The sequence below is a fragment of the Oryza glaberrima genome, chromosome 8 (assembly GCF_000147395.1).
Source record: "Oryza glaberrima chromosome 8, OglaRS2, whole genome shotgun sequence".
Taxonomy (NCBI): Eukaryota; Viridiplantae; Streptophyta; class Magnoliopsida; order Poales; family Poaceae; genus Oryza; species Oryza glaberrima.
Window position 1 is genome coordinate 11,993,755 of NC_068333.1, and position 142,173 is coordinate 12,135,927.

Below are 142,173 nucleotides of genomic sequence, written 5' to 3' on the forward strand. Positions count from 1 at the left end.
TTCCTCCAATTTCACAACCAACAAAAGCTGAAGGAAAACAAAATCCTTCACACCGTTTTTTTCTAATATACTTAATTAATCATGTTTCAAAATTTGTATGTTTTCAATTCCATAGTCATTTATTTTGTGCTCTCGTATTTTTTTTCTGTTTATGTATTTTTAGTCCTTTGTTCCAAATAATGAGACTATGGAATTTTGAAACAATTTGGAAGGCAGATTCTGAGAAAACGAACCAACAAGAGAGAGACGTGTCGCAGACGCTCCATATCTCAACCGCTTCCATCCTGGGTCCCACCTGTCAGCTAGCCACACCCTTGATAAATACCCGTGAAACCCAGGATCCCGTGGGTAACTCCCCACCTTAAACCCCAGACACCCTCAAAAACCCTAATCCCCTCCCTCCCGCCGCCGCCGCCGCCGCCGCCGCCATGGGCTCCGCCTCCGCCTCCTCGCTCCCGGCCTCCGCCGGCGCCGGCGAGAACCTGGTCCTCATCCTCGACTTCGGCTCGCAGTACACCCACCTCATCACCCGCCGCGTCCGCCAGCTGGGGGTCCTCTCCCTCTGCGTCTCCGGCACGGCGCCGCTCGCCTCGCTCGCGGGCCTCCGCCCCCGCGCCGTCGTCCTCTCCGGGGGGCCCCACTCCGTACACGCCTCGGGGGCGCCCACGTTCCCCGAGGGGTTCCTCGAGTTCGCCGCCGGCGCGGGCGCCCACGTCCTCGGCGTCTGCTACGGGATGCAGCTCCTCGTGCAGTCCCTCGGCGGCGCCGTCGAGGCCGGCGAGAAGCAGGAGTACGGGAAGATGGAGGTGGAGGTAACCGCCCGCTCCTCGGCGCTGTACGGGGAGGGGGAGGTCGGGAAGCGCCAGACGGTGTGGATGAGCCACGGGGATGAGGTGGTGAGGCTGCCGGAGGGGTTCGAGGTGGTGGCGCGCAGCGTGCAGGGTGCCGTCGCTGCCGTCGAGAACCGTGAGAAGCGCTTCTATGGGCTTCAGTATCACCCTGAGGTAGCGACCGTTACGATTCTTACACACATTTTCAATTGGTGTTATCTAAATCAATCAACAAATTCAATTGCATTTATTAGTCGTTCTTGGAATATCATCTCTTTGTTGAAATGTGCATTTTGTATTTGGATTGATGTTATCTAAATTAACCAGCAAATTCAATTGCATTTATCACTCGTTCTCGGAAAATTATCTTTGTTGAAATGTGCATTTTGTATTTCGGTCGATGTTGTCTAGATTAACCAACAAATTCAATTGCAATTATTAGTTCTCTTTGTTGAAATGTGCATTTTGTGGAGCATATAAGATGTAAATTTTGTGGGAAACTGATTGGTTATTGACGATTGATTATTATTTAGTTTTGAAGGTCAATTTTTGTTTTGACCTTTTGGATAGTGGGTCTTCTTTTCCTGAAATAGCTGGGTATCCTTTGGGGAAGGAAAGTAGTCAGTTATATCTAAACTTCCACAATATGAAAAGGTGAAACAGCTGGGTATCTTTTGGGGCCATAATATGAAAAAGTGAAATAGCTGGGTATCCTTGGTGTAAGGAAGGTTGTTAGTTCCACAATATGAAAAACTGCAACTTTAGAACGACTGTGATTGCGCTACAACTTTAAATTTTGCTTTGTTTCGTATTTCCTGAATTAACCTGGATGCTTTCTGCTTATCTAGATCTTGTGCTAAGTTTTATAATGCAACTGCTGTATATGGTGCTGATGTTTTCTGCACAGAGTAAAATAAATTTGTGTTTGGGGCTTAGCATACTGTTGATTGTGTGTTCACTTGATTGGGATTTATTATTATGCACTCAATTTGGTTCTTTTGTAGTTGGCATGCATGCATGGCAAACATGTTGTTAAACTGTTTACACCAAAGCATGGTTATGACGAACTATTAATTTAAACTGTTTACACCGAAGCATGGTTATGGCGAACTATTCATTCTTTTCATTATACAAGGTGACACATTCACCCCAAGGAATGGAAACACTGCGGCGCTTCCTTTTTGATGTTTGTGGGATAAAAGCTGATTGGAAGATGCAAGATGTGCTGGATGAAGAAATTAGGACAATCCAAAGCATGGTTCGGCCTGATGAACATGTGATTTGTGCTTTATCTGGTGGAGTTGATTCAACTGTTGCTGCCACTCTGGTTCACAAGGCAATAGGGGATAGACTTCACTGTGTTTTTGTTGACAATGGCCTATTAAGGTAGTCCTTGTTTCATTATGTTATTTAGTGATAACATTTTCAGAATCAGTATGCAATGGAACTGACATAAGACCCCTTGTACAGATACAATGAGAGGGAACGGGTAATGTTAACCTTTGAAAGTGACTTGCACCTTCCTGTCACATGTGTTGATGCATCTGAGCAATTTCTTAGCAAGCTAAAGGGTGTCAAAGATCCAGAAATGAAGAGAAAGATAATTGGAAGGGAATTCATAGCAGTTTTTGATGATTTTGCTCACAAATTAGAACAGAAGATAGGAAAAAGACCTGGATATTTAGTTCAAGGGACACTGTACCCTGATGTGATTGAATCATGCCCACCTCCTGGAAGCGGAAGGACACATTCTCATACCATCAAAAGCCATCACAATGTTGGTGGTCTTCCAAAAGATATGAAGTTAAAGCTAATTGAACCACTCAAGCTCTTATTTAAGGATGAGGTCTCATTGAAATTTATTTACATAATATCTCTCCATTTTTATCCTTTGCATGATCTTGTGCAATAAAATTTACATAAATTACATTTTGATGGAAAGATTCTGATAAGTAAATTTCAAACATATTTTTCTATTCCAAAAGGTACGGAAGTTGGGGAGTATTTTAAATGTCCCAGAGTCATTCTTGAAGCGACACCCATTTCCTGGGCCTGGTCTTGCTGTACGTGTCCTAGGTGATGTTACAGAAGGCAATGCTTTGGAGGTTCTTCGTCAGGTTTGAAGCCTTTCAAACTGTTGAAAAATCACTACATCAGCTTTGGTATATGATGTTAATTCGCATTGTCATTTATTTGTCAGGTTGATGAAATATTTGTTCAAGCCATTAAAGATGCAGGTCTCTATGATATAATTTGGCAAGCATTTGCTGTGTTTTTGCCTGTACAAACAGTGGGAGTTCAGGGTGACCAGAGAACTCACTCCAATGCAGTTGCTTTGAGGGCAATTACTAGTGAGGATGGCATGACTGCAGATTGGTATGTAACACTGACGTTCTGGCTCTTACACCCACTTGCAATTTGTTGATTGTCGCAGCCTTCGTTGTGCCATTTTGCAGCAGTTTCTTGTGGTTCGACAGATATGTTATATACATTGCACAGTTCACAATAGGATACTTGTGAATTGAATCATGCCCACCTTCCAGTAGTTTGAATGATGAGATGATAGTTCAGCATTCACCTTTATACCCTTGCCTATTGCCTTCTTGATCATTTATGTTAATAATTTGCTGCTTCATTTTTCATCGGTTTATCAGCCGTAGAGCAAACAACGAGAGTCTTGGTTTATCAGCCGTATAGCAAACAACAAGTCTTGGTTATCTTTGAAATATTTTTAAATTATTTGAGAAATACAAATTTAGGGTGTTCATTAATTTTATATTTGTCTCTGGTGCTTCTCCTGTATGCCTATTTCTTGGTGTGCAATTATTGCTTAGGTCTGCTGATAGTTCGAACCTACAGAAATACATTTGTTTTGTGTTGTGTGTGTGAATCTTTTGAAATCTTGCATGTTTTCTTATGTGATAACTTTGCCCTGTGAACTCTTTTCTCAGGTATTATTTTGAGCGTGAGTTCCTGGTAGATGTGGTCAACAAGATCTGCAACAATGTGCGAGGTGTTAACCGTGTTGTCCAGGACATCACGCAAAAGCCACCTGCGACAGTGGAATGGGAATAGGAACTTCGTGCTCTGAATTCTGATGCCGTGGAGTGGCCTACTTTTATGCTGCAATGGAGTGGGAATATCAACATATTCCCATATTATACATATAGCTGTTTATTACTAGATTGTTTGTTTACATCCTTTGACAAATCCCTATTTGTCAACCTGTGATAGATTTTGAACTGAGAAAAGCTTTGAACTGCACTTATTAACTGTGCTTTCTATTCTTGAATAGATATCTTCACCTTTGAAGACCTTTTATCTTTTGGAGTAAATCTTTGTTGCTACAAAATTTTCATTATCCCTTGTGCCCCCCATCTTTTAGACAAAGAGATGTGCCATCTACAGGATTTGGATTTTTTTTTTCAATTGTTCTTTTAGGACAGAATCTTTTAGACAAAAGGGTTGTGCCATCTATGGATATGGATTTTTTTTTTCATATTGATTCTTTAGGATAGATTATTGGCGTTGAAAACTGACGTTGGAGTCATTGGGCCTTCTGGTTTTAGCGGACGTTGACTAATTGACTGCTCGATTATGGCATTGCATTCTGAAGATTGAGCATCTTTTTCCTTTTTATGGCCCCATCGTGAAACGATATATTTACAAATAAAAAGTAATTTGTGAATAAAATATTTATATAGGTCTTCTTAGTGATCTAAAAGCAAAAGCTGTAAAAGCAAAAGCTGAAAAATAAACTTTGATGAAAAAAACTGTAAAATCAGCTTCAGATTTAAGGTTGAAAATTTAAATTTTGGATGATAAGTATGAGCATAAGGAAAAAACAAAGCTCTTAATTGCAAAGCGTCGAAATATATTAACACTAACTGGCAACCTTTACTGCTGCGGTGCAGGATGTGTCTGATCCATTGTTAGGTTTTTTGTTTTAGATAATGGATAAAATCCAGCCTCTATATCTAAAGTGGATATACACAGTCAAAGGTTGTTTATACAAGTGCATACACTCTAAAACCCATGATTGAGAAACATGAAAAAGAACAACCGAAAAGAAAACACTAGAAGACTAGCTCTAATCTTTTCTTCCCTGCTTCAAACTTAAGTAGATGCGGAGCTAGCCCGCCCTTCCACACCCCCCTGCTGTCACTGCAATCACCACAAAAGCTTCTTCATTCCACCAAAGATCAAACAAAGGCGACGAAACTAGTCTAATCACCTTGTAGTTGCCAAGCAAGGGTCTCATGCTGCCTGGACAACCTACTCATGCTAACGACTATCGCTACCATGCCGTCGTCGCTGTAGAGAACCATCTCCGTCGAGCTGCCATAGTGCCATAGCTTATCTCGCCAAAAGTCGTCGTTGCTACACTGGCACCACATCACACGACAACCAACACCCCAAAATGCAAACGACACCCTGTTGCCCCATCGCCCACCTCCGCCGAGCGGCCAAAGCTTATCTCATCGGAGGACCTCCGCTGCCAAGTTTTCGTCATTACAGATCAAAACTTTCGCCAAGCCGTTGTAGCTTATCTCACCGAAGAGTTGTCGCTGCAACACCGATATCGCCGCAAAACAATGATTCATCTTGTTAGGTTTACTACTGATTCTTCTTGTTTACAATTTTTCTTGAACAGTGACCTCTCTAATTATTTTAATTCTCTCTATTTTTTCTTATTTTATCATTATTTTGAATGGAGTTCAATGGTTAAAACGGATCTTAAAAATATATGTTTGAAATATATAAGCCATCAAAAAAATTTAAATAGACAGTATACATGTATTACTCACATTGTCGGAGGCTACTGTATGCGTCTCGCCGTAAGATTAATTCGTGCGTGCGCGCCGGTTAGATTTTATCAATTTGGACATATATCCAATGTTGTTTTCACTTGCCTTAACTAGTAATTAATAAATATTGTTAGACAAAAGTGATAGGAAAAAAGTCAACATGTTATTTATTTATATTAAAAAAACAGAGGAAGTAAAAAAAATGTGAAAAACCAACAGGAAAAAAAATCGAGGAAAGTACTCTGCCCGGCCAGATGCTCAGCCGGGCCCGGTGTTGAAGCGTTCCTCCGGTGATCTGGACTATTTTTCGCGGTCAAGGTTAGCCAAATTTAGGACTTGAGAAACCGTCCCTGCAAGCAAAACGAAACGAACAAAAAAAAAAAATCCTGGATCACCAAGCTTATTTATACCACTCACTCACACTCACTGGAGATCGATCAAGACGACGACGAGTGATCATCCTCATCATCCATGGCGAGCAGTAGGCTGTTCCTCGCCGCCGCCCTCCTGTGCCTCGCCTCCTCCGCCCAAGCATTCAAGAAGGCAAGCACAAAACCACACAGAATTCATTCATCTACTCTATAATTTCTGATGAATTTCTTGTGTCATTTCGATTCAGTGAAACAAACTGGGTGTGATCCTTTCTGATGCTTTTTTTTTTTTTTTTTTGTGTTGTTGTTGTTGTTGTTATGGCCACAATGTTTGGGCGCAGCCCTACATCGTGTATCTGGGATCACACCCGTACGGCCCAGATGCGTCGGCGGAGGAGCACGCCCGTGCGACGCAGTCTCACCACGACCTTCTAGGATCAGTTCTTGGCAGGTAATAAACTCACTCACCTAGATTGGTGATAATCGCTATTACAGACTGTGTTTCTATGATTCTTCTTTCTGTTCTTGATTGATGGAAACAAAAATAAAATGTTGGACTAATGCACGGACGCACGCAGTAAGCAATTGGCCAAGGACGCGATACTCTACTCCTACACCAAGAACATCAACGGCTTCGCGGCGCATCTGGAGGAGGAGGTAGCAACCCAGATCGCGAGTAAGAAGAGAACATCTAAATTGATCAAGAACCGATGGGTAGAATACATAGGACAAATTCGATGGCACATCAACGAAAATGTTTGGAGTTGCAGGGCACCCTGACGTGGTGACGGTGATGGCGAGCACGATGCTGAAGCTGCACACGACGAGGTCATGGGACTTCATGGACATGGAGAGGGACGGTCAGATCCTCCCGGACTCCATCTGGAAGCACGGCAGGTTCGGCCAGGACGTCATCATCGCCAACCTCGACAGCGGTACGCATCGCTATCTTTATTTATTTATTTTTTAAATAATAGAATAAAACTTTTGACCTTTGCTTCAAATAAGCTACAGTCACCTATTACAAAATTCTGTCAAAGAGAGCAAATACACAGGCTTATTGCCATCTTAATTTTGATGCGTTTTTGGGTTCCTCGAGCTCCCATGGTTGATTACTAATTAATCTCTGCCGTTAATGGTGATCGAATCAAGGTGTGTGGCCGGAGTCCAACAGCTTCACCGACGAGGAAGTGGTCGGCGAGGTGCCCAAGCGCTGGAAGGGCTCCTGCTCTGACACCGCCAAGTACGGTGTCTCCTGCAACAAGTGAGTGGCTCCATTTCTCGGCCGTCTTTGAATTGCAGAATTTTTTTTTCTTTACCCACCTCATTAATAGTTTATCATATACAATAAAGACAGATTTGGAGTTTCAAATCTTACAGAATTTTCAACCAATAAATACAACCTGTTTAAAATGAAAATAAAAAAGAGAGAGAGAGGAAGAAGCATGTCAAAATATCTTAAATCTAGGGGAAAAACAGTTGTAAAATCTTTTTCTTTTGCATTGTAACCGAGTATTATTGTTCTATAATCAAGTGTAGGTGCTCTATAAGTGTAACTACAAGTTTAGTCTACAGGAACCCGAATCTTGATCAAAGATTCTATGGATGAAAAATCGAGCTAAAAAATGTCTCGTAAGTGAAATATTAAAACCCGATAGATTATATTAAAGAGAGCATTTTTGACTATAAGCAGTTAGTCATACCGATCAGGGGATAGTGTTTTTACAATAAACACTTGTCGAATTTAAATTTATCATGACACTATAAAATTCCTGCATCCGCCGGTGGATTCGTTCATGTGAGATTTTGCAGGAAGCTGATCGGCGCCAGGTACTTCAACAAGGACATGCTGTTGAGCAACCCGGGCGCGGTGGACGGCAACTGGTCGCGCGACACGGAGGGGCACGGCACGCACACGCTGTCCACCGCCGGCGGCCGCTTCGTGCCCAGGGCCAGCCTCTTCGGCTACGCCAACGGCACGGCCAAGGGCGGCGCGCCGCGGGCGCGCGTCGCGGCCTACAAGGTGTGCTGGTCCGGCGAGTGCGCCGCCGCCGATGTGCTGGCGGGGTTCGAGGCCGCCATCCACGACGGCGCCGACGTCATCTCCGTCTCCTTCGGCCAGGACGCGCCGGTCGCCACCGTCGCTTCCTTCCTCCAGGAGCCCGTCACGCTCGGCTCCCTCCACGCCGCCATGAATGGCGTCTCCGTCGTCTGCTCCGCCGGCAACTCCGGGCCCCTCGAGGACACCGTCGTCAACGCCGCGCCGTGGGTCACCACCGTCGCCGCCAGCACCGTCGACCGGGACTTCCCCAACGTCGTCACGCTCGGCAACAACGCGCACATGACGGTAATGATCACCTCGTCCCACGCCATTGTTAACTATAGCTGCATCCATGGACGAACACTTGGGACGACATGGCTCACGGTGCAAGCTTGTCTCTCCCAATGCTGCGTGCGTCGCAGGGGATGAGCTTGGAGACGACGACCTTGCACTCTACCCAGCTCTACTCGATGATCAAAGCCAGCGACGCCGCGCTCGCGAGCTCTGACCCCGCCGTCGCGTACGTACCATCCTTTGAACACGTGAAATTTTCTTTCTAATTTGTGTGAGATGATATGAGATCGAATTGAACTGATTCGTGTCAAAATCATGGCAAAAAAAATCTGTATGGTTTTTCAGGTCGACTTGCCCACCAGGCACGCTTGACCCGGAGAAGGTGAAGAACAAGATCGTGGTGTGCGTGCGTGGCGGCGACATCCCAAGGGTGACGAAGGGCATGACCGTCCTCAACGCCGGCGGCACCGGGATGATCCTCGCGAACGGCGAGATGGACGGCGACGACATCGTCGCCGACCCGCACGTGCTCCCAGCCACCATGATCACCTACAGCGAGGCCATGTCGCTGTACAAGTACATGGACTCCTCCAAGAACCCCGTGGCGAACATCTCGCCGTCCAAGACGGAGGTCGGCGTGAAGAACTCGCCGTCGGTGGCGGCCTTCTCGTCGCGGGGGCCAAGCGGGACGCTGCCGTGCGTGCTGAAGCCGGACATCGCGGCGCCGGGCGTGGACATCCTGGCGGCGTTCACCGAGTACGTCAGCCCGACGGAGGTCCCCAACGACGAGCGGCGGTCGGAGTACGCCATCCTGTCCGGCACGTCCATGGCGTGCCCGCACATCTCCGGCGTGATCGGGCTCCTCAAGGCGGCGCGCCCGGAGTGGAGCCCCGCCGCGATGCGCTCCGCGATCATGACCACGGCGCGCACCCAGGACAACACCGGCGCGCCGATGCGCGACCACGACGGGAGGGAGGCGACGGCGTTCGCGTTCGGCGCCGGCAACATCCACCCGAACCGCGCCGTCGACCCGGGCCTCGTCTACGACCTCTCCAAGGAGGACTACTTCGTCTTCCTCTGCTCCATGGGGTTCAACTCCAGCGACCTCGCCAAGCTGAGCGCCGGCAACTTCACCTGCCCGGAGAAGGTCCCGCCGATGGAGGACCTCAACTACCCGTCCATCGTGGTGCCGGCGCTGCGGCACACGTCGACGGTGGCGCGGCGGCTCAAGTGCGTCGGCCGGCCGGCGACGTACCGCGCGACGTGGCGCGCCCCGTACGGGGTCAACATGACGGTGGAGCCGGCGGCGCTGGAGTTCGGAAAGGACGGCGAGGTGAAGGAGTTCAAGGTGACGTTCAAGTCGGAGAAGGACAAGCTCGGCAAGGGCTACGTCTTCGGGAGGCTCGTCTGGTCGGATGGGACCCACCATGTCAGGAGCCCCGTCGTGGTCAACGCCTTGGTCTGAGGCGCCGAGATTCGTGCGCGCGCTATCGATCCAAGACGGGCGCAGATCAGGGTTTAGGTGTTCTTTTATTATTTATTTTTTGATTGAGAGGGATAATATTATAGTCCATTATAGAGTGAGAGGCTAGATCTCTTGGTTGTTAATAAGGTTGGATATTTTTTCGGAATTGCTGTAAAGTTGTCGACGGTTTTTTCTCCAAAAGATTTTCACTTTGTGGACCTTTAGATTATTGTTGAGATTTGTGATACTTGGCGTTCAATATATAGTTATGTGATAAATCTTTATCTTTACTACTTAAAAATTCTGTAGTGGTGGTGGTGACTCCAACCCTGACAGACACGCAAACATGAGCCGTCAGATCGCCAAATCCAACTGCTAAGATCGATCCCCAGTCCCACACCACGATCGCGCTTCTCCCCCTCGATCCGCCCGTGACCCCACCCACAAACAGCGCATCGCACTCCCCACTATTCGTGCACCTACCTCCGTCGCCCGCTCTTCCGCTCCCCTCACCGCCTTCGTCCAACCGCCGCTGCCGCACAGAGGAGTCCTCGGTGAGACCAAGTGCTGCCAGCGCCCGTCGCACCTGCCGCCAGGTAATCGTCGTGTCATTGCCGCATACCGCCCCTCCGGCGACATCGCATCCCCCTTCAATTTGCTGTCGCCATCACCGTCGATTCCTCCAGATCGGGCGTCGTCCATCTTGCCTCCCGTTGCCCTTGCCCGTTACCGCTGCGGTCCCCTTGCTCTCGCCGCCGCATCGCTCCCCTCCGCTGTCATCGCAGTCCGTGCCTCGTCGCTGCGCCCCTTGAATCGCCGTTGCTGTCCATCGTTCCTCCTTGCGCCCACGCCAACGGCCGCCCCCGACGACATCCTCGCAGCCCCCTCCGCCCACCCCAATCGCCACCAATGCCGCCGACGCATCACGCCCGCCCCCCATGTTGCCAACGCATCGCGCCGCCGTCCTTCTACCCCAACCCCCAACTGCAATCTCCTCGGCCTTGCCACGATTGCGATTCCTTGCCTCTCCCATTCCACTACTGCCACCAACGCGGCCCTTCTGCCTCGCCAAATCCTCACCTGAATTTGACGTGCCCTTCTGATCATGTGCCTATCAGTCCACCGGCCACGGGAGTCATCTGGTCCTAATGCCATCAGCCTACCCACATCATCAACGCCATATATATCCATCTCGCCGTGTACCTCGCCATCGTCGCAAGCCTATTCGCCCACGGGGGCCTTGGATCCTGCCACGTGCGGAACTCTGCCGATGAAGCCAAGCGCAAGCGGGCTCTCCCTTCCACAATGTGCACTCGCAGGTAGAGCTTGATTCGGAGTGCACCGCAGCCAGAGTGTTGACCGGTCATTAGCGTCGGGCGTCCCAATTCACCGATGGCCTAGGTCATCCACTAGACAATGGAGCTCAAGGATCTATCTGATAGATCCATTAGAGCAGGTACAATAGCGGGCTATTAGCCAGCTATACACGTATTTTAATGAAATAAAAGATGAGAGAGAAGAGCAGCGGGCTACAGATTTGTAGCCAGCTGCAGCACGGACTCTAAGACGCGATATGTGTATTACATGTGAGACCATATATTAATAGTATAGTAAGCAACTATTATATGAATTGGCTATTAGATTGGCTATAGGTAAATTAAAGCCAGTAGTGGACTATACTATTGAACTTGCTCTTATAGCCATCGTGCTGCTGCTGAGGCGTGTGATAACAGGAGAGGAGTCCCGAGATTCTCAGTAGCTGGCGACGGCATGCAGTGGCGCCTGTGCATGCTAGAAGGAGGATTCTTTGTACAGGTGAGAGCAATATTAAGGGCCCAATATGTGTTCAAAATAGATTGAGATAGAAAATTTGCTCTGCAAAATATATGAATTTGTGTACCATACTACCATCTGCAGTGTAGATGGAAGTTCTAAAAAAAAAAAAATCAGTTGCAGGGGATGTCCAATTTGCACTTTGTACCGTTTGCAGGGGACCTTCACCCTTCTACTTATACTAAGGTAAACCTTCCGAGCATGGTTTTTCAGTTTTGTCCGCCAGAAAGATTTCTTTGCTAACGCTGATCTGATCCGTCCAGCCAAGACAGATGCACATGCTGCGCTGGGTGGTTGTAGGCACCATCCGTTGCTGGATTTTCTAAGGTATTGTTTAGTAGTACTGCCTTCAGCATTGCGTCCTAATCTGTTAGGATTCAAAGTTCGCTCTTTTCTGCTATTGTTGGGTTTTGGTCTTGTAATATTGTTTGTGATCTTTTCTGCTGTTTACTTGTGAATCCGGAGATTGCTTAGTGCATAAACCGAGATCATACATCATGGAATTTCTGTTCTTCCATACATCACGAAATTTTCATTTACTATGATTCCTCAACTATTAATTATTCTTTTGCACCCTATGTTTGCCCTTATTGTCTCAAAATTTGGACAGTGGTTAGTGTTTAGTGAACAACATGTAATTTGATGATTCTATGTACTCCTTCTGTTTCAGGTTATAAGATGTTTTGACTTTGGTCAAAGTCAAACTGTTTTAAGTTTAACCAAGTTTATAGAAAAAAATAGTAATATTTTTAACCCAAGATAAATTTATTATAAAAATATATTTAATTATTAATTTAATAAAACTAATTTAATAATGTAAATATTACTATATTTGTCTATAAACTTAGTTAAATTTGAAGCAGTTGAACTTTAACCAAAGTCAAAACATCTTATAACCCTAAAATGGAGGGAATACTAAGGTGTTGTCATGACATTATATATCATCTATTGCTCAATATAGCAGAATTCCTTAGATTCCACTGTTGCTTTTGTTTAGATTTGCAATAGCTGAATCATGCATTTGTTGTGCCTTTTGCTTTTCTGTTGTGCAAAAATGTAAGCCTTTTATTCTGGCAAGCTAAGGTCAGGAAAAAGCTGGAAAATACCATATGCAACTAGCTGATTTGTGTCTTGTGGGGCGAGTTGCAGTACGGTTGGTTGTGTCAGAAGATTCACAGGGCCAGACTCAACAACGATCGTCGAGAAATAGGATTGTTATGTTACTTTAGAGAAGTCTTGTTAGTGGTACTTTAGATATAAGTCTTGTTAAATCAGGTTAAGTTCAGATATATATTGAGTTAAATCAAGATTAAGTTAACTTGAGTTTGTTGAGGGGTCAAGTCTATATAGGAGATGTAATCGTACTGTTATGGCAACTAATAAACTAATCAATCTCCAAGCTCATATAATTATCGTTCCCCTTTTCTCTTCTTCCTCCTACGTTCCCTCTTCCCTATGCATATTCTTTCTTTCTTGTATACAGAACCATCACCACCGTTGTATATTTCTTTACTTGGTCTCAGAATGCACTGAACGTTTCTACTTTTTATGTTTACTAAAATAGAAAGCACAAATTGTTTATTTGACAATGGTATTAGTTGTATGGAGTATTGTGTTTTTAAATTTGAAGAAATGAGGAGGTTAACGGTTTAAGATGCTTTGCATGAACATTACTTTGACATTTAGACCTTGAGCTCAAAGTTGTCTTATTGTCCAGGGACTCAACTTTTGGGATGTGTTTATTGGCATGGAGAAAAAAAAATACAAATATATGAAGCCTCTGACTTATTAAGTCGTATGTGTTAGTTGATGGCAATGCAGAGCTGGCACTATAAGGAAATGAGGGTGTTGAAGCAAGTGTAGAGCACCAAACTTCTTCTGCAACAACCCTATCTTCCATGGGAACCATTGTGTTATTTGTTTTGCTATAGAATGAGAACCATTGTGTAGAATTTCGCAAAGAACTTTAACCATTGTGTAGAATTTTGTAAAGGAATATGTTTCATTTGATGCATTAGGAATGAGAAGCAGATGAAACTATAGACAATCTTTCCAAAGTATTGCGTGAAAATATGAAGTGTATCAATATGTAGGTTCTTAATGTGCCGTTCCATTAATCAATTTTGTTATATGGGGTACTAAAATGTGAATACTATAAACATGTGAAAATTATAAATATGTGACATAATTATTATTAGTTCTATATTAAATATTTTGTTACAGTTGATTTACACTTGATTTTTCCCCGTTGCAACGCACGGGCACGCTCCTAGTTTATGGTTAAATTTGTAGGTTTAATTGACTGTTTTTTCTACTCCCTCCATTTAAAAACAAATTCTGATTACGAATATAGAAATAATATTGAAACTGAGAAATTGTTTATATTTTTATGGAAGGTGTAGGTCGGAAAGTTTAGGGTTAAATATTGTCTAGTTTCAAAGTTTATCATCGTTTTATAGTTTTGCAAATATTTTGGTATGTAAAATGATTTTTTTAAAAAAATACTCCCTCCGTTTCTTAATAGATGACGCCGTTGATTTTTTCTCACATATTTGACCATTCGTCTTATTCAAAAATTTTATGCAAATGTATAAGATATAAATCACACTTAAAGTATTATAAGTGATAAAACAACTCATAACAAAATAAATTATAATTACATAAAATTTTTGAATAAGACGAATGGTCAAACATGTGAGAAAAAGTCAACGGCGTCATATATTAAAAAACGGAGGTAGTAACAATTATATCGTTTAACATCATAATTTGTAGGTTTTGTTGATAACAACAAAAAATTAGACACAACAATAAATCAAGTGCTGTTTTATTACGTTTAGGAAAATGTTTCGTTACTAGCTCAGAAATGTTTCAAACATGTATGCAATACCGTCTAACCCTAGCCAAAACATTTTCTCTATCGCGTGTGAAATATCGAAATACATTAGACGGAGACATTGAAAAATCACAAAATGTACATCATTACCAGTAACACGATTAGCCCCGAGTGCCAAAATTTTTCTGACGTGTATCTATTAGCTTGTCAAGAGCAAACAAATTTTTCTGAAGTGTGTGTAAAACTGTCAGAAAAAAATTATTTTCCTAACGTGCTTTTAACACCGTCACGATATCACAAATTTCTCTGAAGATGAGAATGTGTATTTAGTATATGAATTTTGTACGTACCAGAAAAATTGGTGGCCTAGTGGGTATCATTTATTGAGTGGCAACTCAAATTTTAACACTAACGATATAAATAGTGAAATATAGTTTAATTTTTATGACGTGACTTTATTGTTAGTGAGATTCTAATAAACCTAACGGCGTTGACAACGTCGGAAAAATTCATTGTGACGATCAAACCTGTGAGGATTAATATTCGTCCTCATGAAGACTAGTCATGCAAACTAAAATTTTCCTGACAAGCAAGTTGTAACGAAATTTTCCAGATGGTTTCTGGCTGTCAGGGCTAGTTGAGTTTGTGGTAGTGCATGTTTAGATCTTGCTTCTTTCTTCTCTCCCGTCGTTGGATCTCCAGCCTCTTCTTCATGGGCAACCATCCGATGAAGACAGCGAAACTAGTCGGCCTCCTCCCTCCTCCGCCGAAGCATAGTGGCACGCTGGTGCAGGAGCTCCAGCGAGGAGGGCTCCTCCCGACGCACGCGTATACCGTCGATGGGTATGTCGCTGTGCTCGTGTTGTTCGCACAATGCCAGCATTCAGGCACCCTTCACCATAAACCAAAATTCCTCGAAAATTAAACCTTTTTGTCACAAAAGAAATAGCCGATAATGATAATTAGTGCCTATATTAGTTATAGGCTATAGTTGTTAAGAAAGATGAAAGATACGCCAATGGGAGGTGCACTAGATCTAACGTAATCAGCTAGTAGAAGTTAGTAAAATTCTTAACCTTAGTTCTTTTTTTTTTTGTTGTTTGTCATGGCGAGGGTCTTAAAAATTGCTAGAGGTTTAAAATTTACCCATTCGACATATATCCAAGATTGAACATAAGCTGTCGAAAGGGCAAATTTCAAACCTTGAGTAATTTTTAAGACACCACGGTATTATCATGTATCATTTAATTTTTGCTGTTAATTCTTTCATTATTTAGAATATATACGTACAATCATGTACACCACTATGCATATGCACACTCATATAACAGTGAGAGCTAGTGCACCCTCTTTTTTTAACACACGATAAAGAGGCCGATTCCAATAACAAATCCATAAATATAGCTAAACTCTCATTAAAAAGAGCATCCATGTGTATACTTGTGAACATCATTTATTGTATCTCCAGGTGTTATACTAAAGTAATACTGGGCCTGTTCGGCTGCACTACAGGGGGCTACTATGCTGCAGCCTCGCACAGTATTTTATGTAGCGCACACTACTAGAAAAATAGTTTTTATAGGCAGTCAAAAACAGTTTTCGCAGGAAGGCGGGGGAGACAACCGCCGCTATCCTATTGCCTGTGAAAATAGGTGATTTTTGCAGGCGGGTCCGCGGCCCACCTGCGAAAATAATTTCAGGGAACAAAAAAAATCCGGCGCTACCCGCAGGCGACACCGCCGGCGCCAGCATCCCCCTCTGGCCGACGGCTCTCCACCTCTGTCCGGCGCCGCTGCCCGAGGGCGAGGGGAGCGCCGCCTTTGCCGCCACTGCCGGCTGGCTCCCTTCTTCTGTCCAGATCTAGGAGGGGAGCGGCTGGTGCTGTCTGTGCCGCCGCGGCCGTCGGCTCCTCTTCCGCCGCCGGCGTCTAGGGGGAACGAAAGGAGAGGATTAGTGCCCAGAGCCGCCGCCTCCTCCTCCTTGCGTGCGCCGAGACACCGACGGCTGCCGGTTGCTCCTCTCCTTGCGCGCGCCGACCAGGCCATCGGTTCCTCCTCCTCTGACGTCGCCGCGGTGTCACGCCCTGAAGTTCCCCCTCCCTTGCTTTAAATTCATAAAATAAATCGCCTAAAGAAGTTGCTTCAAATTAACCTAGAGTTGAATCCTTAATTAATAAATGCATTTAATAATCGAATTCGGCGTGGTGGAATTTTTTTTGAGTTCCCCATGCTCAAATATATTAACAGAATTTTTAGTGGAATTTTCAGAGCCTTGGAAATAATTTTAACCAATTAAAAATGAGCATGTGCAATATTTAATCCTAGGAAATCCTTTTTCTTTTTCTCCTTTTCTTTTCCTCCTTTTTCCCTCTTCTTGGGCTGTTGGCCCATCCTTTCTCCCGCACCTCTCCCTCCTTGCTGGGCCGGCCCAACTCCCCTCCCCTCTCTCTAGGGTGCCGACAGGTGGGGCCCACCTGTCGGTCATCCCCTACCTCCAGCCGCCCGCACCCAAGCTGGCAACCGCCGCCCACGCCGCCGCTTTCCCTGCTTCCCGTGCCCCACTCCGCCCATGCTCCGCGCCCACGTCGCCGCCCACCTTCCCCACGCCTTACCGCCTACGCGCGCGCGCCCGAGAGGGCGGGATTCGATTTTGAATCCGCCCCTCTCTCTCTCTCTCCACCCCACGTCGCCGGCGCCACTCCTCCTCCAAATCCGACCACCTCCCGGCCTCGCCCACTTCTCACTCGGCTATAAAACGCCTTCCCCGAGCTCCCTCTCTCGTTTCCCCTACTCGCCGCCTTCTCCCGTGCTCTCCACCGCGCCCGCGCCGCTCGCCCCTTGCGCCGCCGCCTGCCACTGCACTCCGGCCGCGCGCCGCCGCCGCTAGCGCTGTCGCCACGCCACCTGCCGCCGCCTCTAGCTCCGCCGACACAAGGGTTACCTCAGCCGCCACTCAGTTGCCGCCTACTGCCGCCTCCAACCGCCACTAGCCGTCGCTAGTGCCGTTGCCGCGCCGCTCCGTTGCCGCCGTTGGCCTCGCGGGTCCGAGGGCTGCCTCGTCCATCCCACGCACCCCGCCGTTCGCCGCTTGCCGCCGGTGTTCGCCGTAGTCTTCCCCCACTCCGGCCAACTCATGGTGAGGCGCTCCCTCCTGCTCGTTTCTCCTCCCTCTCCCCCCTAGCGCCGGGCCGCGCCGCTGCTTCGCCCGTGTGCCGTCGCCTTCGGCCGACGCCGCTGCCACCCGCGCCGCCGGTTGCCATCGCCGGCGACCGCTCGCTGCCGCCGCCCTCGCCATAACCGGCCAGTCGGCCTTGAGGCCGAGCCGAGCCCGGCCGGCACCTCCCTCCCCTCCCCTTTGAGCCACCGCCTGGTGGGACCCACCCGCCAGGCGCCTCCTCCCCTCTTTTGGAGCCGCTGCCAGTGGGACCCACCAGCCACCCCCCCCCCCCGCTGACGTCAGCCCTGGGCAATATTGCACAATAAATAATTAATGACTTTTTTCTTTTATAGTAAAAACACAAATAATCTTCTTAAATTCATAACTAACTAGCCACATGGTTGCGCTTTGCGCAACTCTAAATACATGTTTAAGAACCTGTGTCAATGGCATCCACCCATACACAAACACAATCATCTACGTGGCCAAGACCCCTGAGCAACAACTTGATCCTAAGCATTTATATTGTGATGCGTAGTAGTACATTATAATGTACATGCCCACAAAAAATTTGATCCCAAATCTAATAAAATAACAAAAACAAATGTAGTAGCTTTGTGTTCTTCCACCAAATGCATGGTGGTACCGTGGTATTCACCTGGAAACATAAAAAATATAATCCTTTTAAGAGCAAATCATAGATTAGCAGGACCAGTTGATTTCTGTTCTTCCACCAAATGCACGTTGGTATTCACCCACAAAAACAAAAAGTATGAAATTCTTATGAGCTAATCTCATATGAGAAGGACCAGTAAGGACATAGTCTCATGTAAAAATGATAGAAAGATATGCTCCTCAATTTGTACAATGATTAATGAGTATGGAGTACTACAGTATTACAGATATAGATAGGTGTCATATGATAATCCAATATCTAAAGCTCTGCCAAATATTCCAATAGCAGTATGCATGGTATTGCCTTTGGATTGATAAGAAATGCACCTAGGCCTATTAGGACAGTAAAGAATCTACGGGTTCGTGGAAATTACCATAATACCGTTAATTAAACTTCTAAGCAAGATTTATGGGTGGTGCATAATCACAAAGCTGGCAATTAACGTATTATAATTCTTTCTTGTAAATATGCCTTGTTTAATTTTAAACGAGAACCCATTCTTCCTGTCGACACATCATTCACAATTCTACACACACACAAAATATCATTGAAACCCATTGCTCTTATAGCTCAATTCTATGCTTGATCAAGTAGTCTAAGACATTTTACTGGCACTTGGAAAAATAAGGATAGGTGTAAATATTACTTACCGATGGTCTGTACAGATAATTTATTTCTCCCTCCTCCGCTGCGTACCCAAGCATAAGGCCCCACCACTGATGTCGATGATTTAATTACAATGCTGCAGCCGTGCAGTGCCTGCTGATGCAAAATAAAATAGGATCAGAATGAAGCATCCTAATACGGGCCGATGTTGGCCAAAACTACATCTTGTGTGAGTTAACCTTTTTTTTTAAACAGTTAGGGTTATCCCTAAATCAACATGTGCTACTGAACTTTCTACTGTTGCAGGCGCAGGGAAAAATAATGTCAGTCGAGATGTCTTCAGTAGCAGCGATATAAATAACTTCTAGAAAAAAAATTAAATAATAGGAATCAGGAAGGCTATACCAACTAAAGCTGGTACCCGAATAATTATCCTTTTTAATAGTAGTGCACACAATTTAGCAAGATAGAAGTGTATACATTATTGCAGCCCTTATGTAAACTGCTGAAATCCTTTCCATGAGCAAATATTTTTCTAAGTCAGTCATAAATGAAGATAGTAATCCACTCTCCATGAATAGATTATTAGTGTAATTAAGCATTGGTGACTTGAGCTGTACAGTATATGCATCTGAGACAGATTGGTCCTAGGACCATTCCTGTAAATTAATACTAACTATAATCGATTTACATGAGTCTCTAATTTGTCTGGTCCCTCTGAAGCTAAAGCTGGGATTTTTCTTTTGGTGTATTTGTTTGTGATTCATGAAACATTTAGATACACTTCATCATCTGTTGTGCGATACCTTAGAGAATCATTTACTTTGAGTATAAGTAAACAGATCTACATTCTACAAAATATTTTTATTTGCTGATACTTGCAGTTCTACTCAGTTGTCCCAAACTTGATTTTCTCAATTGTAATTATAGCCAATCATGGAGCCTAAATTGATACGATTTTTGGGCTTATGAAATAAAGCCTAATAAAGATAATTAATATTGGAATTCATAAGGTGCATACATATAATACAAATCAATATAGTAGTATTTGAAAGGCTAACATCCAATCAACAGTCAAGAAAGGAAGATAGAGAAGGAAACAGAGAATGAGGAATAGATAAGAGAGTGACCTTGGTTGTTCTGCCCTGGATATCGATTTGGTGAATAGGTGTGGACGCAGCTCCTGCGGATACCCTCCTCCTCGCCATCGCTATTCATCTGTCATCCCTTTCCCCCCTTCTTCAGGGTAGCGGGAGATTAGAGGTGGATGTGATGCGCCGGTGCCGGTGGGGTATACGGCGGCGGCAGGGGTGGGATGGAGCCGCGGTGATGAGGGGATGAGTAACGCCGGCAATGGAGACGGAGAGGACTAGAGGGGGAGGTAGCGGTGGCTTGGGAGAAGAGGCAGCGCGCGGCGGCTGGGCCTCAGGAGCGGAGGCGGCGTGAAGACGAGAAGAGTCGCGTTCTTTCTTCTTCTTTTTTTACCGCAGGGACGTGGAAGGACCTCGTTGTGAAAGAAATTTCTAGAAGGACTAAGAAGATATTTCGCCGATCTAGGATCTAACGGCCTGAAACTTTCTGAATAGGAATCGGACGGTCCATATTTTGTTGATGACGTGGCTCAATGTTGTTTTGAGAAACTTTAATAATTTCACTACTTTTGATTCATCTGAGCTCCGTTTAAGTCCATTCAAGTCTCAGTAAATTCATAAAAATGCATAGAATCCATTAAAAATGGTTTTGTTTCCTGTTTCAGTAGTCTTATAGCATGTTTTGCTTGTGTGCTTTGTTTGTTGTGTAGATTTCGGTTGTTTTGTCGATCCGCGGTTTCTCGAAGACGTTGCTGAGACCTCATCAGTGCAAGAGCAAGGCAAGTCATGCATTACAATTGATCATATTGTACCCACCTTACAAATGTCCCGCATTTCTATTAAATGTTGCATTGTTTTACAATATCATGTGGGATGGGTCCTACTACTCAGCCATATATTGTTTACCTGATGCCATTGATAACTTGGGTATTAAAATGATTAGATGTTGGTTTAGGGAATGCTTAGCCATGCTTAGTTCAACTAGTACACAAAGGGGGAATCACATTAATGCATAGACTTTGATTATTGGTATAGCTTTGGAATAGTACCACCGCAATGGTGTTAGCTAATTAAAATACACTACATGGTGGGCTGTGGGTGCATGGTTTTGCTAATCGTGCCCATGACGATTAAGGACCGGTTCGCGAGATGCCCCGGAAGAACTTATCGTACTTACCATAAGCCAGCGTGGGCAACGGCTGGGCTTGTAGTGTAGCTTTCCTCTAGCCGACGTACCCAGGTTAGGGTGGGCGTGATGGAGTTGGGTCGGCCGGGGTGTTCGGTTGATCGGCTTCCGGATTCACTGTGGCACGAGAGGGGGGCTGTCCGTTGCCTGCTGGGGACGGGGGCGAACCTTGAGGTGTGGTGCGATCGGTTAGAGGGGGTTATACGAAGGGTCCTATCACGACCTCTTTCCGGTATGTCGTGGTGGCATGTCGGCGCACAGATACATGTCGTGGGGCTGTGTCTTGTGGGTATAGTTGTATACCTCTGATCAGAGTAAAACTATTCGAATAGCTGTGCCCGCAGTTATAGGCGGTCGACCAGATTCACCGTGATTAGTCTCACCCCTAGTTAGCTATTGAACTGGTGTAGTTCAGGTGGTTGGTTGGGCCTGTTGCAACGTGGTGTAGCGTTAGACAATGATTGGTTAATATTGATTAATTACTACAACTGTTTTACTGCTTTCAACTACTGCTTTTAAATGCTAGCTTTATGCAAAAGGACCTTTAGCCTCCCTTGGATATATCCTGCATCATACCTCCTCTTCCGGTATGACTTGCTGAGTATAGTGGGTAGTACTCAGTCTTGCTCTCTTTTCCCCCATAACAGAGCTGAAGATCTTCCTAGTTGGAGCTGTCTCGTTGAGGTTGGTTTCGTCGCTGCCGTCAAGGATTGCTTGTGGAATGGAGTCGCCTGCTGTAGGAGTCAAGTCTTCAAGCTTAGCTCGCTTTTATCTTTTCCGCTGCATCTGTAATCTTTTATATTTTTGTAAGACGTGGAGCTGTATGTCAACAATTGTCGTTTGTGTACCCTGGCTGGTCCTGGACAGGGGTTTAATGCACATTCAGCTTAGAAATTCTGGTTCATGAATTTCTGGCGTGACACGCGGCTCCCTTCCTCCCGCTGCCGCCAACCTCCCGCCGCCGCCACCGCCGCACGAGTGGTCACCGCCCTCCCCCCGCCCCCTCAGGCCAGATCTGGGAGGGAGCGAGGGAGGGGAGCGCCACGGGCCACCGCCCCCCTCGGGCCAGATCTGGAAGTTAGGGAGGGGCCAGGAGCCGCCACCGCCTCCACCGGTAGCCACTGCCCTCCGCCGCCAACCTCCCGCCGCTGCCGCCGCACGCGTGGCCACCACCCTCCCCCCGCCCACCTCAGGCCAGATCTGGGAGGGAGCAAGGGAGGGGAGTGCCGCCGGCCCCCGCCCTCCGCCGCCGCCTCCACCGGTAGCTGCCGCCCTCCGCCGCCGTCAGCGCCGGGGAGAGGAGGAGAGGTGAGGGGAGAGGAAAGAGCTGAGAGCTGAGGAGGAGAGGTGAGGTGAGGTGCGGGAGAGAGCTGAGAGGTGAGGGAAAGAGGACTTAGAAAAAATCTAGCGTATGTAGCCTCTATTTATATTCCCTATGTATTTTCGCAGGCGGGCCATAAGAGGTCCGCCTGGTATTTTTGCAGCCGACCGTTTAAGTGGTCCGCCTGCAAAAATAGATTTTCACAGGTGGGCAGCGGGTTTCACCCTAATTTACATTTTTGTAGGCGGCTATTTGGCTCCGAAGATCATGTCCGCCTACGAAAATAAATACCCAACGTCGGCAAAAATGTTTTTCTAGTAGTGGCAGCTGCCTAACTGGTTGTGTTACAGCCGCTGTAAGATGCTGCCGAACATAGCCACGGGTACCTAGGTGGATTTAAATAAATGTTTTTTAAGAAAAAAATTGCAGATGTTTATTCATGCCGTTTGTTGTTTACAACATTTTCAATATGATTGAGTCATGTTCGCAGTTCTACCCCTCCAGGGTAAAATTGTTAGGAAACGATAGGCGAACAAACGATAAAAAACAATAGATCAATTACAAAAGACACGAGATTTAACGTGGAAAACCCTCTCAAAATAGGAGAGAAAAAACCACGGGCGCCAGCCAGCAAAATATCTTCACTATATCTGAGGTGAGGTTACATCACCGCACGGCGGCTTACAAGAGGTATATATATATAGTGGAACCCTAAAAGGGATGATGATTCGTACCGCGGGGGCTCCGCCCCCGCACCCCCGGGCGTCCCCAGGCGCACAGCCCAATGGGCCATCTTCAGCCTTCGCTCCGCTACGGCAGAAACTGGCCTTTATTAAGTGCAAATGAATTTGGATCACAACTCAACAAAAAATAACAAAAAGAAAATCTGACAGCGCTCGGCTTCAGTTTTCCATTACAAAATCGCATCTAATTTACGATGGTAGGAGCTTTTCAGGTTAATTGCAATTGTATAATATTATTGTAGAACACAAATTGTATACGTAAAGTTGAGAACGATCAATCACTCATATTGTCATCTTAGAAAAGGAAGAATCCTACTTACCCCATACCAAGTGTCATTATTAAACGTCTAATCCAATTCAGATCTGCAACATTCCACAAGATTTTCCCATAAAGCTATGCCATCAGATACTACCTGCCCCTGTACTTTCGGCAATACGTTTACCTTATCCACTGGGCATGCCGACGCCATTAGTGTCACTGTCATGCCAGCCTCACACTCATTCCAGCTCAAGCTAAGCAAAGCTAAACAACACATTCTTTCTAGCATTATCCAAATCCGGCACTGCGAGCACTTGCCACCTCTGATCACATCAAGAGATTAAAGCTAATCCCAACTCAGATGTGATGCATCAAATTTTATATTTTTGGGTCACACTCGAACACACTACTCCCAAACACTTGAAACCGACATAATATTGGGTGGTGACAAGAGATTGCTACAGGCCCAGCCATTCATTGTCCTTGCTGTCTGGTCTCCCACTGCTGAAGTTAGCTGGCTGTTTCATGGATAAGATTGGGGGGAAAGGAACATAGCCAAAAAAGGGAACTGGAAAGGGAGAAAATTGCATTTTGTGTGTACTATGTGAGATGCTGTGATCTGTGGTTGTCCAAATATTTGTTTGGCTTATCCTTTGTAACGGTTTTTGTGGGTATGATGAACTTGAGGCATGAAAGGGCGATATCTAGAGGTTGTTTGATTCTTTGTAATTGTTTGTGTCGCCAATTTGGGAATGGTAAATATTTGCCCATTGCCAAAAAAAAAAAGCAAATGTGCTTGTTTGGATTGCTTTATAAGTATTTCATACCAAATAATTTGTCAATGACAAAAGTTTGGTTACAAATTAAATGAGTGACAACTTTGCCATGTTTCCCTAATTTTTACTTCCCCTTTCTCGTTGAATCGTCTGATATATTATAGGTCGTTTGACTTTTTTTTCTTAGTCAAAGTTCTTTAGGTTTGACCAAGTTTATTGAAAAAATTAGCAACATCTACAACACCAAATTAGTTTCATTAAATTTAATATATAATATATTGTGATAATATATTTATTTTTCATGTTCTTGTACTAGATCGCACCTATCTACGATGTTTCTATAATGTAGACACAATTTACTCTTTTTACTTCTTTGATTACAACAAATGAAAGAATTACTGATATGTAGGGTTGAAAGTGATTCGGATAGTTTCCGTCTGACCGGAACTTTTTTTCGGATTCGGATAGTTTCTATTGGATATATCTGGAAATTTTCAAATTCGGAAATGAAAACGAATATGATATAGGTGATATCCCTCGGAATCATATAATGGTCAAATACTATCCGATATTTCCATCGGATTCTTATGCAAAAACATGTTTTTCTTTTCTTTACTTAGGTGGAACAAAACAAACCATATGAAAAAGAACCAAGGAATAACAATCAACATACAAACAAATGGAAAAATTCAATTCTGAAAAATAACCACTCGAATTTTCAAAAACTTTAAATTCAATTCTGAAAATTTTAAAAAGAGTAAATTGCACCGACTGTACAACAACTTGACAGGTGGGTGTGATACAATGCAAGAACTTGAGAATTGAACGTCTGAGTGCAACAACTTGTACTAGAACGCACCCACTTGTCAAGTTGTTGCACTCAGACATTCAATTCTCAAGTTCTTGCATTATATCGCACAAACCTATCAAGTTGTTGTACAGTCGGTGCAATTGAATTTTGGTATATCAACTTGGCTAAGCATATGGTAGGCGAGTTTTTTTTTCACGATGTTAATATGCCATTACATAGTAATCATACGGATATTACCTTATAATATTGAATTTAATCTTTAAGAATTATATTGCATATTGTAGTACAATTTACATCCAATTACCTTATCAAATATCAACCAAAATATAATAATTTCTACATCCAGTTTAATTGACTTTTTGTTATTAGTTATTAGGATAAAAATATAAATATACTTATATAAAAACTTCATAAGTGATCGTATAAATTCAAAATAAATATTTAAAAATTGAATTTATAAAAAAAGTACTCCAAATAATTAAGTTGTCGCATAACTTTTTAATTTATTGTATCAAAATCGTAGCAACCTTGCAAATTGTTGCATTTATACGATCACTTATGAAGTTTTTATACTAAATTGTACATACCTGCCAAGTTGTTGCACTAGAACGCTCATTTCTCAAATTATTGTACCAATTTGCACCCACCTGCCAAGTTGATAAACCGTAGATACAATTTACTCTTTAAAAAACTTTTAATTCAAAAATTGAAAAGTTTTAGTTTGAATTCAAAACTCTCAACCCATCTTTAAAAAATTCAACTCAAATTCTAGAATGTTTAATTCAATTTCGAAATTCTCAACTCCAATTGAAATGTTCAACCCAAAATTTAAAATATTCAACCAATTTTCAAAAATTTCAATGTGCCTGCGAAAATTTCAGTGATACAATTAATTTATTTGTTTCAGGATAACATAAATTTGTATAGAAAATAAACACAACATTTTCTATCTCCCCCTTACCCTTGCAAATAGAGATAAAATTTGAAAATGTTGATGTTTTGTTTTTTAAAACTAATGGCTACATCTCTTCCTCGATTTAAGAAGCTTACTTTGAGGGGTCTTGATATTTCGATAATTATTCGTCACCGTATTCGTTTCGATTCGTATTCGCTCCATATCTGTATTCGACAATATTTGATTCCGTTTTCGTATCCGGGTTTCTGATTCCGATTTCGATTCCGAGAAAAAAATATGAAAACAAATATGATAGAGCTAGTTTCCGACCGTATTCGATCCGTTTTCATTCCTACTGTTATGTTTGTTTAAAATATACTTCAACAATATTAAATAAATAATTTTAGCTTCTGCAAAATTACTAAATAAAAAGTACTCCCTCCATCATGTACTCATTTTTGGCTCATTCCATTTGTCCCAAAATAAGGTTATTTTTAGAGTAATCATTGTATTAGAATTTGTGAAAAATAGATAACTCTTATATTGGGAGTCGATAAATTGAAAAATAATTGTATTGAGATTTGATAAAGTAATGGTATTATAGTGTTTTGGTTTTGTATTGGTATGTATTGGATGGATGAAAAAAATAAACTTAGGGCCTGTTCAGGTTTCTGCCAAAATAAACCTTTCTAAAATTTGGCAATGTCAAAATTTTAATAAGTTGATAACATTGCCAAATTTTGGTAGAATCGGTTAACTATGTTATTGCTAAAATTCTTTAGACATTACCAATGTTTGGTAACGAACTAAATACATCTACATGTTTATTAATTTTTTTAAAAGTAATATGGTTCGAAATGGTATTAATCTGAACAAGCTTTTAATTTGGGAGGGAGGATGAGGGAGTAGTCAAAATGTAAACAGCAAGTCAGCAACAGCGAACAATCTTATCTATCGTGAAACAGAGGTGTACCAGCACATGCATCATCCACCCAGACCCAGAGTGTCCCAGTTAACTTTAGAAACCAGAATTAATTACGCCAGCTAATTCGTGGCTCAACAGCAAATAAATGACCAATTAGTCTGGAAGGGTAGCAAGTGGCAACGGTGGCGAGGTTTAGAAAAGACTGAAAATGCACGTACGTACGCCAGTATTACATGATCTGCAACTGCCACTTAAACTACGAATTTGTACCATGCCAGATTTACTGACAGCCAATCACTTTTTTTTTCTCTATGGAGTAGTGCTAATATAATTAACGTTAATTAATGTTGGGTGGAGAGTAATTAAGCATGTCTGCTTTTGTGTACTGTACTAGCTGATTCCAGAGCATTGGCGTCCCTTTTTCCGTCACAGGGCATTGGCGGCACATGTGGTTTAGGTAACCTCACACCGCCACACGTACTAATGACATGGTCCTAGCACATGGTAGAATGATAGGCTAGTCTACTGGTCATTCCAAAACTACACTTTTTGGCTTTGTTTAGAAAAACAAAATATTTTCTCTGACCAAATATATGTGACAAGAGCATTAAAAAATTAAATTTAAACTCGTGTCATATCCAAATAAAATTTAAGAATATTTTTTCACGATTTTGCATTTACATACGAAGGGCATCATCTTTTCGCTTATGTTTATCCGTATCAGCCAAAATTTAAATTTCAACATTAAATTTGGAACTGATTTTGTGGTTTTTTCATCGAAGTTTATTTTTCAGCCTTTACTTTTAGTTAGCTAAGACACATATATAAAATTTTTATTTACTTTTCATTTGCAAATATGTTGTGCTAGAATTTTGAAAAAACTAGCGGAAATATCTGCGGGTTGGGATCGCGCCACCCAACATATGACCAAAACTTCTTGTTTTTTTTTTTTTACTCACAATACCATGCGACCAAAACACCATATTAACACCGAATAAAAAAACACCATATTAACACGAGAAGGTTAGTTTAGGCAATGTGAACGATGCAGTCACGCAGATAAGCTATTTGTGGTAAGCATTCACTGCTGGTTGGTGAACTATGTTAAATACTCAATCTATTTCAGGTTATAAGATGTTTAAACTTTGATCAAATCAAACTGTTTTAAGTTTGGCCAAGTTTATATATATATAAAATATTTTCAACCTAAGCTAAATTTATTATAAAAATATATTTAATTATTAATTTAATAAAACTAATTTGGTATTGTAAATATTACTATATTTGACTATACACTTAGTCTACATGTTATAACTTGAAACGGAGGGAGTAGTTCATTTGACGAGTTAATAAATTCATTTTTATCCAACATATATTAAATCAAAAGAGAAATACGAGAACTAATAGTGTGTAACAAATGATAAACACCATGTGTTACATTTTGTTTTGTCCCTTTTCACACAAAACAGCACAGAATTGTCCTAGGTACATATAGCTGTATAGGGCGTGCTGTACCTAAAATTGTAAATTGGCAACTGGCACGTTTAATTTTTTTTTTGAACTTTGGCATGTTTAATTTTAGTACAACACGTCCAGTAGGATTCTCACGTGATGTACACTCCATGAGGAATAAAAAAGGTGAAAGGTCAATTATACCAATCAAATTTAAAAAAATATGAAACCAAATAAAAAAAGAAATGGATAACCTCCAGCACAGATATTCTCATCTCACCGACCAAATTCCCCAAACCCCAAATCAAATACAAACCGAAACCTCTTTCCTAATTAAACGAAAAACACAGGGACCAAACTGTAAATGCCCACCACTCCCTCCCCTAAACTTCAGCCATGACATGAGTGCTCCTCGCATTTTCATCAGTGGAGAGGAAGGAAGAGAGGAAACCCCATTGAGGAGGAGGAGATGGTGAGGCGGCGGCGGCGGTCCGTGCTGCTGCTCCTCCTCGCCCTCACGGTGCTCTCGCCGCTCGTGCTCTACACGCGCCGTCTCTCGGCGGCGCTTAACCCCAACCGTGAGCGCATCTTCTTTTTCTCTTGTTCCTTTTCTTTTCTTTCTTTTTCGGTGTAATTTTGGTGTAGAGATTGCCTTCTGTCGGGCGGTTTCTTGGGCATTGGGGTTTATGGTGTTACCGTGTGATTTCTTGCAGAGAGGAGGGATTTGCCTGGCGAAATCGTGAATCAGGTGCGTGTTTCTCGGGGTTCTTGCGAGGGATTCGGGAGATTTGTTTGGATTTTGATGAGAACATTTTTTTATGGATTTTTTTTTTGTTTTGCTAGGGCCGTGGTGTTAAGGCTAGCAAGCTAAATGCACTTCCTCTGGTAAATTTTGTTATTGCTCTTCGTTTCTTCATTTTTTGTTTATTTTTTCTTGGCGAGGGCGACGAATAAAACTGGAGGTTTTTTTCTTTTGGGGTTCAGGAAACTGTGGGTTCTTTGAAAGAACCCGTTGGCATCGTCTTCTCGGAGGAGTCACGCGAATCTGCAAGCAAATCGACCGAACCCGATAGCCAAGGTCTGGGATTTTATTTTCTTGGTCCTGTTTGCATCTTGTGTTCCTAGGTCCATGGTATCGCTCTGTGAAATTAAACTATGATATTTTGAGTTTGTGCTCTGAGTTCGTTTGCACGCCAATTGTTCCTAGAATTTCTATTGAGGAAGGCAGGGAAGCACAAGAACCGGGTGCTCTCTGAGGCCACGGCTGCTGATAGTGCCAGATCGGAAGACGATGACTTGATCGAGCAAGTGACAAGCAAGGAGGGAGAAGATGATGGCTTGGCGACGGTGTCAGTTGATCAGCAGCAGATAACCACGGCATCCCAACAGCGATCTGCTTCTGAGGTTGATAGTTTATTATTGTCAAGTTTTTATGTGCATCTTACCAAATTTAGTTATGTTGTCACCTGTGGATTAGTCATTTGGACCTTTGGGACCTCCGCATGTGCTTTAGCTTCTATTTGGGATTGCATTATTAGTGTTGGGGCCAAACTCTGAATTTGTGGTAGGTAGGGAAAGTCTTTTTTGTGCCTATTATACCTAACTTATCAATATCTGGTAATGTTCCTTTCTTGTGAAAAGACAGTGGCTACTCATATCTTGACGTATCTTTCTTTTCTTGTCGTAGTAGGTCAAAGTACCTAAGATGCAATGATGCATTATTTTCAACATTAAAGAATGTGTTGGTAAACTGTTCTGCTCATGTCGTTAGAGGAAACCATATTTTTTAGTTGAACATGAATTAATTTATGCAATGTAGCTCCGTACAAAGTAACTCAGTTGTTTTGTTTTCAAATGTGTGGGTAAAATGCTGTAAGGGTGTCCTTCAGAAAAGATGATGATCATAGTTTATCTGACAATGTTAATGCACAGTTTACTGTAACAAGATTTATGCTGTTAAACAACTAGACTAATGATTAATCATGGAGTATGTCAAGATTCAAAGCATTTATGTTTATCAATTTTGAGAATGTGTGTATTTGGTTCAGTTACGGTCTTCTGCTTCAGGCTAAAGTTAAGTTTCTTTGTTATGGAATGTTCTTTGTGCACGCTTTTGTTAATATGCTTGCCTCTTTCAGCCATTCCTTAACTTTCCTGTAAGTTAACTTGACTCCCAATATTCTTGCCTTTCATGTTTGTCCACCCAAACCGTTTCTTAAGTTGAGATTCTTGTACCAACTTTGCAAGGCATCCCTAAAGTGTAGAATCTTGGCACCTGATGTGAAGTCCATTTCACATTATATTCCCTCAACTTTTACAAATACAAGGCACATAGCAACCTAGACAAAGTTTCGTTTTGGGAAATGAAACTACCAGACATTTAAAAGGCTACTCACATGAGCACATGCACACACATTTTCATAATTCCTTTTGTTGAGTTGACTAGAAATTTCTAGATTTGGTAGATCTGTTCACATGTTTGTGCATCCATATGCTGGGGTCACCTAAACTGTAGCACTCATGCAGAATTTGTGCCATTTTATTATCAAGTAATGGTATCATAATTCTGTTCTTGAATTTCCTTTTTAACAAAATTCATTTGCCATATGTTGAGATAATGATTTCTTGCTAAATGGTTTCTTTTTTATTGCATGGTCTTCTATTTACAGGCAAGTTCATTGGAGAATGTGCCTGAACAGACATCCATGGAAAACTCTCTGGAAGGAAACAAAGATGGTGCTTTGCTTGATACTAGAATCCGCAATATCAGGGATCTGTTAATCAAGGCAAAGGTCTACCTTGGTCTTGGAGCCATTCGAGCAAATCCCCAGTACCTCAAAGACTTGAGGCAGCGGATTCGGGAAGTTCAAAAGGTTCTTGGTGATGCATCCAAGGACTCCGATCTACCCAAGAAGTAAGGGTTTCCTATCCTGTCCGATTGATGTATTTAACATTGTAGCTAGTTATTATGTTCAGGATAGCAGCCTCATCAATTGTTCTGTAACCTTTTCATCTGTCTTGATTTGATCAGTGCCAATGAGAAGGTGAAAACACTTGAGCAGACACTGATCAAGGGAAAACTGATGCAGGATGATTGTTCTGTTGTTGTCAAAAAGCTTCGAGCTATGCTTCACTCAGCTGAGGAGCAACTGCATGCACACAAGAAGCAAACTGTTTTCCTAACACAACTTGCAGCCAAAACCCTTCCCAAGGGTCTTCACTGCCTCCCCTTGAGGCTAGCTAATGAATATTTTTTATTGGATCCTAGCCATCAGCAATTCCCAAACAAGGAAAAACTTGATGACCCCAAACTATATCACTATGCATTGTTCTCTGACAATATATTGGCAGCAGCTGTAGTTGTTAATTCAACAGTGTTAAATGCCAAGGTATGTAATATTCTGTCCTAGTTTGAATTACGCTGGAAGATGATAGCAAGCATCATACTGAGTAGATTTTATTTTATTTGCAGCATCCTTCTCATCATGTCTTCCACATAGTAACTGACAGACTAAACTATGCTGCAATGAGAATGTGGTTCCTCTCTAACCCTCCTGGGAAAGCAACGATTGAAGTACGGAATATTGAAGAGTTCACATGGCTAAATGCCAGCTACAGCCCAGTGCTGAAACAGCTCGAATCACAATCAATGATAGATTACTACTTCAGGACACATCGTGCAAACTCAGATTCAAACTTGAAGTACAGAAACCCAAAATATCTTTCTATTCTCAATCATTTGCGATTTTATCTACCTGAGATTTACCCAAATCTCCACAAGATTGTCTTTCTTGATGATGATGTAGTGATAAAGAAGGACCTAACCAGCCTCTGGTCAATTGATATGAAGGGGAAAGTAATTGGTGTTGTAGAGACTTGTGGAGAGAGCTTCCATCGTTTTGATCGTTACCTTAATTTCTCAAATCTTGTCATTGTGAAGAATTTTGACCCCCATGCATGTGGATGGGCTTTTGGAATGAATGTCTTTGATCTGGCTGAATGGAGGCGGCAGAACATAACTGAAATCTATCACTCCTGGCAAAAGCTTGTAAGATTCACATATTCTTTACTTCCTTGCATAAATAAAAGTACTTGCTAGAAATATTTCTATCTATTGAAGCCAAGATACTTCTTAACATTCAAGAAATCGTGTTGTTTGTAGTGAGTAGTTAGTATTGAACCAATACTAGCTTGAGGGCTGTATGCCTTTATCCCTGTACGTAAAGAATGTGACAGCGTACTAAATTTTTTTTGAACTGCTACATGGCTGGTTTTTATGTACAATGAACATACCTATTTTTCCGCTTAAACCATGTATCAAGGCTTAGGCCCACTTTGATTCAAAGAAAATTCATAGGAGTTTTAGAGGATTTCGTTCCTATAGGAATTTTTCCTATATAGCCCTTTGAATCAAAGGAATGAATCCTATGGAATCCTATGAAATTCCTATGTAATGCCTAATACCATGCTAGTTTTGGAGGAATTCTAACATGAGGTTCTACCTCATGGAAACTTTCCTTTGAGTCTTTATCTCTCCTCTAATTCCTGCGTTTTTCCTGTGGTCCAATCAAATGACCATTCCTGTATTTTGCAATCCTCAGTTTTACACTTACATTCGTATGAAAATCCTGTGTTTTTCCTATTCCTACATTTTCTCAATCTTGTGTTTTTCCTATTCCTACGTTTTCTCAATCCTGTGTAATCACTTGTAATCTATGAAATTACCTTTTTAGAAAGGTTCGTAATTAGTGTAGAAATTATTTATGGAAATGATAACTAAAATATAGAGTGTGTATCATAAGTGTCAGGTGGCTTTGAGTGCTTTTAGTACTAACGTTGAGTTGTGTACTTTCATGTTCATTTTGGTTCACATATGTACTGAAATATATCAATCTTTGCTTGCAGAATCAGGACAGATTACTATGGAAACTTGGCACTCTGCCTCCAGGTTTGATTACATTCTGGAATAAGACGCTTCCCCTCAATCGTTCATGGCATGTCCTTGGTCTTGGTTACAACCCGCATGTGAGCAGCAGAGATATTGAACGTGCCGCGGTCATACATTACAATGGCAATATGAAGCCTTGGCTGGAGATTGGTCTGCCCAAATTCCGAAACTACTGGTCGGCATACCTCGATTATGACCAGCCCTTCCTGCGGGAGTGTAACATCAATCCTTGAAGAAAGATGGCACCTTCAATGATCCACACTGACATAACCAATAGTTTTCCCCATTCGTGGGTCTTGTGCTCTTTAGTTTAGTTTTTCTAGTATTTGATTGATTTTTTTTTAATTGTAGATGTCAGTTGTTAACTAGATTTCCTTGCCACCTGTCCTTTGTATCCCTACTTCTGCATAACTGCAGATATGGTTGTAGATGTTTTGATATTACATTCTCTCCTGGGGCAGGAAAATGTTAAATAGTGTGATTCTCCTGTGTATGGCTTTTTAATCCCTACTTCTGCATAACTGCAGATAAGTTGTAGATGTTTTGAGACTGCATTCTCTCCTGGGGCGGAAAAATGTTATATGGTGTGATTCTCCTGTGTATGGCCTTTTTATCTACCTGAAAGTTTGTTGCATTGTCACTTGAAACTTATGGAAGTGTATTCCAGTCCCCCAAAAAAAAAAAATGAAAACTGGATATTACACCAAACACGACAGGTTACCCAACTGTTTCCACCATATGGTTTGCCGGACGTGAGCACATCGTGAGTAAAGTCTAGCTCAGCTATTTAACGGTGCATTTGGATGTAGTACACTACTTGCTTGGGCTCTGGACACATCTTTGATCAGATTTAGCAAGTTCTCCCTATGATGTCAAATGACCGTATCTAATCCTTGCAGATTATTGGGATATTGATTTAACTTCACTGCCGATCCAAAGGGATTGTGTACATCTTTTCTTTATCCAAAATTATGCAGCCGAAGTAACCGATGGTGAGATGAATAGTTCACGATTAAATGAAGGGAGATGAAGCCACTGTTTTCTAAACCGAGCCGGATTTTCCTGGACCATTTTTATATAATCTTCTTCGTGTTCTTATTAGTGCATATTTGAGACAGTTTAGTATTTTTGGGGAATTTCCAATAGAATTGTGCATCTGTTTATTAAGACTTTCAGAAAGAAATAAAGAACTACAGGGTTTTCAATTTCAAAATTGGATATCATGCCGGGGGTGACCGAAATTTCGAAAATTTCTGGCTGAAATTTTTTGAAATTTGATTGAATTTGAATAAAATGTGACCAAATTCACAATAATTTGCAAAAAACCAAAAATTTCGAGCGATATTTGAGCATGCCGGTGGGGGGGGGGGGGGGGGGCGAAATTACCGAGATTTCAGAACTTTCAAATCCTGCGTCACACCACACCACCACCACAATATAAGGAAACACGGCCACACCGAGAACCTTCAAAACAACGTCTCTAAAAAGATTACAACATTAAAAACGCCACCATCGCTCATCCCGAAACGATATTGTTTTCTCCTAGAGGATAACATTAAAGAGGGGGAGGAAGGCACCTCGACAACCTTCTCAAGAGAGTTGCGGCGGCAAAAGACGTCACTGCTGTCGGATAAGAATTGGGCTAAGGTTTTGTCCCGAGCCACCGGCGCGGGGACGACGCGACACGCGAAGGGGTATCCGACAGCAGCAACTCTGATGAGATGGAATGATGGATCGAACCAGACGGCTTTTGAGACAGTTTAGTCTTTGTTCCAATTAATTAAGCATGTCTCTAATAACGTGACAACATTGGGGTATTCACAAGTTGAGTGATTCAGAAACTAATGCCAGTAATCGGCAGCTCACTTATACCACGTACAGAATCCACTATAATTAAGCGTCAAGGGAGAGGGGAAAAAAAATCAAAGCAACAAAATCGTCTAAGAAACGTACATGAAGGAGAAAAGAAAAGAAAATCGTCTAAGTAGCATAAAGGGAAAAGAAAAGAATCACAAATTAATTAAGCTCAGTGCACGACACATTAATCGGAGCTAGCTAAGCTAGTGTCTTTGTTGCTTGCTAGGTGCATGCTTGCCAAGACAGCATGCAAAAAATTAACGATCTCGTCACAGATCGTCGTCATGGGGCTACGGGCACGGCTTGGGGTTCTGGAAGCCGGCGTACTTGGCCCTGACGTTCTCGCACTTGGACGACGAGACGCCGTTCCCCTTGTACCGCAGGTCGACGTCCTGCAGCACGACGCCCTGGCACGGCACCCCGCACTTGAGCAGCACCGCCACCTGCGTCGTCGCCGTCCCCTTGATGTTCTTGAACTGCACGTCCTTGATCGTCACCCCGGACACGAACTGCACAGTTCGACGACGGTCAGGCCGATCGATCGACGGCAATGGCGAATGAATTAGGAAGATGAAGATGCACCTTGTGCTCGCAGTTGTAGTAGGGGCAGTACTTCTGGTCGATGATGATGGGGTTCTGGACGTCGTTCATGACGAGGTTCTCGAACAGCATGTGGGCGGCGTTGCTCTTGGTGGGGGAGTTCTCCCACGTCTTGATGCGGACGCCGTTCATGGTGCCGTGGAAGGTCATGTCGCGGACGTGGATCCGCGTGACGTCCCCCTCGCCGACGTACCGGCCGAGGCTGCCCACGCTCATGCCGTGCCCCGGCCCGCAGTGGACGCGCGCCACGTCGATGTTGTCGTTCCCCTGCCCGATGGAGATGCAGTCGTCGCCCGTCGCGATGGTGGTGTCCGCGATGGACACCCCGTTGCTCCGCTCGATGTGGATGCCGTCCGTGTTCGGGCTGCTCTCCGGCGCGCTGATCTTCACCCCGCTGATCTTCGCCCCGCTGCACTGCAGCAGCGCCATGTGGAAGAACTTGCTGTTCACCGACGCCACGTTCTGCACCACCATGTTGTTGTTGTTCACGAACAGCACGCTCTGCATACTCGCCATTATAATGTAAGCTTAATTAGCTGCACACTCTGCTAATGGCGATGATGATGGATTGACGAAAGGAAGAAGCAAGATGCTCACGGTGGGGAGGACTTTGCAGTCCTTGCGGATGGGGCACTTGTTGAAGGGCCAGGAGGCGGCGCCCTGGCCGTCGAAGGCGGCGCCGTTCTGGCCGGAGACGATGAGGTGGTTCACCCACCCGAACTCGACCCAGTCGTTGCCAAACCTCTTCAGGTCGGTCGCCGCCTTGAGCGTCCCCTGCAAAACGCACCCACCCACCACACACCACCACGGATCGTTCGATCGATGGATCAATCGGTCAGCCCAGCCCCACGTACTTGCTCGATCGAGATGGATGGATGCAAAATGCAACTGCATCCATGTCACGTAGTGGCCGGCCATGGCCACGGGACCAAACTGCCTGCTGGTTGGTTGGTATACAGTATACTTGCCTGCATGAGGAAGGTCATGGTGGTGGCCTTGCTGCAGGGGCCATGGAACTGCACCGGCCCGATGTAGTAGGTCCCCGGCGGGAGCACCAGCGTCACCGCCCCGGTCGCCGCGCACGCCGCCTTCCACGCCGTCATCAGCGCCTGCGTGTCGCGGACGAACACCTCGCAGTTAGCCAAGAAGCTAGGGGATAATTCAACCAAGGAGCTAGCTTGATCGATCGATTGTTCCTCAGCTACCTTGCTGTCGTCGGTTTGGCCGTTCCCCTTGGCGCCGTAGTTCCTGACGTTGAACGTCGGGTCCCCGTGGTACCCCACCACCGACGAGTTACCGGCGGCGGACGCGACGGCGGCGCAGTGCCCGGCAACAACGACGACGATGACGAGCAGCCGCAGCCGCGCCTCCATCTCCACAGCTAGATAGCGCACAGGCACAGGCACAGGCACAGCACTGCGGCGCGGGGACCGAGCACACGCAGAGCTAGAGAGCTAGCTATACAGCTTTACACCGCCGGCCGCCGTCTCCTTCGTCTTCTTCCTCGGTCACTTGATCTCAGCCACAGTGAGAGGCATACACTAGTTGATTTCACTCGGCGGCGGCGGCAGGGAGATGATCCTGATGATGAGATCTTGATGGGGGCATCGGGGATGGAGGCACAGATCGATCGATAGAGAGAGTTGAGGGGGGTGTGGAGTGATCAACGAGAGTAGTTTTTTGGAGGGAAATCTGGTCTTATAGCGGTCGGAAGGGGGCTAAGTTTAGAGCAGTATGGAGCTCTTCGCGCGGCGGTTGTGCCGTGCGGGCGGCGGAGGCCGAGCACATTCCACTCGTTCTCACTAGTGTGTAGCGATCTGCATGAGTAAGGGAGGGGAGTAGTAGTAGCCCGAGGTGCCAAGTGTAACCTCCCACTACTTGATCGATCGCCTGCGCGCGCGCTGTGGATTTTTATTTCATTCTGGTCAAAACACGATCTCAACCGACCACTAACTTTAGACCACGGCCCAATTACCCTTGCATGGTCTTTTCTCTTTTTTTTTTTAAAAAAAGATTTTTTTTGTGTGTGTAAGAGAAAGAGGGAGAGAGAGGGGGACCAATGTCTGTGCATATTGGATTTATTTCTTGTGTCAGATCAAGTTGACACTTGCATTTGTGTACGCTAGCTAGTGTCAACCGTTGCATAATTGTTAATTTCCAATATGAAAAAGAATAGGGTGAATTGGTGACATTGCAAATATGGCTATTTAGGTAAATGATACTACAGTTCGTCTATTCGTAACTGTGTTATTGAAATCTATTAATTTATTAAAGGAATAGAAAAAGAAGCCTCCACGTTCGCTCTCATGGTTTAGAAAATCCCACATTAATTTAAGGAAAATAAGAAAAAAAAATAAAAGTCAAATCCTAGACGGTACCGCATTAACTGCTGAAAAAAAAGAAAAACAAAAAAAAATCAATCGGACACCCTATACTATAGATTGCTTATCTGGATTCTTTTTCAATTTAGAAATAGTATTTTCTTTTGGAAAATAACAGTCATACATGGTTATCAAAGTGAAACAAATCAGAAACAAAAACAGAGTAATGCATATGTTTCTATTCCAAATTATACTCTCTACATACATGTAAAAAAAAACATAGACTTACCACCACGTTTGCTCTCACGGCCTAGAAATTATCACGTTAATCGAAGAAAAAAGGATGGTTATCAAAGTGAAACCAATCAGAAACAAAAACAGAGTAATGCATATGTATCTATTCCAAATTATACTCTCTACGTACATATCAAAAAAAAAAAACATAGACTTGCACGTTCGCTTCACGGTCTAGAAATTACTACGTTAATCGAAGAAAAAAAGAAAAAAAACAAACGGGCATGTATTCTTTTGGAAACGTGACAACCAGAGACAAACTCATGCATTGTATAGGTTTAGGAAACTAATCACAACTCTTAATCGGATGAAAATTAGAAGAGAAAACAAACGGACAGGATTGTTTTTTGGAAATGTGATATAACAATAAATATTCGTGTATGGTTATGGTGTAGGAAACGGACAACAGTAACAAACCAATCATAATTAGATTCGTACATGGAATTAGCATCCATGTCGGTACTTGTTTATACGCTTTCGAATTGTACACGATTCATCCCGTAGTAATAAATAGATTGATACTCCTAGCAATGAAAGCAAATACACAAAACACCCATAAATCTTCTAGCCGCAATCAGCTTTGCCAACAAATTAGCAAGACGGAAGTTTTGCAGCCGGAATCCACTTCATTAACAAATTGGCACCCAAGAATGCCAGAAATCTTATAGCAAAGGATCGTCCAACAAATAAATTTGTGTGCTGCAAATTAACATATTAGGTTGGTAATAGAAGGAACCTTCATGTTGGTTTAAATTGTCTAGGAAAACAAACATTAATTACAAAATAAAAATATAAATATATCTATTGATTTATCTATTAACTTATTAGAGGAATAGAAAAAAGAGCCTCCACGTTCGCTCTCATGGTCTAGAAATTCTCATATTAATCGGAGAAAAAGAAAAATAGAGTTCATATAGAAATACAATTTAAAAATAGTTGAAATTCGAAATTAAAAAAATAAGGAATATTGGAAGAGGAGACTAGACAATTAAGAAATAATAGAAATTCGGAATTAAAAATAAGGAATATTAGAAATAGAGTATAGAGTCCATATAGAATTTAAAACTAACGAAAGTTCGGAATAAACATAATAAAATTAAAACTAGAGTTTAGAGTTCGTATAAAAATGCAATTTACAAATAACTAAAATTCAAAATTTAAAAAAAACATGGGAAGAACAATCAAAAGTTAATATAAGAATACAATTTAGAAGTAACTGAAATTCGAAATTAAAAATTAAAGAAGAGTAAATTGCATCCACGGTACATCAACTTGGCAGGTAGGTGCAATTTAGTGCAATAACATGAGGAATGAGTGTTCCAGTGCAACAAATTGGCAGGTAGATGTAATTTAATATAAGAACTTTATAAGTGATCGTATAACTACAACAACTTGCAAGGTAGGTATGATTTTGATACAATAAATTAAAAGGTTATGTGACAACTTAATTACTTGGAACATTTTTTTTTATATAAGTCCATTTTTAAGAACTTATTTTGACAATATACTAGTGCGGATTTGTATAAGTATATTTATATTTTTATCCTAATAAATAATAACTGAAAGTCAATTAAACTGGATGTAGAAATTATTATATTTCGATTGATATTTGAGAAGGTGAAGAAAACCAAAAAAAAAAATCTTAAAGGCAATTGGATGTAAATTGTACTATGTGCAGTATAATTCATAATTATTAAATTCAATATAAGGTAATATCCGTATGATTACTATGTAATGGCATGTTGACATAGTAAAAAAAACTCACCTAAGATATGCTTAGCCAAGTTAATACACCAAAAAATACTAAATTGTTAAGTTTTTGTACTAGAACGCACCCAGTTGTCAAGTTGTTGCACTCGGACGTTCAATTCTTAAATTCTTATACTATATCGCACCCACCTGTCAAGTTGTTGTACCGTGGGTGCAATTTACTCATTAAAGAATATTGAAAGATGAGTTTAGAGTTCACATAAAAATACAATTAGAAATAACAAAAAATTCAGAATTAAAAATAAATAATATTAGAAGAAGAGCCTAGAGTCTATATAGAAATACAATTTACAGATAACGAAAATTCAGAATTAAAAAAAGAAATACTGAAAGACGAGTCTGGAGTCCATATAGGAATATAATTTACAAATAACTAAAATTTAATATTAAAAATAATTAATAACTAACACGTAGAGTATATAAAATATAATATGAATATTACACATTAGTAGTTTCGCAAAGTTAGTACAAAATTTAAAATTATGTTGTCATTTTAATATATTTAAATAATACATTGAGAAACATATATGTTATTATATAAGAGAAAATATAATGATGCTAGCCGCGCAATCTGCGTGGGCCACCATGCTAGTTCTATAAAATTAGGACAGTGCCACCACCATGCATCAAGTTTTCCATCTATCTCTTTTTTTTTTCGTTTTCTTCCTTCTTTCTCCCGTTTTCTTCCCTTAAGCGATGTTCTCTGCAAGTGGAAGGTGACAATGATGATATGGCAACATGGGAGGAGTAGCAGCACAGTGGCGTCACCCTCACCTCACGACTTGAACGACCACTTGGGTGTGGTCGGCAAGGTGGAGGCATCATCGGCAGGCGCCGCCACGGTGCACGCCTTCATCTCGAAGCAGTAGGACTAGGTATCATTGACCTCGGCGGCGAGGGGGGCGGAGTTGCTAAAGCCCTTGGCGGCTTGGGCGGGGGACGCGGGGCGAGGAGGTGGTCGAGGGTGGCGCGGAGGCTAGCTGCGACGTCAAGCTCGACCTCCTTCTCCCGTAGTCGTCGCGCTGCTGAAGCCACACGCACCAGCGCCTGGCACTGTCGCTTCTACACCTACTCTAGCCCGGCGCGCATCCACTCGCACTCCATCCGCACTACCGCGTCAATCTTCGCTCTATGTGGTCACAACTCCGACAGTAGTGCATCTCCCACCGCCATAGCCGAGGCCACGAACCACCCACTCATTGACGTCATTGCCGACTCCACCAATCAGCTCATCGGTGCAGCCACCACAACCAACTGCATCATCCCCGGGATCGGCAGCAGCGCTGCGGACGCCACTAACCGCACTGCTGTTGTTGCATGACAGCTTGCTCTGTGCCACATTGCTCACCACAGTGGCACGGTCATGCCGTATTGCTCACCACAGTGGCACGGTCATACCCATCGCCCTATTGTTGTAGCAACCACCCGCCGCAGGGAATATCGCTCAAGGGAAGAAGACGGGAAAAAGAAGGAAGAAAATGAAACAAAAAAGGAGATGGATGGAAAACGTGACGACAGTGGCATGGGCCTATTTTATAAAATTTTAGTGGAACGACTACGAATAGACGAATTGTAATGACATTTATTTGAATACGCACATTTGCAAGGCATGGATCCAATTTACCCTTAATATTATAGTGCTTTAGAATATGAAATAATGAGGATAATTAAAATAATGATGATGGACAAATTTAGAAACTTTAGAAGCTTTAGGAAACCAAAAGAGTAAATTGCACCCATGGTACAACAACTTGGCAAGTGGGTGCGATATAGTGCAACAAGTTGAGAATTAAATGTCCAAGTGCAATAACTTGACAAGTGAGTGCGTTCTAGTACAAGAACTTGACAATTTAGTATTTTTGCGCATCAACTTGGCTAAGCATATGCTAGGTGATTTTTTTCACGATGTCAATATGCCATTACATAGTAATCCTACAGATATTACCTTATAATATTGAATTTAATCTTTAATAATTATACTGCACATATAATTTACATCCAATTACCTTTTAAGAATTTTTTGTTTTCTTCACCTTCTCAAATATCAATCAAATATAATAATTTCTACATTCAGTTTAATTGATTTTCAGTTACTAGTTATTATGATAACAATATAAATATGCACCAAATAATAAAGTTGCCGTATAACTTCTTAATTTATTGTATCAAAATCGTACCTACCTTGCAAGTTGTTGCATTTATGTGATCACTTATAAAGTTCTTTTACTAAATTACACCTACCTGCCAAGTTGTTGCACTAGATTGCTCATTTCTCAAGTTCTTGCACCATATTGCATCCACCTACCAAGTTGATGCACCGGCGGTGCGATTTTCTCAAATGAAAATTTAGGGATAATAAGATTTATACTGCTCGGTGATTGTAAATGAATTGAACTATTAGCATATTAAACTTAACTCTACCAACATTAGAGACTTTAGAGTTAGGAAAGCAAGCGAAATATCTCTAACATAATAAAATAGATCATTTAGCAAAGTATGAGTTGTTCTTCCATGTCTTGTGCTCAACATCCTTAGGGACTACGAGCATCTTGGTGGTGGCAATAAGGTGATGGTCCAAGTGGTGATGAAGACTGCTGGAGTCGGTGGTGGTAGATCCTTGAAGGTGCCAGTGACATCCGGGGTGGATTGACCCAACCTAATGGCCAGATCACTTCCGGGTGTCAAAAAGGTTGCTGTAGTGAGAATGCAAGGTGTCTACAACGAGGAGTGGCATTGACATAATGAGATGGTGGATAGGTTGGCATAGCTGACGAAAGATGGGGCACAACGTTGGATCTAGGGTCTAAATGCCGCTAGATCTGCGATGCTCGTTCCTGAATCTTTTTATATAGCAGGCTAGCAGCAAGCTAAGGGGTTTCTTCTTTTCGACCTCCACTGGTTGGCACTGCAAGCGAAGCCACTAGGGGCCATAAATTGTTTGATCGAATCAAATGGGTCCGACTGACGACAAGGGAAGAGTAGTGAAGGAGCCGATCTAATGTGATTGAAATATGGATGAGGGTTGTAGGAGTTCGGGTTGCATATCAAGATTGACCCCGTAAGGTTTTTTGTGCGGTAGGTCTCGCCAGACAATAGAAGGCCAAAGCTTAGTATTATAGTAATTTCTTTTTCTTTTCTGTTTTGTCGGTTATGAGACTTGTAACTTTTGGCTGTGTTGCGGATATACAGCCATATACAGCAGGATATTTCTATCCACTACGTAAAAAAAATATTGAGTAACATATTGATGGCCTGATTCGGACGTGCTCTCCTCAAATGCTTTAATTTTACGTAATGGATAGTATCAGTGTGCAATGGAGTTATTGGTGCAGATGAAGTCCTAAAGGCTGGTGATTTGTGTCGACTAATCCACAGGTTCATGATCAAAGCCTATGCAGATTCAGACGACCATATAGGTGCTTGTTTTGTGGATATGTGTATGCGAAGCACTGTTGCAATAAGCCTTTTTCGTTTAATCCTCAAAAGGAAGGAATTTGAGTTCATCGAGAGAAAAGGGATTATCCGAACAAGACCTTAAAGATTTGATTATACAGAAAAACTAGTGAACGGAATCCCATGAGATAGGATACTACTTAATAATGAACACCCCAACATCCTTCCGTTTCTTCTTCCCTAGAACTATTTCTCCTCCTTTCTCTCAAACTCATTCTCTCCGTCCTCCACCTTGCTCCCTCCCCCAACTCCTCCACTCCAATCAATCTAACCTCCCTTCGCTAGAGGACCGACCGCCATCATCCCTAACACCGATGGCATGTCCCATTCTCTTCCCCTTCCCTACACCACATTTATTGGGCATGTGGAGTCCAACGAGGTTATATGGTTGATGGAATCGATCAAGTTGGCAAGGAGGAAGGTAACTGCGGTGGCGAGGTTGCCATTTGCCGTGGCTGGGGAGGGAGAAGAGGGAGGAGGTCAGGGAAAGGGGGATGAGGTCAGGGGCACCAACGGACAATGGTAATGCATAGTTGGTCATTCTGAGCGTGAGGTCAACCTCGGAGTTTATGCGGGTCTTGAGGTTGTGGTACTCCTCGCTAGCTCGTTGTGCTCCTCCTCTTCATTATGGGTAGGTAAGTTACTAGACTAGTATCAGATATCAGCTGTGAAACGTCGAGGATATCACAGCTGATACCAAGTATCAGGCATGGTACCTCGGAGAATCACGACTGATACCCACAAGTATCAGCTCTGGTACCCAGATACCAAGATCTGATACCTAGGTACCAGCCGGTACCCACAGGTATCAGGTACCAAGTACCAGGTGCAAGGATGGAACGCACGCCATCGTCGCTAGGCCAGCTAGTGAGCTCCCTGCTGCCATATCCTATCATCTCCTCTCTTCCTCTCCTCAACGTGCCCCTCTTCCCTTCTGTTGATGTGGCTAGCGAGACAAGAAAACAATAAGTGCAGTTGCTATTTGCTTGCATGCGAAAGCTCAGCTATACATAGGAAAAGAAGAGGGAGGATTCAGTGATAGCACTGATTGGTCTGGGTGATGTGGCCTATTCTGATTGGGTGTGGTTGGTTTGATTTTCTGTTAAGCAAGCTCCAAATGATTTTTTCTCCTAAACCGTTTATCTAATTTATGATTTGATTACACTATTATATTTGTTACAATTAAATCTTTAAAACAAGATCTAGGATGATTATATTTTTGATAGAAAATATATATGACAAATGGGTCCCACTAACTTATGGCTTTTCCCATCCGTGCTATATCCCTCCAACCAAACAAGAAATTAGATCGCCATATCTATACAAACCAAACAAAAATTTGGATAGCCATATCCAACGAAATATGTATGGCCATATCCCATCCATGTATGACCGTGAACCAAAACACCCTTAAGTATCCTATCCTCTAGTCTCTCTCTTGATTATGTGGAATGCACTGTTCTCAAGCAGTAGGTGCCACAAGCCATGGGCTTCTCAGCTCATGTTCACCACTCAGGGCCGAATGAAAAGCCCACCGACGCAGCAGAAAGGCCCAAAAAAAAACCCTTCCTAGTAGTAACAAACAAGCAGCCACGCTTCCCTTGGTTTCTCAGCGACTCGACTCCGCCCGTCCGGCCAACTCCGCGGAGTCGCCAACACGAACCCCCCCTCCTCTCTTCCTCCCTCCCTCGGTCTCATCGAAAACCCCCACTATTACTACCACTCCCCCTCGCCTTCTCCGCCTCCACAGCGACCAGCAGCCGCGCCGAGCTCCCAGATCCCTCGTGCATTCCGCCTTCTCCCGAGGTGAGCCACCCGCTTCCTCCTCCCTCGTCCCCGATCCGTGCCGCCACCTCCTCGCTCGCTGTGCGTGGCGCGGTGTTTCACTGATCTGTTATTTGCGGGGAGAAAGGAGGAGAGTTGGAGATGTTTTGTTTGTGTTGTCTTGTTTTGTTTCTTGGACAGGTCAAGTGGGGGATGCGGGTTTTTTTTTTCTTACCCCAGGGTTTATCAGCGAAATGTTTGTTCTGTCCAAATCGTGCTCCTGGCCTGGGTGGGGAATGATTTGAGCGCTGCGTCGCCGGTTTTGCATGTTAGATTTCTCTCTTGATTTGTTCGTGCAGGATAGGTTCTTTAGGCTTGTTTTTTTTTTCTTTTTTTATAGATTCCATAGTTCTGAAATACTAGTTTCTCGAGTGAGCTTTGGAGAATGGAGGTGATACAAATCTTGTATCTTTGTTTCGATTTGTTCTGTTTGCCTGAATACGGGTTGAACAGTTGAGGCTGAGTTAGTAGTAGGACAGATCATTCGTGTAATGTGTGCTGTGATGATCTTTTGATGCAGCAGGACGATGGGCGCTTCTGCAGCTGCCGGTATGCAGATGGTGGCTGCACGCCCCTGCATCTCAGCCTCCCAGGGAATGCTTACTTCCAGGGCGGCGGTCTCCCGGATTGGCCGCGCACTCAGCACCACCACTGGCTTTGCAACCTGTCCCAGAATCTGCTACTCCAGCCCTCTTGGTTCTTCCAAGCGCAGCGGTGTCGCCATCAGAGCAATGTCGAGCGAAAGTGGCCCCCAAGGCCTACCAATTGATCTTAGAGGTAACTCTTTAGCTGCATATCTGTAGTAATCATGCACCTAGCAATGCTATGTGATCATGTTCTTTTCCTTTACGCATTCATGTTTCCGTGCAACATTTTGATTGCTTAGCTTCTATTTTCTCAATTTTTCTTTTGCATCTAACAAGCATAGATGCTCATGGCATACGTTGGTTTTTGGTTAACTATATGGTTGAAGCCAAATATTATTAACCCCGTCAGCTGTGGTGAATGTTTGAATGGTGTGTGCTTATTTAGTTCAAACCATCTAATTGTAAAAACTGCGTGCTTTATGGAATCTAGTATTTTACATTCTGGTCCTCGGGAAAAAGGTTACTGCTGTTTTGGTTATCTTTTATGGACGATCTAATGGTGATTCAGTAGTAATATTGCGTTTATTACTCTTTGATAATGCTGTAAGAGCCAGCCTCATACATCACCGTGTAGACTAACATATGAGCAATTACCAGTATACCAGGGAGCATATCCTGTGCAAATGAAAGTGTTTTAAATTCCATTTTTACTTGATGTAGATGCTTTAAATATTCTAAAGAAAAGCAAAAGTTGGGTTTGACATACTGTATATTCATGCTAAGGTAGGGTCTTGAAAATTTTGATGAGAAATATCAAGCTAAATTTCTTTTAATTATTTGAGAATTTTTTTTTTAGAACTTATGTGCCTTTTGAAGGCCTCATTCATGAACTCTACATATTAAGGAAGTATCAACTTTATGTGCTTGCTCATTAAAAAAAGGTCAAATATAAATGCTTTCGTCAGCTGTAATGAAGTTTAGTGGCCCATAGCATTATCCAATGATTAACAGATGGTCACAATTATACAGAATTTTGCATAGTAATTACAAGTATTTTGATTTGTTGTCATATTGCTTTTGTTATTGGTTTGATTGAAAAACTAAAGGAGAGATTTTTTTTTTCAAAAAAACAGAGAACTCGAGCATATTAGTAGTACAAATCCTTCTCAATTGCTGCCACTCTTCTAATGTTTGTATGATCTCTCAGGTAAAAGGGCGTTCATTGCTGGAGTTGCTGATGACAATGGCTATGGCTGGGCAATTGCAAAGGCTCTTGCTGCTGCTGGTGCTGAAATTCTTGTTGGTACATGGGTGCCTGTAAGTGGATCCAACTCTTGCAGTGTTCAATAGGGATCATATTTGTTTTTTTTTCCTCTTTGTCATTCACTTAATGGAGAGTTCTACCTGCACAGGCACTAAACATATTTGAGACAAGCCTAAGGCGTGGAAAGTTTGATGAATCACGAAAGTTTGTATTATATTTCTATTTTTCTTGTTTTATCTAGCTTTGCTCTGAAAATAACATTTAACTCTTATCTAACTATCTCTTGATACAGGCTGCCTGATGGATCTCTTATGGAAATTGTTAAAGTCTATCCACTTGATGCTGTCTATGATTCCCCTGAAGATGTTCCTGAAGATGTAATTTTCTTATCTATTATTTTCTTCTGTTTAGCTCCCAATGCGGCTTTATGACAATCATTTTTATTTTTAATTTTAGGTCAAAGGAAACAAAAGGTATGCTGGGTCATCAAATTGGACTGTTAAGGTGTGTAGATGCAATCCATTTCATTCCATATGTCTACCCAGTTGATATACTTGGGTGTGCAAAAACAACATTAGGCGCGTTATACAATTTCTATAATCGGATTGTTTTTTAAGCTTTTGAGCTTTGACTAAACTGCTCCTATTTTTATTTGATAGGAAGTTGCTGAGTCAGTCAAGAATGACTTTGGCAGCATTGACATTTTGGTGCATTCTCTAGCTAATGGTCCAGAGGTATAGTGCCTCTGCCTATATTCCTCTGTGCTTACTGCAAGTGATGAAATTATTGTCCATACGTGTTACGCTTTCAACTAATGATCACCTACCTCTGTTTGAAGGTAACAAAACCACTGTTGGAGACATCAAGAAGAGGGTATCTTGCTGCACTGTCAGCATCGAGTTACTCCTTCGTCTCTTTGCTTCAGCACTTCCTTCCTATAATGAATCCAGGTAGTGCTTACTCCGCAGTTCTAACTCTCCACGCCTGCACTTGAACCGCTATCTTATACACTCCTAGATAAATCAAGCCGTTACTGCCTTTCATATCTTTGCAGTTTTATTTGTCCAGTGAATCATAGTAATGCTGCTGTTTACTTATGTGTAACTTGTCTCCTGCTCTGATCTGGATCAAGCTTTTCTGACTGAACAGCAATGCTGAAATTTATCCAATTGCATTAAGAAATAACTTGTTATGACGCTCAACCTATACTAACCTATACTATTTTCATTGGCACTGCCTCATATATGTTTAATATTTCCAGGTGGTGCTTCCATCTCTCTAACATACATTGCATCTGAAAGGGCAATTCCTGGGTAACTACATTATTTGAGATTTAAAATACAAAGCATTTTGTATCATTACTTACCGGTGGTAATTCTGATTATATATATTTTTAGATATGGTGGTGGCATGAGTTCAGCTAAAGCAGCTCTTGAGAGTGACACAAAAGTATGGTCTTCTAGAATATATATGTTATTTTCAACACTCCCTCCATCCCAAAATAAGTGCAACCCTCTAGTTCAAATTTGAACTACAAGGCTGCACTTATTTTGGGACGGAGGGAGTATGTACCATGAATGTACTTTTTTAATCTTTTTCTGCAAATCTTTGTAGGTACTTGCTTTTGAAGCTGGAAGGAAAGGGAAAATCAGAGTTAACACCATATCTGCAGGTATTTTCTTCTGTAGGAATATTCTCTTGGAATAAAGCTAGCATTGTAAATCTTGGAACTAGGTGATTGCCTATGCGATACCATTTGGAAATTAATGACAAATGATGCAACATTTCTTTCTAATTTTACATGTGAATTTCGGTTTGTCAGCACATGCATATGATGTGCTATTTCCCTTGGATATGATTTGCATAATTATTTAGGATCTCTTACTTTAACGATGTAGGAATAATTGTGAGTTCATTCTGATTTATTAAATTTACTCATAGGTCCTTTGGGAAGCCGAGCTGCCAAGGCAATTGGATTCATTGAGAAGATGATAGAATACTCTTATGTTAATGCACCGTTGCAGAAAGAACTGTTGGCAGGTCCAAAACCGCCTTATTTCTCTGTTATATATGCTTCTTGTTTTATTTAAAAGAACAACTTTTCATCCAGATATACTCTAACGAAAGCATTTTGTATGTCGAACAGACGAAGTGGGGAACACAGCAGCATTCCTGGTGTCTCCATTGGCTTCCGCTATCACTGGTTCGACTGTTTACGTTGACAATGGACTCAATACAATGGGGCTTGCAGTTGACAGCCCTACAATATCATCATAGGTGTGGTATGGTAGATAGATGGGTTTTCCTGCTTCATTGCGGCTTGTTTCTTGAATAAAGAGCTTAGTTAGGTAGTATAAGAGCTAAGGGCAGGAAGAAAAAATAGAGCATGAATCCAATTTGGTCCTTGACAATTGAGTAATTCCTGCACTGGGGTACTCGAGCAATTCTACTAGGTGGTTCGGAATGATTCAAGCCCCAGTTACCAATGTTCTGTGCTGTATCTTGAAATTTTTAATCATTGATACTGTGTTTCTTCGTATAAACTTTGTCAATACAGTGAAAATCATGTGCAATAATAAGAATGGATAATGTTTGGTAGTCTCTTCTGTATACCTTGCTGTTATGTTGTGCAAAATGTCAGGGTGGTGTATACTACAATCCACTCTTTTCATTAAAAAATTAAGAGTAAATAGCAGTTTGGGATAGATATTCTTATCAGATTTTTATATTGGACAACCCTAATTCAGCACATCTTTTCACTTAACACCAACTAGCTTTATCTTTTGTTTCAACTTAGATCACCCCCCATCAAATCAATCCTACTACTCGGACGACTGCCACCACGGCTCCCATTGCAACACCGGCCACATCTAACCTATTCTCTCACGAGCACTATCTCACCTCTTTCGTTCTTCCCTCGTGACGAAGGTGAGGTGATAACCTCTTTCTTCACTCACGCCTGATGCAACAAGGAGGAGCCCTATCTAGAGTCACTGATGCCCACCATGGTTGGATCCGACCTCCCCGAGTTCCCTCTGGCCCATGCTGTTGGCCTTGACCTCCACAGCTCCACTAAGACATCACCATGCATGATGACGGGGAGGAAGGAGAGACGATTGGCGGGTGCTTCTATATGCGAGAGGTGAGGAGTGGCGGCGTGCACTGTGGCAAAAGAGCAAGCTCTACACTCGAAAGTGGTAAAAGTGGTAAAGGAGAAGAGCTGTTGAAGGTGGAGAGAGAGAGGAGCGGAGGTGTTCATCATGGTGGAGGAATCATGCATGATGACGGGGAGGAAGGAGAGACGATTGGCGGGTGCTTCTATATGCGAGAGGTGAGGAGTGGCGGCGTGCATTGTGGCAAAAGAGCAAGCTCTACACTCGAAAGTGGTAAAGGAGAAGAGCTGTCGAAGGTGGAGAGAGAGAAGAGCGGTGGTGTTCATCATGGTGGAGGAATCATGCATGATGACGGGGAGGAAGGAGAGACGATTGGCGGGTGCTTCTATATGCGAGAGGTGAGGAGTGGCGGCGTGCATTGTGGCAAAAGAGCAAGCTCTACACTCGAAAGTGGTAAAGGAGAAGAGCTGTCGAAGGTGGAGAGAGAGAAGAGCGGTGGTGTTCATCATGGTGGAGGAATCATGCATGATGACGGGGAGGAAGGAGAGACGATTGGCGGGTGCTTCTATATGCGAGAGGTGAGGAGTGGCGGCGCGCACTATGGCAAAAGAGCAAGCTCTACACTCGAAAGTGGTAAAAGTGGTAAAGGAGAAGAGCTGTCGAAGGTGGAGAGAGAGAGGAGCGGTGGTGTTCATCATGGTGGAGGAAGAGAGGACGACTGCGGACGAGGGAGAAGCTGCGGTGGAAGTGCGTGGAAGAGGAGAGGAGGGACGGGTGGCCAATGCTTCCATGGCAGAGGAGCTTGCCATCGCCATCCCCACCGAGCAGGTGAGAACCTTTCCATTTTTTCTCCTTTTCTCTCATAAGCCTATTGACAGGTGGGCCACTAGCCTAAATTAAAATGATTGGTAGCAATATTTGATTTTAAGTGAAAAGATTCAGTTAAAGGTGGCTGAAAGTGACATAAGTTGGTCACTAGCCCAAATTGTAAAGGATTAGCAACAATACCTAGCTAAGTGAAAATATTGAGTTAGAGGTGGCTTAAAGTGACATTTTGGTAATAATAGCTCGACCAATATGTAATTCATATACTCATATGTACTACTTTGCATTTAAATACATGATAACTTTATTTATTTAAACTAGCATATTACTCATGAGTTGCAATGTGATTTTAATTAAAGAAAATTATTAGTAACATGTTAGTACCCTCTCTTTCTAATATAGACTAACCACGTCAGAATGATGCTACTAGATTATTTATCAAAAAATAGCTTCTTTTTATGGTGGTATTTATAGTTTATTTCTAATTAAGATGATACTAGAGTAATAAAGAAAATCATTAGGGTTTAATTAAATAAATTTTTATTATTACAAACTTGAAAATGAATTTTATCTCATATTTTAAAACATTTTCCGTATAAGAAGTTTTCACACGAAATATACTATTTAACTGTTTGAAAAACACGCTAATGAAAATCGAGATAAAATGTATGTATGTTAATAAATAAATAAAAACAACGGCCGCTTGTTTCGTACAACGTCGTCCTGGCTTCAGCTTGAGCGTGCATGTTCATCACAAAGGTTATTGTCTTTTTATTTTAATAACTTAATTTTATAGATATTAAAGGTTAAAGCGGTATTGAAGACCGCATCAATCATAAAATGGATTAGTTGGAGGGAGTTAATATAAATCACTAAGACTGCGTTGGAGTGAGTGGTTGTCTTGAGCTTTTCCCTTGCATGCATAAAAAATATAAATCATTAGATGAAACCCTCGTGTGTTACTGTGGGAGTTTAGTATGATAGCAGTAAGTAGAAATAATATGTAAGATAGATGATATAAGCTCGTATAAGTTGATATAGTTTGTGATAATTTAAATAGTATATAGAATAACGATCCAAATATAAAAGTAAGGTGACGAGGTTTCATGAGAAAAGAAAAGGAGGGGGTAATTTGGACTATAGATTAATCATCTAAGGATTAAAAGCAATTGATGTGATATGACTTAATGTGAGAAGAAAATGAGAAAAATAATTTGGACCATAGATTAATCATCTAAGTGCTAAAAATAATTGATGTGATATAGTTTAACGAGAGAAGAGAGAAATAACATTAATCAAAGTGAGGATAAACTGTATAGTTATATAAGATATTATAAAAATGATGGAGAGATATATTAAAATATTATTTGAATTAATTGGAATGATGATTTAACATGCTTGCATTCTAAAGTTCTAAAATTTAATAAATTATATAATTATAGATAATATAGCATGTTTATATGATTTTTAAGATATAATAATTGTTAGTAGATGATGGCATTGCGTCTTTGCATGCTGAATTTTAAGATTTAGTGGGTTATAACTTTATAGTCGATGTTTAAAATAATAATTGTTAGTGGATGATGACGTGTGGCATTTCTGTATGTTGAGTTTTAGGATTTAGTGGGATGTAACTTTATAATAAGATAGGATCAGTGTAAGATTAATTAAGTATTAGAGTAACTACTGTAAATTTATAAACTTTATTTGATTTTTTTTAAAAAACTTTTACCGTTAAATATTTTAGAGAACAGACACCGGACGCTTAGTAATTTGAAAAATTAAACGTGCTTAGTTAAAATTGAGAAAACAGATAATCCATTAATGTGATTAGAACTTAGCCTAAGGGCTTGTTCTGATGGGTGGTTTGGCAGAAATTTTGGTGGCATGCCAAGCGAGATAAACTATTAAGGCAAGTACTATGAGGTTCTAAGCACAAACTCTAAAGTGCCATATATGTTTAAATAATGATGTAGAGAAGAGAAGAGAAGAGAAGAGAAGAGAGAGGGGATGAGCCACCCCTCATGTAAGAGGCAAAACTTAAAGAAACAAGAGAAAATGAGATGGCTGATTGGTGGGACTAGTGTATAAAATGCAATGCATTTATATAAGTTAATTTTAATTTTTTGGATGGATGATGTGAATAAAATTGGAGGTGACTACCACATCTGTCGTAAAACTTGCCCTAATCAAGTACTCCATCCGTCCCATTTTAGGTGCAGCCATGATTTTCCTGTACAACTTTGACCATCCATCTTATTTGAATTTGTTTTTGAAAAAAAATAAAAAAACATAAGTCACGTATAAAGTACTATTCATGTTTTATCATCTCATGACAATAAAAATACTAATTATAAAAATTTTCAAATAAGACAGATGGTTAAAGTTGAGCACGGAAACTTACGGTTGCACTTAAAATGAGACGGAGGAGGTATTAATTATTAAAAACTTGAAAACAACATTTATTTGATTTTTGAAGAACTTTGATATAGAAAACTTGTATATACAACACACGATTTAGCTATATAAAAAATGTGGCAATAAAATCGAGTAAGCTATACCGATATGTGAGATGGCGAAAAATACTGAGCCGTATACGTTGACCAAGAACAGCGATGCATGTCGCCGTATTATTATCATGTCTTCGTATATGTTGTCAAATATATATATACTACTAGTACTCTCTTCCTTCTATAATATAGCAATATAAAGTCCAATGATATACTATAACGAATCTAGATCTGTCATATGATTCTATGCTACTGTATTATGGGACGAAGGGATTAGCAAATTATGGTTTAGTTGGCCATATATAGCTTGAGACCCTGCTCAGCGATTTGATCAATCTGGACATCGCGCTTAAAAATCGAAAGGAAAAGAGAAAAGAAGCGGTCCTGGGCGTTGTGCTGGTTTGGTACGGTGGCACCAAGCTGGGCCGTACAAAGCCACTGGTGTGGGCCTTATCGTTCGCCCATCATGCAGATCGCTCTGGTGTTTGCGTTGACTGTAATCGTGCACGTGTAATACACGTTTTCCATATATGGTAAATCGCAAGAAACATATGAATACCCTGAAAGTTTATTGTGTTTTCCACAATAAATGTCGCATGAAACATACAAATACACAAGTTTAAGAACAATATGTTCTAACATGATCTAGCCTACTTTGGTAACCCCCTCTTGGACACTTGTTGTGGAGGTGCAAAGTAGACAACATTACAAAATGGACACAATTTTCCACAACTTAACAAACACTTGAAAGGCTCAAAGCAAAAGAGTTATCTTTAGGTGCATTCAAGAGAACTCCACTAAGTAAGAGAAAAGAACACAAGTATCTACACAATTGATTTGTGTCATCCACAATAACTTCAAATGTAACCCTCACAATCTGCAATCCACAATAACTTCAAGTTGACATGGATATTTTGAGCTGCATTAAAAAAAACAAAATTAACCAAAGAATATCACTACTTGGAGAAAAAACTGAAAACTAAACCAGGAACATTGAAATACTCTCAAACTGAATAAGTATTTGTACAATTTTTGGAAAAGAGTATCACATGTGTTGTTAGACATACATTTTTGAATGAGCATAACCGATTTTTCCCAAAAAATAACTAAGAATCATTAGTATTTTGAAACTACTTTGAACATAATAAATTCAAATAGTAAGCACAACTAAACAAATTGTAAGCCTTCAGGCTTCAGGCAGCTATGCACCAAACTCCAGAAATGTCTTTCAGTCTAAATAAAGTTGCAATAGTGAAATAAGTTATATGGTAGAGCAAAATGTTAGGGTATCAACTAAAATGGTTCAGTTTGAGTCTAGCAGAAAGCGAGTTTCATGCCCTCATTGTAAAATCAAATACAAATGTTATACTTCCAATACCTGAAGAACAATTTTTTCCAAAGGATGGTAAAAAGCCTCAACTTATGCAAGATATAAGGTGGCAGGCAGATACGATTTTACAATTTTTATTTTTGAACTTTGAAGAAAGATATGTATAACTAAAACCAAGTCATAAAACTTAATTCTGTAACTAAAATATAAGTGTTAATTTTAAAGGGCTACAGTTCAAGAATATCCAAATCAGATAACATAATGCAATATGCTATATATCCTAAGTGTGAGGTAATAAAAATAAATCAGATAAAACCATGGAAACTTTTGCTTGCTGAGAAAACCAATAATTTAAAATAGCATCCTTAAGCATTCATATCATCAATGATCCCGTAAAATGTGAGGCACATGATCTTCTAGTAGCAGATTAGAATAGAAAAGACTGTTGCACTGAAGAAAATGTTGATACCTGGCCTCACACATGATGTAAGACTGCTTCTTTGTTAAAAAAATTGCAAATGTTAGTTTGCACGTGGTAAAAAAAGGTTCTAGCAGTTCTTTATAGGGATACAAAAAAAATGAAAAAAAAACTACATTTGGCAGTTTTTAATAAATATTTTGCACTGAAGGAAATCATGAAGTTCTACATAATTTAGATCAATTAAGTAGACCAAATACAAATTCTTCTTGTTCTTCATGAACAACAGTGCAGTATAAATGACAAAACCAATAAACATTTGAACTAAAATTGACACAGCTACAGTCAAGAGGTATACTAAGCCCCTCTCTCACCTTTTCCTTTTGTTTTCCTTATTGCAACCTTTGCTTCTGTCTAGACCAGATCAAGAGAGCAACCTAGATTAATTTAACAGAAAAACATCCCACAACTGATGTAACAGAAAGAATAGGCAAGCAGATAATCCATCATTGATAAATGTCTGAAATCACCATGTTCAACCTACAAAAGAAATTTTGTCAACAAGAATCGGAGATTTCTGAAATTAATTACCACACTGGCCATCAAAGCCAAGTAGAGATTGCTAAATAAACCAGCCACCGCCAAGTTGTGTTTCTGCTTCTACAATGTATATATGCCAAGTAACGCTTCTGCTTCTGCAAAGTAGAGGATTCTTTCACAAGTGATTGGTCAGCTTTAGGGTCATTCCAAAAGACTGGAATGGTGTGTTTGAGAAAGAAAACAAAGCACTGCAACGGTTACATTTTGCCTAAATTTTCAGATTAAACTGCAGGTTCATCATAATAGTTCATAGAGAAATCGTTATTGTAATTTACATACAGCTGTTGCAATCTACAGTCTGAAGTGAGGGTTCACCTGGGTGGGGGCAGATCCTCCACCATAGCCATGTCGCACACCCCAGCTATGTTCAAAGAGAGGAAGCGAGTGGCCGGGCGATTGCTGAGAGAGCATCAGGGTGCAGGCAAGCCGGTTGAGTGGTCCGGGTGGCGGAAGCGGCCGGATCTGCTCAGCCTCGAGCCCTCTACGGAGTAGGGCTTTGACTCCACGCTGCTCCTGCCATAATATCCCAAATGTTCCGGCTTGAGAAAATGGAGACAATGAGTTGCAGATCGAGATTATGTGTCATCACAATCATGCGAGCAACAGGGTGCAGGTGCAGTTGCTGGTGGCCTGTGGTTGATGTCCGACGGTGTCAGGAGCAGAGAACGGGGAAGGGCCAGTAGGTGGATCAGATGCTGGATCGGCTTGGCCTCCCTGGCAGGGGCAACCTCGACGGATGAACCAATCGGATTGACTCGGACTCGGCAACAGGCGCGAGGAACCGGCGACGCGAAAGGGTGCGATCGGCGGGGCAGAGGTTGCAGCGGCGGGGAAATCGCGATGGAGCAGCGGATGGGCGAAGAAATCGTGGTGGAGTGCGCGGCGGCGGCGGCGGCGGATGGGGAAGACCTCGGCTCCATGGGGGGGGGGGGGGGGCTGGGGAAGACCTCGCCTCCGGTTCAGTGCGTGGCGGCGGAAGAAAGCGACGACCTCGAGGGTAGCGGTGCATTGCGGCGGCGGCGGCGGATGGGGACGACGTCGGCTCCTGCTGCGGCCGGCCGCGGCAGATGGGGAAGACCACGGCTCCGGCGGTGGTTGGGAAGACCTCGCCTCGGTTCAGTGCGCAGCGGAGGCGGTGGAGTGCACGGCGGCGGCGGCGGCGGAATGGGACGACGACGCGAGGAGGAGGAGCGAGTCGTATTCTTTGCGCGGAGACCGCGCGTGGAGAGGGTGAAATCATGCGTCGGAGATGGGTGGATGGTACGGATTACACCTGAGGTGCGAATGGACGGTAGGGATTTAACCTATTGATTTGGCATGTAGGGGTGAACTCTTTTTATATTAGTACAGATGAGTGTTGACGCGTTGCCTTATTTGTTAATCTCATGCACAAAGCAAGCAGAAATACGTGGAAAGGATACATAGAAGAAAGAAACAAGTAAAAATAATTTTGCAAAATCTTTGGATAGATAAACATAGTATGGGTTCAACTTAAAAATTGAGTCGGGTCACATCGATATTCTATACTTATACAAAATTAAAACAATAATTATGAAAAGTAAATTGTATAAATAATATAAAAGTTGGATAAAACTTTATAATCCTGAAAAATATTATTTTTACAATATTTATTTTCTCCTAATACTACAATCTGTAATGAATTATACACAATTTTTTAGGTTTTATGAAGTCGCTACAATTTTAAGAAAACATACATTTTCTCTTTTTTTCCTAATATCGTCAAAATTAAATAGTATATCCTGAATCCAAAATAATTATTGACAATCAAATCCTATTTCAGTTCATTTCTACAAACACAATTAAAATCCACTAACATGTCCTTTTAAAACTTAAAAGGCTATGTCCTTTGAAAGATTATGGGCATTAAAGAACTCATGTAAAGTAACTTTTTATATTATATGTATTTTGCACGAGTATAAACTAGCCGGCGCGTCAACTGGCACGTTGATTTTCTTGTGGAGTACTAATTTTCTTCCATCAGTTTAGAATTCTTCTGTTTTCCAAAGAATCTGAAGATCTTTTTTTTTCTAGAACATGAAATCTGGAAATGCTTGCGAAAACAACATAGGTCACGTCGCTTGGGCTTCCTGCACCGATGTTCCCAGCGCTAGTCTCGGGCCGAACGGAGTAAAAACTAAAACGCTGCAGAATTGTTTAGTACCACCTTGCCCAACCACGGTAGAGGGGAGCCTGAGGCACTGTATATAATGCGACCCGATACCACATTGTAAAGCATAACTTTCTCGGCCTTTTGGCTAAGATCAAGTGTAGTATATGTTCTTATCAGTTTAATATCTGATACGTGGGCCACGTGTCCACGGATATTAAATTAGTATTTTGTGGGGGAGGGCCCACCACGGTAGGTCGCTACTGGGGCCCCCATGTGTCGCCTTGGCTTTGCACTGCTGCCTTGCTCGGTGCACCCCAACCAAATCTGTAGTTTAAATTTTTTCCTAAGCTTTTGCTCACTAATTTGGTTTAATCATTGACCAAATTAAACTGACTAGGAATGAAGTCATTGACGAATTTTTGACTTGACTTTTCAGTGAGTGATTTTAAGATTTATTTGTCCAAACCGTGAGTGATTTGGTTCCAATTTATGTAGAAAAACAAACGAGAGTCTGTTTAGTAAGCGTTATTTCGAAATGGCGACTTGCTCCGCTGCTTGCACTCGCCCAGCCATCGTCGTCACGTAGCCGGCCATGGCGCGGCGGCGCTGTCTACCTCCCTGGTCGGCCGCCACACGACGGTGTCGTGTGATGCAGTGGTCGGCCTATAAGCGGTGGGATCTCGAAGAAGGGTAAGATATGTTCTCGTCTCGCGTGGGATTTTTTTTGCTTGGAAAATCTGACGGTAGCCGTGGCCGTGGCAGTGGTGGAGCTGTAGGCGGCGGCGAGGAGCGCGTCGCCGGTGGTGGTCTACAAGGTGAGGTCCAGTCTCCTCGCGTTGCCACCACCGCCTCCGCCGGCGAGGCCCTAGGAGGAGTCCAGCGAGGAGGTCCCGCCGCCTCCGGAGCCGGTGCAGGTGGGGGAGATCATGGCGGAGGAGTTGTTGCAGTACGACGGGTCCAACCCCGAGAAGCCGCTACTCATGGCGATCAAGGGGCAGATTTATGACGTCTTCCAGAGTAGGTCGCTTCCGTTAACAATGCTTCTATTACTCTCAATAGTCATTACAATGCTTTTTTTTTTACTCTGGCCCTGTTTAGTTTCCAAAACAAAAATTTTTACGCTGTTACATTAAATATTTGGACACATGCATGAAGTATTAAATACAGGAAAAAAACAAATTACACAGATTGCGTGTAAATTGCGAGACGAATCTTTTAAGCCTAATTGCACCATGATTTGACAATATAGTGCTACAGTACATATTTGCTAACGATGGATTAATTAGGCTTAATAAATTCGTCTCGCAGTTTCTTGGCAGAATTTGTAATTTATTTTATTATTAGACTACGTTTAATACTTCAAATATGTGTCTGTATATCCGATGTGGTAACCAAACCTAAATATTTTCCCCCACTAAACAAGGCCTCTGTTTCGGGTATGGATTTCCATCCTTGTTTGCATGTCATCTAAATAGTTATAAAAAAATTTGAAAAAAAAATAATAACATAGATTAATATGAAATATATCACTCCACAAACATGTAAGACCAAATTCGACTTCTACAAGTTGCAATAAAAGAAACAAATTAAACTGAAAATAGTTAACGTACATTCGCATATATATTTGTTATTTTTATTACAACTAGGAAGGTAGCTCGTGCATTTGTGCGGGCATGTATCGCGAGGGCATTCACGCGGATTCATATTTTTTAAGAAACTTATAATAATAGAATATATATCAACTCGATGACACCTACCACGCTTTAAAAGTACTATTTCTCTACAAATTTTCTTCGTCGGCATTGTTTGCATAATTTTTCCAACCTATCTTTTAGCTTTAAACTATACAATATTTATTCATGCCGGTAAGAAATTAATTATAATGTTTTTCATTATCTTGCAGGAAGGTTGACTTAATTTGTTTAAAACAAATTTCTAACAAATTAAGTGTAAATTAAAAATAAGGTGTTTTTCCTTGCAAGTTGAATGTTTACTTGCTCTATTTTTGAACAAATCCTAGAAAATTATTATTACTAACAATGAGTTTTATTTGTACCATAAAGCTGCCCCTCTTTCTAATTGGTTCATGCTCACACAATTTGTTACATTCTTACATATATATGAATGAATAAAGAAAATATATCCACATATCTTGTTTCCATATGATATGTGATCTATAGAATTTATTTAAATACGTATTCAACATAAGTGCTAAAATTTAAATTTTATAGTAACAAATATAACTTCTAAACCAACTAAACCAACTACTTGCTGCCTTAGTGCGGCTTGTATATATGCAATAATATATTAATAAACACCTAAGTCTATGGTATACGGTACATGATAGATTGAATTACATTATTAGTATATAAACACTTAAGATGGTTATGGCAATAGAATAGGCAATGTTTGTTCCAATTTAAGTAAAAATATGAAGCATTTTTAATGAATTTGAGATATTTTCTCCAATTGGTTCAATCTAGTGAACTTTCTTCAGGAGTCATATATATTCTCCCATTGGTAATATGGATCATGAACTATTTATTCACTTATAAATAAAATAACAGTTCAAACAACCTGAAAAGTTAGTTGTATATTTTTGTTCTTTTTTTTTTTGAAAACATCACAGCAGGGGAGGCCCCCGCGTTAAAAAAAATATTAATAATAGAAAGAACCAAAAAGATTACAACAACCTAATCCAGTTTAAAATTACATCTTTATCTCTCTCGTTCAATCCAAACAACAAAAAAAGGAGATCACCCTTAAGGGAATATATCCAAGAAGCCAAGGAAGGAAAAATATTCTCAAAAAGTATATTTTTGTTCTTAATAATCTTTTGTCTCAAAATTTGCTTTCTAAGGTATAGCAAGAAAATGGGATAGGGAACATGATTTAGAGAGAGGGAGTGAATAATAAGAGAGGGGACAGAAGATGGGAGTAAGCATGTCTGTGTCCATGTATAGGCCAGGGTGGGGTTTGGGACATGGGTTTTTCTTCATTAAGCTTGGTTGAAAATAATGGGTTTATCACATTAAGTAAAAATTGATGGCTAGATGTTTTTTTTCATAGAATTCGTAGGAATCTTTCATAATTTATTGGAGCGTCACATGGTGGCCTAGGAATGCTCCATGGATACGATACTATGTAACTAAAAAGCATGTTAATTATGTTTTACAAGGTTATTAATGTTTAAGTGGTGGCTTAGTCTACTAATTTTGAATTATATAGAAAATTCTTAGGAGTACTCTACGGCTGCGCTCTTTTCCCCTCTTTTCCAAACTCACTTCCCTTGTTTTCCGCGCGCACGCTTTTCAAACTACTAAACGGTGTATTTTTTGCAAAAGTTTTTTTTATGAAAGTTGCTTTAAAAATTATATTAATCCATTTTTCAAGTTTTTTAGGCTAATGCTTAATTAATCTCACTATAATCGTGTTCTTTGTTCCGTGTCGAGCGGCAAGGTTGGGAACCTTGTCTCCCGAAACAGCCTACGTCGCTAATAATAATAATATATCAATTTTAAGTTAAAATAGAAGTCAATACGGGTCTTAAATTAATAAAATTATCAATTTAGTTGTAAATACAATGATGAATAGATAAAAATGAGACATACTACCCCATCTCAAAATATATCAATTTTTAGTTTTGAACCTATACACACTTATCCAGATACGTAGCTAAAATATGCTATATTATATGATGGAGGGAGTATAATTTTGAAGTTTTAGCTGTTTAAAATTCATTATCCCAAAATTTTATCTGACACTGCTATATGTAAAAAGAAGAGAGAAATAGGAGGGAAGCAGAGGTTAGAGATGGAGTGTATTTATTACTAACCGGCAAGCAAATCAATCAGTGTATATATAAAGAGACCACAGGTACGTGTGCATAGGCGTGTGAATAACAAAATTCAAAAGCCAAAAGTGAATTAATCATCAGCGCTTCACATATGCTGAAAGGTGGAGTCGAAGGAGGCAAGGACGTATACGAAATACGAGCAGGAGCAAGATGACCATAGCGATGCTCTAGGGAAGCTTCGCTCCGTGTGGCCCCGAGCTAGCAGATCGGGCGGCGTTTGTTTTAATCTTAATTAAGTTGGATGGCTAGAAATATTGGACCAACCACTTACGTAAAAATTGAGGGATTGATTTTTACTAATACCACGTGATACCTTGAGAGTGTTTTAAGAATTACTACGGGGTAGCATGAGAGCATTTTAAGTAAGTTTAATGGACTTTTAATATATAATAGAAGATAGATTTGTATAAGTTAATTTTTAACTTAGATGTTTGTGGAGTAATATATTTCATATTAATCTATCTTACTATTTTTTTTAATTTTTTTTATGATTATTTACGTGATATGCACGAAACGAGAGGATATACGGGATGAAATCACCTTCCCTCTGTTTAACATACACTACTGGAAAACTGATCTTTGCTCGGTCGCCCCAAAACCATAATAGTCCCGGTAACCGGGACTAAATATGATTTTTAGTCTTGGTTCATCCCCTGTCAGTCCCTTGTCAGAGGGGCGGGGATCTTTAGTCCCGGTTGGTGTCACAAACCGGGACTAAAGATCACCACTTTAGTCCCGGTTGGTATTAATAACCGGGACTAAAGATCTCCGGTATCTTTACTCCCGGTTGGTATTACCAACCAAGACTAAAATCACGCGTAGTATATAATCCCTATTCCCTATCATCTCCCCCACAACCGGCCTCAATCTCCTCAACAACCGGCCTCTCCTCTCCTCAGATCCATCTCCCTCTCCTCCCCTTCCTCCTCCCATCCCAGCCCTCTCCTCCCCCTCCTCCCTTCCCATCCAATCTCCTCCTCCCCCTCCTCCTCTTCCTCCTCCCATCCCGGCCCTCTCCTCCCCCTCCTCCCTCTCCTCCCTTCCCATCCGATGCCCAGCGAGGGCCGCCTCCTCCCCCTCCCCCCTCCCACATGCGTTAGGCGGGGCCGCGCCCGGCGGGGCTGCACGCTGTAGGCGGCCGGCGGGGCCGCACGCAGGCCGCGCACGGGCCGAGTAGCGAGCGGCGGCAGGCGGCGCTACCGGCATCCATTTTTTTTCTTTTTTTTACAATTTGTGATTCAGTGAGATGTATAATTTTGTGATTTGTTGTATGGATCTGAGATGTATAATATGTGATGTATTTGGTATGTGTGCAATTTTTTTAAGATTTATGATGTATTTGATTTGTGTGTACAAGTAACTTAAGATTTTTGATGTGAATGTTTTGGGATGTTACTTTGATTTGGGGTTTGATTTAGGAATATACATCCCACTCGATTTGGGAGAAAATATAGGGATTAAATTCTTGCTAAAAAATAATGAAAAAAAAAGAAAAGGAGACCTAATGGGACTGCTGCTACCCTCTCTTTAGTCCCGGTTGGTAACACCAACCGGAATCTTTAGTTTCGATTATTTCACCCGGGACTACAAATAGCGATCTTAACCGGGACTAAAAGGGGTTACGAACCGGAAGTACAGAGGGTTTCCGCTAGTGATAACTAGAAACTTGTTTAGAGCGTACCTGCTTCCCAAGCGTGGCGCCCTTATCCGGCTGCCTCGTGTCCAGACACCTGGCACAACACACATCGCCCATCTTACACGTGCACATGCTCCCGTGTCACCTCCTCAACACTTGCACGAGTTCTTCGTTGCTTGCCGCTCTATAAATTGCCAGCTTCCTTTCGATCCTCTTCAACAATTACAATAATCATCAAGCTTCTTCTTAAGTTCATCCAAATCCACAGCCATAAAAGTAGCCATACTTGAGTTTAGGTAGCCAGCATGCAGGCCGGGAAGAACGCGATGCAGTCGACCAAGGAGGCCGCGGCGAACGTGGGCGCGTCGGCGCGCGCCGGGATGGACAAGTCCCGCGCCGCCGTGCAGGGCCAGGTGGAGAAGGCGACGGCGCGCAACGCGGCCGACGAGGACGCGGCGGAGGTGAGGCGGCAGGAGCGCGTGCAGGCCGCCGAGGAGGAGAAGCAGCACGCCATGGCCGCCAACGCAGCCGCCAAGGAGCGCGCCACGGGCGGCGCCGGCGCGTACCACCCGTCGCAGGGCGCCCCCGGGGTGGACCCGCGTGCGGCGCAGCCGACGGGAGGGCACGTCCAGGACGGCGTCGCCGAGAGCCGGCCGGTCGGGACGGCCACCGGCACGGCGAGGCCCAGCGCCGCCCACAACCCGCACGTCGGCAGCGACTTCTCGCAGGCCCACGGCACCGGCGGCCAGTACCAGTGATCTCATTCTCATATCAATGTGACAATTTATGATCTACTAGTAGCTGTTCATCAGTTCATGTAGAGTTCACTTCGCTACTATGAGTTGATGGGGAATAAAATTGTACGTGTTAGAAGTGGTATCATGTTGTGGGAGATGCTTAATTATGAAATAAAACAGAGTACTCTCTCCGTTTCACAATGTAAATGTAAGTCATTATAGTATTTTTTATATTCATATTGATGTTAATTTTTCATATTTATATTAATGTTAATGAATTTAGAGACATTAATATGAATATAGAAAATTTAAAGGAAATACTATAATAACTTACATTATAATAACTTACATTATGACACTGTGAAACGGAGGGGAGGAAGTACTTGAAAATATGGTTACTTCGATATGTGTATGCTTGATTGTGTTTGTTCATTTCTATCCAAATATGATTACTTCGATGTGTATGATTGATTGCGTTCGTTCATTTCCATGCACTCAGTGACGTCTGTGTTTAATAATTACTTTCTGATGGATAAGCAGAGGTACTGGATTTGGTACTAGATATATCCCGTGTGGGAAGTTTTCATATGTTAGTCGTGTGAGACGTACTCCCTCCGTCCTTAAAAAAAAAAAATTAAAAGACAAACCGTTTAAAAAAAAAAAATTAAAAGACAAACCGGATTTGATTTTCATGTTCGTTTGACTGATTTTCATGTTCGTTTGACTGTTTGACCGGCCGTCTTATTTAAAAAAATTATGAAAAAAATAAAAAACAAGTTACATATAAAATACTAATCATGTTTTATCATCTAATAACAATAAAAATACGAATAAAAAAAATTTCATATAAGACAGACAAAATACTAATCATGTTTTATCATCTAATAACAATAAAAATACGAATAAAAAAATTTTTATATAAGACGGACAAGTCAAAGTTGAACATGAAAATCCAGATTTTTTTTTTTACGGACGGAGCATAAAGGATGGGTTTTGCTTTTTTTTTTTTTTTTTTTACGGGAGCATGAAGGATTCTCGAACGTACGTGAACTACTACGTCCTACTAAATGAGTAGTAGTATATATTGGGTATCTGTTCATCTAGACTTAGATCTTGTGTTACAAAATTGGGTGGGTATCTTAAACACGGGTCTTGTACATTACTAAAGCCTTGAGATCATGTAGTACGTCTCTTTGACTCTTGAATATATAGATCTTTTACCCGTTCCTTCAACATATATGTATATATTTTTATCTAGAATCGGTACGTATGTATATATTTTTATCATATTTTTATCTAGAATCGATACCTTTGATTCGGTTTATGTCTGTTATCGGTACCTTTTAGTTTTTTATTACAGCTGTCGATTTTTTATTTTGATTTTTTTTTATCACGTGGAGGTGGGAATCTTATTTTATGTTGCTCATACCCTAATGATTCGGGGATAGGGACCCCAGTTTTCATTCCTTCAACATATATGAACATATTTTATTGTTTTTACCATGTGGAGGTGGGAAACAATGTTAATGTTAATAGGTGTTGGTTTTAAAACCGGTATGTATGAATTGTTTCTTATTAGAGCTTTTGTTGTAGTGATCATGATTGTTACGGCGTTCATAAAGCGGTAAGGCGTGCTCAGGGCTCAAGACGTCTGTTCCGCCTTACCAGCCGTGCCTAAAGTGTCACCTTAGGGCTTGAGGCGTCACTAAGGTGTGTGCAAGACGTTGCAAGGAGCTAGGTAAGGTTGGCATGAGGCGACGCCCTAGGCGCGAAAGAAGAGAGAGATGCATCTGGAGACCTAATCTCATCTGGTGGCGGCATCCTTCCCATCTGATGGTAGCGTCTTTCCCATCTAGCTGCAGCGGTACCCTCGATGACCAGAACCACCCAACGGCGAGGAGCGGCGGTGTTAGGGAAAGAGGGAGCCAAGGAGGAGCAGAGGCGGGCAAGTGGCAGGGGAAGAGGGAGAAGTGGAGGGGATCAAAGGGATGGAAGCGACAGTGGAGCGGAGGCGAGTTGGTGGGTGCAGATGCGATTGGGGACTAGGATAGATCGATAGATATTTGTTAGCATCTTCCATTTTAGTCCTTGGACTTTGTAGATATTACGGAGAAGTCCTTCATTTCCTATTTTTGTCTTCCATTTAGTCCTTGGACTCTGTAGATATTACGAAAAAGTCCTTCATTTCCTATTTTCATATTTGCATAAGGCATCGCCTCGCCTTACGCCTTACCGCCTAAGGCGTAATGCGTGCTGGGTCCACGCCTTACGCCTTACCACCTTAACAACCATGGTAGTGATTTGAAAAACGAGCAAACGTTAGGCAGTACAACTACAACTACCACATGGTCCTGCATCTTAGCAACTGGTACCATCTACCACCGCTGCGCGAGAGAGAGGAAGAGACAAAGAATAGAGAGGGAGGAAGAGGGGAAGAAGAGTGTTGGCGGATGGCATGAGGCCCTTCGACCAAATCTGCCAAAACCCGTGGCGAAGGCTATGGAGCAAGAACGGCGTGAGGCGAAGAATCGTACGAGTGCCTTGCCAGGCCAGAGGCGTCTCAAGCGAAGGGTGCAAGGCGAAGACTATCTGCCGAAGGAAGACTACTTCGCCATGGCAAGTTCGTCCCCGCGAGGGTTGAGGAAGCCTTTCCGGCCCATCAAGCCTAGGAGCTATAGGGCCGGCGATCGCCAGACGGCCCATCAGGGGCCCATGAGCCCCCATAACATTATGTACCCCTGTAAATGTCCCTTTCGTAAGGGTAATCATGTAAATTCCCCTGTACAACCTAAACCCTAGTAGTAAGAACCTGTAATGGGGCTATAAATAGTCCCCTAGGGCCATGTAATGGGGGGATCCAAAAAAAAGGCAAACAATTCAAGATTCAATACACTTCGTTTCCTTTCAACCACTGTTAAGTAACCATGTCTTTCGACGTATGCAGTTGTCATTTCGACAACAGCTGGCGCCGACCGTGGGGACCTCCGAGCGAAACCACTGAGAGCGAATGCCACCGAAGAGGGTCGTGAAGGAGAAGGTTGCCAGGCGGAAGGAAAGCGACGCCGGACCGGACATGGCCGTCGAAGAAGGAGCAGAGCCTTCGGCGCCTGTGGCCGAAGATGGAGGAGGACAAACGCCATCACAACCGCCTTCGGCCCCTGCAACCTCTGTGCAAGAGCCGAACGCGGCCGACGTGGCGAAGGCGGCTGCGGCGGCAAGGGCACTCCAGACCAGGGCGGAGATCCTTTTGACAGGCCAACTGGTGGTGCCCCAAGCCGCTCTATCGCAGCCGGCAGCGGCCCCAACTGCGCTCGCCGTTGTGCAGGCCCAGGTCAGCCCTGACCCCGAAACACAAGCCGAAGCCGACATGGAAGCCATGCGACAGAACATGACATGGCTCCAAGACATGCTTCGCCAAATGCAAGAACAACAACAAGCATACGAGGCGGCAAGGCGGGCCAAGGCCACGTCGGCTCCAATCCTTCAGTATTCGGCAGGTTATGTCCCACCTCAAGTCCATCCGCAAGTGACGACCCAGCCCTTTCCACCACAAGCCGCACAGGCGCCGGTGTACTTCGCCAGGCAGCAATCGGCCGTAGCAATGCATCCGACCCCTCACGTGCAACTGCAAGCTTAACCAGTCACTGCCCAAGTACACCATCAACCACCTGGCCAAGCGCCACAAACAGTGGCGGAAGGGGCTTCGGCTCTGCAGGCGCAACTCCGAGCTTTCCTTCAGCAACTCAACCAACCCCACTGCATTTCAAGTACAACCCCATCGGCCCACCCGGAGGGGAATACAAGTCAAGGTGCGCCTAATTGGTTGCCACCGATTCAGCCGGGCCTGGGAGTTTCGCTGTGGAATCAAGGACCGCAGTTCGACTTCGTCAACGCTGCTCAGGCGCCAACCGTTCGGCAGCAAGCTCCAACTCCAGGCTTCGGAACAAACCAAGCACCAATCCAAGCTGCCATGACGTGGTCACAGCCAATTTTTGACCCATCCATGGCGGCTCAGGAAGTACCTCCAGTTGGAGCCAAGCAGCCGAATGCCAGGGCCCAACCTCGCGCACAAGCTGCGATTTCGCCCTTCGCCACACCGTACCCGCAGCAGGGTGCGGTAAACAGGGCGGGAGGCGAAAAGAGACTACCGCTGAGTGGGGGAATCAAGACTCGTCCAATTCCGCCCCAGTTCAAGTTCCCACCCGTCCCGTGCTATTCAGGCGAAACTGACCCGAAAGAGTTCCTCTCCATCTACGAGTCAGCAATCGAAGCGGCTCATGGTGACGAAAATACCAAAGCGAAGGTAATACATCTCGCTCTAGACGGCATCGCCCGTTCTTGGTATTTCAATTTACCAGCCAATAGCATTTACTCATGGGAGCAATTGCGCCATGTTTTTGTCCTTAACTTTCGAGGCACCTACGAGGAGCCAAAGACGCAACAACACCTACTCGGCATTCGCCAAAGGCAGGGGGAGTCGATAAGGGAGTACATGCGTCGCTTCTCGCAAGCCCGGTGCCAAGTTCAAGACATAACTGAGACGTCGGTTATAAACGCCGCTTCGGCCGGTCTGCTCGAGGGCAAACTCACAAGAAAAATCGCCAACAAGGAGCCTCAGACGCTCGAGCACCTACTTCGCATCATTGACGGGTTCGCAAGGGGCGAGGAGGATTCCAAGCGACGGCAAGCTATACAAGCTGAGTACGACAAAGCCTCCGTCGCCGCTGCTCAAGCTCAAGCACAAGTTCAAGTTGCCGAACCACCTCCCCTCTTCGTTTGCCAGTCTCAGCCGGCAATCCAAGGACAGCTGCCAAGGCAAAGCCAAGCCCCCATAACTTGGAGAAAGTTCAGAACAGACCGTGCGGGCAAAGCTGTGATGGCGGTCGAAGAAGTGCAAGCCCTCCGCAAGGAGTTCGATGCCCAGCAAGCGAGCAACCATCAGCAGCCAGCCCGCAAGAAGGTCCGAAAAGACCTCTACTGCGTCTTTCACGGACGCTCTTCGCACACCACGGAGCAATGCCGAAACATTAGGCAACGTGGCAACGCGCAAGACCCAAGGCCGCAGCAGGGAACAACTGTCGAAGCACCCCGCGAAGTAGTTCAAGAGCAAACACCCCCAGCCGAACAACGCCAAGATGTACAGCGAAGGGTAATCCAAGTGATTACAAGGGCTGACCCGCCAAGCCAGTTGTCCAAACGGCAGAAGAAGATGCAGATCCATATGGTCCACAGCATCACTTCGGCGGGTGAAGGGGCGCCGCAGTATCTGAACTAGCTAATTTCTTTTGGGCCGGAAGACGCAGAAGGAGTTATGTTCCCGCATCAAGATCCCCTGGTAATCTCAGCTGAGATAGCTGGTTTCGAAGTCTGACGAATCCTGGTCGACGGAGGGAGTTCGGCCGATGTTATCTTCGCCGAAGCATATACCAAGATGGGGTTGCCTACCCAAGCCCTTACCCCAGCACCAGCATCGCTCCGCGGTTTCGGCGGAGAAGCAGTTCAAGTTCTCGGCCAAGCACTTTTGCTGATAGCCTTTGGCTCGGGGGAGAACAGACGCGAAGAGCAAATACTGTTCGACATCGTCGACATCCCGTACAACTACAACGCCATCTTCGGCCGGGCAACCCTGAACAAGTTCGAAGCCATTTCTCACCACAATTATCTCAAGCTCAAGATACCCGGCCCGACAGGGGTGATAGTAGTCAAGGGGCTTCAGCCTTCGGCCGCTTCAAAAGGCGATCTAGCCATAATCAACAGAGCAGTGCACAGTGTTGAGACCGAACCGCATGAACGACCGAAGCACACGCCAAAGCCCAACTCTCACGGCAAGATAACAAAAGTGCAGATTGATGATGCCGACCCCACAAAGCTCGTATCACTGGGGGGCGACATGGGCGAAGAAGAAGTTGAGAGTATCCTAGAGGTGCTCAAAAACAACATCGATATTTTCGCCTAGAACCCTGATGAGGTGGGGGGTGTCCCGGCGGATCTCATCATGCATCACCTAGCAGTCAAGCCGGACATTAAGCCAAGAAAACAAAAGTTGCGCAAGATGTCTGCCGATCGCCAAGAAGCGGCGAAAGCCGAAGTACAAAAATTGCTCAGGGCAGGGGTTATCCAAGAGATTGACCATCCGGAGTGGTTGGCGAATCTAGTGCTGGTGCGGAAGTCAAACGGCAAATGGCGCATGTGTGTCGATTTCACAGACCTAAACAAAGCTCGTAGATTCAACAGCTGAATGCGAGCTCATGAGTTTCCTGGATGCATATTCCGGTTACCACCAGATCCACATGAACCCGCTCGACATCCCCAAAACATCCTTCATCACTCCATTCGGCACATTTTGTCACCTCAAGATGCCTTTCGGCTTAAGGAACGCAGGAGCAACTTTCGCCAGGCTGGTGTACAAGGTCCTTGGCAAGCAGTTGGGGCGGAATGTGGAAGCTTACGTCGACGACATCATCGTAAAAAGCCGCAAGGCTTTCGACCATGCGATCGACCTGCAGGAGACATTCGACAGCTTGCGCACAGCAGGCATAAGGCTGAATCCGGAGAAGTGCGTTTTCGGCGTCCGCGTAAGCAAGTTGTTGGGTTTCCTTTTTTCCGAAAGAGGCATCGAGGCGAATCCCGAGAAAATCGATGTCATCCAGCAAATGAAGCCTCCGTCAAGCGTACATGAAGTACAAAAGCTTGCAGGCCGAATTGCGGCACTCAGTCGATTCCTCTCAATGGCAGCCGAAAGAGGTTTGCCCTTCTTCAAGACCCTCCGGGGCGCAGCCGAAAGAAGTTTAATTGGACACCAGAGTGCCAAGCAGCATTCGACGAGCTAAAGCAATACTTGCAAAGCCCGCCAGCTCTGATAAGCCCACCCCCAGGAAGCGAACTGCTATTATACTTAGCAGCTTCGCCGGTGGCAGTCAGTGCTGCCCTCGTCCAAGAAACAGAGTTCGGACAAAAACCGGTCTACTTCGTCTCCGAAGCACTGCAAGGAGCGAAGACAAGGTACATTGAAATGGAAAAGCTCGCTTACGCCCTAGTGATGGCTTCGCGTAAGCTTAAGCACTACTTCCAGGCCCACAAAGTCATAGTGCCATCACAGTACCCCTTGGGCGAAATACTCCGAGGCAAGGAAGTCACTGGCCGGCTCAGCAAGTGGGCGGCAGAGCTATCCCTGTTCGACTTACATTTTGTTGCACGCTCTGCTATCAAGTCTCAAGTGCTAGCTGACTTCGTAGCTGAATGGACACCGGTACTTGCCCCCGACCCCGAGCCCGTCGAACAATTCTGGGTGATGTGCTCTGACGGCTCGTGGTCGCACAAGGGAGCAGGCATTGTGGCAGTCCTATTTTCGCTGCATGGTGTGCCGATTCGGTACGCAGCAATACTGCAGTTCGACACAACCAACAATGCAGCAGAATACAAAGCCGTTCTCCTGGGCCTAAGAAAGGCGAAAGCACTGGGAGTCCGGCGCCTGCTAATTCGAACTGACTCCAAGTTGGTAGCAGGCCATGTTGACAAATCCTTCGAGGCAAAAGAAGAGGGAATGAAGAGGTATCTGGAGGCTGTTCGGTCCATGGAAAAATGCTTCACCGGCATAATGGTCGAACACTTGCCTAGAGACCAGAATGAGGAAGCAGACGCCTTGGCAAAATCCGCTGCTTGTGGTGGCCCACATTTGCCTGGCATCTTTTTCGAAGTCCTACATGCTCCAAGTGTTCCCATGGACAGCTCGGAAGTCATGGCAATCGACCAGGAGAAACTGGGCGAAGACCCATATGACTGGCGAACCCAATTTGTGAAACACCTTGAAACTGGCTGGCTTCCGGTAGACGAAGCAGAAGCGAAGCGTTTGCAACTCAGAGCCACGAGGTATAAGATGGTCTCGGGTCAGCTTTACCACTCCGGGGTACTTCAACCCTTACTTCGTTGCATCTCTTTTGCCGAAGGCAAAGAAATGGCAAAGGAGATACACCAGGGGCTATGTGGCGCGCACCAGGCTGCAAGAACAGTGGCCTCCAAAGTATTTAGACAAGGAGTTTATTGGCCCACTGTGTTGAAAGTCTGTGTTGACCAAATCAAGAAGTGCGAAAGTTGCCAGCGTCATGGCCGAAGCCAAGCCGCGCCCCAGTATGATCTGCAGCCCATTGCGCCAATATGGCCCTTCGCCAGATGGGGACTGGACATCATTGGGCCGTTCCCGGTGGCGCGAAACGGGTATAAATTCGCAATTGTAGCTGTGGAATATTTCTCTCGATGGATTGAAGCCGAACCCTTGGGGCAATCACTTCGGCAGCAGTACAGAAGTTTGTATGGAAAAACATTGTTTGCCGTTTCGGAGTGCCAAAAGAGTTCATTACTGACAACGGCAAGCAGTTTGACTCTGATAAGTTCAGAGAAATGTGCGAAGGGCTTAACCTGGAAATCAGGTTCGTGTCGGTCGCACACCCGCAGTCAAATGGGGCGGCCGAACGTACAAATGGCAAGATCCTAGAAGCACTAAAGAAAAGACTCGAGGGGGCAGCGAAAGGCAAATGGCCAGAGGAATTGCTATCAGTTCTCTGGGCCCTTCGGACGACCCCCACAAGACCAACCAAGTTTAGCCCGTTTATGCTTCTTTATGGCGATGAGGCAATGACCCCAGTAGAGCTAGGGGCTAACTCACCAAGGGTGATGTTCTCTGGGGGCGAAGAGGGACGCGAAGTATCGCTCGAACTCTTGGAAGGAGTAAGAGTCGAAGCGCTCGAGCACATGCACAAGTACGCCACAAGCACTTCGACAACTTACAACAAAAAAGTTCGACCCACGGAGCTGATGCCTAGTCATCTCGTCCTAAGGAAGAAGGCGAACCCATTAGCGGTTGGCAAGCTTGAATCAAAGTGGGAAGGACCATACCTCATCAAACACAAGTCTAGGACGGGATCTTTTCGCCTAGCGACACTCGAAGGCGAGGAGTTCGACCATTCCTAGAACGCCGTCTCTCTCAAGCGCTTCTATGTCTAGAATGGGTGGCACCCAAATAGCCAACTTGTAAAAATGTACATACAGTCATGTAAGCCCTTCGGCACTATGTAAGCCTTTCGGCAAAGAAAAAAAAATAAGAGAGGAAAAAGGAAAAAAAAACTAGATGTAGGGCTATTATCCACCATGGAGGCCCGAACCAGTATAAAATCTCTGTGTCCTCCGCCTTCTTTTCATTTTTCGTGTGATTGATAATTTGTGGAAAAACCCCAAGGCAAACGCCTGATCAGCGAAAAAGGCCAGGGGGCGAAACGAATCGGCCGAAGCATCGCTCGCTGAACGTTGAAATCGCAACAGCTTGTCTCGAAACATAAATAGCCGAACGACGTTACGTCCGATCAGCATAAAAGCAAAAGCGTTTCTTTCGACACAGAATGCTACAGATCGAAAAGGAACGACGAAAAGCTGAAAAGTCAGTACACCTATTTCGCTAATATATGCAAAGGGCTCGGCATGTTCTGACCCAACAAAAGCACAAAATGTGACGATGCAAACAATAGCGAAAAGGAAATAAAACACGTCTTTATTAACTTCAAAAAAAATAATCGAAGAATAGAAGTTTCACAACACGATACAATTCACCTTACAAGTAAATTACATCTTCGCCCCCGTAATCACTATCCCTCCCTAAGGAATGATCAGGCGAACTAGGTTCGTCATCACTACTAATATCGTACACAACCTTAAGGGGAGTTGGGGGCGAAACACAGACTAAACTGTAACGACGCTGAAAGATCGTTTCCTGACGTTTAGTCTTCTAATGGTTTCACCAAAAGCGAGCCATATCCTCCAAACGTCTTGAATGAACAAGATCGTAATCTTCTAAGGTTCGCCCGGGGTGCACCCGCAGCCAGTCGGCAACCTTGAAAACCTTATAGCTGCGACCGTTTATCTTCATTTAGCGATAAACAGGCCGAAATGGACATCGCACCTTTGGCAGACCCTTCACTGCCACAAATTTCTCGTTTTGACTTCGCCAGCTCCCGGAAGGGGGCCGAATGCACAACTTTCGGCGAACCCCCTGATAGACAGCGCAGAAAAAGCAAAACACAGCTTATATAGTAAGAATAGGCGAAAGAAGGGGGAGGTATGGCATAATGCGAAATGAGCGAAATAATAATATGCTAAAGACTTCGATCATCAAAAAAGAATTTAACATTGTGTCATTCATTCCAAATATACAAAAAAGCCTTTTTTAAGGTTTGGTGGCAACTTGCTGAATATACATCATTTGCCTCTCTAGGCAAACACAAAAGAGGGAGAAAAACTACAAAACTCTAAAGAAAGGGCAGAGGGCCTCACACCTCTGGGTGATCCTGGGCATCGCCTCCAACCTCTTCACCCACCGCGCCCTCTTCTTCGCACCGATCTGCCGCCTCCGCCTTCGCCAGTTGCTCCAGAAGGCGCGCCTTGGCAGCGGACCGGCCGTCTTTCTGCCAAAACTGTTTTCGCCACGCGCGAAGAGCGGGCGAAATGTTCTGCGCACTAATCTCCCAGTCCCCCTTCGCATAGGTAGGGAACTCGGCAACGTGCTCGCAGCCGAACTGCTGCAAAAGGCCTAAGGTGAAGGCCGCCGATACACGCGCACAGCAATCGCCGTACGCGGTGGCGCAGTCCGAAACCGATCCGCCAGCCTGCTGGGTCCACTCGGAGAAGTCGAAGGCTGAGGCATCCTCGGCAGGGACCCCCCGCACCTTCGCGCCCATGTCGGTAAGGGCGAGGCAGAGCGTTTGGCAAGCCGTTCTCGCAGATTCGGTGGTCTTCGCCATCTCCCGCGAAAACCGCTGCGACTCCTCCGCGGCGCTCGCTTCGGCCCTGCTAGCCTTCTGGCGAAGAGCCTCCATCTTCGGCTCAGTAAGGTTGTAGTAATCGATGAGCACCGCCGAATGGGCCTTCTCCTTCTCCAGTTCGGCCTTGAGGCGATCAACCTCGGCCCTGGCCTCTTTCCCCTTATGCAATTCGGACTGAAGGCGTTTGACTTCAGTTTTCGCCTCCTTGAGGGTGTCGGCCAGGGCCTCCACCTCCAAGTTCTTTCGGCTTATTTCATCATCCTTGGCCCGAAGACGGCTCTTAAAACCGTCAAAACGGGCCCGCACGGTTCGCTCTGTCGAACAGTGAGCTGCAAGAATCTAGATGAAAGATAGGAGCGGGCGAAAAGAACAAAAGGTTAATTGTGAGACGTAAAAAAAAGAGAGGGAAGAAGAGGAAAACGAAGAAGGAAGAAAAGGCATACCCGAACCGCCAGGCTTTTAATGGCGGAACGCCCCTCGTCGAACTCATTAAGTTCGGTGAACAAGCTCGGGGTGCCGGCGGGCAAGACAAGGTTGCTCACCCCCTCCACAAAGGGAATAAGGTCCGCCCAAGTCTCGAAATCACCAGGGGCGAAGTGGGGCGCCGCAAGGGAATACTCCGAGGCAGATGCTTCAGCGGCCGCACACTTCCCCTTCGCCTTGACTAGCGGCGAAATAGCTGGCTCACGCAGAGGGCTCCCGAAAACCCTCGCCGCAGCCGACACGATCCGTTCGGCGGAGGCTGAAGCCCCCGCGGCGGCGTTACTGCCTGCCCCAGCAACGCCGAGCGGAGCGAGGGGAGCAGTCGAAAGGTCTAAACTGCGGCCAGCGAGCGAAGTTGGAGTCCCGTCAGAAGATTCGTCGTCACTGAAAACGCGAGCGATGTCGATGAATCCTTTCTTTTTAGAGATCTTCTGCACCGGACCTTCCTTCGCCGCCTTGCCCGAGGAGAACGCAACTAGGGCCTTCGCCCCTTCCAAATCCTTTCGTCGAAGGGGGGAGCTGTTCGACTCCACCCCAGTCTCGTTGTGACCTGGACTTGGGGTGGGAGTGTAGCCGGGGGTATCGACGCGATCTTCGATCGCCTCTTTCGCGGCCTTATCGGCCACGGCCTCCTCCTCTTCCTCCTCTCCTTCATTCTCGCCATCGCGTTCTTCGGCATCGTCCTCGTCGTCGGCGTCGGAGTCCGACGAAGCAGGGACCCTTCGCTTCCTAGGGGCAAGCTTCACTTGCCCGTTCATTCGCTTTCGCGAAGGCCCTGCATCATCGTCTGCTTTGTGGGGGTTTGCCCGAGGAGGCAACTCACCGTTATAAACCCGGTTCGCCCGCCCAGACGCTTGTCGTGTTAGCAGCTGGCTATACTCGACGACCGATACGTCACCGATCATCCTGTGGGCTTCGGTTTCAGCCTGGTCGACGGTCAACACTACAAAAGTAAAAGTGTGTAGCCATGTTAAAAGTCAGACAAGGCAAAATAACAAAGCACAGCAGTATATAGAAAAACAACAGTCTTACTGTTCGTCCTCTTAGGAAGAATCAGGTTCGGCAAATCGTCAACCTCTTCCCCTTGATCAACCGTGACTTGCCTGGGAGAGGGGAAAGATGCGAAGCATACAGAATTCCTCTACCAAGTCACGGCAGCTAAGGCGGGAGCAAACTTTGCGCAGCAGAACGAACCGCGCCTCCACAGCGCCGTCCACGGCGATCTTGGGTTTCCGGTTCGACGCGATCGCCCTGCGCCGGCACCGGAGGGCTTTCGCCGAGTCAGAACCAGCCTCGAAGGGGATGGAGTGATAGAACCACCTAGCCATCCAATGGCGGTCCCACTTCAACATGGCAGCGTTCACCGGCCAGAGAACGGACCGCTCGGGGCGAACGTTGAAGTTCACCCTCCCGAACACGGTCTTCTTCGTCCCAGCTGGGGTAATCACCGTCTTCGAGTTCACGGTGGCGAAGAATATGGCGCCGAAAAGCTCGGCGTTATGCTCAAACCCGGAAGTCCGGCATGCCCATTCGAAAATAGCGATCCGAACAAGCGCCAACGGGCTCAGCTGTGGAAGTTCCACCTGGAAGAGGCGAAGGATCTCCGGCAACAACACGTTGCAGGGAAACCGTAGCCCTGCCTCAAAAAAGACGGCGAACACCACCGTCCGATTGTCGATTGGTTTCGGCACCACGGCTTTCCCTGGGGCGAAAGCCTGCCCCTCAACCAACGCCCTAGAGCTGACCAGCTTCGCCAGCTCGACGTCGTCCATAAGAGAAACCCCCAAAAAGGCGGTGCTGTCGTCATCGACTCGGCCAGGATCCGGCCCTTTCGCCGAAGCAGGGTTTGGCTTGCGAGGGGCCATGGCGAACGGTGCGTTTGCAATGGCGAAGAAAGAGAATGGGCGAAACGCTTGAGGGGTCAAGAGACGCTGTGGAAGAAAGAAACGGAGGAAGAGAGCGCACGCGGTAAAATGGCAAGTGTGGCGGTAAAAAGGAAAGAGCGGCGGGAATATATAGCTCACCCGGGCGACCGTTCGCCTACCCACCAGCAATAAAGCGCCACATGTCGCAAGGGTAGGCGAAACGGTAAATTCCCACCGTCCGAGCGGCACAGTAAAAAGCCCACGAAGGGAAAGCCCAATACTGTTCCGTTCGGCCCAAGAAAAGAGAATATATAACCACCAATCACAGGAGGCGAAGCACGGCAAAATAATACCAGCCGCACAAGTAACAAACTTCATTCGCAGGAATAATGTAGGTTTCGGCAGGAGCATCGGTCGAAAGGGGGCGCCGCATACCATACCACATGGTTTGCACGGTCTTGGCCGAAGCTCCAATCTCACCCTTGCCCGTGAGGGCTTGTTGGCGGATGGCATGAGGCCCTTCGACCAAATCTGCCAAAACCCATGGCGAAGGCTATGGAGCAAAAACGGTGTGAGGCGAAGAATCGTACGAGTGCCTTGCCAGGCCAGAGGCGTCTCAGGCGAAAGGTGCAAGGCGAAGACTATCTGCCGAAGGAAGACGACTTCGCCATGGCAAGTTCGCCCCCACGAGGGCCGAGGAAACCTTTCCGGCCCATCAAGCCTAGGGGCTATAGGGCCGGCGATCGCCAGACGGCCCATCAGGGGCCCATGAGCCCCCATAACATTATGTACCCCTGTAAATGTCCCTTTCGTAAGGGTAATCATGTAAATTCCCCTGTACAACCTAAACCCTAGTAGTAAGAACCTGTAATGGGGCTATAAATAGTCCCCTAGGGCCATGTAATGGGGGGATCCAGAAAAAAGGCAAACAATTCAAGATTCAATACACTTCGTTTCCTTCCAACCACTGTTGAGTAACCACGTCTTTCGACGTATGCAGTTGTCATTTTGACAACAAAGAGTAATGATAGGTGGGTCCCATATTTTTTAATTAAATAAAATGCTGACTGGATTGCCACGCGTGCACCACGTTGGACAAAACCGCTCTGGATTGGGTCGAGGGAGGTAATTTGTCCGGTATTAAAAGTTTAGGGTGAACGATGACCGATTTTCAAGTTTTGGGGGGTAATTCGGACGATCGCGATAGTTCGAGAGGGTAATTCGTACTTTTCCTAATACTAATATCGACTCCACAGTAATTGTCTTTCCATGATAGACATGGGTAAGATTACGGTGTGTTCTGTTCATCACACCCTTTTTTTTTCTAGGGGTCTGTTCACTTTATGGCCAAAATTAACCATACCAAGTTTTGGCGTTTACAAAATTTGGAAAGCTAACAATCCAAACATTGCCAAAAATTGTCTCCACTACCAAAGTTTGGTAAATCTAAAATCTTCCTCTCACAAAAACTTAAAAAAAAACTAAACATAGTCTATACTTGTCAACTTTACCAATTTTTTTTGTAGTGCCAAAATTTAGTAACTTTAATTTAGGCATCAAAGTGAACAACCCCTAAGTCTTTATCACTCTTCTAGCTGCAAGGCTACTCTTCCGGAAAACTCAATTCATTCCGGTATATCTTCTTATTTTTGCATGTTACTTAAAATGTCATCAAAAAATTTGAAAAAAATTAGTAGGATAGATTAATTTGTGATATGTCACTTCACAAATATGCAATTTCAAATTCAACATATACAAGTAGAAATAAAGATAACAAATTTGACAATGAATAGAACGCGTAATTCACGGTTAAATTTGTTATTTTTATTTCGAATTATATAAGTTAAATTTTAGCTTGCATGTTTGAAAAAAGATACTCATGTATGTATTGATCTATTTAAAAATAATAATTTTTTAAACGACATGCACAACAAGAGAACGTCCCCGAGGAAAAAAATCCACTTCCTATACTCTGTGACATCAGTTGCTATATTATATTCCTATTCCTAGTCGGAGTTGTAGTAGCGTTTCAGTTCGTAGAGTCCGAGTCAGCTTCCAGATCGCTCATATATATGCCGCGTGTTTCGTAACCGTCAGTGAAACCCTTCGCGCGAAGCAAAGCAAAGCAAAGCAAAACCTTTTTTCCCGCCAAGAAACCTCAATGGCGGCGGCGAAGATGGCGGGGCTGACGCCGGGGTTCAAGTTCGAGCCGAGCGACGAGCAGCTCGTGCAGTTCTTCCTCCTGCCCTACCTGCGCGAGCTGCCGGTGCCCCTGGGCGGCCTCGTCATCCGGGACGACCCGAGGAGCGTGCCGCCATGGAAGCTCTTCGCGCGCAACGGCCGGGGCGACGAGGAGGACGCCTACTTCCTCGCGCCAGCCGACGGCGAGGGCCGGCAGGCGCGCACCTGCGACGGCGGCCGCGGCAGGTGGATCACCCAGCGGCTGGAGCGCACGGGCAACCTGCGGCTCGCCGGCGGCGGCGGCAGCGGCGAGGCCGTCGTGTTCGAGAAGCACAGGCTCAACTACCACGCCGGCGAGGGGCGGTGCGGCAGCACGGGGTGGGTGATGCACGAGTACGCCGTCGTCAAGCCCGCGGCGCTCGGCGCCCGCCACAGGGCGTGCCACATCGCCTTCACCGGCCACGGCCAGAAGCGGAAGCGCGTGCCCGACGGCTACGTCGACGTCGAGGACGACGGCAGCAAGGCCAGCACCAACGCGGCCGCCGCCGTCCCTCCTTCCTCGACGGCGGCGATGTCGGCGTGCCCATCGAATGTCACCTATAACCAAGGGTGCCATATCTCGCCGGAGCAGAGCATCGAACAGCACTTCCCCGCGGAGCATAATAATATCCAAATCCAACAGCAAGCTTACTACCAATCACAAGACCACGAGCAGTGCCAGTACAGCGACGAAGAAAAATACCTGTTGCAGCAGATCAAGCAAGAACAATACTACTATAACCAGCAAAACTGCTTCTTGCCAGGCCAAGGCAACCAAGAACTGTACTACAACGACGAGCAGCAGCAAATATTCTCGTTGCCGGAGCATCAGTGCAGCCAAGAACAGTACTGCCATCACGACGACCAGCAAGACTGCGTCTTGCCGGAGCAACACAGCCAAGAACTACACGGGTACAACAACGAAGAACAAGGATACCTCTTGCCGCCGGAGCCGATCGACCAGGAGGAACAAGCCCTCTTCGTCGGCGGCGAGCCGCAGATGAACAACAACCCTTGACGTCAACCCCGCGGCAGGCTCTTCTTGATTATGATGATGGGAAGCTCCTGCCGCCGGTCGGCGTCAACGGCGCCATCGCGATCCCGCCGCAGGACGCCGCCGTGGCGTCCAACGACGACGACGGTGGGCAGGCTACGGAAGCGCCGGCTGCGAAGATGACGGCGGAGGAGAAGAAGTGGTTCATGGAAGAGTTATTGACCGAGGGCTGTTGGTCTGGACCTCTTCTCTTCGACCAACCGTACTACAGTAGTGCGCTGAAGAATTGAAGTAGAACCAACGATCACATACAGCACTCGATCCGTATACCGCCGGCCCGAGGAGGGGCTGGAGGAGCTGGTTGACAAGGATCGAAATCAACTTAGTGATGAATGTTTGAGTAGATATATGTTAATTAATTTATCTGTAATTTTATGGTGTAACTTAAACTAGCGCCAAGCGTTGTCACGCTGAAATGAACGCAGATCTAGCTTACACATCAATTTACTTGTTTCCGCTTTTATAAGAGAGAATATACATACTTGTGAGTTTCATGAACGTACGTATTTTCGACAAAACACCAATTAAACCTTATATATATGTAGGTACGTACTCTTCAGAGCAACATATTGACTCTGGTTTTGAATCCAACTATAAAGGTGTGAAAAGGATATGGTGACTATTCACGTTGCATGCCAGAACTTGGAGATAACCGCCATGTAAATTTTCATCAACTTGAGATTTAACAATAGGATTATATTGTTTTTTTGAATAAGTGTCTCTCTCACTGCTGGAGAAAGGGGATTTAGTCCCGGTTGGGAACCCCCTATACTCCCGGTTATACAACCGTGACCACGAATCCGGGACTAAAGATACTCATATTTAGTCCCGGGTGAAAACACCAACCAGGACTAAAAATAGAGCCAAGCTAAGTCCGGTTGCTTTTTTTTTTCCTTCTTTCATTGTTTTTAACATTGAATATTGATTTCACTCCATTCCCAAATCGTAAAATTCCAAATCAATCATCACATCACAAATCAAAAGGATCCTCTTCATATCCTCAAATCGATCATCTCCAAATACATCACAAATTCTTTACAAAATACATCAAGTTCTAAAAAATTCATCACAAATACATCATATATTCACATCACGCACAAATTATATACATCTCAGATACGAATCACAAATTCTAAAACAAAACAATCTCAGAGGCGTTGCCCGCCTGCCGCGCTGGCCATTGTCGCGGACGCCCGCCGCCACGCCGACCGGCCGCTACCGCGCCACCCTCCGCGTCGCGCTGGCTGCCTCCACCACCCTCGCGCCGCGCCAGGCCGCTGCTGCGCGGGCTGCCGCTGCCGCCCCCGCGCCGCTTCGCTACTGCCTCTTTGCTACCATTGCCGTCTCTGCGAGGAAAGAGTGGATAAGAGCAAGAAAAGAGGAGAGGATAAGAGCGAGGAGGGAGATAAGGAGAAAGACTTTGCGATAGAGGATTTGAGAATAAGTCCTAAGGATTATATACGACGGGTTGAATTTTAGTCCAGGTTGGTATTACCAACCAGGATTAAAGTTCTACATAATCTTTACCAACCGGGACTAAAGATTCTCGACCCCCTGACAGGCCTCTGACAGGGGATGAACCGGGACTAAAGATCAAGAAAAACCATGGTCGGAGCTACTCTTCCTAGCCTCAACTGAGAAGTAAATATGAGATCACCTATATAAGTGAATATTTGAGAACTTTTATCTATACTTCAGAAACCCACAAACTCATATATGTTCAACTTGATTTACAGCACATAATATATATATATATATATATAATAGATATTTTTGAAGTGCAAAATATGAATATCACTATTTTGAACATATTTTGACCTGAGAAATTGAAGACGACTAAACTTCAACCAAAATTCTTTTTTTTTTTTTTTTTTACAATGGGCCTCGTATTTGTTTTTTCGCCGGACGGGGCCATCGTATAAATGTGCCGAGGTTTATCTAAAACACCATTCCATTTGGAGCAATACGATTAGATGGGCATTTATACACCTCATCTCATTGCACCAAATCACATTCAGCGGTATAATTTTAAAAAAAATCCAATATCCACATTGCAAAAAATATACTTTAGAAGTAAGGCTAACCTGTTCGGTCAGTTACCTTGTGACGCAGAGAACTATTGCTCTTGGTGACATACCCAAATGTTGCTTCATCATGAGGCAATACCTATAGAAATGAAATGACGGAGCAACAAACGCAAATAAGCACCGATAATCCTGCATGTAACATATTTGGGGTTCTAAGACATCTCAGATCATTCATATGCTATGCCATCCACGGCAATCTGAATTATATTTGCTAAAACCTCAACACAAGTGAGACCACATAAATCCTACATCCAAGTAAAGGAAATGCAGTACTAACTTCACAGTTTCACACGCTAGAATGTAAAGTCTACTAGTAATAAGTAACTAAAGAATGCACAGTTAATCTTTCATAAACAGAACCAGGTGCATCTGCTGTGATGTATCTTCGAGCTAAGATCATGCCGGCGGAAAAATTAACCAAAAATCCACACCGCCCAGTTCCAACATATAAGCAAAATGTAGATTTTGTAGATTGCTGTAGTGCAAATCCCAATTTACAAGTAAACAATATATAGGAAAATTTAGTTTTTTTTATCATGCACTCAACATTTGCTACAGATGGCTGAATCATCTGAAATGAATAGCATGAGGAATTCAATTGCACTCCTGCTAGATTCAATGCACGACGTCCGTGCGTTAATCCTTTGCAAAGCCCAAGCAAGCAAGTATCGGACATGACGCATGAATCTAGAAGCAGCCATTTGCAAGAAGAAGAGTACCATGGAGCACCAAGAAGAAGAATAGCTAGGGAGGCCCCAGAATCAAAGTATCTGAAGAACATGGAGTGACCGGCACCATTCTGCCGCTGCGCGTGGCTGCTTCGATGACAGCTTAGCCTTTCTCATCTTGATCGATGGGGGCACGACAACGTGTAGCGGGGATGCGCATGGGGAAGTGGCGCGGCAAGGAAGGGATGGGGACGCTAGGGAGGGAGGCAACGTAGTGGATGATGGGGGCGCGGCGGTGGCATCGTGGATACGGACGAGCAGGAGCGGCGGACGGCGGCGATGCAGAGCGCAGGGGTCTCGACGGTGGAGGTGGGTTGGAAGCGCGGTGAACAGGAGGGGGGGCACCACGATGGGGGCATCGCGATGTGTGTTGCGGAGGATTTCGTGCGATGACGGAGTTCCTGGTGGAGGGAGGTTAGGTTTAGGGTTTGTAGCGTGATGGAGGGGTCGGGGAAGGAGGGATGCGATCTGGGTGGGGGGAGGGGGTGTGGGGGGGGGGGGCACAGGAGTGGGTGGATGCTAGGGGCGGCGTTGGCGGGAAGGGGGGATGCGGTCTGGGTGGGGGGAGGGGGTGTGGGGGGCGCAAGAGTGGGTGAATGCTAGGGGCGGCGTTGGCGGATACCGTTGAATGCAAATCATCGGATCATTTTTGATTGTTGGATGTGTCACACGATGAATGATCGTAAAACCACTTATTGAGATATAGGGTCGATTTAGTTAAGAATATTATGATTTTTTTAAACCTTAGGGCCCCTTTAAATCATAGGAATGAAAAAACAGGGGAATAGGAAAAACACAGGATTCTGATAGGAATACAATTGTAAAACAGAGGAAAAACACAGGAATGGCCGTTTGATTGGATCACAGGAAAACACAGGAATCAGATGAGAGAGATAGACTCAGAGGAAATGTCCAAGATGTTAGACCTCATGCTTTATTTCCTCCAAAATGTGCATAGGATTACCCATTCCATAGGAATTTTGAAGGATTGGATAGGATTCAATACTTTGTTTCAAAGGGCTTCATAGGATTTTTTTTCCATAGGATTGAAATCCTCCAAAATTTTTACATTTTTCCTACAAATCAAAGGGGCCCTTAATATATATTAAATTAACTAGAACGATAACTCATACTAATATAGAGTACTTTATTTTCTTGAGGGGACTTGGGGTTGGTTTGGATTGAGGCCTAAATTAGACTTACCAATATTTGATAATTTTAGTAGTGTTTAGTGTTTATTTGGTTTGAAGCCAAATTTTGACGTGCCTAAGAAAATAGTCCATTTCAATAGTGAACTTAAACTATTTTGGCTTCAATCCAAACACAACTTTACCTTACCAAAATTAGTTATACTAAAACTTACTAAACAAAATTTGATAAGGTCTATTTAGGCCACAGACCAAACCAACCTGATCTTACTCGGTCAATTACTGCAACGGTAAGGAGCACAGGCAAGGCGACAGCCGACAAGGCAGCCGGGCCGCACGTGACACCCGCACCCGCCGGTCCGGACCTGAAACCCAATCGTCTATATAATCCCCTTGGCGTCCGACGAATTACCCTTTTGCCCCTCCAATAATTCTGCCCCTTGTCCGCACGCACGCGCCCAGCTCAGCTCGGCCCCCTCCCCTCCCCGCTCCCACCGCCTCCCGAATCCGGCCTCCAAATCTCGGCGGGATCCGCCGCGCGGCCGCACGGATTCGCCTACCGGAGCCGCGGCTCTGTCGGCGCGGGGGCGGGAGAAGGGGGGCCTGCTCCGGCCCGGGGGACGCCGGATCTGGGTCGGGGGGTTTCTCTTCGGGCTCGGAGGAGGAAGGGCAAGTCACGGTGGCGTTAGTGGTGGTGGTGGTTGCAGCGGCGGCGGTTGATTTGTGGGTGTGATTCGTGGGCTTCTTGTTGTCGGTGTGCCTGGTGCTGGTGACGCGCCATGGATTACAACCCCGTGGACAGCAGCGGTGAGCGCATTAGATTTGGGTGGCTAGGGTTTTTTTTTTTTTTGTTTTGCTACTTTCTTAGCTTGGAATAGGCTACGCTTTTGGGAAGAATTAGTGTGAGGATTGGCATTATTAGGGCATTTTCTCCTGTTATCTTGTTTTACTGTACTGTTTTTTCTTCCATTTCTTGCAGATTGTTAGTGCTTGTTCACTAGCTTGCTGGAATTTGTTTATCCTAGTAGGTTATTATGGGCAAATCTCGATGATAGGTTATTGTTTTCAGCTACTTGTTTGCTGCAGAGGTCGTAACTTTGGGGTTGTTAGTGAATGCTGAGTTGAATGCTTCGTTAGGATTAGTTTTGGAGCTTCTTTTACAGGTTTCTGCCAAGAGAAGGTTACCATTGTTGTTCTAAGAAAATGTTCGATGCGACACTGCAGGCTTTATCTAATAGTAGTAGTATGAGTGTAATGGTTGCTCCCTGATTTGATCTGCGGTGTTTCTAGCAGCTGATGTGTTGATGGTTCCATTGCTACTTGTTATTGAATTTTACAGGAGCATAGCTCGTGATCAGCACAAATGTTCTATAGCTTGCACAAACAAGTCAACATGATATTCTTAACATAATTTACAGTTCAGTAACACGTGTGTGTATATTAGAGCTCTTTTTCTTTCAGTATAATTTTAGTACCATATGCCATTGTGTCTGGGTTTCAGTTCAGCTAAATGGTTGTACAATCATTAATAAATAGCTAAACCCTTAACTTGTGAGCATATTATCTTTCATTTCCAATTTGATTTGTGGTGCTCAATTGACTAGCATGTGAAATGGTTGTACAATCATTAAGAAATAGCTAAACCCTTAACTTGTGAGCATATAATCTTATCAGTAACTGGCTTAAATCAGTCTAAATGTATAATAAAAAAATCGAGATTGTGTGCTAAGCAATTTATTATTTGTTGCAGGAACTGATGATGATCTTCCACCAACATATCAGAACAGAGGTGTAAGAGGCAGTGGACGTGTTAGTGGTAATGGGAGAGATATTGTTAGCGCTGTTCCATATAATAGAACTAAGCCACAGACAGATATGGAAACACAAATTCATCAGCTTGAGCAAGATGCATATTGTTCTGTTCTTCGTGCATTTAAAGCACAATCTGATGCTATTTCATGGGTAAAACACCACTTAACTCCGTCATTCTTCATCTTCATTTGGTGTAATCATTAGCAGTTCTTTTTCCGCAAAACTGACCAAAAGACAAATTTGAATTCAACTTCTAGGAAAAGGAAGGTCTTATCACTGAACTTAGAAAGGAACTTAGAGTGTCTGACAAAGAGCACAGGGAGTTGTTAAACAGAGTGAACGGTGATGATATCATTCAAAGAATAAGGTATAATATTGGGCAGATACCCATTTTTAATGGCACAATGCATCTTTTGTTTTCTTAACTTCAGACATTTTTATTCAAGGGAATGGAGAGAGACAAAAGGTGGGCTTCAGGCAGATATGGTGAATAATGCTCAACGTTCACATGATCGCATGCCCAGCCCTACCACCTCCGCTCGCAAGAGGCAGAAGACGTCACAATCCATCCCTTCTGCTTCTGTACCTGTACCATCTCCTGCTGTGCATTCACAGACACTGACTGCCCCAATGCAACCATTGTCATCAGCAACAAAAAAAGTAGCTCCACCTGGTACAAAAGGCAAAAAGACTAAGCCAGTAAGTGATGGTTGAAATCTGCTGAGACAAACCCTAAGACTTCTCTAATTGTGATGTTGTAATATGACCTTATTTATTTGTTTTTTTTTTTTTTTGCAATTTTGCTTGAAGGGCCAGAAGATACCAGGTGGCTCTGCAGTCAAGACCATGTCTTCTGCTGGCCCTAGTGGTAGGGGACCAATTATGAATAAGAACCTATCAGGTGGTCTTCCTACTGAACCAATATCAGTAAATCCATTAATCGGACGGAAGGTCATGACTCGGTGGCCTGATGATAATAGCTTTTATGAGGCTGTTATAACTGACTATGATCCACAGCTGGTATGTTTTATTCATACGTGATTAAATTTATCTTTGTTTGAAGTACTTCTGATGTCTGTTCTCATTAATCATAGGATCGTTATGCACTGGTTTATGACATAAATACAGCAGATGAAACCTGGGAGTGGGTTGACTTTAAAGAGGTAAATTCCCTTTTATTATGATTGACTTCTGATACTTCACGACTTAGTTTGCTGTTGGTATGGTACTAAGGCTGTGTTCGTTTGGTGAGGTTGGGAACTCAGCTCCTCTGCACGCAAAACGGAGCGACTCATTAGCGCATGATTAATTAAGTATTTGCTATTTTCTTGAAAAATGAATTAATATGATTTTTTAAAGCAACTTTCGTATAGAAACTTTTTGCAAAAAGTGCACCATTTAGCAGTTTGAAAAGCGTGCGCGTGGAAAATGAGGGTGGTGAGTTGGGAACTCTCTCAAAGGAACACAGCCTAATGCACCAACGAAATACGAACTTTGCAAAAGCTAGAAAAATGACATGTCATGACATTTAAAATTTAAGTGGGAAACTATTGTTTATAGCTTGGTATCTATGTAGTTATATAATTAATATGGAAAACTATGTTTGTTATATGGATGCTTTTTTACCTTCAAGTGGATAGAACAAGAAGATGATTGTTATATGTTTTCATCTTGTTATAACCTATTCCCTCTGTTCCTCTTTAATTTTCACCATGCACAAGACACAAATACTGATACTTAGCATTTTCCCTATATATGACTAAAATGCCCTTTGCTTTATTTTATTGGTAAAAGTACAGAAGGTGCACTGCTCAACGTTTTACATGCTTCTACCGCTGTACTAATGGTGCCTGGCTAGGTACAACAAATTAAAAATCAGATACTAGAAGCACCCACCCTGCATCTGATGTTAGGGTGTGTAGCACGGGGGCAAAATTTGAAATTAGTGTGTTGGAAAACGTGGAGTGACATGTAACATGGAACAAAAATAAACTAGAAAGGGGGAGCGATTACTTGCAGATAATATGACTTTATTCTATTGTTAACTGTAAAAGAAAAGGCAATTATGCTACTTGGATTTTTCATTGATGTGGAACTATGACCCTCAGATATCCTGTTTGTTTTCCTTATAAGAAGTGTTTTTTCGCTGAATATCAACAATGAACAAATATTTTCATTGATGAACTTTTGAAGGGCCAATATATTGTGTTTTCAGATTCCATTGTATTTGTGTTCTGGTAGTTTGCTTTTGGAGTTAATTGCCTCAGGGTGCACAGACTTGTTTGGTGGATGCGAATAGGTGCAACAACATGTGAAGCGCCAGTTCTGGTGCAATAACTTGCTTACTTTGTGGAAATCAGGGTCAAAATGCAAGCATATTAGCGCTTTTCAATGCTGACTAGCATGCCATGTCAGCTTGTATGTAAGTAGGACGCATGTAGTATTGTCATTTTGCATAAAACCACCCGTGCTTGTCTGTTCTATTCCCCATTGCTCTGGTCCTCTGCCAAACCGTTTTGTTGACAGCCCTTTGATGGCTGCGAAGGAGGACTGGGCTGAAGAGACAAGGCATATGATTGATCAGGATTCTCAATAGGTGACCTGCAGATCGAATCACTGCAAGGATGCTAGCATAGCGATCAGCATGGTGCCATGTCAACTTGGGTGGCAAACCTTGTTAGCAGAGCAGGAAGACGCTGGCACTCCAATGGCAAAGCGCCCCATCCTCTAGCATACAATGTTGATTTCTTGCCATCACGATTCGAATACAGTTAGTGATGAACTGCAAGTGTGTCCTCACTCACTGGCTCACTGGCTCACTGCTGCATCCATATCACGCTACTTCAGCTCAATAATCCTGCGTGGCTCTTTTTGGCCCTAGTTCCAACAGTCTAATCAAATTGTTGCACTGGATCAAGCATTTTGCTTGTTGGTGTACCTATTTGTGCCCTCCAAACAAGTTCATGCACCATGGGCTTAGCTTACCCTTTCTTTTCTTTCCAACATCAAGTATTTAAAAATCTTAGTATTTCAACACCAAATCAAAACTTTGTATTATCTTATAGGTTTATGCAAATTTCCTTCTTTTGGAGGTAACAATATTTAATTATTTTGAGTTCAATTCTAGCGAGCTAGATGATATTAGTTTTTTTGTTTCTGCATTAGCATAGGCAGCACAATATATGTATTTCTTTATATGTGTTTGACAAAAGTTACCATTGTATTTAAGCAAGAAACAAGGCCTTTTAATATGTTCGTTATTTCTTGTCCTTGAGTGCAGATGGCACCTGAAGATATTAGATGGGAAGGTGGCGACCCTGGAATAATCCAGCAAGGCCGTGGCGCTACTGTTCATGGTGGTAAGAAGTCAAGCAGCCGTAATGGCCCCATGTCAGGTCCTGGAAGGGGGAGCAGAGGGCCGCAAAAGAACACATCCAGGAAAGAGTTTCCACCTTCACAAAATGGTGTTGGGAAGAAAAGCTCTGGTTGCATAGAAATACTCCATACGGAGACATTAATAAAGGAGGTTAGTTTGGAAGAAACTTTGCCTGTTTGTTTAGACCATGCAAGTGTTATCTGCTCTATGATGATAATCTACTTATCTAGGTGGAGCGGGTTTTCAGCGCAAGCAACCCTGATCCTCTTGAAATGGAGAAAGCAAAGAAAGTGCTCAAGGTAAACATGGAAATGTAAAATATTATGGTTAGGTGCCCTTAAACTTAACTAATAGACATTATTGCAGGAGCATGAACAATCTTTGATTGATGCAATTGCAAGGCTTGCTGAGGCATCTGATGGCGAAAGTGGTAAATACTAGTCTTTGTTGCCTGTCCGTTCCAATAGAAATGACTTGACTTTCTTTCTAAGCTGGAGAAACCATCCACCGTTACCTAGGATGATCGCCTAAAAAATCAAGGATCAAGCCAGTGTCTAGTGCATAGCGGTTCCTAGATGTCACCTAGGACCAACTCGACTAGTGAATTTCAAGCAATTAGCAAGCATATTACATAAAAATTAGACATGAGAACACTAAAATAGCAGCACAAGAGCCCCTAGGGCAGGTTAGCCTCCTTTCACTATCTAATGCCTAATTGCGTGGTTATATGTGGTGCCTATGCAATGCCTAGGGCTGACTTTTATAGCACTGCTCAAAATATAGGCATTTCAAGTTTAACCATGCTTGAACAGGAAGCACTCGTTTTAGCTATCTTCTGTAAATCATCACACTAGGCACTTTCAATATCATACTGTAGATGATCTTACCAGAACTTCTATTTGTGGTGTAAGGGCTCTACGTGAGCACTAACAGAAAGTAGCTTTGGCATTCAGTAAAAAAGAAATTAACAGAGGTGCATCAATTTATTTATTGACACGCTCCTCTCTTGTCATATGGTTGAAGCAGAAGAAAGGGCACAACCCTTGCAACACAACCGTGGATGGAGAAACCATCATGGTGGAAACTATGCAAATGATATGACTATCGAGGGTCACATGGTTGGAGATGCTGATGCCCTGTAAACAATTACTGAACTGTATACAGAACCCTTTTTTTTATCTATTGTATAACTTCAATGCTGATTTATTCTAGATTAGCACTAGGTTCAAAAGTATCCTCTAATTGTTTCAAATGAGTTTATCTGTTATGATGGGCCTCTCGAATTGTGGACTTTCGGAAAATCAATATTGGTGAGAGGAGAGCGTTTTGTAGAATTGTAGTCTGGCAGATCATGATGACACTGTAAATTTAGATGTGGAGATATTTTTGGTGTCGTACTACTTTCAGATGTGACTACTCACTGGAGATGTATGTTGTTTTGTACTCGCTAGCAAGCAGAACACGCATTTTTTTTTTGTTTGTTTTTGCAATGTTTCTTTGAGCCATGGTTGATACTTTTTAGAAAGGGTAATTTGAAACCATGCTATTATAATTTTTCAAAGTTTGAGATATGCCATCGGTATCTCAATGTTTGTTATGAAGAAACGGCTATATCGTTACAGAACCTAAACCATTTAGGGCTCTTTAGAACGCAGAAATTTTATGGGATTTTTACAAGAATTACTTTTAATTCTTGCAAAAAGAGTCATCTGAGGTCCCCTAACTTGTAAATGAATCTGATTTTGTCCTATAGACCCCCGTTTTTATAACAGGAATCATTCGTGTAAACAGTACCATTTTCCTGAATCAAGTAGTCTGGTACACACGAGTTTATAGCTGAAATACCAAAAGCACATACACGAGAGTCTAGTGCTAATTATTACATCATAAGCCCGCAGGCATTGTCTTAAATCATCGGACCGAGCGGTCCGGAATACATCCAAAAGCAGAAATAGATGAGGCAGCGGAATTCAGGCAGCGGCATGCCATTGCCACAGGCAACGACCGTACTAAGACATACTGAGCGCCATCGTCTTCATCTCCCTCCTGGTAGTAGGCATAGGGATCCTCCGAAGCTTCATCTCCCGCTTCTGATTAATTTTATATTTGCAAGGGTGAGTACCAACCGTACTCAGCAAGTCACCACAGCAACAATACATATGAAAGGGGTATTTCAAAGGATGGCTATGGCTCTTTTGCATAAAGCCAGTTTTGTAATTCTTTTCACAAGCCTAAGACCTAGCATTGACTGATCAAATTTTAGTACCAGTATTTATATTTAAACAACGACGGTTCTGTCCACCATCCATTGTGTTCCCAAGGATAGCTTCCCGCCATTGAGTTGTCATGGTTTTCTGAGGACGCCCACCTTCTCGCCTCTCAGGAAGTGGCTCCATCAGCATAAAAATCATCATGCAATATCCCATCCCACACAAGTTAAAGAATTTAGAGTCTAGCCAAGTGTAATACATGTCCCGGTGCTCAATAACCGTGAGCACGGCTATTCGAATAGATTTGGTTTACTCACACTGTAGTGGATGTACACTTTACCCGCACTCCGCGACTGCCCAACACATGAGCCTCGTCCCAACACATGAGACGCGCCACGGCAAAGCCTTTTGATAACCTCGCATTGGCAGTACCCGCTCCATAAACTTAAATCCTCATGCACTCTAGGCGTCCATGTTTCTAGCAGTGAGAGGAGTTCTGGCGCTCCCGGGAAAGAGAAGTCTCACACATATTAAATTATGGTTCAAGTTAAGTTCTCTCTCTCACACACTCATGGCAGTCCTACCAATGGCGACACCGATGTAGGGCACGCCTCTCGGCCCTACCTCAACGGCTGTCCCACCATAGTGCACCTGCCTCACTCAGGGGTGAACCATCTATGCAGGGATACTGCCTCCGCTCGGCTATCTACTCCGCTAGTTCTATACCCATACGAGAAGTGCGGTTGTACGGGGGTCGTTTCATGCTTAACTTCATGGCTCGGTCCTTAATTGACCGGGGACGGTACTAGCCTTTTCCAGATACCACCCAAATCCTCCGTCCGCCCCAGTCGAAAACAGTTGTTTTCACTTTATTTTCCTTTCACAAATCATGTCATCAATTTCATGGCAAAGTGGCGCTCATGTCTCCACATGCCGCATCTCAATTACCTTCCCAAAGGTAATTACCCAAGCATATAGCATTTGATAAATATGAGTATGCATGATTCTAGAATAGCATTTCTAAGCAATTGTCATAGTTGACTAGGGACTCATACGTAAACATGGTTACAATGATTTAAGGGTAAACAATAATCAAGGCATGGCATAATCACAAGTGGGATGTTCATCATTTCATGCAATTTTATTTGTAAACAAAACAGTTTCGCAATTGGGATCAACATGTTCAAGGAATAGTGATGACTTGCCTCGCTCAAAGTCTTGCGGGTCTTGGCCTTCACTTGGATCCGCAACTCCCTCGGGCTCTATAGTTACGTGCGAAAATTGATTTGAATTCGGTTAGAATTCAAATAAAAATCCAAATAAATCCAAATGGAAGTCGAATGCGAAAGTTGATTCTTTTATATTAACTCTACTATTCGCAAACTAGGGCAAACCCAATTTCGATTTTTAATATCCTAAACTATCTTGCGGTTATAAATATTTTGTTATCGTAAGTTTTTAATTTAATCTACCCGAGCATTATATCCATATAATTGGTTAGAAATTTCTATCGCGAGCTAAATGTCGGACGGAATCCTAAAATTATCTTATAATATTATACGTTTTAATTTAGTCTATGACTATACGATTAAATATAATATACGTGTAAAATTCTTAGCGATTAAATCCGAATTTCTACCGTGAATCGATTACTTATAGAGATTATCCAAAAATGATCTATAATAGTCTATAAAGATTCATCTAATTGTTAATTATATCTAAATTACTACTGCGAATTTATTTCTTTTAGAAATTACCAAGAATAATTAAATTTTGCAATTCTACGACAATGATTATTCTATAGTTAAATTCTAATTATTTTAAATTTTCTAAACTATTAACCTCCCAAATTTTCTTCCAAATTTTCTATTTATTTTTCCTTTTCTTTTTTTTCTCCCCTTTCTCTTTTGTTTTCTTTTCTTTTTCCTTCTCTCTCTCCCTTTTCTTTTCTTTTTCCTTCTCTCTCTTTTCTCTTCTCCCGGCTCCTTTCTTTCCTTTCCTTCTCTTCCTCTCTTCTCTTTTCTTCTTCCTCCCTACTGGCTTCTCCTTTCCCCTCTCTCTCTCGGCTCTTGTCTCTCCCGGCGGCGACGGCAACAGACGCGAGGAGGGGGGGGGGGGGGGGGCGGCTTACCAACGGCGGCGGTTGCGGCGCAAGGCGATGGCGACGGCAGCGCAAGGCAACGGCGACGGCGGCGCAAGGCGATGGCGACGCCCGGAGTAGCGCACGGTGTGGCGCGACGGCACCGAGGGCGGCGGCGCGGCAGCACGACGGTGCTGGCGCGACGGCACGGGAACGGCGACGCGGTGGAGAGGAAAAGACGAGGAAGAGGGGAATGGAGTGGGGAATAATGGAGAGGTGTGGGGGATTTTTATAGGGGAGAGGGGAAAGGGGAGATAAGGAGGGAGGGGGGGTGTGATGCGACGGCGGCGCGGTGGCGCGGGGCGCGAGGCGCGACGGCGACGGACGAGCGGCGACAGCGACGGCCGACGACGACTGCGGGCAGCGGCACAAGGGGCGAGCGGCGCGCAGCAGCGCGGGGCTCGAGGCGGCGCGCGGGACGCGAGGCGCGGGCGCGCGGCGCGAGGCGGCGACGCGACAACGATGGGACGGCGGCGCGGCGACGGGACGGCGCGGCAGCTCGGGGCGCAGGGCCGCGATGCGGCGGCGGCGCGGCGCGCGGGCGCGCGGGCGCGGGACGGCGATTCGATGGCGCGGCAGTGGCGGCGCGCGGCGCGAAGCAGCGACGGCGACGTTGCCGCGGTGCGGCAGTGGCGACACGACGGCGGCGCGGTGCTTGAGGCGGCCGGGCGCGATGGCGACGGCCGGCAGCGGCGGCACGGGGCTCGGGGCTGCGTCGGCGCGGCAGCGGGGTAGGGTTAGGGCTAGGGGACTTCGTCGAACACTTTAGGTGCAATGAATAGTGCCGTTTTCTAATTAACCCGATTTTAGTGTATTTTCCATATAAATTTGATTCCACAATTTCTAATTTTGCATATATGCATTTTACTCAATATTTGTGTTATCTTAACTAATGAATTCACCCTAGATTAATATTACTCATATTTTATTTTTATATAATTTATTTGAGTTTTAATTAGGGTTAATTCTTATTCCATCGTATTTAAATTCAATTGATCCAAATATGGTCGCGACAATATTTTATTTATTTCTATCCGCACCTAATCTTTATTCTAAATTATATTTATTTTTCCAATTTGTTTTTAGGGTTTATTCCTACTTAACTATTCTTTACTCACGATTAATAGTCTTCGAAATCAAATCCAGATAAAATAGGCGAATAAGATCGGCATGATGCAATTAATTTAAAAGGTTTTTGAAAATCCGTATTTTTAGAGTTTTGATTTTGTCGGTCGAATTTTCAGGGTGTTACAAACCTACCCCCCTTAAATAAATCTCGTCCCGAGATTTCTTACCAGTTTTCGAATAGATGCGGGTACTCCGTCCTCAAGAATTCTTCGCTTTCCCAGGTGGCTTCATCCTCAGTGTGATTACTCCATTGCACCTTGTACATGTGCCACACTTTACTCCTAGTTCTCTTTTCGGCTTCGTCCAATATCCGGATCGGATGTTCTGGATACGTGAGATTATTGCTAATGTGAATTTCTTCCAACGGAGCCTGCTCTTCCGGCACTCGTAAGCATTTCTTTAATTGTGACACATGGAAGACTGGGTGCACATCGGCGATATTTCCTGGCAGCTGTAACTGATATGCAACTTCCCCTCTTCTAGCCATGATTTGAAAGGGTCACACATATCTTGGTGCTAGTTTTCCTTTGACCTTAAACCTTTTCGTTCCCCTCATCGGAGAAACCTTTAAATAAACGTAATCTCCTTCCTTAAATTCCAGGTTTCTTCTTCGGGTGTCGGCATAACTCTTTTGTCGTGATTGTGCTACTTTTAAACGGTCACGGATCAAGCGAACCTTTTCTTCAGCTTCTTGGATAATGTCAGGTCCAAATACCGCCCGTTCTCCAGTCTTGGACCACATTAGTGGGGTACGACATCGTCGACCAAACAATGCCTCATTGGGTGACATCTTTAGGCTTGCTTGAAAGCTGTTGTTGTAGGAGAATTCGGCGTAGGGCAAACATCTCTCCCAGTCCTTGCTAAAATCCAGCGCACAAGCTCTCAGCATGTCCTCCAGGACCTGGTTGGTTCTCTCCGTCTGGCCATCTGTCTGTGGATGATAAGCTGTGCTAAACGCAAGGTAACTTCCTAGGGCTTCATGGACTTTCTCCCAGAAATGCGAGGTAAACTGTGTGCCTCGATCAGATATAATCCTCTTAGGTACACCATGAAGACATACTATCCTGGTCATGTATAACTCGGCTAGCTTGGCACTGCTGTAATTCGTCTTAACGGGGATGAACCTCGCCGTCTTGGTGAGTCGATCCACGATCACCCAAATGGAATCATATCCTGTTGCGGTCTTGGGCAATCCAACAATAAAATCCATACCTATCTCATGCCATTTCCACTCGGGAATCCTAAGGGGTTGCAGCAAGCCTGCCGGTCGCTGATGCTCAGCCTTCACCTTTTGGCACACGTCACAGAGTGCTACGTATTCCGCCACATCTCTCTTCATGTTGGGCCACCAGTATCCTTCCTTCAGATCTTGGTACATCTTCGTACTTCCGGGGTGCAATGAATATGCCGATTCGTGAGCTTCCTTTAAAATTAATCCCCTCAGTCCACCCTGTTCGGGTACGTAAATTCTCTTTTTATACCATAGAACATCTTTTTCGTCGGTTGAAAATTCCTTTGCACGTCCTGCAGCTAAGCGTTCCTTCACCTCTCGGATTTCCTCGTTGTCCTTCTGGGCTTCTTCTATTTGGGTTCTGAAAAGAGGTTGAATGTCCAGGGTGTTTATCTGTCCACGAGGTACTATATGTAGGATCAGCTGAGCTATTTCCTCCCTAAGCTCAGGGACCATCCCTTCCATTCTCAGATGATTGCAATGGCTCTTACGACTCAGAGCGTCGGCCACAACGTTTGCTTTGCCTGGGTGATAGTGAACCTCTAGATCATAGTCCTTGATTAATTCTAACCATCGCCTTTGCCTCAAGTTGAGATCTGACTGGGTGAAGATATACTTCAGACTCTTGTGGTCAGTGTAGATATCGCAATGGTTTCCAATCAGATAATGTCTCCAAATCTTTAGTGCATGAACCACAGCTGCGAGTTCTAGGTCATGGGTAGGGTAGTTTTCCTCATGTGGTCGCAATTGTCGTGACGCATAGGCCACAACTTTTCCGTCCTGCATCAATACTCCTCCTAGTCCTTGCCTTGACGCATCACAATATATAACAAAGTCTTTCCTGATGTCGGGAAGAACTAAAATAGGCGCCGAGGTCAGCTTTTCTTTGAGCTGCTCAAAGCTTTCCTGACACTGTTCTGACCACACAAACTTCTTTTCCTTCTTGAGGAGTTGTGTCATTGGTCGGGCTATCTTAGAGAATCCTTCAATAAACCTTCGGTAGTATCCGGCCAAGCCTAGAAAACTCTGAATTTCGGTCACCGACTTGGGTGCTTTCCATTCCGTAATAGCCTCCACTTTAGTAGGATCCACTGCTACTCCACCGGCTGAGATTACGTGACCTAGAAAAGCAACTTCCTTCACGTATAATTTGTGTTTTTGGAGTTTCTGGAGCACCAATCGTAGGTGTTCCGCATGTTCTTCCTCATCTTTGGAGTAGATCAGAATGTCATCGATGAATACTACCACAAATTTGTCCAAATAGTCCATGAACACTTTGTTCATAAGATTCATAAAGTATGCCGGGCATTGGTTAGACCAAACGACATTACTGTGAATTCATACAACCCATAGCGTGTTGAAAACGCGGTTTTGGGGATATCCTCGGTCCTAATCTTCAGTTGGTGGTATCCTGATCGAAGGTCTATCTTTGAGAACACCTTAGCTCCCTTAAGTTGATCGAAGAGACCATCAATCCTTGGTAGTGGGTACTTGTTCTTAATAGTTACTTCGTTCAGTGATCGATAGTCTATACACATTCTCATGCTATCGTCTTTCTTCTTAACAAATAGCACTGGGGCTCCCCAAGGTGACGAACTGGGGCGTACAAATCCCTTTTCTTGCAACTCCCTAATTTGCTTTTTAAGTTCTTCTAACTCATTGACCGGCATCCGATATGGTCTCTTGGATATGGGGGCAGTTCCGGGTATCAGGTCAATAATGAACTCTATGTCACAATCAGGTGGCATTCCAGGTAAATCTTCTGGGAACACATCAGGAAATCGCTGCACTACGGGCATTCCCTTTAGGGGTAGCATGGTAAATATACCTCCGGCACGTTCGGTTAGCCTAGGATCTTGATCCATGGTTGGTCTCATATCCGATCCCCAGGGTGTGGTCAGGGTAACTTCTCTACGTCTACAGTCAATTACTCCTCTATGCTTTGCTAACCAATCTATACCCAATATGACATCAAGGGTCTATGGTATCAAAACCATAAGGTTGGAGGGAAACACCACATCCCTAAGGCGAATAGGTACTTCAATGCAAGCTGTGTCCACGGCTATTTCAGCCCCAGGTGAATGTACTAACATTGGTTGCCTTAGTTTAACTCTAGTTAAATTGTGTTGTTGACTTGCTTTCAGAGATATAAATGAATGCGATGCTCCTGAATCGAAGAGAACTTTAACTGGAGTGGTGCTGAGTGAAAACATACTCATCAGTACGCCTTGGTCTTCCTGGGCCTCTTCAGCTCGAATGTGGTTCACTTGCCCGCGTCCAAATCCGGTAGCGGTCCTGTTAGTCTGCGGAGTCCTGAATAGACCTCGTCCAGCAGCAGGGGTAGCAGTCCCGTGAATAGCCGTCGCATTAGCTCCGGTGTGAATGGGTGTCTTGTTTGGATGAGGACATTTATAGGCGAAATGCCCATACTCTCCACAGTTGAAACAGCTTCCCGGCCTTACTGATCCAGTGGCGGCCTGATTCGGTGCAGGAGCTCGGTTCTGAATGGTAACCGGCCTGTGGAAATTGCTGGAGGCGGCAGGTTGACTGGTTGTCACCACTGTTGGTCTCCATGCCGAGGAGGTTGTCCCTTTAGGACGCTGGGGTGCGGTCTGAGGCGGGCGGTTCATGGCAAGCCTCCTTTTACGATTGTGCTCCACGACATTCCGGTCGTTTTCCAGCCTAACGACCTTATTGATTAAACTCTGGAAACTATCATGGTCTTGTCCAATCATGGGCCCACGCAACTCGTCATTCAAGCCTTCAATGAATTTGTCGATCTTTTCCTCTTCGTCGGCAAGATCTCCAGTCGTGTAGCGTGCCAACTGAGTGAAACGGTTCAGGTACTCTTGTACTGTGGTATTCCCTTGCCGTAGTCTCCTGAACTCATTCTTCTTCATCCGCATCACTGCGGCAGGCACGAAGTTGTCACGGAAGGCTGTGGTAAATTCTTCCCAGTTTGGTTCTCTAGCATCTTCTTCTCGAGCTTCTTTTTATGTGTCCCACCAGTCTCCGGCTGGTCCTTCCAATTGGTTTGCCGCAAAGATCACTTTATCGGCCTCCCGTACTCGAACAAGCGTTAGCTTCTTCTCAATGACCCTTAACCAATCTTCAGCATCCATAGGTTCTTCAGCTGTGGCGAATGTGGGTGGCTTGGTCCTCATAAACTCTCCAAAGGTCGATCTGCCGCAGTTGCCTTGGTTGTTTGCAATGGCTTGCAGAAGTTGGGTTTGGGTGGCCATAATTCCGGCCAGGGTGGTTAGGTCAGGTGTCTGGGTTTCTTCATTGCTGGTTGACGCCCGACGTTGGCTTGCCATCTGTGTAGGTTGATGGAGTAAGTATCCTAATTTTCTAACTAGCTCCTATGGTTTTATCCCATTAAGGGAGTTGTGTTGATATGAACTTTGTTTTGCAAGCATGGTGGAATAAACTCATTTATAACACAACAGTAATAATATCATAAATAACATCACAGAGTTCCACAAATAGTACATAAATCATGATGCAATCGACTGCATACATACGCAGTCCAAATAAGATTCATCCAAAGATACATTGAACTAATCATCAAACTACTCGTCCATCTAGGTAGGGGGGGGTGTCTCGCATACTATCCAAAAACCATCTGATACGAGATCGAAGCTGCAAGGAGTCCGTCAGTCTAGTCCTCCAGCCATCCGCAGGATCCTGGGGCAGGTAGAGGGTGGTCGCGGGCACGCGCAAACCTGAGTCCCCACGGCTCAGAAGTAGTGGCCTCTGGATCTGGCTTGGGCCTCTTGCCCGGAGGTCGTGTGCTCTTGCGAGCAGTGCTGAGGGTGCGAGGGCCTCCGAGGAAGGTGATGCAGGGAACAGGGGTCTCATCCTCTGAAGGATCAGTGATGTCTGGCTCGATCTCTGGCTCGGTGTCGGTCCCCTCTGTCTCAGAGTCGACCCGGATCGGAGTCTCCAAACTGGAACCCAGCTGCGGAGAAGGTGTAGGGATCAGTGGAGTGTGCACCATCTCCAGGACAGGTGGTTGTGTCGCTGTCGGGTCCACTAGGTAAGGTGCTGACTCGGTAGCTAGCATACTAGCCTCTCCCAGAAGAGCGTGGAACGCTGGTGGGTACGACGGGGTGAGGAAGAAGTAGCGGTCACGGCCTACTGCTGTGGAAGTAGAAGCCCCTGTGGTGCTGATCGTGGCTGCTCGAAGCTGTTCCTCCAGCTGGCTGACGTGCTCCTGACTCTCTCTCAGCTGCTCCTCAAGAGTATCCATCATCCCGCGGTGATCGTTGTACTGGTCAGATAACTGCTGGAACTGGTCGCCGTGGACCTGGAGCTGTGCCTTCAGTGAGTCTATCTCACTGCCCCAAGCCTGGTGCTCCTCCTCCAGCTGAAGCTGCTGCGCTGTGAGGTCGGTCACCTCAGTCTCTAACTCTCCCATACGTCTCTGGTGGTCGTCAATCTCCAACAGAGCCTCCTCGTAGTAGTCATCTATCGCCTCAGCCCATCGTGACAACCGAGTTACCATCGGGTTGTAGCAGCAGGGCGTGTCCTGAACTGTGCAAACTGAGTTTCCCTCCTCCCGGAACGGGTGATGAGCAAACTCGGTACTCGCTAACTCAGCTCGGTGGATAGAGCTGAGTCGGAGGAAGGCCTCTCGGGCTGCATCCTGCATCGCGGTCTCTGGCAGGTCTCGGTGGTGACGTGTCTGAAAGCTGTAATCCAACTCGGAAGGGACTCGGGGGTGGACCTCGACCCGAGCGTCCCAAACCGGACCACACTGTCTCACTCAGTATGACGGGAACCCAGAGTATCGCAGACGCCTCAACATCCGATGCAGCTCAATGACATACCCCTCTGATTGAGGTAAGCTCAACTCCCAGGTAGCGAGTGAATCCTGGTCTGCCATCTAAGTTTAAGAAAAACCCAAAGTCAGTTCAAAATAAAAATTGGTTTTGTGAAGGAAATAGTTAAGAGTAAAGTGCGAAATTACGTAAAGTTTTGTAAACATAGCGTTTTTTTATTTTTGAAAGCATTACTAAGTGGGAATTTCTCCCTTGGCCAACTTAGGAAAGGGGTGGGGCACCTTTTGGTCTTTTCCTATAGTCGTATGGCTCTGATACCAGCTCTGTAGACCCCCGTTTTTATAACAGGAATCATTCGTGTAAACAGTACCATTTCCCTGAATCAAGTAGTCTGGTACACACGAGTTCATAGCTGAAATACCAAAAGCACATACACAAGAGTCTAGTGCTAATTATTACATCATAGGCCCGCAGGCATTGTCTTAAATCATCGGACCGAGCGGTCCGGAATACATCCAAAAGCAGAAATAGATGAGGCAGCGGAATTCAGGCAGCGGCATGCCATTGCCACAGGCAACGACTGTACTAAGACCTACTGAGCGCCATCGTCTTCATCTCCCTCCTGGTAGTAGGCATAGGGATCCTCCGAAGCTTCATCTCCCGTTTCTGATTAATTTTATATTTGCAAGGGTGAGTACCAACCGTACTCAGCAAGTCACCACAGCAACAATACATATGAAAGGGGTATTTCAAAGGATGGCTATGGCTCTTTTGCATAAAGCCAGTTTTGTAATTCTTTTCACAAGCCTAAGACCTAGCATTGACTGATCAAATTTTAGTACCAGTATTTATATTTAAACAACGACGGTTCTGTCCACCATCCATTGTGTTCCCAAGGATAGCTTCCCGCCATTGAGTTGTCATGGTTTTCTGAGGACGCCCACCTTCTCGCCTCTCAGGAAGTGGCTCCATCAGCATAAAAATCATCATGCAATATCCCATCCCACACAAGTTAAAGAATTTAGAGTCTAGCCAAGTGTAATACATGTCCCAGTGCTCAATAACCGTGAGCACAGCTATTCGAATAGATTTGGTTTACTCACACTGCAATGGATGTATACTTTACCCGCACTCCGCGACTACCCAACACATGAGCCTCGTCCCAACACATGAGACGCGCCACGGCAAAGCCTTTTGATAACCTCGCATTGGCAGTACCCGCTCCATGAACTTAAATCCTCATGCACTCTAGGCGTCCATGTTTCTAGCAGTGAGAGGAGTTCTGGCGCTCCCGGGAAAGAAAGTCTCACACATATTAAATTATGGTTCAAGTTAAGTTCTCTCTCTCACACACTCATGGCAGTCCTACCAATGGCGACACCGATGTAAGGCACGCCTCTCGGCCCTACCTCAACGGCTGTCCCACTGTAGCACACCTGCCTCACTCAGGGGTGAACCATCTATGCAGGGATACTGCCTCCGCTCGGCTATCTACTCCGCTAGGTCTATACCCATACGAGAAGTACGGTTGTACGGGGGTCGTTTCATGCTTAACTTCATGGCTCGGTCCTTAATTGACCGGGGACGGTACTAGCCTTTTCCAGATACCACCCAAATCCTCCGTCCGCCCCAGTCGAAAACAGTTGTTTTCACTTTATTTTCCTTTCACAAATCATGTCATCAATTTCATGGCAATGTGGTGCTCATGTCTCCACATGCCACATCTCAATTACCTTCCCAAAGGTAATTACCCAAGCATATAGCATTTGATAAATATGAGTATGCATGATTCTAGAATAGCATTTCTAGGCAATTGTCATAGTTGACTAGGGACTCATACGTAAACATGGTTACAACGATTTAAGGGTAAACAATAATCAAGGCATGGCATAATCACAAGTGGGATGTTCATCATTGCATGCAATTTTATTTGTAAACAAAACAGTTTCGCAATTGGGATCAACATGTTCAAGGAATAGTGATGACTTGCCTTGCTCAAAGTCTTGCGGGTCTTGGCCTTCACTTGGATCCGCAACTCCCTCGGGCTCTATAGTTACGTGCGAAAATTGATCTGAATTCGGCTAGAATTCAAATAAAAATCCAAATAAATCCAAATGGAAGTCGAATGCGAAAGTTGATTCTTTTATATTAACTCTACTATTCGCAAACTAGGGCAAACCCTTTCGATTTTTAATATCCTAAACTATTTTGCGGTTATAAATATTTTGTTATCGTAAGTTTTTAATTTAATCTACCCGAGCATTATATCCATATAATTGGTTAGAAATTTCTATTGCGAGCTAAATGTCGGACGGAATCCTAAAATTATCTTATAATATTATACGTTTTAATTTAGTCTATGACTATACGATTAAATATAATATACGTGTAAAATTCCTAGCGATTAAATCCGAATTTCTACCGTGAATCGATTACTTATAGAGATTATCCAAAAATGATCTATAATAGTCTATAAAGATTCATCTAATTGTTAATTATATCTAAATTACTACTGCGAATTTATTTCTTTTAGAAATTACCAAGAATAATTAAATTTTGCAATTCTACGACCATGATTATTCTATAATTAAATTCTAATTATTTTAAATTTTCTAAACTATTAACCTCCCAAATTTTCTTCCAAATTTTCTATTTATTTTTCCTTTTCTTCCAACGACAGCGACGGCCGACGACAATTACTACTGCGACGGCGACGGACGAGCGGCGACAGCGACGGCCGACGACGACTGCGGGCAGCGGCACGAGGGGCGAGCGGCGCGCAGCAGCGCGGGGCTCGAGGCGGCGCGCGGGACGCGAGGCGCGGGCGCGCGGCGCGAGGCGGTGACGCGACAGCGATGGGACGGCGGCGCGGCGACGGGACGGCGCGGCAGCTCGGGGCGCAAGGCGGCGATGCGGCGGCTGCGCGGCGCGCGGGCGCGCGGGCGCGGGACGGGGATTCGATGGCGCGGCAGCGGCGGCGCGCGGCGCGAGGCAGCGACGGCGACGTTGCCGCGGTGCGGCAGCGGCGACACGACGGCGGCGCGGCGCTTGAGGCGGCCGGGCGCGATGGCGACGGCCGGCAGCGGCGGCACGGGGCTCGGGGCGGCGTCGGCGCGGCAGCGGGGCAGGGTTAGGGCTAGGGGACTTCGTCGAACACTTTAGGTGCAATGAACAGTGCCGTTTTCTAATTAACCCGATTTTAGTGTATTTTCCATATAAATTTGATTCCACAGTTCCTAATTTTGCATATATGCATTTTACTCAATATTTGTGTTATCTTAACTAATGAATTCACCCTAGATTAATATTACTCATATTGTATTTTTATATAATTTATTTGAGTTTTAATTAGGGTTAATTCTTATTCCATCGTATTTAAATTCAATTGATCCAAATATGGTCGCGACAATATTTTATTTATTTCTATCCGCACCTAATCTTTATTCTAAATTATATTTATTTTTCCAATTTGTTTTTAGGGTTTGTTCCTACTTAACTATTCTTTACTCACGATTAATAGTCTTCGAAATCAAATCCAGATAAAATAGGCGAATAAGATCGGCATGATGCAATTAATTTAAAAGGTTTTTGAAAATCCGTATTTTTAGAGATTTGATTTTGTCGGTCGAATTTTCAGGGTGTTACTTCAACCGGAAAACCAGATATAAGAGTCCCTCAACTATCAAAACCGGTGCAAAATAGGCCCAAGGCGGTTTGATGGCGATTCTAGTTGACGTGGCGTCTACATGGCTAATTTGATTCATTTTTCATTTGACGTGACACATAAACAAAAACTAAACAATTTAAAATATAAAACAAATATGTGGGCCCACGTGTCAATCAAATAATAACATATAAAAATAAGGGGACCTGCAGTGGATCCCACTTCCTCCACCTCATCCCCTCTCTTCTCTATCTCCTCCCCTCTTCCTCTTCTTCCCCAGCTGTGGTGGGCACTGCTCTATCTCCTCCGCTTCTCCCCTCTTCCTCTTCCCCAGATGCGGCCGGCACAGCTGTGGTGGTGGTGGTGGTGGTGGCCGGCGGTGGCTGTTGTGTGCATCGAGCCTAGCTAAGCCAGCAGCAGAAAAACCTATGCACATAGCTAAGCCAGCAGCAGAAAGATTGCATAGCAGGCAGCAACATCAAGCAAGTATAGAAGTTGGTAGCTAAGTAGGGATGGCAATTTTGCTGATGGGCCCGATGGGCATGGGCGTCAAAATATAGTGGGCAGGAGCCAGGTTTCACATTTTACTTGTGGGTAATCCATGCTCGACCCGATACATATGTATTAGTCGATTTTGGCCCATCTCTTAATTCTCATATCCCTTTCTCTTTACTTATTTGTGATGTAGCTGGTAATAACTTGTTATGCAATTCAAATTATTGTTGACAACTAATTTTTGGCAATTTATTGATTTTGTTTCTCTTTATTAAATTATATATCTATCAAGACATTATGCATGTGAAACCCACGGGTACCTATCGGGCATGGGTATGGGCACAAAGTTTTGCCCGCTAACCTAGTGGGTAGGGTTCGAGCAGGCAACATTAGGCAACGGATCGGGCATGGTTTTGCTTTACCCGTGCCCGACCCCACCCGTTGTCATCCCTACTCACTGAAGTGAGTACTGGAATGTAGAGCTCAGTGATCAGTGATCTAAATCTTGCAAGACTAGCTAATTTGATGTGAACTTCAATCGATGGCTGCCTCATTGCATGTCGTAGACATTGGAATCAGCGGTGTAGCAGCCAAGAACGCGGACGAACACCAAGAGTTTTGATCTCCTTGATGGCATTGAGGACGCGCAGGTCGTGGGAGGCACCCTCGCAGTCGACGTAAAGGAAGTCAGGGAACATGCGGAGCATCGCGGTGCTGCGGGCCAGCCGGAGCAAGGGCCTTCCCCTTCCCCTTCTTCCCATCGACGCCGCAGCCAAGGCGCCGCTCCCCATGCTACCGCTTCCGTGGCACGTGCCAGATGCGGACGGGAACACCATGGCTGGCTCCGGCTGGGGAACCATCCCGGCGTCAGCGGCACCGCCGCCGCGGCCATGGCAGTGAACAACGTCGACGGCGACGGTCGACCTCGGCATCCTCGGTGGTGGGATGAACGTGTCCCACCGCCACGCACACATCTTCTGCGACTTCCACGCTGTTGCTTTGTGGTTGAGGTGCTCAGCAAGAACGGGTGCTTCGTCGAGGGCATCCTCCACGAGCCATGCGGCAAGCTCGTCAAGCTCGACTCCCAGGACCTCCTCCAGATGGGGGACACACAGTTCTACTTTGTCCTCCCCACCCACTCCATCTTCGCCATCGACGTTGTGCGCCGCGTGTTGCCCACCTCCCTCCAACGAGGCGACAACAACGAGGATGATGATGATGGGGAGGAAGAACGGGAAGAGGCGGTGGCGAAGTGGCGGAGGAACGGAGACACTGGGGCTCCTCTCCTGACGGCTGCCGCGCGCCACCCCTGCTCCCCGCCCGCCACCGCTCGTCAACTGTCGCCCCTGCATAGAGATGAAGAGAGGGGGGATGGGGAGGGAGAAAGGAGGAAGAAGAGGTGAGTGAGGATGACATGTGGGGTCCACATGGGCCCTATTCTCAGGGTTATGGATACCACGTACCTAATAGTAGTTGACTAAATCTCGACAGGACCCACCACATACCATGTCTTATACGGAAACAACCTTTGGATATAGGAGGAGTTCCGCCTAAGGAAGGATGAATAGAGTTCTACATGGAAACGACAAGGACTACTCGGATTGTATCCATATTGGTCTCCCTAGTTCTACTTGGACAAGGGGATACCTATAGGTATAAATACAAGACCCTCTAGGAGGAGAGGGGACACAGAACAATAGATCAAGACACAAAATCAACATACAAGCCATGAAGCCAACATACGCCAAGACAAGACGCCGGATATCGACTTCAGAGATAAGCATGGCTAGTCCTAGTACCAACGATCTCGCATATATCCTGGTACCAACGATCCCCATACTATGCAAATACCGGAGTCGCGACATCAAACGTCGACACCTATCATTTTTAAAGTTATTTTTGGTGTAGCTGGCATGTGCCAACGGTTTTTATTATTTTCCAAATCAAATTGTCCCGTAAGCGCCACGTCAATACCACGTGGGATGAAGACCTAGTCAAATTATTCACATAGGTGCTATGTCAGCCAAAAACGGGGACAATACTTCCGCGGGACCTCGTTTACAGTGGTTTTGTAAGTTGGGGGACACGTTGTATCTGGTTTTTCGTTTTAAGGATGAAAATTGGATTCGGTGGCAAGTTAAGGGACCTTAAATGATCTTATTCCTTTTATTTTCGAAGCTGTAAAAATGTGCTTTGTTGGGCCTTCTTGGAAGGGTAGTATTTGACATAAAACAAGTGTAATTTATGGGCCTGCAAACTTTTAATTTTCGAAGCTGTAAAAGTGTGCTTGGATAGGCTGTTTTTGCCAGAAAACAAAAATGAACAAGTTCACTTTAGATTCCTCATCTTGACATTGAGTTTAAATCACATGCCTAAACCGTAAAACCGGGTAGAACTCATCCCTCATCTTTTAAAACCTGTGTAAATGTAGTCCTAAAGCAATATTGAAGACGGTTTTGGGTGAAGTGACGCTGATGTCGCACAATAAACAAAAATAGAAAAAAACCACACGAAGACCCACATGTAAGTGAAACAACAATCTTCGTCCTTATCTCCTCTCCCGCTGTGGTGGCGGGCGAAGCTGCGTGGCCGTGCTCGGAGCAAGGAGCAGTGGAGCAAAGCAACGGCGAACGAGGCAGCGCGGGCACCGATGGCCTCGATCTAGGGGTTGTGCGGCTGCACAGACCGGCGGTTGAAGCATGGCAACAATGGTGGTACAAGACATGCGGCGGCCGGCGCGTCGTCGTCTTCTGCGGTGGGGGGTCGTTAAGCTTGTTAAAGTACTCTACCACGCTAAACCCCTTGCGAATGGCAATGTTATCGGCCAACGGTGGAATGTACGGTGGCTGGGACAGGTCGCCGAGCAAGTCCCACACGACTCCGGCGAAGAACGGGTGGACACAGACGTTGTCAGTGCCTCCGGCGAAACCTAGCCTCTTTGTAGGCTCCCTATCGAGAAACCTTGTGGTGAGGTTGGTGAGCTTCGGCCAGCGCTATTGTGAGTCCACGGAGAACTCCAGCCCTGGAGCAGCACATTGTAGAACCTCTCCTTCTGGCTCTGTCCCCGGCGTCTTCCCGTACATCATCTTGTAGACGAGCATGCCAAGCACCAACCAGACGACGATGAAATTGTCGAAACAAGATTTCGGCAATACTAAAAGGGGGTGGCTATCAAGCTAGAAAAGTGGATGGGTTTGGAGACAAGGAATTTTATACAGGTTCAGGCCTTCTTATTCAAGAAGTAATACCCTACTCCCGTCCGGGGATGATTCCGCCGAGTATGTTATTGATCGTATGATTGGGAGAAAAAGAATCGTCCCGAGAGGAACCCGGACCCCTCCTTATATAGGGGAAGGGATCGTATTACAAAATACAGTCCATATCCCTAACGGAATATGTTTTTACAGATAAAATACAATCGTAACCGACTAAGATATCGGGTATTTCCTTGACATACAAGTTAGAAACTAACCCGAGTCCTCATAAAGATATTCTATCTATATTTGGTACCGTATTTCCGACTAAATTATAACTGTGATGTTGATATGGGGTATCCATAATCTCCACAGTAGCCCCCGAGACCTTCGCAGTTGACAAAATAGCCTTCTCGAAACAAAAAAACAATAATCCGAGTGCTTCAATTCAACTTGCTCCAGCTTGCCGAGTGCTAAAAGACTGTGAAGGGCGAAAAATAAAACATGGTGCATCGAGTAGATGCACCTAAAATAAAACATGGTGCATCGAGTAGATTCACCTAATTAGGTGTAGCCCCCGACTATGTGATTAGTTGAAAAACTAAACATGTAGTCAAGAACCGAGTGATTTTATAACGAAGCATGCATGGTACTCAATAAAATACCCAGCCGACTGCTTCTCAACTTGAACATATCAAGGATAAAGAATACGAAAAGGGCCGAGTGATAAACACTCAAAAGGTCCAAAAATAGACATATTTGATAGGAATCCGAGTAGGAAACTCTTAAAATGATCCACCAGATATGATAAAGATCATGGTAATTAAGAAGTTTAATAGCCTAGGCTATAACCCTTACCATAAGCAAAATAAGCATATAACATGCTAAGAGAATAACTGTTAATAAACCAGTCATCTCAAATCAGCCCAAACAGCTTGTGCAGCCTAATAAAGCTTACAAAAATGGTATAACACCTTTCTGTCGGGCACCTTTTTATTTGCACCATAATAATTCCAAAGAATTATTGAACCACGTTAAAAAGGATTTTAGCAGCATCGGGCCACATCATTGTGAGCTCAAATTGCCAAAGCAAAAAGCGCCTAAGTCCCTAGGGATCACAACAGGCCACGCTGATTATAATATTGGGCTGAAGTACTGTACAGGCCCAGGCCCATTAGCACTCCCGATACCCCATATACACCGAAGTCCAAGCGTCGCTTCGTCTTCCCCGCCGAGACTTTCGCCATTTCCCCACTCCTTGCTACAGTACAGAACCGCGCCGACGGAGCTAGGGTTCATCAATCCGCCCCAATCCATTCTCAAAAAATCCCACGAAACCTCTCCGCGTGTCCACCGCACCGATTCCTCATTCCCCACCAGCTATATCTTGGACCAAATCAATCCATTCATCTTGCATCCATGGCAGAAGAGAGAGAAAGTTTCGAGAGTCAGTGGGCTCCTTCCGATGTAACGGAAGAGGATATGAAAGAAATGGTGGCGCACGGCGTTCTTCCGGCGAAGGAAAATCATCGGGTGGCGACCAGCGTTCGGCGAGGCATTCCCGACCCCCGATACGCACGAGATCGTGGTATTCTCTCACTTCTTCTATGGCGGATTTTCTCTTCCAACCTCAAGATTCTTCCGGGGAATTCTGAACTACTACGGGATTAGCTTGCATCATTTGAATCCAAACTCCATAGTGCATATTGCCAATTTTATTCATACCTGCGAAGCTTTTCTGGGCATTAGGCCTCATTTCGCCTTGTTCCGCCGCATCTTCTTCCTCAAGCCCCAGCCAAACAAGAGCAAACCATGCGTTGTTGGGGGCGCTGGTTTCCAACTCAGGGGGACACTAAGCCAAAAATACTTCTCCATGCCCTTCAAAACCTCAAACAAAGGCTGGCATGCAAACTGGTTTTATGTTCAGAATCCTGAGCCCACACTTCCCGAGTACTGTTGCCTCCCTCCAGTTTGTCAAGACACCTGGAACTCACTTCCTATGGGGAATGAAGCCGCTCAGGCAGTAGAACTGATGGACCGCATGATAAAGCTAAAAGAACAAGGTCTGCAAGGAGAACAAATCACCCGACATTTCATCAAGAGCCGGCTGGCCCCAATCAAAGAAAGATCTCGCACAGCCTTTGAATTCGACGGCAAGCATGACCCCAACCGTGAAGATCCTGAATCTCTTGATTTCAAGGTCATGAAGGAGAGAATGTACAAAATTTTCTCAAATGCAATTGTGGTCAGCTATTCGCACTTGCTGCCAGTGGTGCCGTATAACGCCTTCAACCCTCCTCCACTGGTAAGTATCGATCATCTCAACCCTTCTATAAAGCATGCCTTTATCTTCTGCCAAACTGACGGAAAACTTGAAATATAGGAATTCGCTTTGATGAGATCTGACCCCCCAATCGCTCAACACCGCTCACCTCGTGGGAAAACTAGCCAAGTCGGTGGAGGACCGAAAATTCGGTCTGCTGATCAATCAGACACTTCAAAACCTACCAGTCAGTCGGACTTCCACAAGAGGAAACTAGCCTTGAGTGATGATGAAGGCGATGATGCTAAAAAAACTGGTGGTGAGGAAACAACCGGAAAACAACCACGACAGGCGAATTCAAAGAAGAAAACATCCAGTCGTCCCATGCCGAAAATCAGAAAATCTTCCAGGTACATATCATTTGACGGTCTTCCTTGCATCGACGCTTATTCATTAAAATAATGCTGACAATATAATTCAAACTTGCAGGAAGCCATCTGACATAGATCCTTCTGGAAAAGACCCCAAGCCGACTGGCATGGAGACAAGTTCTCCAAAAGAGACCGGGCCGACTGCAGGGGATCACCTGAGTGACAGACAGCCGGTGACCGACAATATAGAACCCAGCAACGAGCCCCCGACTGAGAGCCAGTCGGCCGAGGCTGGGGTTGGTGCTAATCAGGAGCCCCCGACTGGAACCAGTCGAATACGGAGCAGAACAAGGGCATCCCTGAAGTAGAAACTCGAGCTAGCAACCTTCCTAAAAAAGATGCCAACACTGACCCAAGGTCCAGCTCTCCGTCTAAAGTACAAGGGCCCACTCGTCCCCGACCCGAAATAATCACAGGTGAGTACATCCTCCAAACTTAATTTGATCTGATAGACTTTTCTTCAATTGCTTCATCTTTATTTATAAATGCCCAAGGCCCGATGATCGGCGATGAAGAAGAAATCCTGAGGATCCGGTCATCTGAGGATTCACACCCACCCACTTTAATCAAGTGGTGGGACGATGATATGCAACCTCAGGGAATCATAATAAACAGGCAAAAGGAAGACGAGGAAGTGTGCCTGTTGAAAAAAGCACTCAGCCAAGCCACTCGCATTGTAAACATAAGTTTCCCTATGCCCAGCTCCAACTATCCTGTTTTTCATTTTACTTAAATGTCGATAAATTTGTATTGCAGAGAATCCATCTCAGGAATGAGGTGAAGACTGCAACTCTTGATAAGTTAGTTCCTTATCTTGGAACTCTCGAGGCCACCAGAAACCAGCTGCACGAAGTTAAGGAGCTCGCTAGGAAAACTGAGCATGATCTGAGAGATCGAGTTGCTGAGCTCCAAGAATCCAACTTCGAACTACTCGGTTCATCGAAAGGTAAACACAATCTCTGCCTGACTTACTTGTGCTGCCATTCTCGTCATATCAATTAATCAAAAAACAATATAGTGCAAGCTGCCAGGATTTCTGAATTAGAGAAGCGGGTCCAGACTCTAGAGAAAGACAAAGCCAAATTGGCAAAGCAGAGAGATTCGGCTCTGAAAGACGTTGAAGGTACTGATAACTAAGACCTCCTATCTTTGTGACCACTTGTTGATGTGAATTCGTCTGTGCAGACCGCAAAATCAAGTCCCAAGCCCAATTTGATGTCCTGGTTAACAAAATCAAGAGGCTTGAGGGAGCTAGAGATGAGGTTGCCAACGCTGCTGCACCACTCGTCCAAGCCATGTTCTATAATAATAGTAGTCCGAGTTCATTTGATGCTACTGAAATCTTCGACAAGCTAAGAATTGCTCCGGATACTTATTTTAAGAATATCAAAGAGGCTGGAAGCATGGGAGCAAGCCTGGCGTTGGCGATGACCAAGTCCTTGTACCCGAAGATTGATATTGACGCCGTTGACAGTTTTGCAGACGGGACAAGTGAAGAAGCTGCTCTCGACCTCATCAATGACGCGCAGAAAGCCGCTGACAAGATAGCTGGTGACATAGTTGAGAGATTCCAGGACAACGACCTCCGGCCGGCTGGATCTAACAATTCTGATGATGAAAAAACTGATACTGATTGATGTTATATTGTAATAGTGATTCTGATGATGATGATGATGATGATGGAGGTACAATTCGTACAATACTGATGAATTTATGCTGTGCATGATATTTCAAACTTAGCTCCTGATTTCTTAAAAGTTTTTGTCAAACCTTGTTGAGCCTAAAACTCGCAAAAGTTGTTTGAAAACTTTCAGTCCTCATTGACTAAGCCAAAAAATCAAACAGAGCAATGATAGATCGAGTAAGCGAATTGAATTGATAAAGATCACACTCCATTATTATAGTAGCCCCCGACTGATAACTCAAGAAAAGGCTTGATGTTAGCAGTCAAAGAGGAAAATACAGAAGTAATGCCTGAGCATAAAAACGACGAAGATGTTCTATATTCCAAGAATTGTCGATAGGTGTACCGTCTTCACGCTTTAGTCGATAGGAACCTGGCCGGGTGACTTCAGAGATTATAAATGGCCCTTCCCATAAAGGAGATAACTTTTGCCGATCCCGTGTAGTTTGAATTTTCCTCAAAACCAGGTCTCCGATTAAGAAAGCTCGTGATCGGATGTTACGGTTATGATAACGACACAACCCTTGCAAATATCGGGCCGACTGAATTAGGGCTGCTTCACGGGCCTCTTCCAGTCGGTGTAGATCATCTACTCGGTCTTCTCCATAGCGCTCCTCACGAAAGTTGCGGAAACGCAAAGATTCAAATTCTACCTCGCTAGGCAACATTGCCTCTGCTCCATAAACCAGGAAGAACGGCGACTGGCCTGTAGCCCGACTGGAAGTGGTGCGCAAGGACCAAAGTACAGATGGCAGCTGTTCCACCCATTTGCCGGCATAGGGATTCAATCGGTCAAAAACTCGTGCCTTTATCCCTTGGAGTAGCATGCCATTGGCTCGTTCAACCTATCCATTACTCATAGGGTGCGCTACGGAGGCATAGCAAATTTTGATGCCAAAATCTTCACAAAAATCTTTAAATACTCCTCCGGTGAATTGAGTGCCATTATCATTGATGATCCGATTAGGTACCCCAAACCGATGCACAATGTTGATGAAAAAATCTCTAGCTTTATCTGCTGTGATCGTGATGACCGGTTTAGCTTCAATCCACTTGGAGAATTTATCGATAACCACAAAGAGATGCGTGTAACCGCCGACTACCCTTTTAAACGGGCCGACCATGTCAAGCCCCCAGACCGCAAACGGCCAGGACAACGGGATGGTTTGCAACTCTTGGGATGGCAGATGAATTTGTCTGGCAAAAAATTGACAACCTTCGTACGTCCGCACAATCTTGTCAGCATCAGACACAGCTGTAGGCTAGAAAAAACCTTGCCGGTAAGCTTTGCCGACAATGGTCCGTGCGGCAGCATGATTACCACAAATACCAGAATGTATATCCTTCAACAATTGTCTCCCTTCCTCCAAAGACACACAGCGCTGCAGTATTCCTGACGGACTTTTCTTGTACAGCTCAGTCTCATGGATAATGTAAAGTCTGCTGCGCCTGGAAATCCGCTCGGCCTCATCTTTATCTGGAGGGAGTTCTTGTTTGGTTAAAAATCTTATGAGAGGTTCTCTCCAGTCGGCTTCAATCATGCTTACATCTTGGGTGTCCGTAGCCTTGATTATTTCTTTCTTTGGCACAGTCGGCTCATAAATATGTTCGACGAATACGTCAGAAGGAGCTGCTTCTCGCTTCGAACCGAAATTAGCCAATCTGTCGGCTGCCTCGTTGTTGTGTCGAAGAACATGGGCAAGTTCAAGTCCATCGAATCTGTCCTCCAACTTGCGTACTTCCTGTCAATAAGCGGTCATGTTATCATCAAGGCAGGACCACTCTTTCATGACTTGGTTAACAACCAACTGAGAATCTCCACGAACGATCAGTCGCCGGATGCCCAAAGAGATTGCGATTCGTAGTCCGTGAAGGAGCGCCTCGTATTCTGCCACATTGTGTGATGCGGAAAAATGTATCCACAGCACATAACTCAGTCTTTCTCCAGTTGGGGAAATTAAAACAACTCCGGCTCCAGTGCCTGAAAGTCTCTTCGACCCGTCAAAGTGCATAGTCCAATACTCCATTTTTTCCTCGGGCGTGTCCTCTTGACACTCGGTCCATTCAGCGACAAAGTCGGCTAAAGCTTGGGACTTGATCGAAGTTCGTGGCTTGAAGGATATATCGAAGGACATCAGTTCTAAGGCCCACTTTGCGATTCGTCCATTTGCCTTGCAGTTATGAAGTATATCCTCGAGTGGAAATGATGTAACCACCGTGACCGAGTGACCTTGGAAGTAGTGGGATAATTTCCTGACGGTGATCAAAACACCGTACAACAGCTTCTGAACTTGAGAATATCTTGTCTTGGAGTCAGCCAAAACTTCACTAATGAAGTAGATCAGTCGTTGGACTTTCTGAACATGTCCTCCTTCTTCTCGCTCGACGACCAGGACCGTACTCACAACCTGAGGAGTGACCGAGACGTATAGTAACAACGGCTCCTGTGGGTGTGGCGAGGCCAAAACTGGTGGAGTAGTGAGGAGTTTCTTGAAATCTTCAAAGGCTTTCTGCGCTTCGGGTCCCCACTAGAAATTGTCTGTTTTCTTTAATAGTTTTAAGATGGGCATCCCCCGCTCACTGAGTTGTGAGACAAACCGGCTTAGCGCCGCCATGCAACCAGTCAGCTTCTGGACATCTTTCTGAGAGCTCGGCGGTTTCATGTTGAGGATGGCATTAAATTTCTCCGGGTTGGCTTGTATGCCTCTGTGAGACACCATAAATCCAAGCAGCTTCCCTGACGGTACTTCGAAGATGCATTTTTCAGGGTTTAGTTTCATCCTGAAAGCGCGGATGCTCGTGAAAGTTTCTTCGAGATCCATAATCAAATCATCCTTCTGCTTGGTCTTGACGACTACATCATCAACATAAGCTTCAACATTGCGGCCGATCTGAGTTGGAAAACACCTCTGAATCATGCGTTGGTAGGTTGCTCCCGCGTTCTTCAATCCAAAGGGCATGGTGATGTTGCAGTAGGCCCCAAAAGGCGTAATAAATGAGGTCTTCAAGCAGTCGGATTCTTTTAGTCGGATCTGATGATATCCCGAGTAGCAATCCAAAAAATTGAGTAGCTCGCAGCCGGCCGTTGAGTCAACTACCTGGTCAATGCGAGGTAACACAAAAGGATCTTTGGGACAAGACTTGTTGAGGTCGCTATAATCGACACACATGCGCCATTGCCCCGTCTTTTTCCGAACCAGGACTGGGTTAGCCAGCCAGTCGGGATGAAGGACTTCTTTAATGAAGCCTGCTGCTAATAGCTTGGTTAATTCCTCCTTGATCGCGTCCTTCCTGTCCTGTGCAAAACGGCGGAGTCGTTGCTTGATGGGTTTGGCGTCTTCCTTAACATGTAAAGAGTGCTCAATCACCTCTCTAGGAATACCAGGCATATCGGATGGTTTCCATGCAAAGATATCTTTATTATTTTGAAGAAAGGTGATGAGCGCGCTTTCCTATTTACAATAACTCAGCGCCTATTACAGCAGTTTTACTAGGATCGGAGGGATCTAAAGGAATCTTTTTGGTCTTGGCATCGCTTTCTCCACTTTTGGGCATCTTGATTGCGGGCACTTCTCCTTCGCTTGCCATGGTCGCAGCCAGTCGGATCTCTTCTCGGGCGAGTGTGATCTCGCGGGTCTGGGCCATCTCGCAACTTTCTTTATCACATGTGACGGCTTGCTTGATGTCGCTCCGTAGGGATATGACTCCTCGAGGGCCAGGCATCTTCATCATCATGTAGGTGTAGTGTGGGACAACCATGAATTTGGCTAGGGCTGGTCGTCCGAGTATAGCATGATACGCTGTCTCGAAATCAGCAACTTCAAAACAAACGTTTTCTGTGCGGAAGTTCTCCCGAGTACCGAAAGTAACCGGAAGAGTGATCTGGCCGAGTGGTGTAGCAGATAATCCTGGGATGACACCGTGAAAGGGTGCATTACTCGGCTTTAATTCCGTACGAGGGATCTGCATATCGTCCAGGGTCTTGGCGAAAAGGATGTTGAGTGCACTGTCACCATCGATGAGGGTTCTTCGGAGCTTGACATTGCGAGCCACTGGGTCTAGTACCAGGGGGTACCGCCCCGGGTGGACCACTCGGTCGGGATGATCCGAGCGGTCGAACTTAATTGCTATCTCTGACCACCGAAGGTATTGGGGCGTGTCGGTTTGGACCGCGTTGATCTCCCGTTCGGTTAGCTTCTGCTTTCTCTTAGATTCATAAGCCAGGGGTCCGCCAAAGATGTGATTAAGCTCCTTGCGAGAGTCCTGAAAACCAGTCGGGGCATCGTCTTCGTCATCTTTCTTCTTTGATGTGCCTTGATCTCCGTCTGAAGGCTTACGTGCGTTCTTGGCATATTGTTCCACAAATTGCTTATAGACGAAGCAATCTTTGGCCACATGGTTGGAGTTGGGATGATGCGGACATTGGGAGTTCATTATCTTGTCGAAGGTGTTGATGCGGGAACGTTGTCGGGAAGATGGGGTAGTTGTCGCCACAAGTTCTTCGGGCTTACGCTTGTGATCCTTGTGATTGTTACTTCCCTTCTCTCCTGCGGCCGGCATGTCTTTCTTCGGCTTCCAAGTGGTGCCCGACTGTTTGGACGCAGTAATAGCATCTTCGGCTTTGGCATACTCGTTGGCTTTTTCAAACATCTGCTTAACCATCTTGAGAGGTTTGCGTCTGAACTTGCCGACTAGGTCCTCGTGGCGAATGCCTTTAGTAAAGGCGGCGATAATGACGTCGTCGGTGATGTCGGAGATCTTGTTGCGTTGCTCGGAGAAGCGTCGGATGTAATCTCGAAGGGATTCTCCAGACTTCTGAATGACGTTGTAGAGATCAAACTGTGTGCCGGGGCGTTCAAAGGTGCCTTGGAAGTTGGCGATGAAGTGATCACGAAGTTCCGCCCATGATCCGATCGTGCCCCAGGGTAGTCCATGGAGCCAGGATCGGGCGGAATCCGCTAGGGCCACAGGTAGATAGTTTGCCATGGTCTTGCTGTCTCCTCCTGCTGCGGGGATTGCGAGTCCGTAGACGGTGAGCCAAGACTCCGGATTAGTGGTGCCGTCATACTTCTCGATTCCAGTCGGCTTGAAGCCGGCTGGCCAATCCACTCGACGCAGGTCATTAGTGAAGGCAGCTACTCCATCCACGTCGTCGTCATAGCGATCTGGTGAATGGCAGTGACCTCGTGCTGCACGGCGCTGGTTGATCGTGTCGCGAAGATCAACGGGACGCTGGCGAGGTGGAGAGCGTGGCCGTTCGACTCGGCGCTCCCTGTGACGTTCGGGAGGCGAGTGAACAGATCGTTCGTCATGGCCCCTGCTCCTGCGACTGGATCCTGTGCCGATGATGCTGAGGCTTGGCTGATGATAATCATGAGATCGGAGATGGGGAACCTGGCTACCAGTCGGCGTGCGAACGCTGCCAGAGTTAACCGGAACTGAAGCGGCGATCGTGGTCTTGGTCTGGTTCAAGATGTTGACGACATGATCGGCTTGATTGAGTGCGTTTTCCTTGAGGAGGGTGTCGAGAAGGATGATCGCAGCGACAGCGTTCTACTGGCGGGTGCGGAAGACCGCTGTCCCCTCAACGTCTTGTTGTCCGATAAGATCTCGCGCTCGTCGCCCTGCGTCCAAGGCTCGTTGTCGTCGGTCTTCGGCCTCCTTCGCAGCCCGTTCGCGTTCTTGTTGATCTCGCCGCAGCCGTTCTTGTTCTTGCGCTTGGCGCTCCTCCTCCAGTCGGCGTCGCTCGGCTTCCTGCTGTACACGTTGTGCTTCTGCTTCTCGGGCTTGGCGTTGTTCTTCCGTCTCGTTGTCGGCCATGAAGACGCCGAAGTAGAGAGGGGTGTAATTGTCTTCAAAGCTCTCGTTGAAGTCGTCGAGGTCGCGGTTGTCGTAGCGGCAACCGAATTCGTCGTATTCCACGATCTCTGTTGGTCGTGAATCGACGCCGGGGGAGCTGAGGTAGCCTTCGAGTTGGTCCGTCGAAATCGTGCCGAGTGGCTGGAGTATGACGCCGACTTCCCTGAAGCTAGGCGGGATCGGTGTTGAGGCCGACTTCCGCCTAGGCCTACGGGGAGAAGACGCCCTTGTAGTGAAGACAGCAGCCAAATCGTCGGGGAGTTTCATCAGGATTGGCGGGCCCCATCATCTTGATTTGGTGGAGTTGAAGTAGATTGGATCTCGTCCGAGTGGTTTGAAGCCGACTCGATCGAGATAAGCTTGGAGCAGATCTTGGCCGAGTTCGGAATACCAAACGGGGCTGAAACCTGGTTCTCTCTCGACTGGTTTGGATCCGAGTCGAGGAGAGAGATCTTGCCAAAGTCGTTGGTGATGAAGTCGAGGAGGCGGGTCGTTACAAAATGGTATTAGAGCCGACTCTCGCGGTTTCACGGGCGCATGTGTCGCAGTTCCGCAGGCATGGTGCGCATGGCTAGTGTAGACCGGGAGTGGTTACACAGCATGGCACATGCGCTGGCACTGGACACATGGACGTGGCCAAGAGAGGACGTTCCTGGCCTGGGGTTGATCGATGGGGGCGTCGATCTCTCTTAAGGGGGTGAGGGTGTAACATCCCGGCCTAGGGCTTAATAGGATTAATAGAATACTCATATCAACAAGTTGCAATTTCTTTTCCGGAAGCCAATCTCCAAAGAACTCCAGGGTTAAGCGTGCTTGGCCTGGAGCAATTTGGGATGGGTGACCGACCGGGAAATTCTTCCCGGGTGCACACGAGTGAGGACAAAGTGTGCAGAAAAGACATGTGTTGGTCTCTGAGGGCAGAATTTCCCGGGTGCACACGAGTGAGGACAAAGTGTGCAGAAAAGACATGTGTTGGTCTCTGAGGGCAGTCTATGACCTATGAAAGCTGCCAGATGTAAGTGTTGGTCTCTAAGGGCACTCTATGACCTATGAAAGCACACGAGTGAGGACAAAGTGTGCAGAAAAGACATGTGTTGGTCTCTGAGGGCAGTCTATGACCTATGAAAGCTGCCAGATGTAAGTGTTGGTCTCTAAGGGCACTCTATGACCTATGAAAGCTGCCAGATGTAAGTGGGCCTGGCCTGGGAGAGGCGGGTCGTTACACAGGCCTTCTTATTCAAGAAGTAATACCCTACTCCTGATTCCGCCGAGTATGTTATTGATCGTATGATTGGGAGAAAAAGAATCGTCCCGAGAGGAACCCGGACCCCTATATAAACCCCTCCTTATATAGGGGAAACCGAGTATGTTATTGATCGTATGATTGGGAGAAAAAGAATCGTCCCGAGAGGAACCCGGACCCCTATATAAGATAAAATACAATCGTATGATCGTATGATTGGGAGAAAAAGAATCGTCCCGAGAGGAACCCGGACCCCTATATAAGATAAAATACAATCGTAACCGACTAAGATCTCGGGTATTTCCTTGACATACAAGTTAGAAACTAACCCGAGTCCTTATAAAGATATTCTATCTATATTTGGTACCGTATATACGACTAAATTATAACTGTCATGTTGATATGGGGTATCCATAATCTCCACAGAAATTATAGCCCTCGTCTCTCACCACCACTGCCCACCGGCACCACGTACTTATTCGTTCCCACAAATGTGAATGACCTCTAGCACTATGTTACTTCTACAATTTAAATAAATTACTTTTAAATTAATAAAATGTTTGAATCTATTCAACGTGGATTTTGTTTTGTCACATAATAGATCTTGAAAATAATACGTGATTTAAAAAATATAAGTTATTAAAGAGGTTAAATTTAAAAGTAATTTGTACATATGCTAATAGTAACTTACATATATACTGAAAGTAATTTACAACATTTTTTTATCAGAATATAATTATATAAGCTCTTATTGTAAAGATTTAATTACGGCTAACACAACTATACAGTTTGATTATAGATTAGATAAGTAATTTAAGAGAAAATTATATAAGAAGAAAAAAAGACATGCAATATTGAGCAGGGTTTAAAATTTCAGATAGAAATTCCGGTGGGTACCAATACAAGGTAGATTTCGGCCAAATATTTCGGTCAGCGCGGTCAAAATGGGTCCAAATCCCTACTCAGATCCTTTTTTTCATGCTTCTCTCCGACTCCCATCTCTTCTCTTCGTACGACGCGCAGACTCGCGGACAACTTCCCTATCGAGGCGGTGCGGCGGCGCGGTGTCTCCCCCGAGTCCTCGAGGCCGACGGTGGGTAAAGCGGTGGTGCGGTGGCTCTCTGGCGAGGCCATAGCGACGAGCAGACGCAACAGCTCGTTTCCGACCGAAGCGGCACGGCGGCGCAGCATCTCCCCCAACTCCTCGGCGGTGTGGCGCCGCGGTCTCTGGCGAAGTCCAATCGATGTGCAGGCACGGCAGCTCGTCTCCGACTGAGGCGATGCGGATCGGCAAGCGAGCTCTCAGGCTCGACGTGGTCACGAACTCACGAAGACAGCAGCGGCTCTCGATCTGGCAACATGCAGCAACGGCGCTCTACCGCCCGTTGGCTTGAACAGCGGCGGATGCACTCTCTGGCGCATTGCATCGATGACAACGGCAGTACAAGATGTGGGGACCTCGCAGTTTCATTCTCCTGTGTTCCGTTTCTTGCTCTGCTACTCCATTGAGGTGTAGGTCAATTTTCCCAAAATTTGATGTTTAAATTCAAATTTTGTTTGAACATTCCGTACGAAATTTCCAAAAAAATCCGAAACTTCAGAAATTTCGTAATTTCGCTGACCCCCAAAATTTTTTCTCTTTCCGATAGATTAAACCCTGCTATTGAGTATACTAGTAGCAACCACACAGGCACATGATATGATGGTGTGTCGTGTTTGGTGGGTGCTCAAACGCGATATTCCTTTTCCGGAAAGGCAACACACGTGTAAGGGAAAGACGGTTGTTTCTTCTTTTAAGAAATAAAGTGGATTGCTGGTTAGTGCTAATGTCCTACCACGCATGATGCAGTCACGTCTTTTTCTTTTTGGGTTATTTCTATGAAAAGCTACCGATGAGTCATTATGGGCCTGTTTGGTTGGTGCCCTGAGCAAGGTGCCTGAGAAAAATACAAGCCTGTGTGGAAGAAAAACTTGGGGTTATACTTGCCTGGCCAGGCATCCTATGAAATGTGTTGTTTGGTTGGTGACTTTGGCCTAAGAAATTGAATCACGTGAAAGCAAACAGAGAAAGAATAAAATATTCAGAACTCAAGTATTTAGTACAAGCAACCAGTACCACATGTTGACACATGGCATGACTATTCCAATTTGAACCAACTTTTCCTCTTAACCTAGTTGCCTGACTCAGGCCACCATATTCCTACGCCTGAGCCTGAGCTCACTCGCCTGTGTCAGGCTACTTCTCAGGATGCCAACCAAACAAATGCATGGAGACAGTCCGGCAGGCTTCAGGCCAGGCAAGTTTGCTCCAGGGCAGCAACCAAACACGCTCTATATGATTAACCATATTATTGGAGCATGTAACAATTTACAAATTACAACATATATTCAACCGCACATATAGTCATACAGATCATGCATGCTTAAGTCCATCGTGCATGCAGCAGAGCATAGGACACAAGCTTCACTACTCTTGATCATCATCAACAGCCAATCCTAGCTCAAAGTTGAAACTCATCGGGAGCCCCAGAAGAGATCTAAAACAATGGCCATTGTCCTGGCTAAGAATGGTGTAAGCTTTCAGCATATCGTCGCCGCCAGCCATGTCCTGTATGCTGTATCCCTTCAATCGCCATGAAAATCTCTCCAGGACCAGGACGATCTTCGGCTCAGCGGTGTCGCTTGTTCGCGGCTCGCCGGTGGCGACGGCGGCCGGTGGTGGCGGTGGCTCAATGTTGACATGGATTTTGCTCGGCAATGCACCGCCGCCGCCGCCGCTGCCATTGTTGCTACTATGATTGGAATTGAAGTAGCTGGAGAACCTGCTAACGAGAGTTTCGCCGTTAAATGGCAGGTGGAGGAAGGGGGGCACGGAGGGCATCGTCTTCCTCGTGTCGACCATGATCAGCGATGAGTAGTTCTTGTCAGTCTCGTCACTGTAGGTTCTTCCTTCCTCCTGGCGCGCCCCGGTGACGGCGAGGCGGATGAGGTGAGGATCATCCATGTTCACGACGGGGTATTCCGGTCGGACGAGCGGGAGGCCCGCGTAGGCGTCGAGGGACCAGAGCTCGGAGGCGTCGACCATGGCGTCCATCTCCCACGCCATGTCGTCGCCGTTGACGTCGTCGCCTATCCTCAGCGTCCATGTCCTGATGACGAAGGCTTGGCTGGAACGGTCGCAGGAGGTTTGGCCCTTGCTCAGGCTGCCGCAGCAGCAGCGGGGGGAGATGTCGACGAACTTCAACGCGCCGCCGCCGCCGCCGCCGCTGTCGCCGGTGGCGCCCACGGTTCGCGACACGTTCGGGTATCCGCGCGGGTCGTCCTCGTCGTCGTGGAAGCGCTCGGCGGGGGCTCCACGGGGAACGGCACGTATCGGAGGGCGGGGTTATGGCCGTCGAACACGTCGGAGAAGATGATGACGCCGTGGTGTGGTGCAGGTCGACGTAGCACAGCAGCCGGTCGCCGACGGGGACGACCATGTCGGTCTCCCACGGCCACGGCGCGGGCAGGTCGTGGCCTCTGCTACTGCTGCTACCACTGCCTGATCCGTGGTTGATCGGCGCCCGCTTGACGCCCCACTCGCCGGAGCGGAACACGAGGAGCTTGGCCACCACCCCCAGCAGCGTGTCGTGGCGCAGCTTCCCCTCCACGGTGAGCTCCGCCACCACGAGGTCGTCCACGCCACGGCGAAGGATGCCGGTGGCGTCCTGGAATGGAGTATACTCCACCGGAGGCGGCGGCAGCATCGACAACGACGGCGGCCGCGCCCATGAGCGGTCGCTGGCAGCGGCTGATGCCCTGTAAACGAAGCGGTCCTCGTGGTTGTGGAGGGAAGCGTTGCTGAAGTAAAAAATGTTGATGAGTACGGAGTCGCCATGGGCGGCGATGACGCTGCAATTGCAGCGGGTCTCGGAGTCGGCGTCGTAGGAGAACCGGAACCACATGCGCGATGGCGCCGGGGGCGCGGCGAGGGAGAAGGCGACGGTGATGGGATGGCCAGTGGAGGTGTGGGAGGCCGTCGCCGTCTCGGCGTCGGGGGTGAGGCATGGATGGTCCTCGTCGTCCTCGTCCTCGCCCTCGCGTTCGCCGTCGGGCTGGAGGATCACCCACGGCGGGTAGCCGTCGCCGCCGGCGGCGGCGGCGGCCAACGATGGCACTGCGGGTGGCTGCACCGGCGAGAGGATCGGCTCTTCCGCTCCCGGCGGAGTCAGCCTTCGCCGCTTGATTCGGTGCGCCGGCCGATCCATGGTTAACGGTGGCCTCCATGCACGGAGTTTTATACTGAAAAGAGAAAGGCTTTTCCGATTCGATTTCGAACTGATGATGAAATTAGCCTTTTATTAAGTAATCAATTAATTTGTACACGGTTAGTCACTTAGTCTCACTGACGAATGGACGGGTAATCATGGCAATTTATACACGATTAGTCTCACTAGCATCGTTACCCTGTCAATTTCATTTTGGAACAAGATATGATCCTGGCAGAATGGCACAGGGTTTGCAATTTCGAAATCACGTTTTCTACCGCAGGGGGGAGATAGAACCGAAATTTCGGAATTATTTCGTACGAAATGTTTTGAATTCAAATTTGAAAATTTCGCCCGAAATTTCCGAAATTTATGGGAAAAAAAATCTGGGACGCTCTGAGAACAATTTTGCAGTCATATAATTCATGATTTCAAAAGAAATAAGTCATCTTGGAAACAATTAGTCTATTATAGTTGCATACACCAATAAATCCATTACAAGTTCATCACATAGCTTTAACAGTCCACTAGAAAAAGCGTGTGGCGTGTGGCCTGGCCCATTGGGTCTAATGGGTAGTAACAATTTAAAATAGAGGGACGACGAGAGGAAAAGTTTCTTCTTTTATGCGGAGGAAAACACATAAAGAAAACATGTAGGAATATGAACATAGGACTGCGGATACGTACGTAACAGAAGAATACAAAGTATAAAACACATGAACTGTAAAAGGATAGATGTTTGGACGAACATATGCAATTTTAGTTGGTGATTTGATTGCATCCTGTTTATTCTCTTTTAATCCCTAACAAAGTATGCATTGTTAGCTCTTTACTCCTCTGGTAAGAGGCCAGCAATAGCTGCCTGAGCTTTGCCAGACGTACAGTGGCAATGCAATAATTCAAGCGAGTCTGGACTTCTGTGTTTCATAGGAAAAAGAGAGAGATTTCATTGGATGTTTGATTTCCTGTGATTTTGCTCCAAATCATAGGAATGGGAACCTTTTATTGCATTTTTCTTTTTCTCAATTCCTCCATTTCAAACACTGCTACAGTGAATTATTTTTTTTAAAGGTTTTGGAATCCTTTGATTTTTTTCCTCTATATTTTCTTCGATCCAAACAAGGCCAAACGGCTTCTTCGGATTAGAGAATTTTCACACGATTTTCAAGAAATATTGTGGACGGGAATATGTGGAAACCAATTGCAGAAAAATCAAAGGAAAGTTTTCTTTGATGCTGATTTCACAGGAAAAATCCCTCGAGCTCATTCTTTTTTCTTCTTGCATACACACAAGTCCTATGCTATCAAATTCTTGTAATCTGAATGCCCTCGACTGATGAATTCTTTTGTTTTTTATTTCTATGTTGTACACTTATAATCCATTTCTATTTATATACTTTTTCTATCTTTTTTTTCTATCAATAATCCAAACGAGCCCTAAGAATGGTGGGGGTGAAGTGATTTTGGGGCAGTTCGTACCAATGTCGATAGGGTTTTCAGCTATAGCGGTCTTGTCCGCTCTTCCTCTCACTCCACCGTCTTAGCACATTCTCTCCCATAACCTTTTATTGCCTTCTGTACACCGGATCTACGGTTGGAGCACCTCTAGAGAATATCGCTACATATATATACTTCTAATTAATTATATATATCGTTTTATGTTCATCATTAATGGATGATCGATCATTATTTCTTTATTTCTCCTGTGCTGTACGTATTCTGGCCTCCATATAGGTTGGGCATATGCGGATAATACACCGTACGGCATATCAGTAAAAATTATAATAATTTTTGGGTATATTTTTATATATTCTTAGCGATTTAAAAACCAATGTTAAAAATAAATTTTGATGAAAAAAAACTTAAAAATCAACATCAAAATTAGCTTCTAAAATTTAAATTTTGACAGTAGCTAATTTCATATAAGACTAACGACGGGAGCCTATATGGTTGCGCGTAAAAGTAGTGAGTAAACATATTACTGAATATGCTTGTTCATGCATCCATGAGCTTGTACCATATGTTTGCATGACTACAATATCTAGTTTCATCCCTGTATAGTTGAATCTCTATAGAAAAGAACAACCCAGCATTTTCTTGTGCCACGGCGTAGTTCACACGGCCTGCTGAGCCATGGCCCATGGGCCTCATTGATTGATGGATACATTTGCAGAGAAACTTCTGGAGTCTGGACGCGGGTGCACGCACGCGCAAGATCGTTTGTACGAGCCTCTCTTCCGCGAAACATGGGTTGCCACATGGCATGATTCTCCTTCCAATTTTTGGCATTGAATTCGTATTATAAGATTACATAAGTTTTAACAGTTCATCACATAGCTTTAACAATCCATTACATAAGTTTTAACAGTTCATAACATAACAGTCCATTACATAGGTTTAACAGTCCATAACAGTCCATATGACAAATAGTTTTAACAGTCCATAACAGTCCATTACATAGGTTTCAAACATTCCAAATAGGCTTAATAAAATACATCACCAGCATAAATTGTCTCAACGTAGCAAAATAGCATAATCAAACAGAGTTTCAACATCTTCCAAAAGTAGTCATTCATGGACATCCATGTCGTCATTCTCAGTGAATTCTTGTTGGAGTTACTTTTTCTTTGTCTGATCTGAAAAAAGTAAAGTATATATGTACTAGTCAGTGCACATTCCATATGATATATTACAGGCTTCACTAGCAGCTCCTTTTTTATATATATATATTTTCAGCATAATAACTCACATGGAGTTTTCTGGAGTAATGGCAAATATATGCAGCTATACTTTAAACAGATGATAATCATAGGCTGAGCATGAATATGAGACAGTGCAGCAATTCAGTTTAACATGTACACATCCAATTGTTCACTTCCTAGTTCCTACAAGCAGCAAGCAGCCCAGCACCATAAATTCAGCAGCAAGCAGCAAAATTCACAGCAAACAGCAAGCATGATAGATCGCTGAAATAAATTTTGGTACAGTTTGAATAAGATCCAACCAAATTTGGCTCAATCCAAAATTTTCGGCGGAGAAAACTGCGAACCATGATAGATCGCTGGCGAGAACGAACTCTGTTCTGTCTCGTCAAAATTGTGCAATGGATGATATCTTGATAATATACTCCGTATATGCTCTGCCTCTAATTACTACTCCCTCCATCCTAAAATAAAAAATTTAAGTAATTATTATTTCTTTTTCTATCATTTGATTTATTGTTAAATATACTTTTATGTATGCATATAGTTTTACACATTTCACAAAAGTTTTTGAATAAGACGAACGATCAAATATGTTTAAAAAAGTCAACGGTGTCAAATATTTATTACCACCACCATGCAGTAATTACCTCACGGGTCACCGTGTCGAGCCCTATTATTCAGCTTGCATGTGGAAGATGAACTGGATCACCTACGGAAGGCAGGGTGCCACCCATTGTACAAGTAGCGAGTCTCGTGCAGATGCTGTGGCGGCGGCCGACGGGTAGGACGTTCTGCACCAACACCTGCAGGATGAGCTTCCTTTTCCCTAGATGAAGATGACCTAGCTCTCCATGTGGCAATCTTGGTGTTTATCTGGTCAGTGACATCCTGACTTTCTCCGTCGATATCAAACTCTTCAAGAACAGCTGCATTTTCTACCAAGAACATCACAAGTTCGACTTGGGAACACGTAAGCTTTCCCTTCTGAAATTGCACAGTTACTTTTCTCAGAGAGTTCTTCCAACAATCGTTGAGTTCTTGTCTTCCCCTGTCAGCAGCTGAAACCGCACAGCGATCACAGTAATCGGACTCGTCAAATCTGCACGCCATGGATTCCAGATAACCTGCCAGGTCCGGGCTCTCATGGAGATACTTCGACGAGCTGAATCTTATCCAGAGCTCACGGATCACCGGGCACCTTTGTAGCAGCTCCCCGATAGCCGTTGCCGCCGCCGCCGCCGAGCCGTTGCCCATGGCAAATCCACACAATTCCTCTATGACGAGGTGCTTGAGGTTAGGGAAGCAAGGCAATCGCTCAAACTTGATATCACCAACAATGGAGTACACCGTCAGCTTCAAAACCTTGACATGGCACATGTCGTGGAGAAGAGACCTGAATATTTCCGTGCCGGAGATTGACTCCAGGTTAGCCTTTTCCAAGAACGGCGCAGGTGGTTTCAGCGAGATGGACTGCTCGTAAGATGAGTTCTGGGCGTAGCGGAAGCAGATCAACGCCGGCGCATCGAGCTCGAAGCTGCGGCAAAACATGTGGCAGTTGACCATGGCGAAGGCGGTGACCGCCGGGCAGTGGAGACGGACGCGTTTGTCGGTGGTCATGCCGCCGACGGATCCCTGATCCGGGAAGGTGACTGACTCGAGACATACGTCGGCGAGCGCCGGCGCGGCGGTGATCAGTCTCTGGAGCTCGCCGAGCGGCACGGTGCACCGCCGGAGCCGCAGCGTCGTCAGGCACGGGTAGGCGATCCGATTCCGAAGACATAGATGAATCTCCTCTTTCAGGCTGCATCCCGTGAGGTGAAGAACCCGGAAATCCTCGCATGGCAGGTGGTGCAGACGGAGATTGTACTCGGGGCCGGGCATGGCGTACGTGTACCGCGGCGGCGAGGACGACGACAACGGCCCGGCTCCGGCGGCGTCGATCTGGCACTCGAGGCGGAGCTCCTCGACGTTCCGTAACATCCGCACGCACTTGCCGTGGAAAACGAACGGGTTGAGGTATTCCGAGAAATCCGAATAGTAGTTGTCGTCGTCCCTGCTGGCTGTCACCGTGACGGAGAGCTTCTTGAGGCGGCGGGGGCGGCGGTCGCGGCGGAGCGCTTCCCGGGCGTCTCCCTCGTCTCGCCACATCGCCAGGCAGTTGTGGGCGTGGTTGGAGAATTGCTCCGACGTCAAGTCGACGTTGAAGGTGCCAGTCTCCAGCCACAGCGGGTTGCGCCACCGGCGAGAGAGGAGGGTGGTGCTTGCGGCCTCCTTGACGGGGACGAAGGAGAGGATGCGTATGAGCAGGTCATCGGGGAGCTCCGATAGACGGTCGCTGGCCATGGATGCGGCGGCAGTGAGATCTTTTTTTTCCTCGAGAAATTCGGCACTGAGATCGCGATCTATGATCTATCTCGATTCTATGCGTCGTTATCGGTTTGGCTATATACTGCGTACCAATGTACCATCTGCATGCTTGGCCGAGGCCACAGGTCATGACGCCATTGGAACCCGCAGGTGGCAACCGTTTTTTTTTTTTCAGAACTTTCGGGGTCTATCTATAATCGTATAGCGATAGTCTTAACGCGCGCGACCCAACCGTGTGAGAAGTGGAGTGGATAAGCCAGTACACATGCTTACCTTTTTTTCATTACATATGCCTCTCAAATTACTTATCTGATCTATACTCCGATTGCACTATTGTACTCATTGCAATTAAATCTCAGAACAAGATCTTACGTGATTATATTATGATAAAAAATATTTATATTTGTAAATTACTTTTATTACATATGAAAGCTACTTTATCATATACATAAATTACTTTTATATTTGACTAATTTACTTCTTACACATATAAAAGTAAATTCAATAAAGTCTAAAAGTAATTTACATCTATTACTATTATAAAAATTGAAGATGTTTCTGTGGTCCGTCATTCGTGTTTGAGTCGGCTATAAAAATTGAAGATGTTTTCGTGGTTCGTCATCCGTGTTTGAGTCGGTTTTAATTTTATGTTTTGGTTTTAATGTATATCTCTTCTCTACTATTATAAAAATTGAAGATGTTTTTGTAGTATTTTGGTATGTCATATGAGTCGGTTTTCCAGTTCGTTTGATTTTTGGAAATACATATCCATATTTGAGTTAGTTTTTAATATCGTTCACTTTTGGTAAGACAAAAGGAGTCATATAAGAAATCTATTTAAAAAAGCTCACATGCTAACTTGAGATGATTGGACTCCTAACTGCAGCTTATGATTTTCTAAAAATATATATATCCAAGCGAACTCCCACCGTGAATTTCATCTTAACTAAACCATATAACAATAATAAGATTAAAATAGACTTCACCCGTTGCAACGCACGGGCATAGATTAAAATAGACTTCACCCGTTGCAACACACGGATATTTTTTTAGTATATTATAAAAGTAACTTAAAATAAAACGGAAGTAACTTTTTCATGACATTAGAAGTAAATTCGTTGTAAGGATAAAAATATGACTATCAAGAAATTAAATTTAACCAGCACAGATCAGCACATGTAAATTTAACTATTTTTAAAAGTAACTTCAATGTTAATTGGAAGTAACTTTTGCATGGTTCAGAAGTAACTATCTATAAATCTGTTTAATCACCGATTGTTTTTTTCTTTCATTTTTATTTTTCATGTAGAATGAAAAAAGAAGATAAAATCTTTGATGGATTGTAAATAACATTGGTGGAAAAACTAATGGGAATTAATCATGTATAAGATGTAATAGTTATTTCCTGATAACATGGAAGTTACTTTTTAACATGTAATAAATTACTTTTAAATTAATAAAATATTTGAATATATTCAATATGGATCTCCTTTTGTCACGTATTTTGAGTGGAGTACGATGCAAATAGATCTTAAAAATAATATGCGATTTAAAAGATATAAGTTATTTGTCAGGGTTATGGATACCACATATCCAATAGTAATTGATTAACCTCGGTAGGGCCCACCATATATCATGTCTTATATGGAAACAAATCTCGTATATAGAAGGAGTTCCAGATAAGAAAGGACGAATAGAGTTCTATATGGAAACTACATGGACTACTCGGATCATATCCATACTTGACACCCTAATCTTACTTGGACAAGGGGTCATCTATGGGTATAAATACAAGTCCCCCAGGAGGAGAGGGGACACACCCACCATAGATGCACAATACACAAGTCAATATACGTCAAGACAAGTCGCCGGATATCAACATTAGAGATAAGCCTAGACATACACCATCCGGTGCATACCAAAGCCGGCAAGAGGGATCTAGCGCCATCTCTGATCTCGCCGAGTACGGATTCGAGGAGGAAGACTACGCTGTCATCGACTACGAGTTGGTTATCTAGCCGCCAAGTCGACGATAACTAGATAGGTTATCCCAAATATTGTATTTGTGTGATCCAGTTGAACAAAGAGCAACACCGGCTTTGGCCAACAGGATGTAGAGCTATTACCTGTCAGATAAGGGGTCCGAACCTGTATAAAAATCCCTATCTCCATCTCTTTTACCTCAATCTCGCATATACCCTGGTACCAACGATCCCCATACCATTAAAATGCCGTAGTCGCGATATCAAACGTCGACAGTGGCGCGTCAGGTAGGGGCTCTTTTGGTGCTTCATGGTTTCGACGAGATGGGTTCAAGAGATGGGTTCTCTAATTACTCAATGACTTCGGCGGATCGGGGCCCTCGTCATCTCAATAACTTTGGACCTGGGAGATGTAACCTGACCAGAGTACGTCCCCGACAAGATTGGAATGGTCGCTGCCAAAAACTACGAGAGGATATCGGGCCATATGCTTCTGTTCATCGAGTACGATTAAATCCAAGAAAGTTTCGACGAGTTGCCCTACCGGCTTGAGTCCTACTCGGAACTTATACGTACACGTGTTGGATAAAAGCACACAGCAAGCTAACTGCTATGCGTCGGGAGTTTGGAGATTTCACCTAGGTGCGGCTGTACTGTTAGATGTATTCACATCTAAATAGTATCACTACACATACATGTACCAAAACAGAACGTGACCCAATCATCCAAGGTATTTGGTAGATTAAGTTTAATCTACTAATTTCGTAGATATATCCGGCATGTATCTACACAGGCACGCAATATTTTATATGCAATTTAACGTACCTTTTTCAAGATTATACAATATTGTTAGATCAATAATTTATTTTATGTTTTCCTAGAGCGTATTTTTTATACAATATTTATTTTGTGAGTGTTTCCAATATTAAGCCAACTATGGTTTAATACTGGGGCTCGCTCTATTTTCATATGTATAAATCATGCTGGTTTACATAATGACTGATATTTAATTTGCTCGTTATATCATGATAATACTAGAAGGTTCATGCAGCTTTTTGAGTGTATACTCGATATTCTCTGCTATATATCTTGTCTTCTAGGAAATATTTTTCAGGAACAATTGAGCACTCGAGTAGGATGTGGTCGAGTACACCCCATTATCGAGAACGTTCTCGAATAATGCTGAGTTGTTGCACCCAACCGACCAACAAAGACTGACGACTTATCTCATGTATAGCGCTGCATACGGCTGGACTATTTGAGAAAAGGTTGTTAACGGATAATTCCTCGCGAACGCTGTCGGCTTGATCAACCGACATGATTGCGAATAGACATCCGGATGTGCTATATGTTGGGTATGTGAGTCATGCTGGCCACATGAGATGAACATGTATTCACCAACTCTAGCGCCCCTCCAGGTGATCGAGATACGCCTACACCTGGTTCTCGACCAGTAGATCGTAGCGATCTCTCACCACCTAAAAATACATAGGTGATCGAGATACGCCTACACCTGGTTCTCGACCAGTAGATCGTAGCGATCTCTCACCACTAAAAATTCATCTCCAAGTGATCGAGATACGCCTACACCTGGTCCTCGACCAGTAGTTCGTAGCGATCTCTCACCACCTAAAAAACTCATAGGTGATCGAGATACGCCTACACCTGGTCCTCGACCAGTAGATCGTAGCGATCTCTCACCACCTAAAAAATTCATAGGTGATCGAGATACGCCTACACCTGATTCTCGACCAGTAGATCGTAGCGATCTCTCACCACCTAAAAATTCATAGGTGATCGAGATACTCCTACACCTGGTTCTCGACCAGTACATCGTAGCGATCTCTCACCACCTAAATATTCATCTTCAGGTGATCGAGATACGTCTACTCCTGGTCCTCAACCAGTCGGTTGAGCAATCTCTCGACATCTAATGCAACAATCAACATTGTCATGATAGCGACAACCAAAACCGACTAGATCGCCGTTGTCACCAGGACGACAACGTCCAGGACTAATGACATCAGGATGACAACGGACATGGTTAACTACATCACGACATCATACGACGACGACGAAACTCGAGATCCCCAGATTTCTAGAGGGCCCGAGGATGAGGTAGTAGGTACAGGAGCCGAATATCTGACTACGATAATTCCTCATTGTCTTCGTCTTCATCAGGAGGCTGTTCTCGCAGGTCACGAGAATGTCGTCCATATATTACTCTTGATTCCCTACAAATGGTCGAGGTACAACTGGTCTTCGGTCGGCAACGTAGCGATCCTCGCACCACGACTTCCACTGGTCGAGGTATGACTACGACTAGTCTTCGATCGGCAACATAGCGATCCTCGCACCACGACTTCCACTGGTCGAGGTACGACTATGATTGGTTTTCCACCAGTAACGTAGTGATCCTTGCACCACGACTTCTAATGGTCGAGGTATGACTACGACTGGTTTTCCACCAGTAGCGTAGCGGTCCTCGTACCACAACTTCCAAAGGTCGAGTTACGACTACGACTGGTCCTCGACCAGTAGCGTAGCAATCCTCGCACCTCAATTTCAAACGGTTGAGAGACTCCTACTCCTGGTTCACGAACCAGTAGGTCGTAGTGATCTCTCATACCTCCACTTCAAGTGGTCGAGTTATGACTACAACTGATCTTCCGCCAGCGATGTAGCGATTCTCCCACTACCTATGCGATTTGTTGGGCACAACTATACACCTGGTCTTTGCCCAGTGTGGTGGTCGTCTCATCATCTACGTCAATTTCTGTAAGTGCTTGTATGTGCAATATTTGTCCAGAGATCCCTTACCACGATAACACCTACGCTTGAAATCGAACCTATTGACCCTTTACGCCATTCCGACAAGCCTCTGAGAGACCTACTAGAATTTCGACTGGGGACGCCCAGAGCGGATAAGGTCTTGTCAGACTCTGAGAACCGAATGACCATGTAAGACCTGGTCATGTAAGAGTGCTCAAAAGGTGCATTAACTAAGCCGTGTAATCATAAATTGATTTTTCCAACTTCACGGCTGGGGGCTAGGTAAATCGCATTTTCAGCTAGGCAAGTTACGGGTCATCGAGCCTTCCCCTCCGATAACAGACTTCCCCGAGGATAAGGCTGGGGGCTAGGGAGAGTACCGAACTCCGATTGCTGAGGGAAACTCTAGCGAGCGTACTCTTTATTGTCACACACAGATTCAATTTATTTTCAATTTTTCCATACATATTATATCATGTTACCCTTGAGCGTTTGCTCGGGGGCTATTTCTATTGAATATTCTGTTCTAAGTATTGATTTCTGGAAAGTCAGACATCAGAATAGTCAAGTCAGATTTTCAAGGCTTTGTCATAGACTTTGCACCTTCTCGATTACTTGAGAACGGTTGATGGAGCTCGACAAGGAATATGAAATGAAGCAATGGTGTACCCGCCGAGACGAAATTTCTTGACTTCAATCCAAATTCTCGATTACAGCAAGACGGTAGACTTAGTCGCATGCTCCGTACCTTCTCGGTCGACATCGGAGATTAACCTAGAGACAAACCCGATATAGTGCCTACAAAGGCCGATAAGAGGAATCTAGCACTATCTCTGATCTCACCGAGAACGGTCGAGCGAGCACGACAATAGTTGTTCCAAGGTCTTCGATCGAGAACCTCAACTCGTTCATTTGCATTGAAGTCGGGGGCTACTGTCAGGGTTATGGATACCACATACCCAATAGTAATTGACTAAGCTCGGCAGGACCCACCACATACCATGTCTTATACGGAAACAAACCTCGTATATAGGAGTTCCGGATAAGGAAGGACGAATAGAGTTCTATATGGAAACTACATGGACTAATCGGATCGTATCCACACTTGACTCCCTACTCTTACTTGGACAAGGGGTTATCTATGGGTATAAATACAAGCCCCCGAGGAGGAGAGGGGACACACCCACCATAGATGCACAATACATAAGCCAATATACGCCAAGACAAGTCGCCGGATATCAACATCAGAGATAAGCCTAGACATACCCCATCCGGTGCATACGGAAGCTGGCAAGAGGGATCTAGCGCCATCACTAATCTCGCCGAGTACGGATTCGAGGAGGAAGACTACGCTGTCATCGACTACGAGTTGATTATCTAGCCGCCAAGTCGATGACACCTAGATAGGTTATCCCAAATATTATATTTGTGTGATCCAGTTGAACAAAGAGCAACACCGGCTTTGGCCAACAGGATGTAGGGCTATTACCTGTCAGATAAGGGGTTTGAACCTGTATAAAAATCCCTGTCTTCATCTCTTTTACCTCAATCTCGCATATACCAACGATTGCCATACCATCAAAATACCGTAGTCGCGATATTGTTAACGACCAAATTTGGTAATATCAGCATCAGAAAAGGAGATTAGATCAAGGTGGAGTCGAAGGCAGAGGTTGATCCGAGAACAGAGCAAGAATCGGCTGAAGTCCAGATCGGCTACGATTAGGATCGGCTAGGTCTGAGTCGGACTAGGTGAGCCGATGCAGCCGATTCTGACAATATAATTTGGTGTATGACATTGGGTTGTATTGAGGTGCTTCAAGACGATTGCCGCACATGGATAGAGTCCTGAGAAGGCAATTGTATCTATTAATTAGGATGTTTTATGTAACTTCCTTAGAGATATGTTTGGGCAAAAGTCTGCCGCAAAGACTTATGGTATCTTAGAGTTTGTTAGAGATAGTGGTCGTGTCCGGTATGGACATATCTTGTAATTCTCAGATATAAATAGACCCCGAGCACTATGTAATTTTTAACACATACGTTCAATACAATCTCGGCGCATTGCCACCTTTTTGCTTTAGTTTTATTTCGACGAGTTCTTGCTTTCGGGTTGAGCTGCATCGGTTTCGATCTTCAACAAGAGGTAAAACTTGTTATGACGGCTTGTGTTCTCGGGATTAGTGCTTCCATCTTTATGACACTCTAATCTTGTCTATATAATTCGTCAAGTTATCATATATCTTACATAATCTTTGGCAATATCGTCATCTAATCTACAATCGGCTAACATCTGTTGATAGAAGGCAGCCGATTAGGTTAAATAGCGATGTTGTCTTAGATTATATAAGATATCTACCACTTTATGAAACATCCAGCGACTTGATTGTCTAGATATTGTTCTTCCTTTCATACTTAATGCTGCATCAGTTGAGTTTGATCTATTAAGTCGTGCTTAGAATATCAATCTCTAGCCTGTACTCTGGTTGCCGATTAGGGTAGTATCGGAGTTTCAGCCAATCTTATCTGATTTAACCATATTCAATCTATATGCTTCAATGACATGTTAAATCTGCCCTTTGTGTCAAGATATCGTTGCAATCTAAATATATTAAGCTTCTGTTTAATACATTATACCTGTTTAAATATCTTGATATGGAGTAGTATCGGAGTATTAGCCGATACACTCTAGATCTATCTGATCGGCTATGCTATAAACATATATAATCCAGTTATTAATATATATTTCGATCTAAGTGATTTATACTGTCTCGGCATGGTGATCGATCTATCCCAATCACTTGATTTAAGTATATATTAATATAAGAACTATATATCGTTAATATCTACAGCCGATCGAATAGATTTAGTTCCTTACTATCTATTTATAACCGCTGATCGATTCATATATGACATCGGCTAAAAGATAAATGATATGTCATCGGCACCTAGCCGATCGGCTATCATTTATAGATTTAACCACGAATTCTTTGTCTCTATTTCTTGTTGATTACAGGATCAAATCAACTGGCACGCTCATACATTCGAAGGTGAGCTTTGGACCTGCACTGGAGTTAAGCAGATCTCTCAGGCCTCGTGTTTTCTATCAACACGCTTTTGGCATGCCTGGTGGGATCGATTAGAAGTCAGCAAGCAATTCTTCCTCATGGCCGAGAAGCGACCGCTGTCGCCATCCTCGACTAGCCCAAGCACTGTTAAAGAAAAGATCCAGAAGTTGGGGTTGGCTGACGTCAATGAAGGAAACGTCGTGCCCATCGATCCGGAGAAATTCAGACCTGAGTAGAAGAAGGATTTTGAAGCAATGTTGCAGCAAGCCCGGGATCAGTTCTTGAACTCATTCATGCAGACCCGCAAGGGAACATTGGTTTTGAAGTATAAAGTAAAGGTAGTTGCCGATGATCCTAGGATCAATTCTTCCAAAGGTGAAGACGGGAAACAAGCTCCAGATGGCTCGGCTCAACTGAGTGACAAAGGTGCTACCGACGGTTCTCTAGGAAGTCAGGGTGACAATTCTCAAGGGGTCCATGGAGTTCAAGGTGACGGAGTGCATGGAGTTCAAGGTGATGGTGCTTAGGGGTTGCAAGGGGGAAATCTTAATCAGAATAGTGATGCGGCACAAGATTTTTTCAATAATTTCCAAGACTGGGTCGACTATGCTGTGCACCATGCTTTGATCAATCAGTCTGGGATGTTAGTCAATATCTTATCAAACATGATGAAGTCAATAGCCGATGGATCAATAGCTGAGTATCAGGCTGCAGGCCCAGTTTATTTGCAAGGAGGTGTCTTTCCAAATTATCGGCCTTTGATCACTGATGCCCAGCCATCTACTCAGGCAGCTTTCCCCGTCGCATCATCAGCTCAGCCGACGGCACCGGCATCGACTCCCTTACCTGCTTCGTCAGCATTGGCACTAGGCCAGCTGGTGAACCCTCAGTTGTTGATGAGAGAGCAGCCACAGCATAGTGGGCAGGTTGTGAATCGGCCGACGCAAGTCAGGTTGCTGCCATGTTTCGGCTGCCTCAACCTGCTGTTGATCCAATACAACAGCAGCCGATTCAACAGACACTCCCGATTCAGCAGGTTGTACAACCAATCCAGCAACAAGTTGTGCAACCAGTCCAGCAAACGCCACCAAGGCAACAGCCTTTGCGGCCGATTCAGCAAACGCCGTTAAGACAGCAAATCGTTTAGCCGATTCAGCACCCAGGTTCAATGAGCGCATCGGCCGGGTTTGTGACGCCTGGTGGACAGCCTGTACAACGATTTTTAAATCAAGTTGTCCCAGAACACTTGGTTCACCACGTACAGCTGGATTGCACAGTAATGCCTGAAGTTGTTCCCGAGCATTTGGTACGTAATATTCAGTCGAACCTTAATAATTACTAGGGGGGCAACTTGAATTGTCAATATCAGCCTCCTTCTCCGCAAGCCCAATATCAGCCAGGGGGACTGGCTCAACCTCAGTTTGCGTCTCAGTACGGTCAGTTCGAGCCCATGCAACAACAGTCACAGGGAACAGCTCAGCAACGACCATGGGCCGATGTGATTGCTGATGTGATGAGGGAACAGTTTGGGCTTAAACCAAAAGAGACTGGAAGCTTGTATCGGCAGCCTTACCCTGAGTGGTTTGAGAGAGTTCCTCTTCCCAATCGGTTCAAAGTTTCGGACTTCTCTAAATTTTCGGGACAAGATGGTGTGTCAATTTATGAGCACATTAGCCGATTTTTAGCTCAGTGTGGTGAAGCATCGGCTGTGGACGCTCTGAGGGTTAGGTTGTTCCGGTTATCTTTGTCTGGATTGGCTTTTACTTGGTTTTCTTCTTTGCCGTATGGGTCGATCAATAGTTGGGCCGATTTGGAGAAGCAATTCCACAGCTATTTCTACAGTGGGGTTCATGAGATGAAGTTATCTGACTTGACAGCGATTAAGCAGCGGCATGATGAACCTGTGCACAAGTATATTCAGAGATTCAGGGAGATGACGAACAAGTGCTTCAGCTTGAGTTTAACTGACGCTCAGTTAGCTGATCTGGCCTTTCAGGGTATGGTTGCTCCGATTAGGGAGAAATTATCGTCTGAAGACTTTGATATCTTGTCACATTTGATACAAAAGGTAACCTTGCACGAGCATAGGTCTGCGGATGCTAGGAAAAGCTCTAAGAAGGTTAATCATGTTTGTCCTTACATGTATGGGTCGGATGACGATGAGGATGACTCTGAGATAGCTGCAGCCGAATGGGTGAGGAGTAAAAAGGTCATACCGTGCCAATGGGTAAAGAGTTCTGGAAAAGAAGAGAAGTATGATTTTGATATTACTAAAGCTGACAAGATTTTTGATCTGCTACTCCGAGAGAAGCAAATTCAACTCCCTCCTGGTCATACGATTCCGTCGGCTGAGGAATTAGGCAAAAAGAGATATTGCAAATGGCATAATTCTGGGTCCCATTCTACTAACGATTGCAAGGTGTTTAGACAACAGATTCAGGTGGCCATTGAGGGAGGCAAAATTAAGTTTGATGATTCCAAAAAGCTGATGAGGGTCGATGGTAACCCATTTCCCGTTAACATGGTACACACAGCTGGCCGAACAGCTAATACGGGGCGCATGAGGGGTTATCAAGTAAGTTCGGCTAGAATTATAAACAAATATCAAAGGAAATATGACAAGCAACAGGAAAGGCATCATGAAGAAGATAATTGTGGCTTTGATCCTCATTGGCGCTGTGTGTTCTTTAGGTTCTGTTGGAATGAAGGTATGAGGTTACCGTCTATCGAGGATTGTCCTTGATGCAGTGATATTGCAAGGGGTTCAAGCCGATTGTACGATAGAGGCAATTGGCCGAAACAGACAAGAGTGCCTGTTCATCAGAGATTGGGCCTAGTAAACCAACATGGTGATTCGGAATATGATGAAAATAAGAAGACTCAATGGTGTCCTCCTGGTATTTTTATGAAGAATCAGAAAAGAAGGGTTCAAAGATTGAGGAGTAGGGAACGCTTCTAGGAGGTCGAGCAAGAAATTAATTATCGGCTGAAGAAAGCAAAACCGAGGCAGGAGTGGCGTGTTAAGAATCAGGCTCCTGTAGCCGACGATGTTGCAGCTGATGAGGCAAAGAGGTTGGCAAAAGGAAAGAGTGTTGTGACGGCACCAGTTAACATGGTTTTTACCTTGCCAGCCGAATTCGGGATCGATCAAGCCGATGTCGACGAGGTGGAAGAGGAATCGGCTAAGTTGGTTCTATCACCAGAACAGGCGGTGTTCGAGAAGCCTAAGGGGACAGAGAATCGGCATCTTAAACCATTGTATATAAATGGCTATGTCAATGGGAAGTCGATGTCTAAAATGATGGTTGATGGTGGGGCTGCAGTGAATTTGATGCCTTATGCTACGTTCAGAAAGTTGGGTAGAAATGCCGAGGATCGCATCAAGACAAATATGGTGCTCAAGGACTTTGGTGGCAATCCATCAGAAACCTAAGGTGTTCTAAATGTGGAGCTGACAGTCGGCAGTAAGACTATTCCTACCACGTTTTTTGTCATCGATGGGAAGGGTTCTTACAGCTTGTTGCTTGGAAGGGATTGGATTCACGCCAATTGTTGTATTCCTTCAACTATGCATCAATGCTTGATTCAGTGGCAAGGCGACAAAATAGAGTTCGTACCAGCCGACAGGTCAGTTAATGTTGCCAGTGCCGATTTAGCTCTTTGGGAGATGGATGGCCTTGATTGTTTATCTGGAAAAGTTTGGAATGGAGATTTTCTAAAAGTGTCCGATTCTAATATACAGCCAGTTGAAGATGGAGAACCCAAGCTATTATTTTGAGGGCGTCGTGGAGGGTTCAGGTGTCTACACTATGGATACGGTAGATGATCTCGATGACAAGCAAGGTCAAGGTTTTATGTCGGCCGATGATTTGGAAGAAATAGATATAGGTCCAGGCGATCAGCCAAGGCCGACATTTATTAGTAAGAATTTGTCTCCAGAATTTAGAACCAAGCTAATAGAGCTCTTAAAAGAGTTTAGAGATTGCTTCGCTTGGGAGTATTATGAGATGCCTGGACTCAACCAATCAATTGTAGAACATCGGCTACCTATCAAGCCAGGGGTTAGGCCGCACCAGCAGCCTCCGAGGAGATGCAAAGCCGATATGCTTGAACCTGTCAAAGCTGAGATTAAGCATTTATATGATGCTGGTTTTATTCGTCCTTGCCGATATGATGAGTGGGTTTCTAGCATAGTTCCTGTCATCAAGAAGAACGGAAAGGTGAGGGTATGCATTGATTTTAGAGATCTGAATAAAGCTATACCGAAAGATGAATATCCAATGCCAGTAGCCGATCAGCTGGTTGATGCTGCGTCAGGGAATAAAATTTTGAGTTTTATGGATGGAAACGCAGGGTCTAATCAAATTTTTATGGCTGAAGAAGCTATCCATAAGACAACTTTTAGATGTCCTGGTGCAATCGTCTTATTTGAATGGGTTGTTATGACTTTCGGCTTGAAGAGTGCTGGAGCTACATATCAACGGGCCATGAATTATATTTATCATGATCAAATCGGCTGGCTGGTTGAGGTCTATATTGATGATGTGGTTGTTAAATCTAAGGAAATAAAAGACCAGATAGCCGATTCAAGAAAAGTTTTCGAGAGGACCAGGAAATATGGCTTGAAGATGAATCCGACAAAGTGTGCTTTTGGTGTATCGGCTGGCCAGTTCTTGGGA

At 44.6% G+C, this 142,173-nt stretch overlaps 9 protein-coding genes, 1 long non-coding RNA gene, 1 other non-coding gene and 1 pseudogene across 13 annotated transcripts; 7 read left to right on the top strand and 5 right to left on the bottom strand.

The window, feature by feature from the left end:
• Positions 1-356: 356 nt before the first annotated feature.
• Positions 357-4,151, top strand: LOC127782521 (uncharacterized). Its single transcript, XM_052309767.1, has 6 exons — positions 357-1,004; positions 1,966-2,216; positions 2,301-2,676; positions 2,816-2,947; positions 3,031-3,206; positions 3,782-4,151. Exons 1-6 carry the CDS (start codon positions 429-431, stop codon positions 3,903-3,905), a joined length of 1,635 nt encoding a protein of 544 aa, XP_052165727.1. The 5' UTR covers positions 357-428; the 3' UTR covers positions 3,906-4,151.
• A 1,894-nt stretch (positions 4,152-6,045) lies between these two features.
• On the top strand, positions 6,046-10,091 carry LOC127781654 (subtilisin-like protease SBT5.3). The gene is made up of 8 exons (XM_052308662.1): positions 6,046-6,181; positions 6,351-6,460; positions 6,588-6,685; positions 6,780-6,944; positions 7,162-7,273; positions 7,822-8,356; positions 8,473-8,570; positions 8,690-10,091. The coding sequence occupies exons 1-8, from the start codon at positions 6,110-6,112 to the stop codon at positions 9,807-9,809; spliced, it is 2,310 nt and encodes a 769-aa protein (XP_052164622.1). The 5' UTR covers positions 6,046-6,109; the 3' UTR covers positions 9,810-10,091.
• A 5,305-nt stretch (positions 10,092-15,396) lies between these two features.
• LOC127781492 (uncharacterized) lies at positions 15,397-20,360 on the bottom strand. The gene is made up of 3 exons (XM_052308451.1): positions 20,044-20,360; positions 18,958-19,066; positions 15,397-16,558 (listed from the first exon to the last, which is right to left on the bottom strand). The coding sequence occupies exons 1-3, from the start codon at positions 20,119-20,121 to the stop codon at positions 16,104-16,106; spliced, it is 642 nt and encodes a 213-aa protein (XP_052164411.1). The 5' UTR covers positions 20,122-20,360; the 3' UTR covers positions 15,397-16,103.
• Positions 20,361-28,773: 8,413 nt separating this feature from the next.
• Positions 28,774-33,937, top strand: LOC127782457 (probable galacturonosyltransferase 4). The gene is made up of 9 exons (XM_052309646.1): positions 28,774-28,950; positions 29,086-29,120; positions 29,216-29,257; positions 29,357-29,450; positions 29,580-29,776; positions 31,042-31,286; positions 31,404-31,761; positions 31,845-32,420; positions 33,278-33,937. Exons 1-9 carry the CDS (start codon positions 28,842-28,844, stop codon positions 33,551-33,553), a joined length of 1,932 nt encoding a protein of 643 aa, XP_052165606.1. The 5' UTR covers positions 28,774-28,841; the 3' UTR covers positions 33,554-33,937.
• A 1,213-nt stretch (positions 33,938-35,150) lies between these two features.
• On the bottom strand, positions 35,151-37,456 carry LOC127782724 (exopolygalacturonase-like). The gene is made up of 5 exons (XM_052309993.1): positions 36,983-37,456; positions 36,746-36,886; positions 36,375-36,551; positions 35,760-36,278; positions 35,151-35,686 (listed from the first exon to the last, which is right to left on the bottom strand). The coding sequence occupies exons 1-5, from the start codon at positions 37,148-37,150 to the stop codon at positions 35,468-35,470; spliced, it is 1,224 nt and encodes a 407-aa protein (XP_052165953.1). The 5' UTR covers positions 37,151-37,456; the 3' UTR covers positions 35,151-35,467.
• A 2,815-nt stretch (positions 37,457-40,271) lies between these two features.
• On the bottom strand, positions 40,272-41,503 carry LOC127783042 (uncharacterized; annotated as a pseudogene).
• Positions 41,504-45,238: 3,735 nt separating this feature from the next.
• Positions 45,239-49,888, top strand: LOC127782968 (enoyl-[acyl-carrier-protein] reductase [NADH] 1, chloroplastic). 2 transcript variants are annotated; one of them, XM_052310261.1, is made up of 13 exons: positions 45,239-45,421; positions 45,960-46,216; positions 47,234-47,343; positions 47,439-47,494; positions 47,583-47,667; positions 47,747-47,794; positions 47,950-48,024; positions 48,129-48,240; positions 48,552-48,603; positions 48,688-48,739; positions 48,905-48,962; positions 49,232-49,330; positions 49,437-49,888. In XM_052310261.1, exons 2-13 carry the CDS (start codon positions 45,967-45,969, stop codon positions 49,565-49,567), a joined length of 1,128 nt encoding a protein of 375 aa, XP_052166221.1. In that variant the 5' UTR covers positions 45,239-45,421; positions 45,960-45,966; the 3' UTR covers positions 49,568-49,888. The 2 variants fall into 2 exon arrangements, with proteins under 2 accessions (XP_052166221.1, XP_052166220.1); XM_052310260.1 differs by having other exon boundaries at positions 45,963-46,216.
• A 4,400-nt stretch (positions 49,889-54,288) lies between these two features.
• On the bottom strand, positions 54,289-57,305 carry LOC127781201 (uncharacterized). Its single transcript, XR_008018942.1, has 2 exons — positions 55,861-57,305; positions 54,289-54,657 (listed from the first exon to the last, which is right to left on the bottom strand). It is a non-coding gene; the product is annotated as an uncharacterized LOC127781201 (long non-coding RNA).
• Positions 57,306-58,341: 1,036 nt separating this feature from the next.
• LOC127783440 (U2 spliceosomal RNA) lies at positions 58,342-58,535 on the top strand. Its single transcript, XR_008019341.1, has one exon. It is a non-coding gene; the product is annotated as a U2 spliceosomal RNA (small nuclear RNA).
• A 5,344-nt stretch (positions 58,536-63,879) lies between these two features.
• Positions 63,880-64,670, top strand: LOC127782997 (11 kDa late embryogenesis abundant protein). Its single transcript, XM_052310293.1, has one exon. It carries the CDS (start codon positions 64,015-64,017, stop codon positions 64,465-64,467), a length of 453 nt encoding a protein of 150 aa, XP_052166253.1. The 5' UTR covers positions 63,880-64,014; the 3' UTR covers positions 64,468-64,670.
• Positions 64,671-85,272: 20,602 nt separating this feature from the next.
• LOC127782329 (protein EMSY-LIKE 3-like) lies at positions 85,273-91,501 on the top strand. 2 transcript variants are annotated; one of them, XM_052309486.1, is made up of 10 exons: positions 85,273-85,646; positions 86,590-86,801; positions 86,909-87,018; positions 87,098-87,350; positions 87,462-87,671; positions 87,746-87,814; positions 89,932-90,177; positions 90,258-90,326; positions 90,394-90,457; positions 91,051-91,501. In XM_052309486.1, exons 1-10 carry the CDS (start codon positions 85,619-85,621, stop codon positions 91,167-91,169), a joined length of 1,380 nt encoding a protein of 459 aa, XP_052165446.1. In that variant the 5' UTR covers positions 85,273-85,618; the 3' UTR covers positions 91,170-91,501. The 2 variants fall into 2 exon arrangements, with proteins under 2 accessions (XP_052165446.1, XP_052165447.1); XM_052309487.1 differs by having other exon boundaries at positions 85,274-85,646; positions 91,054-91,501.
• A 36,509-nt stretch (positions 91,502-128,010) lies between these two features.
• LOC127781077 (putative FBD-associated F-box protein At5g56820) lies at positions 128,011-129,648 on the bottom strand. Its single transcript, XM_052307985.1, has one exon. It carries the CDS (start codon positions 129,646-129,648, stop codon positions 128,011-128,013), a length of 1,638 nt encoding a protein of 545 aa, XP_052163945.1.
• Between the last annotated feature and the right edge of the window lie 12,525 nt (positions 129,649-142,173).

Excerpts from the sequence above, each read along its gene's own strand:
- LOC127782968 (XM_052310261.1), top strand. The coding sequence starts at position 45,967 with ATGGGCGCTTCTGCAGCTGCCGGTATGCAGATGGTGGCTGCACGCCCC. Across the intron at positions 47,795-47,949 it reads CATCAAATTGGACTGTTAAG|GAAGTTGCTGAGTCAGTCAA; the intron begins GTGTGTAGATGC and ends TTTATTTGATAG. Across the intron at positions 48,025-48,128 it reads CTCTAGCTAATGGTCCAGAG|GTAACAAAACCACTGTTGGA; the intron begins GTATAGTGCCTC and ends CTCTGTTTGAAG.
- LOC127782521 (XM_052309767.1), top strand. The coding sequence starts at position 429 with ATGGGCTCCGCCTCCGCCTCCTCGCTCCCGGCCTCCGCCGGCGCCGGC. Across the intron at positions 2,677-2,815 it reads AGCTCTTATTTAAGGATGAG|GTACGGAAGTTGGGGAGTAT; the intron begins GTCTCATTGAAA and ends CTATTCCAAAAG. Across the intron at positions 3,207-3,781 it reads GATGGCATGACTGCAGATTG|GTATTATTTTGAGCGTGAGT; the intron begins GTATGTAACACT and ends CTCTTTTCTCAG.
- LOC127781492 (XM_052308451.1), bottom strand. The coding sequence starts at position 20,121 with ATGGCGAGGAGGAGGGTATCCGCAGGAGCTGCGTCCACACCTATTCAC. Across the intron at positions 19,067-20,043 it reads TCCAGGGCAGAACAACCAAG|GCACTGCACGGCTGCAGCAT; the intron begins GTCACTCTCTTA and ends TTGCATCAGCAG. Across the intron at positions 16,559-18,957 it reads ATTATCTGTACAGACCATCG|GGCGTGACACCGCGGCGACG; the intron begins GTAAGTAATATT and ends GGGGAACTTCAG.
- LOC127782329 (XM_052309486.1), top strand. The coding sequence starts at position 85,619 with ATGGATTACAACCCCGTGGACAGCAGCG. Across the intron at positions 87,351-87,461 it reads AAGGCAAAAAGACTAAGCCA|GGCCAGAAGATACCAGGTGG; the intron begins GTAAGTGATGGT and ends TTTTGCTTGAAG. Across the intron at positions 90,178-90,257 it reads CGGAGACATTAATAAAGGAG|GTGGAGCGGGTTTTCAGCGC; the intron begins GTTAGTTTGGAA and ends CTACTTATCTAG.
- LOC127781654 (XM_052308662.1), top strand. The coding sequence starts at position 6,110 with ATGGCGAGCAGTAGGCTGTTCCTCGCCGCCGCCCTCCTGTGCCTCGCC. Across the intron at positions 6,686-6,779 it reads GGTAGCAACCCAGATCGCGA|GGCACCCTGACGTGGTGACG; the intron begins GTAAGAAGAGAA and ends TTGGAGTTGCAG. Across the intron at positions 7,274-7,821 it reads TACGGTGTCTCCTGCAACAA|GAAGCTGATCGGCGCCAGGT; the intron begins GTGAGTGGCTCC and ends GAGATTTTGCAG.
- LOC127782457 (XM_052309646.1), top strand. The coding sequence starts at position 28,842 with ATGGTGAGGCGGCGGCGGCGGTCCGTGCTGCTGCTCCTCCTCGCCCTC. Across the intron at positions 29,258-29,356 it reads AGCTAAATGCACTTCCTCTG|GAAACTGTGGGTTCTTTGAA; the intron begins GTAAATTTTGTT and ends TTTGGGGTTCAG. Across the intron at positions 31,762-31,844 it reads CAACAGTGTTAAATGCCAAG|CATCCTTCTCATCATGTCTT; the intron begins GTATGTAATATT and ends TTTTATTTGCAG.
- LOC127781077 (XM_052307985.1), bottom strand. The coding sequence starts at position 129,648 with ATGGCCAGCGACCGTCTATCGGAGCTCCCCGATGACCTGCTCATACGC.
- LOC127782997 (XM_052310293.1), top strand. The coding sequence starts at position 64,015 with ATGCAGGCCGGGAAGAACGCGATGCAGTCGACCAAGGAGGCCGCGGCG.
- LOC127782724 (XM_052309993.1), bottom strand. The coding sequence starts at position 37,150 with ATGGAGGCGCGGCTGCGGCTGCTCGTCATCGTCGTCGTTGTTGCCGGG. Across the intron at positions 36,279-36,374 it reads ACTGCAAAGTCCTCCCCACC|AGCGTGCTGTTCGTGAACAA; the intron begins GTGAGCATCTTG and ends GCGAGTATGCAG. Across the intron at positions 35,687-35,759 it reads ACTACAACTGCGAGCACAAG|TTCGTGTCCGGGGTGACGAT; the intron begins GTGCATCTTCAT and ends CGAACTGTGCAG.